The sequence below is a fragment of the Astatotilapia calliptera genome, chromosome 17, assembly GCF_900246225.1.
Source record: "Astatotilapia calliptera chromosome 17, fAstCal1.2, whole genome shotgun sequence".
NCBI lineage: Eukaryota > Metazoa > Chordata > Actinopteri > Cichliformes > Cichlidae > Astatotilapia > Astatotilapia calliptera.
Window position 1 is genome coordinate 6,356,387 of NC_039318.1, and position 124,766 is coordinate 6,481,152.

A 124,766-nucleotide genomic window follows, 5' to 3' on the forward strand; every position below is an offset into this window, starting at 1 on the left:
AAACAGACTGAGTGCAGGGGCTCCACCAGTATCCCATTATTGCTGACAGCAAGTTGACCTAGTGTTTTTTGTGGGTCACATTTAAAGTCCAACAAAATCTATGCCAATCTCATTCTTTCCACTATTTCTTGATAAAAAAAATAAAAAAGAAAGAAAATAAGAAGAGATAAGAAAACAAGATCTCCTGTAAGCAAACTAGAGGCTAACTGCAGCACACTGTGATGGGCTTGAAAGTCAGTCAAGTAACATATCACTAAGTAACAGTGCTGTCAACGTGATCTATGAATAGAATGTAAAATGAGTGTTTTTATATAAAGTGATCCGCAGGTCATAATGTGGTCAGTGAGTGCAATGCCTGCTGATGGCATAGCTTGAATATGAAGACAGTACATGTTGACAGAAAGGAAATTCACTTCTTGAATCACTCTTGGGAGAAGGAAATAAATAAATCAGCGCAGAACCTTTGGGCTTCACAAAACCACAAATTATAAAGTACATTGTGCCAGTGTTACTGAGGACCATCAGTGACTTTGTGTTTCCAATTAATGATTTATGGCCTGAAATGTGCTGCATTGTGAAACTGTATCACAAAGGAATGTTGACTGGGACACTTTAAAGAAGAGATTAATAACCAGAGGATATCAGATTCCCCGAGGCAGAGGAAGACAGAGAGGGTGAAAGACAAAAGTGCAGATGCAAGACCAAGACAAGATTGTTGAGTGAGACAAATAGTATCTCTTATTGCAGTTTGCTGAGACTGCAACAGAGACAAGTTGAACATATGGTTTAGGAAATGAGATGTGCATGTTTTTGCTAGCAGTTATCTGATTTCATTTCATCATTTTATTATACCCAAACTGTCCCGAGGCAAATTACAACATACTCTGTTCTGACTCCTGAATCTTGAAATCAGGAGGATCCAGTGAATGTCTGTTTACCTTTGCCACATGCCATTGTATATGTTTTTCGTTTCGCAATATCTAATCAAGCAAATTGTCATAAAACTGGAGAACAGCATATCAAGTCTGTTTACATGTTTTATATGAGGGCTGGTTTAGCCAGCCAAACAATAACAACGCATCACAATGAACCCGGTCACCCCTTATAGACACAAACCAGAAGTTTTCTGTATTCATACTAAGTGGACACAGTTTTCCAAAAGTGTCTTTCTGCTGAATTAGTCTAAACTGTACGTTTAGTTAAACCCAACCCTGGACAGATGGGCAGACAATAAACAAGCCACAGATCAGAATCTAAATATTTCAGATGCAAAAAAAGCTGAAAAATGCAAAAAGAGAAAAAAACATGTCAAGTAATGAGAAAACTAATCTCAGCTGGAGACGTTTTCTCGCTATTCTGGGAGTGTTTCCTTACCTAGTGCTTGTTTTTCATAATGGAGTCTCAACACTTTTTCTGCTTCTGTGGTGGAAATCACACAACGGACTATACTTATTACATTATTTTCTCAGCGTGTGCCCCCCTCTTGCGTTTGTTATTGCAGAACAGAAGGATATGCTGAACGTAGAGGGGGGCAGATGCTGAGCCTGCACAATCACAACATTTTCTTTTTAATAATTGGAAGTCCTGTGGGGTCAATGACAGGGTGGAGGCATCCAGGAGGAAAGGCACAAGGGGGTCTGGATACCGAGCGAAAAAGGGTCAGGTATGCAGTCTGGTCTGCACGTGCTTGGTAGCTGGCATGTGCATCCAATCTCTGCAGCTTTAGCAGACCAGAGCAGTTAAACAATACCTCTTTGGCTGCACCCACAGTCCAGCATGCGGTCACACTTATACAAACACTATATGCAAAGAAATTATTGTTATAGTATGAGGCCACCTATACACCTACCCAGAGGAATGTTTTATCAGTATTGCATGTGGGTGTGGTGGGGGAGCTTGGGGTAACACCAGTGGCACTCACTCACATAGGATTAATGCCAGCAGGAGATCGGACCAGTGGAGCAGAACCCTCAAATTCCCAAACCCGGAGTTTTGGGAGCAGTCACCACATGAGAACTGTCCTTGGTGCAGTTTGTCATCTTATCTGCAAAATGAAAATGAAAGTGATTTATACTAGTAAACAGTATATAAAAAAGCCAACAGCTTCAACCTGCTGACATAACTTGGCTTTTCCTTTTACAGGGGAACCAGATGGACGGAGCAGATTTGGAGCTGGAAGCGCACTAGATGAACAGAACTTAGTAAAATACGTTAAAGGATTCAAAGAGTTGAATGTTTTCAACGGCTGCCCCCCACTCACCTCCACCCGAGACTGGATATAGCGGTCCCTCATATCGGGGCTCTCCATTTACATTATTCATACGGAGGAGGGTGTGACCTGTTGGCTGTTTTTTTCTGTCTGTATAAAAACGAGAACTTCGCGTAAAAGAAAATACAGATGGAGAAGGCTAGCCAGCTCGCTGTGTCACAGAGAGTCCCCTTAAGCCTACGTGACAACTCACATACTGTCCCTTTGTGACCAGCTTAATCGGTAGAATGCCCGATGTCTGTGTGCTTTGTCTGGTTGCCGCGCTGGCTGCATTCGCCCGGCTCGCCGGCACTGTGGGCCCCGTGGTTCGATGTGAGCCTTGCGACGCCGGCGCGCTCCTGCAGTGCAAGCCGCTGCCGAAAGACTGTGTGGAGCGGGTGAAGGAGCCCGGCTGCGGCTGCTGCATGACGTGCGCCCTCGGAGAGGGACAACCGTGTGGAGTGTACACGGGGCGCTGCGGCTCCGGCTTGACCTGTCGGCACCAGCCCGGGGAGAGCAGACCCCTGCAGGCTCTCCTGGAGGGACGGGGAGTGTGTTCGAGTCCCAAAAAACTGAACAGCGTTCTCATGCCACCGCAAAAAGAAGGTGGGAAGTCTTTTCTTTTCTTTTTTTAATGATTCTCTGACACCTTGTTGCCCGTGTGTGCGTGTTTGTGTGGGTATGTTTGTGTGCGCCCCTGAATGCTATTATGCATTGACTTTGACAGGCGCCCTGCCCATTAGGGTGCTGTTCTTCGCTGACCAAGTCCAACAGTTCCCTCCTGGGTTAAATGTGAGGCATATATAGTGCTGTGAAGCCCTTATGTTAAAGCTAATGGATTCTTGGACACAGCATGGATGTGCACAGTATGTGCTTCCCTGGTGCAGACAGCCTAGATCACAGCTGTCAATGTCATTTTATATCTAGGGCCAATACAGCCCACTTTGATCTTATGTGGGCTGGACCAGTGAAATTCCCCTCACTCATTTTTTCTACATGCCTCTGTAGTAAATGGAAAATATCTGTCATAACTATGGGGTCAAACTGTAAGTAGTAAATGTGTAAAATACAGATATGTATAATTTAACTATTTTGATTTAGTATAACTGGATGTGACAAAGGTCTTCATAAATAGGAAAAGCTGTAAAACTTGTGAAAATACAGTTAAAAGTCCAAAATGTATGTCCTTCACATTCTCCAAAGGTATCCAAAGGGCCGAATTGGCCTCCGGGCCTTATGTTTGATACCTCTGTCTGACAAAACAGGGATGAAATTCCCAACGCAAGTATTCAAACACACAATCACAGCCAATTAGCATTGAATACCAATGCTAGATTTCTTAACTGTCACACTGAGAGCCATCCTATGCCTGGTCTTTTATTTAAATGTATGGCTGCTGCTCACACTAGTCAAATGGCACACATGTCACCTACATGTGAATACACATGGTTGTGCGTCTGGGCACACAACTGACGTCAGGCACCCAAGAGCCCATGTGTGTGTTTTCTTTTTCCTGGTTGTTTGGTTTGGCCACACTAATGCGTGGTGTACAAGCACTCAGCAGTGACAGTGTCATACAAACATAAACACACACACACACACACACACACACACACACACACACACACACACACACACACACACACACACACACACACACACAAATACAAAGTTCTCATTCTTTCACTTACTTTCCAGCTTCCAGATCCACCTAAAATAAGAACTACCAGTAACAGTATTGACATGGGTATTGATCTGTTTCCTTCTCCATCTGCACAACTGGAGAAGAGATCCAGAAAAGGAGGCGGAGAGGAAGAAAATGACCCCAAGTGCCCCTGTTGGTCAGAGTGTGTTGATGCAGCTCAGCGGTTTCCACAGCCATGTCCCCAGATTCAGCACAGGATCTCCTCCCAGACATTAACAAGCTCTCCTCCTCACCGCAGTTTGTGCTGTTTACCCCTGTGCTATTATACAAACAAATTGCGTAATGTGTCAATCTAAAACACCCCAGACTTCCTAGAAGGGTTATAAAAAAGTTTATATTGACAATAAAAAGGAATGCTTGCAGAAATCTAAAACAGGGCATAATTCTTTTGTCCCTGCTTGTGGACATATATGGCTGTTATTGAAAAGTTTGGGGCAAAACATGTGGAGGGTGCCTCAGGTTGAAAGGCACTTTCAGATTCTGCTCTATTGCAGCACACGCTGTTGTTGACATCCAAGTTGTTGTTCTCAGTTCTCGTGAGCCTGGGAGACTGTGGAGCTCCACCGCATCACTAACTGATCAGGTGGTCACAGAGAAAGGGTGGGCTGCTAGCCTGCCTGCCCACACGAGCTACACCCCTACATGCCCGTCCGCCGCCCTCACCACAGCTCTTAAACACAAAATCTGCTTTGAGTTAACAGTTTTAAACTGTGTTTGGGTGTGTATGTGTGTGTGTGTGTGTGAGTCGTTGCATGTGTGTTCCCATCATCCCTCTGCCTCTCCAGGACGTCGTCTCTGAGATCAGTAAGCTCCTTCCACTGTGGCCTTGCGGTGGTGTGGTCGACCGGGTGGCACATGGGTGGTAGTTTGGTCCTCTCCTATTTCAGTGAGGAACATCTGAAGCCCCCCTCTTCTTCTCAGACAGATGGTCCCTGCTTTGCTGTGTTTAACGATTTGACAGGAATCTTTGCCAACACCACTGGCTATTAATATACCTGTCCCAGCCTTCTCCCCACCTTATATATGCACACATAAACATATATACAACCGTTTCTTCTAAAGGTCCTTAAAAGGTCTTGTTTACGCTCAGTTCCTCCTTGTGACTCTATCTCTTGGCCTGCATACTGTGGAAATTTGTGGATATGAAATTGTCATGTTTCTGTTTATTACTTGGCTTCAATTCTGGCTCCAAACATCCCACAAGGCAATGAGCTAACTTTATTTTGTCTGCTTTTAACAGGGTCCTCATACACAGTCAAGAATTTCCTGCTGGATTGAATGAGCACAAGCGAGCATTTTGCAGTCATTTTGTAATATGGCAATTTCTATACAAAACAGAACAGCGATGACATGTTGGCTTTTGATTCTGAGGTCGCAGCTTAAGCTCCACTTGTGCTTCAGAAAAGAGATAATAGGAAGATGTTTCCATTAAATATTAATGAAAAAAAGAAATGGCAATTTTATGTCCATATCAAACAAACCTAAATACACTTTCAATTCAGTTTCATTTATACAGCGCCAAATCACAACTACAGTCACGTCAAGGCGCTTTATATTGTAAGGTTAACCCTACAACAATACATACAGATTATTGTATGTACAGAAAAAAAACCTACAATCATATGACCCCATATGAGCAAGCACTTTGGCGACAGTAGGAAGGAAAAACTCCCTTTTAACAGGAAGAAACCTCCGACAGAATCAGGCTCAGGGAGGGGCAACGATCTGCCATGACCGGTTGGGGAGAGAGGACTAGGCTGACTCAGATTTCCAAAAGCTTCTTCTTTACATTTAGACAACTTAACACCTAACAATCTCTGGTGTCTTTTCTTAATTTAATCCAGATATGACAAGTTTTTAAACTGACTTGAGGGTTGTAAAATTTTTACAAGAATCAAGACAGAGAATCAACCATTAAATGTCACTATTTGTCTTTATTAAGCACCAATTTATATGTATGAAACCATAAAATTGTTAAATTGAGAACTTTTCTTTGCACTTTCCATGTAGAAAATGCTGGAAATCAGGTCGAAGACTCTGTCAATGTCACCCAGACAATTCCAGTGCTGCCTGGCGTGGGAACTGTGAAGGATGGACATAGTAGGGGCTCGATGGACACCAGGCCTCCTTTGCACAACATATTAATTCAGAGGGGTGAGAACAGGAAGACCCAGAGCTACAAGGTGGAATCATTATCAGGAGGCGCCAATACGGATGTGCACAACTTCTCTGTGGAGAGCAAGAGGGAGAATGAGTATGTAAGTCACACCAGGCAATGAGATTTCTGTTAAAACTATGAGATTATTGCTGTTTTGGAAAAAAAAATACCTGGAATCTCACTAAATATATAAAATGCCCATGCCTTTCTTTGTATGTATTGTTTTGGGGGCATTTTAGCCTGACTTTAATAAGCTAGTGGACAGAAGACAGGAATGCTGGGAGAAGGACCAGGGAGAAGACACAGTAAATGCCCTCAGGGAAGCTTCAAACCTAGGCCTCAGTATTTAGGCCTTTACACACCAGACATGTAAAATCTGTCTGACTATATCATGCGTTAATAGTAGTTTAAATTATGACCTCGTAATTTTGCTGGACAAATTTGCGGCATTTATTTTTTCTAACCAAGTTTGATATTTCAGATGTTTTGAATCTGATTAAACAGATTTGAGTAATGAGGCCACTGTAACAATTTTGACCATAGCTCATAATGTGCATCTGTACAGTAATAGTAAATAGTAAAGTAACACTATTTTTCCTCAGACGAATTTTCCCCAAACACAACACTTTCATTGTGGATATACATTACACGAGCAGTTCAGATCTGAAAAATTTGTTATTTTGTGTCACTTTTTTGCATCATGTGGATTGCTGAATCAGCAATCCAAATGCTTATGGCCATTTTTATTTGCTGTCAAATAAAAAGTGTTTACCAAAAGGACTACTGCACACCTGCTTTCTAACAACACTGCCTTGCACACTGCCCATCCCAGTAATGGCACAAATCCCAAGATGAGACGAAAGACTAGTGTCACAGTCTTAGCAGAATTTATTTATTTTTTGCTAGCCAATTAAAATGAGCTCTTTAGCCATTTTGTAGCACTATGGGGGAAAACAACTGCAACCAAAACAAAAACAACCAATTACAGAAATGAAAGTAAGTTGCTACTTGAAAAGTCTGCAACTGAGAGTTGTTAGGAGGTTGTTAGCTTGCTAGGTTTTTAGCTAGCTTTTCATCTGTCCTAGCTCTTTTCACTGCAATAATTATTGTACATTAAGACTAATATTGATTTTTGAACTCAAAAGTAACAGTAGTTGGTCAGCTGCATTATTTATAAGTACTTTTTATTAAAACTGTGCATCATAAAAATTATATATTCTGGGAAAGCAGCCTAGTCATAGAGTGTAACAGTCCGTAATAAAAATCCCATTTATATTCTCCACAGAGATTTTCATTATGAACCATAATTCTGTAACCATAAAAGCAGACTTACTGTGAGCTATTACATTATGACACAATGTAGAAATTCAGCATGATATCCACCTTGATTTAATACAAAAGCATTTTATTCATGATGTCATGGAAAATAACTATAATTGTAAACTGAAACAGAGATGTTTCTGATTTGTGAAGGCGATTGCAACCACAAATATTTAAACTGGCAAACTTCAGGTCACTTTTATACACACGTACAATACAAACTACAATATGTATGCAAAGCTATTATTATATGGCACTGATAACAAATATTTTTGAGACATTACATTTGAGAAAAAGGTTGGAAGTCGATCACTGTGGAATCAGGGATTTGCAATACATTATTTTCTTTACCATTAAAAGTAAATATGTACAGTCTTGTGGCGTTGCCCCTCCCTCCATTTCTTTTATTATTATTTTTTTCCAGAAGAAGTCTTTTTATGATTATGATTTAGCCTATAGCTAATCAGCTTGGTTCAAGGCTTAAAACTCTTTATATAATATTCCAGAAAATGAGAGGGAAATGCAGAGCAGAACTCTTCACCGTGTTTCAAACAACAGAACTTTTTTGCTAGCTAATTAACTCACCAACTTTATTATATTTTTTAACAACATTAAGTCTGGATAAGTTATTCTGAAGAAATGCCATTAGCAGTGAAAATAGAAGAGAGTTCAAATCAATAGCTGCAATCAAGACATGTATTATGCTTGCTGATATGCCACGATGCTGCGGCACCATTTGAAGCAGTGAAATGTAAATGATGATATGTGTTTGCACGTTGTTGAGGAATATTTGCAACCCAGGTTTCAACAAACTATACCAAGTTCTGACACTATTTAGTGTTGAATTAACAAAAGAAAGCTCTCTATAAAGATCTATAATCTATAAAGAAGCAAACTGTGCATTAGCCAGTTTGTCTCATAGATAAAGTAGGTCAACATTCCACTGTGGCCCAACTATGATCGCATAAATGCATACTGTCAAGCCATGGTAGGTGGTATGAATGTGTAGCTTCTTTCATGTGCAGGAAAGAAACAAAATACAAACAATATGGCAAATCTCTCATTATAGCGGAGCTATACGGTGCAATTTGTGGTCCAAAAATCCACAGGGTACTTTTATGTTATCTACTATTGTTTAAACACCAGTAGTTTTGATTACAAACATTTTGTAACAGAAGGTACCACTTTTTCACAAAGTGACTATCTCATTTTGGGATTTAACCTCTTCAACCTGGACCTTACAGTGTGTTTGCTTCTGCACTTCGACACGGGCTCAGCATAGGTTGCTCAAACTTACAGAACTTTATTTAAAACTGCAGGAAAAATCCAGAAGCTCAATGGCATGTTAAACATATTATAAGAATAAGTATAAGAATAATGGATTACATCAGAATTGATATGATACGTTTAGCTTTGGAGCCGATTAGTAGGATAAAACATTAAAGGTTCAACACGGTACCTTTTATAGGCTTTGATGTTCACCACAAACTTTTGAACTTGCATGGCTGTGCCCGGTGTTCTTCCTGTTTGTGAATGTGTAAGGATGGCGGCCTAATATTAATGCTTTTGTTTGCTATGTTGCTAGGGGCCATGTCGGCGGGAGATGGAGAGCATCCTTAACAGCCTTAAAATCAGCAACGTGCTTAACCCGAGAGGCTTCCGCATACCCAACTGTGACAGAAAGGGTTTCTACAAGAAAAAGCAGGTGACTGGTTCTCCCTGCTGTTTTATCTCTGTTGTTTCTTTATACCTCGTCTCTGTCCCTCAAACACACACACACACACACCCACACACACACACACACCTGCGGACATACAAATAGACCCACCGCATGCCTGAACACTTCCAAAGAATCCTCAAAGACTCATCCCAACCACCCACACTTACACAATCCCCCTTTTTTGCAGCCCAGGTTGCCTTGACAGCCACATCAACACTATATTATCAGAATGGCTAATAACCATGTATTACTCCAGTAAATGCACTCCAGCCGTCTGACTCATGCCTCACAGGAAATGAAGTCGGTCAGGTGTGTTTGTGGGTGTGTGGTGTGGGAGAGTATGGGGGGTAGGGATGTAAGAATGTGGTCCAGGAGTGTGTGTGGCATGGTAGATGTGGCAGCAGGGGAGTATATGTATGGCGCTTGTTTGATGGCAGTAGTTTGGTGTGGGAGAGTAGGTGTGGGGTGCTGTTGGCGAGGTAAAAAAACAAACAGGCTGTCACTGGTTTAGTTTTTCACGTTCGTAGTGCAGACTGGGGCCACCCATAGGCTACTCATTTGAAAGATGGCAGGGGGGAGCAAAGAAGCTGACATTTGGCAGAGCACTGTAGGTGGGTGACATGTGCTGTGACCTGAGGGAAAAAGGGATAAGACGGCGGAAGGTGGTGGATGAAGAGGAGGGCTTGTGGGCCATTAGTGAGACACACAATGTGACAAATACCACTATCCAATTTCCTGGGGTGGGGAGTCTTATCGGAGGGATTCCACAGGCCCATTCTGAGAAAAGCATGAGTCACCGAAAACCCCCTACAAGCACCATGAGTCAGAGTCCAACTCAAGCCATAACACACACACAGAAAAAAAAAAGAAAGAATTGTCTTCTAAATTCTTACCTCACTCTTTCCCCACGGTCTCTCCACAGTAGTTTCATTGCTACTTTCATTAAAGTCAGCCTCTACCTTGCTCATTTCCTGGATTCCTTCAACAAAATATCTACCGGGAAAGTGTCAGTTCTGGTTGGAGTGTTTGCAAATGTGTGTGTGGCAGTGTGCCAGCTCCTGTCGCCCTTTTCTCAGAGCACCAGTGGGGTGCGGAGTGTTGTGTTAAATCCGTCTCAGGGGATGTGCCTTCACGGTGTGTTGTAGAGATTTATGACCGGAAACATGGTGAAGAGGAGACCGTGTGAACCGTCTAGGGTGACAATACTTTGAAAAGAAGGGAGCAGGGAAAGGAGGTGGGAGGGATGAGGTTGGGGGGAAGGACTAAACAGAGAAAAAAGTAGCATAACTTTATACCTAATATGCAGGTTCTGTACCTCTGTATGAGTATATCCCCTCAAATATGAAATGCTGTAGAAATGTAGCTTTTTATTTAACTTTTAGCGATGATGGCTCAGGGGGAACTAAAATTAAGAACTTTAAGTCAGCGTTTTGCATCCTTAATTGCGTTACAGCACTTTTGAAGTGCTTGTCAGGAAGACGCTGATGATGGATTAAATAACATTTTCACACACAGATTCACAGAAGTGAAAAAGGAGAACAGAAGTTATACTATTCCAATTGTGTCTATGTTTCTGAAGTTCCAGTAAATAACTGTGTGTTTATCTAAATCTGAATAGTGCATGCTGCGTGTCCGTATCTGCAGCTTAAGATGAAAAGCCCTTAAAGGCCACATATAATTGTCATTTGATTTTTTTTTTAAGTACAACAGCAGACAAAAGCGATTTAATAGATGTTGAATTTCAGTTGCAGTTTTTTTATGACAAGAGTTTTTTTTTCCACAACTTTTGCTTAAAGTACTATCACGTCCGACAGTTGATAATACAAGACCTCTTCCTGGTAGTTTCAGGGAAACCAGAAAGTCCTGTATTCAGCTTAGGGACTTTTTTTTTGAAAGGCAGGAGCTCAAACCGTTTTATGTGCTAAGTGTAACTGCTTTTCTCATTGAAATCAGGAAATGGGCCTTAAAGATTTTTTCAAAGTCACTGCATGTGGGCGGGCATGGATTTGACTCATTTCAGTAACAGTTAATTCTAACAGTGACATTTTTAATGGCCAAAGACAAAAAAAAAATCAATTAAATAACCACTTGATAGCTTATATAGCTTATATTTCTGCTGAACTCTCCGTGTAATTTGCTCAGTTGTTGCAGAATGTATCTTTCTGGGATTATGCTGGCATGTTTGTTGTTGAGCCATTGACTGTGAAAGGTTTTAATTAGAGTTGGGGAGTAGAGAACGGCATGTAATAAAACTAGTAATTTAACAGCATTTTCCCGGAGCTTGCTGGTAGTTAATTAACTTCTAAAACTAAAACTAAAATTGTGGGCCATAAAAAGACTGGAAGTTTAAAAAATATGACTTGTCTACTGTAATGAAGGCTCTTTTCCTGTCCAGATCCTTCCCACTATGATGGCATACCCAGGTGAAGATCCTGTCATGGTACTGTGGTGGCCATCCATAGGCATCCATAAGCTGTATTGCATCAGCAGGGGTCATTGTTAAAATGTGATAACTTTTTTTGTAGTGGCCTGAAGCTGGACTTTGCCCTTTGCCACTATTTCTATTTGCATTTTTTTTTTTTTTTGGATAGAATTTGTTGGTTCAGTCAAAGTGCGGTCAAGAAATGGTGGTGGTCTCAGGCCATGTCCACACTAATACGTTTTCATTTGAAAACACATCTTTTTCTCTTTGTTTTGGCCTTCCGTCCACACTGAGGCGGCGTTTTGAAAACGCCCTCCAAAGCGGATACTTTGGCATCACAGTGTGGACACAGCGTGGACAGCGAACAGTGTGGACAGTGAACCTGGAGCCTTTTTGAAAACGATGACACATTTTAGTCATGTGATGCAGTCGTGTGACCAATTAAACTAAGATAGTGGAGGCATTAAACAGCAGTTGTTTTGTTTGCTCTCAATCTATTAAAGATTAATATCAGTCTGTACATGCTCCAGATAGCTTTTCTTCAAATTCTTTAATTCTCACTCGCTTTTGCAACTTTGCACTTTTGTGTTACTCACAGCAACAACTCCACCTCATTGTCAGTCCATTTAAAAAAAAGGTCGAATCGTCTTGCGTTTCACGCATGCGCAGTACTGGCGTGTAAGTGTTTTCGACCTTTTCAATGTGGACGCACAACTCTGTGAAAGCGACTGAAAATGATAGTGCAGACAAAAACACCGTTTTCAAATTCATCCAGGCTACTGTAGACGTGGCCTCAGGATCTACTCTCTGCTTTTTGCAGACGATGTGGTTCTGTCATCAAACAGTAACCTCCAGGTCACAGTGGCAGTGGGGTGGTTTGCAACAAAGCGTGAAGCGGCTTTGGTGAGAATTAGCACCTCCAAGTCTGAGGCTATGGCTCTCAATGGGGAAATGGCGGCATTCATACTTGCCCCCAATGGAGGAGTTCATATCTCAGGGTCATCTTCATGGGTACCCTGCCATCCTTTATGATGGAAGGATGGTGTGGTGTCTATGATCAAGAGCTGTGTGCGAGGAGCTCATTTCCAGTCAGGGCAGGAAATAAGTTTCTTGTTCCGACTCTACAATAGAGGCAGGTTGAGGAGCTTTGTGATTCAGAAGGGATCCTTCCACATTGGAAGAGCTGGTCTAGGCATCTGAATAGGATGCCTGCTGGTTGCCTGCTTAGTTAGGTGTTTTGGGCATATCAATGTGTGGGCTGATCTCAGGACTAAACCAGGATACACTAGAGAGAGAGTGCCTCTGGGCTGGTTTGGGAATGCCTCAGAGCCTAAGTGCCTGCCATGGATAAGTGACAGAAAGTGGATGTTTGCCATCCCTTTTCTCTTCCAGAGACATTTATAATAAAATAGGATTTGTAATGTGTCCACCTTCATTGCGGTCTGCTGTTAGATTTTTAGAGGACTGAATGCAGTTTTCATTCCATTCCATCATCCTTCTCCCTGCATAGCTATAGGAGTATGTAAATGAAGACATTTATGAAAACAATGCGTGGCTATGAATATGGCTTAATGCATTTGTCAAAACAAAGTAGACGCTTCTGGCACACCATAACTTACTTCCAAGACAACAAATTGTGAAGCTGTCAAAGCTGACCCTAAAGACACATGCGTTTGGTCAAACATTGTTGCACGAGTCAAACAAAAAGGTTGTTATGTATCCTGCAAGTGTTGCTGGAGTTTTAAACAGGTAACCCAGTGACGACCCTAACTTTAACCCCAACCCTATATTTTTGAGAAATATATGGTTTTTGAAAAAAAAAAATGTAAACAGTTTTTAGGATCAGTTTGAATAGTTATTTTCTTTTTTCACTGTTAGCCAAGACTTGAGAAGAACATTTTCTTAAATAAAATAAGTTAGGTTATAGTTAGGGTTAGGGTTTGAATTGTCATGAATCCATAGGCAACTTGTGGAACATGTGCAAAAGGGTGAGTGTGGCTCAGAGCTCATACAGCAATGTCATTATAGATAAACAAATGTTCAGACAAGTTGTCGCATGCTATTTGAGCTGAATGAGTTATTCTGCTGCGTGCAATACCCCCACCTGGACTCAAGTCTCTAGAAGGCAGGGTTCTGACTCACAGACATGTATGTAAACCCAAAGCTGACTCAGTTACCAACTGAATAATGTACATTGAACTACTTTTGTCTCAACAGTTTAACATTATTTTACACCATTGGTTAGGTTTGCTATGGTTCAGCTTGTTCCACTGTCAAGTTAGTGGTAATTTGGAAAACAACACTTTCAAAGTGGTTCCTATTTTTATTTAATCATATTTTGGAAAAAGAAAAAGTATTAGACTATTTAGCTCCTATGGACTGTCCATATAAGTGCATATACTCCCTCTCAAGTCAGTTCCTCCCATCCTGGAATGACTCCAACTCCACTATAATGAACTGTAGGTAGCAAGGTTAGTCGTGGCTCTACTGCAGCCCTGGTGAGTTTGCTTGCGTGGCACATGGACTGTTTCACTATCCGAGACAGATTCTAGTAAGAGTCGCTGTATAGCTAATTCCATTTTTCTAGAGCAGAAGAAGAATCACTGTCCCAGTTGCATTCTGCAGCTATGGGGTTTAAGTGTCTGGATTTTAGCTAAATGACACTGAGGTCCATCACAGCACTAGTCAGACTAGTGTTAGGGGAAGGACTAGAGATAGGGGGTTAACAGCACCTGAACTTTCAAAAATAAGAGCAATAGAATGAAAATGAAATAAATGCTGAAATAAGTCATAATTAATTTATTCCTCCAATAAAAAATCTATGTGTCGGAAACACTTCAAGTTGCGTTAATCATTCAAGCTTCATTCAACCTCTGTTGCTGTACTTTTCTATTTAAATGCAAAATGGTGCAGCAATGTAGCCAGTGAGGAGAGTGGAAGCAGTAGCCTTGACCTCTTAACATTCACCCAGTCACAGGTGACTGGTTTAAGGGTGGGGTCAGGGTTAAGGTTAGGCTTCCATCTTACCTCTTTGGCATACCCATGCTCACGTATCAACCCTATAGTTGTGTTATTTTCATATAAGAAAGGTACGTGCCATTAGCAAAAAACTGCAAGGAGGAACCTATTTTTAGCTGGAGTTATATGAATTGGCTCAGTATCCCCATTCAGGCCAGGCATTCCCAACACTGACCACTCATTACATCCCTCAAAATCTCACTCTCTCTTTAATTCATCATTTCACCACCCATCATTACCCCCATTGTGCCGTGCCTACGGTCATCCACACATCTTTTGTTCTGCTTGCCCGCTCCATCATTCCGTCCATCCTGCCCTTCCACCCACCTGGCTTTTCCTTCCTTGTTTGGACAGGAATCACCCTGCAGAGGGTTGTGAATGGAACGACAGTGTGTGTCTCTGTGTGTACTCTTTTAGAGTTTTGAGTGTGTGTCAAGAGGAAGAGGAGCAGGAGGAGGAGGCTGTGGGTTAAGGATTTGAGCCAGGTGCCTGTGTACCCTTCTGCGTCCTCATTCACTAGGTCCTGACACTGCCAGGCCCATAAGGGTTGACTTATTGAGCGTGACTCAGAAGGATCTGTGGAAATGTACACACCAACCACAATGGCTTTATAATAACTGGCCAACCTTTGGGGATCCAGACAGCTATTTTCACCCTGTCTCTCTCTAGTTCTCTTCCCTCCCTAGATTTATAATCCATCTCTCTTTCTTCTTCACTTTGAAATATAAGCCCCTTTTTCCAGTGTCTCATGCATAATACGCAGAGCAGGGGAATATTTTTATTATTGATGCCAACACAGTACCTAAATTTAGATGCCGATAACTAAACTGTACTTCTCAGTAGTTTTACTTGAGCATATTAACATTTTCAATAAATAAAAAAATCCCTTTTTCATGCTGCAAATTAGGCAACTCTGTAAAGTCCTGAAAGGTGTTATTCATATTCTTGTCAGAGGAATTTCCATTTATTTTCATATTTCAGATAAATGTTTGAAATGTATTCAGTTTGGTGGCAAAGTAAAGGAAATGTGTGATGATGATATTTCTGATGCTAAAAGTAAATACCTAATCTTTTATTGGTGATTGCGGCTCGTGAGAACCAATATTTAATAGCGCAAACAAAACAAAGTGACAGACCTAAATCACCTAAATCAAAGTCTGAATCAGTTGCCACAAGGTGTCAGCAGCAGCATCCTGTAGTGTAACAGTAGTGATACAGCGTAAGTCAATATGTAAGCACAACAGCAGCATAGGTGGTGTTTTTCTCTGAAATTTTAAGTAAAAGTATAGGTTACACACAAGTAAAACTTTGAAACTCTTCCCCAACCTTGTCACACAAAAAAGCTGAAAGTGAACATTATTTTCTACCTACAGTATTGTGTTATGTCCCGGTCTAGGAGTACAGAAGCGCAACAAAGGGGTTCAAAAGGGTGTCCCCACCCCGTCCCATAAGCCAGACCCAATAGCCATTTTATCATTAAAGGTGAGGTTTATTGCTATACCAATAACACCAAAACTGAAAGGATAAACTCCAGGGTGAACAAAGGCCAAAATAACAAACCAAACAAGCTATTCCCGAAAAGTGCTACCTCAACCCTACATGAAACAAAACCAAACAAAAGACAAGTGCTACCTCGAACTCCCTAGCTTCATAAACAAGACAAAGCGTCCAAAATTATATAGACAGTTCACCTCTTCTGCTTTAGTGCTATTTACAGATGGACACGACTATTTACAATACTATATAAAAAACCTAGTTGTTGTCAAAATACACACAAGATCAAGCACTGCAAGTTTGGAGGCTGAAGACAGATCTGCTGCTGCCAGTTGCTGCCAGGGGAACAACTGCTGGAGACGGGCTTTTTGAAGCAGCCAGTTGATAATAGGGGCCAATCAGCAGCCGCCAGACCAAAGCCAGCCCAAAACAGCTCAACCAATCAGGAGGACCTGGAGAGACTCTTAAAGGCACAGAAGACACATACAAAACAGTCCAGACATGCTGACACACACTAATTCAAAATATGGCTGTATCTTGGGTCCACCTTTTTAAGTAGTTGCTTAAAGCCCTGCCTTAAGCAACTACTTAAAGCAGCACCATTAACTCCATCAGTAATCCATAAACGATTTATTCTTCCTCTCATATGGAATGCAGATAGCAAGCGCTCCGGCAGTGCTGGGTTTGAGCCATTTATTTATTTTTTTATTTATCTTTCCATGCTATGTGTTTTTGCCTCAAGTGGTGAAACAAGTTTGTTTCTTCCACTTTTAGCAGGAAGATCTTTCTTGCATATTTTGCATTGTTGGGGTTGCTGAAGTAGCTCTCTGTTTAGGCTCTCAGATATGCCTGTCTTGTCGTTCGTGATAGGGAACGTAAATGCACAGTGCTCTACCATTAACAGTAATGTAAATATAATTTTTTTAACATGAAAAAGTATATCTGTTTTTCAATAAATTATAATATTTCCAAAGTTACTGACCAAAAATAATGGCGATTATTATTTTTGCTTTAATTGAACTCAATTACATGTGCCAACAAACATGTATGAATGTTTTTTGGGAGGTATACATCCATTAGCTGCAACATTAAAATCACTTGCCTAATATTATGTCTCAGCTCTGTTCTGACAGGACATGCTGGCAGAACCTCTGGGGGTGTCCTGGTTGTCACTGGAATGTTGGCAGTGTTTCCTTTAGGATTCTGTGTGTTACTGGATGCAGACTGTGGAGCAGCGCATCCATAGACACTTGATCAGGTTAGCATCTTGTACTGCGAGAGCCTGCTCTTATTGGGGTGTGCCATTGGCATTTTAAGATTCATAGTACGTATGTGTCAAATTAACATTCACATAAGTAGTTAGACTTAAGGGTTACCAGGAGAACACAGAATGATCCATGTTATTCACCTACACATTTTTTTCCCAAAATATCCCTTTTTGCTTTTCGCTAAAACAGAGTAGGGTCTTGATAAGGATTATCAGCTATGATGACTTGGATCTCAGAGGGTTAATGTAGCTGACTCTGTCACACTAACTATATTACACTATATGTAACACTGTTGTATCTAAAAGATAATCAATGTTTATCATAATAATATTAAATAGATCGATGTAGCTTTAACACAAGTAGAAATAAATGAAGCTTTAATGTGCAAATATTGGCTAGTAGGTGGTTATGTTTATGGTTAACAGATAGAGTGCTTAACAAATTATTGATGTTATAAATTATACATGTCAAAAACGTGTTTGAAATTAGACATGACTTTAATCACTGAGCTGAGTTAAATTAGTTATTAAATTAAACCCAAACTTGACTACCATTAAAATGAATTTTCTGCTGCAAGTAAACAGCAATTTGGCATTTGAATTGAATTTGAACTGTAAAACAGTACATTTGGAAATTATTATTACATGAAACAGCAATAGTTATATTTTATTAGTAAATACTTTTTAATCATCTTTAAAGAGCTTGTGCAAACTGGGGGATGAGCCATTAGAGAAACATCAAAAATTAAATATGTAATTTTTAATAATGTTAATAAACCTTACATTGGGTGGTGGTCTAATAAATTTGTTAAGCAGTGTATATGTAGAAATCTTTCTCTTAGAGATAATCGTCCAAATACACTGTTTTAAATTTACCCTCTTCTCCCTCTATGGTTTGACCACATCGAGTCATTACTTATATTGATCTCCCTTCTTCCAGTCTACCACTTTGTAAACTTGTGAAGCAATATTTAAGACTCTATTTTAAAGTTTGTGTGTTGCCAATATTCTAAAACAAACAAATTATTCTGGAGTTCTCTTCACTTAGACACTTTTTTAAAGAAAAAGCAATATCCTGCAGCTACTCCCAAATGCACTTGCAAGCACATACAGATGCCCGCTTGATTACATAAATACATATACATGCGCCCATACACACACACACACAAACACATTGCATTTTATGAGCTGGTGTTTATCCAGTGGTCAGACCAGGCTCTTTTTAATGTGCGTGAAGCCCAGCAGCCTTGCTGTTAGCTATTAAGATCAGCATTACAAGAGCTTGCATTCATGCACACAACGCACATGCATGCACACCTCATAAAGGTAGCATTATGGCTTTGCAAGGTAGATGAAATATGCTTTGTTTTTTGTTGCTTTTTTTAGTGACAACCATGTGGACCAGGCAGGGCTAGTTTTGGGGCTATGAGGCTCAGAATATAGGGCATGGGATTTAGGCTGGCGCAGGGTTTGGACTCTGCATGTGATCGGGTGACTGTGGAGGCTGTTTGAGTAAAGCAAACTCATCGTTATGTTAAGAAACCAGTTTGAAATGATCTGAGCTTTGTGCCATGGCTGTTATGCTGCACTAAGCCAGCATAAGATAGATACACTGTGTCATGAAGGGATGGACATATTCAGCAGAGAGAGTACATCCATGGAGAGTAAGAGAGAGTAAGAGAAATCAGGTGAAAAAAAACAAACAATGAAAACCATCCACTGCAGCTGCTGTCTGCTCTTTTTGTGCTACTTTTTGTTAACTTTTGTTCTCCCTTCTTGGTGAACTTAGCTGTTGTTCCCTTTCCAGCTTTTCAACCGGTCAGCATTGGCTCTGTGCGCAGCATCATCTGTAGTGACATTCACTGCTTAGTGGATGTTTTGTACTTATGCGTGTGTTTGGAGTGAAGCACTAAAGAAAGGACTGCAGAGGCTGGAATAGAAATTAAAAGGTAGCCAAGCAACAGGGATAAGCACACATGCACATTTTTCCTCTCCTTTCCATCTTTCCAAGGGGACAGGAGTAGGAAGACGATAACAACCAAAATACTGAGTTCACAGACAAGAATGCCTGGATGATGTTAGGGGCACATGTGGTCGTGTACCTATCTCCAGACTCCACTAGTTGTTAGTGAGGTATTTTAATAGATTGCTGTCTCTATAAAGCTGCCTTTGATCATGCACTCAGGCTGTACATGAATCTTGATTACACTGGAAAAAGGACACCTGATCACACTCCATCTGTCTCCCTGTGCCAAGGAACATTGCAGTTTTGTTTACAATGTTTACTGATAGATGTTAGAAATCTAAGTATAGCACTCAGTTTGAGATTGAAGTGCAGATTTTCAGCTTTTAATTTGTTGTTTTTTACATCCCTGACTGATACACTGGCAAGTTAAAACACTTTAACCTGTGTCTGACTTCCTTCACTGCTCGGGCCAACACCTTAAGCATGTTACTAAAATGCAATCTGACACTTTCCCTAAATGGGGTACTGCATTCATTTAGTTTAGTCTTTTTTTTTCTTTTTTTTAAGAAAAGTTGGGCTTAGAGATTAGAGATTCAGGTTCTCAGGTCATCATCAATGATAATTTAGACCTAACAGAGCTGTGGGTGATTGGTGTGCATAATGTAATAAAAGTTAAAAATTAAAATTAAGTATGAAAGGCTGAGTGAAACAGTGTTTGAACTCATGCAGAAAAGACATAGAAAGTGTTGGTGTGCAAAGAAAAACACATGTGCTCTTTACAGTACTGTCATGGTCCTGGGCCATGTTGGCCCAGTGTTCTTAGTTTTCTTGTATGTTTGTATTTTGTTCCCTATTTAGGCCATGTTTCCTGAGTTGCCCTGTTGTGTTGTTCCCTAAGTGTTTTCCCTTCGTGGCTTTTACCCCCTGTGTGCCCTCTGTGTATTTATGAGCCCTCGTCTCTCCTTATGTTTTATTCCATGTTTCCCCAGCCCGTTATGTCTTTTTTCCCCGTGCTTTCTCTCCTCCTGTCTGAACCTCTGTACTTCCTGTTTGACTCTGCCCGTCTCCCGTCAGTGTTATGTTCACCCCGCCCTGTCTCGTTATGGTTATCTGTGTCAGCTGTGTTCCCCGTGTGTTCCCACTTTCCTCGTTAACCCTCTGTGTATTTCTGTCTGCGTCTCCTCTGTTCGGCGTCGCGTTCTCCCTCCCTGTTGTGTGGATCTTCCTGTGTCTACCTGCGAGTGTTAGTTTACTTTTCCCCAGTTTAGTTTTGTATTTCCTGTGTTCTGCCGTGCCAGCATTAAAGCTGTGTTTCTCGAGTTCATCCCCGTGTCTGTGAGTTTTGCATTTGGGTCCTCCTCCTGCTTGCCACACAGCGATCCATGACAAGTACATACTTTCTGATCACACACCTAGACTGCCGGTACTTACCGACGGTTGCCATCGAGGCAGACAGGCGTATCTCGGTCGTGGCTGGACTTCTTACCTCTCTCTCACCACTCCCACGGTGGGAGATGATGGGAGCTAAGAGGAGTGGGACAATTTGAGATCTGAACCTGGTTTAACTGATTGTGCTGTTCCATGTGTACCCCCAAAATGCACCTCATAAAGTTGCCACTCTACAAAGCCGAACCTCCTGTGGGACATCTGATATTACTGCGTACATGTGTGGGAGCAGGTGGGGGGGGTGGGGGTATGTGTGCAGCACATACAATTCTTGTTTGTGTGCTGCTGCGTATTTGCTAACGTGTGTTTATACTCACATGCGCCCCGTGCACTGGGGCAGGCCATAATTAACTCCAGATGATTTTGAGTGCCTGCCAGCTTCCCAGAATAGCAGCACTGGTTTGCAGCCCTCCAACTGGCCTTGGCAAATATTTTAGCAACCCCATGTTTACCTTCACACTCTACACTCTCACTCACTCAGAGCATTCCTCATTCCAAGCGCCTCTCTATCAGAAATAATCTGCTTTTTCATCATTTACCCCCAGTGGCCGGTAGCACAAAGTAAACTCCTCCACAGCACCTAAATTGGGCAAACTCAACAGCACGCTGCCCACACATAATGCTGCTGCAAAAGCTCTCCTGCTCTAATCATGATGCATTTATTACTGTCTTACACAAAGCAAACCCCTGCATTGTGTGTGTTGTGTATCGCTGATGTTTTACTCACATAAAAACTCAGGTAGCAGGGCATTCCACTCCGTGATCGACGGGTTTGTCTAATGAGAGTTCTGCTGAGGCATGACTTGGCCTGCTGACAAGCATCTGAGATCTGAAAACCAACAGAGCGATGGGGTGTTATTATAATACAAGCATGCACATTGAAGGTGGTGTTGTTAAAGCTGTGTCAAGGCATTAATTCCTCTCCGTGGAAACGCTAATCTGTTTTCCCAGTGTGTCTCAGAGGGATAAGTCCTCTGCTACCTTTTTAACCCCACCCAAACTAGAGGTGGATGTCAAAGCTCGATGAGCGATGATCTTGCTTATGACACCGGTTGGTGTACCTTTGGTTCTGTGAAATCGAACAAGTGGCAGACTAAACTTCTTTGTCTTCTCTTCCTCGTGTTTTTTTTACAGTGCCGTCCGTCCAAAGGCAGGAGGCGGGGCTACTGCTGGTGCGTGGACAAATATGGGCAGCCTCTCCCCGGCTACGATGGCAGGCAGTGGGGCGAGAAGCAGTGCTACAACCTGGAGAGCAAATGAGAGGATGGAGGAACAAAAAGTGGATGGAAAGGGGAAGACGGTGTAATATGGGGGAGGGATGGGCGAGGGGGTGAGGGGGGCGAGAAAGAACGAGATCCCACTGTGCTCTTGCATTTAGTTTTATGTAAACATCTGAAGGAACTCTGGACCTCTGATTTCAGGTCCTGCTTCTGTTGGAGGGAGGGAAGGGGGGACTAGGGGAAGGTGAGTGGGAGGGGTAAAGGATAGCGCACAGCCTTCTGTCCATCACAGCTATCTGTCCTGTGCTAGGGGGAACCACCTCTGTCCTTTTTTTAAAATAAAGGTTTAAGCTGAAAGCTGGGGAGGGGAGGGGGACCCGTCAACTGCACTATTCTTTTAGAGAGAGGAAGGAGGGATTTTTCCACTCACTTTAAAGAGGAGTTGTTTGTGACTGTGACCTGCACCCCCACCTCTTAAAAAACCAACGCCATTGTTTGTTTGTTTGTTTGTTTGTGTTTGTGTGCCCATCTGCCAGTTAGTAACTGCGTGTGTGTGTGGCTGTGTAACATGCATGCACAGCTCCATGTCTGCATGCAAGTGGCGTGTGAGTTTGTGTGTTTGTTTGTGTAAATACTGCATGTCACTAAACTCAGTTTAGAGATGTCTGACTGCCCATCCCCAGGCCCTGCTCCATTAAACAATGCAGAAAAAACATAGCACTCTGGCTCAGGGTCCATTATTAAGTGAAGGATTATAAAATATTAGATGGTAGGGCTTTAACTTTTTAGTGCAGCTCGGGGGGCAGCCTTGCTGTTTCTAGTTCCTTGTTACTAACCTGCAGGGCAAAGGGATTGGAGGCAGTCCATGCAGCCACAGTGCCTTAAAAACTAGCCTTTCATTACCTCCTCTTCAGATTCAGCTCTTCCTCTTCTTCAGTAGCATAAAGCAATACTTCACTGAAAAGCTACCTTATGAGTATCGTGCTTGACAATTTTGAGGCTTGCATCTTTGATGAGGAGAGCAGCTATAACTAAAACAGTATACACAAAGATCCTGATACAGTGCCATGAAACAGTATTTTCTCCTTCTCTTCTTCCTTTTTTTGTATATTTGCCATACCCAATTGTTTCAGGTCATCAAATGAATTCTAATATTGGACACAGATAGCCAAAGGAAAGACAAAATGCAGTTTTCAAATAATGTTTTTGTTTAGCAAGGGGAAAAGCTGTTCAAACTTAGCTGCATCTGGGTGCATTTCGATGATATTGGAGACGCAAACCCGAGTGCAGAATTTATAAAATTAGGAGCTGGCTAAGGTGATCCTAATTTTTTTTTTTCATTGTGGAAAACAAAAGTTTTCAAACTTTTCCAGGCCTTAAACCTGATGCGTATTCTCCCTCATAGTAAATCTATAAAAACAAGGCGTTTAGGAAAACAGTGAATAAAAAATTGCTTTTCTAAAAAAGACAAAAATTGCAGTTCAGTATTGAATATTACATAAAATAACCTATATATAAAGTTTCTTTTAATGGCAGAGATGCGGAAATGTGTGCATGTAGCACAGAGCCGTGGCTCAGTGTCTAAGTGTCTTAATGAAAATGTGCGTTGAAGCTATTTAGAATTCTTATCTTGTTTGATCTGCTGCTCACCATAAACAAGCACAAACAGAAGTTTTGGATTTTTAACTGTATTTTCACAAGTTTGACGGCTTTTCATATTGATAAAAACCTCCTGTTTTGGCCATTCATACTAAAAAAAAGTAATGGGATTTCTGCTCTTCTAGAAAATCCTGAATGAGAATTTCCGACCATCAGTTTGTGCCATGTGCCCGAAGGGCACGTAAGGTAATGCAGCAATACAATACATTCAGGGCACCCCAGCAAGTCCACCTCTGCATGGCTCAAGAAAACAGTGGACTAGGAGTGAACTAGTCGAGGTCTAGTCTGATTAAGATGCTTTGGCGTGACCTTAAACAGACCATTCATGTTCGAAAACCAGGGCTATCTCTGTCTAACATTAAAATTTGTTAAGTGTGATTAAAATGCAAAATAACAAAGAAAATCAGGGAAAAAAAAGTTTTCATGGCACTGTAAACTTCTTAAACTGCTTTTGAAGGAAAGTCCAGTTCTTCGGGACACATTTTAAGAGTGTAAACTTATAGTTCTATTGGATGCTAAAGCTACGTTATTATTACGTTATATCTACAGATGCTGCTTGGCCAAGGAGACAATGCAATAAAGCTCCTGGAATACAGTTTTTGTTCTGTTAATGTCAAGTGATCACAGAATATGTAAGAGGGAAGATTTTCTGACTCAGTATATATTTTGTCTTGTCTCCCTCCCATCACCCCCAAGTGTTCATGGCAGATGGCTGCTCCTTCCCGAGCTTGGTTCTGCTCAAGGTTTCTTCCTGTTAAAAGGGAGTTTTCCTTTCCACTTTTGCCAAGTGCTTGCTCATATGGGGTCATCTGATTTTGGGGGTTTTCCCTTTATTATTGTTGGGTTTTTACCTTGGAGTATAAAGTGCCTGATGTGACTGTTGTTGTGTTTTGCAACTATTGAATTGAATTGAATTGAATTGAATTGAATTTCACCAGCTTCTGAAAACACATCCACTAAATTGGCATAAAAAGAAAGAAAATGATACTTTATGAAGGTTGGTCAACTCTTTTGTTGATGTGAAAAGCCAACCAAAGTGAAAATGACAATGGGAATGAGCAGTGGAAAGATGGCTTATGTAGCAACAGCAGGAATGGTTAGTGGAATTTTGCATATTTTTTTGGTAACTGCAGCTGCCAGTCCCTGCAGCAATAGCAAGTCGCAAGCTCTTCAGAGTGTCCTGTCATGCTAACAGGTTCACGTTTGATATCTGAAAGACATGTTTTCAGAGGAGTATTAAGCACTTGCATGCTGCTCTGCAATTTTAGGGATCACTTTGGCTAGTTTAACTTCTCGTCTTTCTTTTTGGTGCCCTTGCTGTTCTTGTCTTCATCCATGTCCCCCTTTGGCCTTCAGCCCCTCTGTCATACATCTTCTCACTTAGCCCATCCAACCCTTCTTGTCTTCACCCCTACTGTTGGAAGGTGTGTCCAATCCGTGTGCCTAATTTCCTCTCTCCAGCACCCTGCCCACCTCCAGTACTCCTCTCTTGTCAGTGATGCAACCTGGTGTAGGTTTTTTTTTTTTTTAATCGGGGTGAGCCCGGTATGACTGGCTTGCATTGCCACAGGTGCCAGCTGCCCCTCATGCTTCAAGCACAAGCACTTAAAGCACTTTAGCTGCACTGCTACTTGTCAATGCATGCAGTTAAAGACAATTGGACCTATCAGCATCTGCATTCCTTTCCTAGGTAATGTCAGATGAAAGAGTGTGATACAGTTTGAAAAACAACAACAACAAAAAACAATACTAACCTATGGAGGAGGAGGAAAAAAATGTAAGAAAGAAAGAAACAAAACTACACCAGGACTTCTGACAGCAAACTTAGAGATCAGCCCCTTTAGAAGTTTTCCATTCAATGCAACTATTTCTTTTCTCTTTTCTTTTGGTTGTTGTTGTTGTTGTTGTTGTTTCTTTGAAAAAACTTGCTTGTATGATCGTACGCCAACAAATCTCCACAAGGTGAACACGGCACCAAATATGCATTCACACAAGTGGTAGGGGGTCCGAGGGAGGAGGTGTGGTCCTCCTCGAGGAGCTTCCTGCCCTGATGCTCTCCTGCGTCCTGTGTAAAGACTTGAAAAGTGGAGAGAGCGCCGACAAAGAATGCTTGCCCAGTAGCTTGGTAGCATAAAAAACATCGGCTGTAAACTTCCTCTAACAGACAGCAACATCTTAGAACCAGCCTGTTGGTGCTATATCCAATCTATTCAAAGACTTGATGTTAAGGGGGAGGACACACATAAAAATATGTTTAAGCTATTCCCTCCCTAATATTTGTGTGTCTTTTTATATATTATTATTATTATTATTATTATTATTATTAGTATTAGTATTAGTATTAGTATTAGTATTTCCTGGCCAGCTTTGTGTCTGACTAGACATCATGTACAGTACGTAAAAATAAAAAAACCTTATTTATATAAGAAAGAACTATAAGCTGATCCAAACTTCTTATGAACACCAGTGACTCACCAATTGCACAGCAAAAGTCTATGATTCAGTGTACTTTGGGGAATATAATCACTAATGAATGTTTTCTTCTTTTTTTAAATCAACCTTTTCCTTCTGTTGCTCTTTGGATAGCTCTGTGCACATCTACATCAGTCAGACATTCAGATACATCCTCATCGTAGTTCACTGCTTCTTAAGGCCAGTGAACCTCTCACCTCTCAGTAAGTCAGTTCTCTCCATGCACACCCAGCCATCCTGCCCCAGTCTGTTAGCAGAGCCAGGGTCACACTTGTGTAATGTCACCTTTTATCTTTTCCTTTCTTGCTTTTGTTTTCTTCTTGCTGGTAAGACTCTTCTCTGTTCACGGGTAAATGTATTCAAGTTTATCATGCAATGATTTTTTTTTTATCATAGCTAACTAGAAATCACACAGCTATTATTTTTCTCTGAGAAAGGAGATGATTTTGAATATTTAATGTCTTTTTTTTTTTAAATAAAAATGCAACACATTTTAAGCTGCTGCCTCAGTTGTGTCTTTTTCCCCACTTCTCTGACTTGTCTTCATCTTAATTTCAGGAACACTATTTTTTTGTGCTCCTGTTTTTTGAATGCAGTTGGGCTCCCTTCAGTCTTGGAATGTGTCAATAAGGATAAAGCAAAGGTTCAATTTGTAAAGAACAAAAATAAATGTGGTGGTGCCAGGCAGGCTGGCAGTGGGCATGAGAGGTTGAAGCAAATTCCTGTGCCCGACCAAGGCAAACAGAGAACAGGTCAAAAGGCAGCGCAGAGCTGCTTGTCCCAGAGAACCGGCTAAAGTTAGAAAAAGGACCTCCACTTTAGATCACTGTGATAACACTGCTCACAAACACACACTGAATATAGCAAAAGTGGTCCGGGAGAGCATCGACACAGCCTCTGCCAATCATGTCCTGATGAAGCTGTTATTATTATTCTCATGTTTTCTCCACCTTACAGTGCACAAAACAAGCCTGCTTGTGGGGAAAGAAATGTCAGGAGCACATAGCTGAGGTTAATGTTTTTATTAAATATATCACCATTTTTTCTCTCTTTCTCTTATATCTCAATTACAAAAGTGTACATACACACGAGTGAGCAGTTAGTCACTTTGGAATAGACTCACATAAACAATAATTCTCTCTCCAACAGCAGCATGTGGCTAGAGTCGAGCCAGCGCACACAGCAGGGCTCTTTTCTTCTCTCTTTTTTTCTTGTTGGTCAGAGAGGAATGGCAACATGTATAAAGTAGCAAATCTTTTTTTATGACATCTACACAGGTGACAACAGACACGTAAATATCGGAGGTAGGTAAATGTTGAAATACCCGTCTGAGAGGCGGCGAATGTGAGCAGCCGCCGCCTGTGATGTTATCTGCATCCCCACGGGATCATGGGGCACGTTTTCTGAGTATTTAAGGAGTTCCCGACTGAGAATTTTGCATTCACTGACAAAAAATAATAAAAAGACAGCAACAACACAAAGACAAAAATGAGGACAAACTGGAACATTAAAAAGATACAGCATTCAGAAATACTTCTAAATGACATTTGGTCACTCAGTGCTTTTGTTCTTGCTTGGTTCATCAAGCAAACCTCCAAACAACTCCTTAAGGGTAGAGCGAGCTCAACTCAGCAATGGAGCTACTTAGGGCCAAGATACATATATACACTTTATACATGTAGATAAAAATAATAATTATAATATAACAATAACAATAAGGCAACGCAAGATGATATAAATACTTATGAAATAATTACAAATAAAATGCAATACAATTGAAATAAATAAGGCTGAAGAGTAAATACATTAATATTAAAATCTCCTTTTCAGAAAAAACAAAAATATATTTTCTCTCTTTGGGATGGGTGTTTGAAGAAGGAGGAGGTGGGGGGTAGGGGATCGGGGTGGTTGGGACCCACAGTCCCGCAATGACAGTGTACCTGAATTAAACACCACCATGGACAAGAGCAATAAATAAACAGATATTAAAATAAAGGAAACATCAGTGGCTTGCGTCTTCTTTTTCTTCTTCTTCTCATGCGATCCGCTTCAGTGGTTGATCTCTTTAAGGGCATTCGGCACCTGCAGGCAGTTCTGTCGAACCTAAAATCCTCTTGCCATTCCAGGAATTCACACACCAGCATCGACCCCTCTGTCCGTCCAGCGAGGATTCACACTGTGCAGAGAAAGGGAAGAAGAAACCCTCTTATTCAGTGCCTTTGTTGGGTACACACACACACACACACATACAACAAAATCTCTCATTCACCCACAATTATATTACAGCAGGGTATTGGGAGCTCTCTCTCTCTCTCTCTCTCTCTCTCACTCACACACACACACACACACACACACACACACACACACACACACACACACACACACAGTCCTTTTACTGAAGGTACCAACCTGCTTGGGTTTGTAAAGCCCGTTTTTGTCACAGTTGGGGAGGTAGAATCTGGTTAACTTGTCCCCTAACTTCTGCTGGGATTTGGCAATCTTTTCCAAAGCCGTCTGCAGCTCTAGGTGACAGGGCCCCTGCACAGCACACACAGGATGGAGATGGGTTAATCTCAGTTGATACAAACAAAGTATAATCAGCTGCGTCTCATTATCAGCAAGCACGTGGGCTGACATAAAACTACATATCAAACTTGTAATAATAAGTCTTCAATAAATTCAATAAGTCTGCAGACACACACACACGCACACATTTTCCATTATTTCAAACAGCACACGAGCGCGCCCTTGTGGCGCACCAGCCGTCTCTCAAACCTCCCAAAGAAACTTTTAGCAACACATCGCAGTGAGGATTTTCAGCACAGTAATGCGGACCCAGTGTCAGTACCTGCTCTATCAGCTTCTTGCGGATGGCGATGAGTTTGGCTTTCATGCTCTCCTGAGCGTCGGCGGCAGCCCGCGGGTCGTACGGCCTGCCGTGACCGGGGAGATAGTGGCTGTAGCCGGGGTCCGAGATGATGGCTGCGTTGTCCATCTCCAACGGTTCTGGCTCTTCCTGATCTGGAGAGAAAACACGAATGAATGAATGAATGAATGAATGAATGAATGAATGAATGAATGAATGAATGAGTGCGACTGTAAAAGATCCCAATGTTGAGGGTTTGCTGAGATGATCTGAAACACTGATGGAGAATGTGGAGGTGATAGGCCTTACCTTGTGTCTGGGGCTCGGGGGTGGGCTCGGGCACAGGGCTCTCCGTGCACACGGCTTGTCCGCGGGTGAGGGAGTGCAGAGGCCGGGGGTCGCCGGGTCTCGGCACGCACCTCAGCCCGGAGCCGCACGGCGCCGTGTAGATCCCGCACAGCTCCCCTGCTTTCAGAGCGCAGGCGAGGCAGCATCCACAGCCGGGCTCCCGCAACACCTCGGCGCATCCGGGCGCCACCGCTGGACACTGGCTCAGCTTCTCCGGAGTACACGGGGCGCAGCGAATCGGCTCTGGCCCCACCACCGGGGACCCCAGCGTCCCTGTGAGCAGCACGGAGCACAGAGCCGCCGTCACGACGTGTCCTACGTATAATCCAGCCACGGCCAGCATTGTTATCTGGATACTAAATATGAAATGTAGCGCAAGGCAGAGATGATGATCAGAGGTACGAGCCGGGTCGCCTCCTGCTCCTCAGTTGTGTCTTTCGTTTGATTTTGGGAAAATGTCTAACTGTGCGTTGCGCGCAGCCGTATTTATAGCCGGCTCCTCTGCGAGTCTTTGACGCGTCGGCGTTATGAATGATTTCTGAAAAGAAGGTGTAATGATACGATGGGCTCTCATTGGTCCGTCCACGTCCGGTCAGGCAGCTCATTTGAATACAACATTCGCGTCAATATTTAGTTTGGAACAGGCAGCGCTTTTTGCGTGTACCGCCGATGAGTGACGACACCAGTGTTTGCTGTTGCAATCAAGGACCCCCTTTCCTCACCCGGGTGCCACACTGAACTCCAGAGTACCACATTAAAGTAACAAGGCGCGGGCAATGAGTTATCAGCGCCGTTTTTCTCTTGTTTCTTTTTGTTTTTCTATAAGTTGTGAAGAGGACACGCATGAACTGACTGAGGGGAGAAATAGTTCCTTGTTTTTTGGAGTGGGGGGCTTTGCTGCAGATGACCTCCTCTGGAACAACACTGACTATTCATGAATTGGTCCATTCATAATAGGCTTTTATTAATTGTCCTCAACAAACTTCTTACACAACTTTGGAGAAGAAGCAAAAATAACAACAATGGGCGCAAATTACGCACGCCCACGCTGAGCGCCTGGAGCGTGGGCCTTCCGAGAGCGAACCGGTGGCTCTAATTTTGACATGAAAAAGCATCGGAGCGTTGCGAGGAGATAATAAAACTCCAGTTTCAGAAATTGCTCCGTGAAAAGGGGTCGCCGTTTGGAGGGCTCGGGACTCCCGATCCCCGTCTACCCCTCGTGCGCGCACTGGAGACGCCTTTGAGTTTCATCCAGGAAATGTCCCGTCGTAATTATCTGTTTCCGGGGATAATAATAGACCAATGCTTTTGAATGGGGGCTAGCCTGACGTGGCCGCAGACACGTCCCAGGCCTCCCAGCCGCTCTCTGGGGACTTTGATGGTCCCACAGTGGACGACATGCACATTTTCACGGCTTGCTGCAAGGTATTTTCAGTCCTGTCACTGCATGTGAGAATGTTCCCTCCAAAAGACCCCCCCCCCTCCTCCCCCAGCACACACACACACACACACACACACACACACACACACACACACACACACACTAAAGGAAAAACAGATTTTCCTTTCCCAGTGCACACTGCCCCTTATTTAAAAACCCTCTTTACACGCTATGATAAATTATCACCTAATATCTGACTTTCTGATGCAATGTCCTGCATGGTGTCATTATCTCTATGTAACTGCTTTGTGAGATTGCATCATCTGCCAATTGGTTTAACAGCCACTCAAACTCATTGCCCAGATTTCTGTTCCTCCAAGCCCTGGGGTGAAATAAAGATTTGGGGGACTCGTAGCTAACAAGCTGAAGTCCTGTTTGAATGTAATATGTGGATCCTGGGGTTTATTTGAGCTGGTTGTCCTCCTCTGGAAATTTTGAACATCCAATTCACTTTTTTGCGCACATTTTTGTAAAGAAAACATAAAAATCAGTAGCAAGGTGTCAGTTCAATACTGCATTCATATGCTACAGTAAACAATGTGCTTTTATATAATTTTCCAATAAATACTCATTCTCAACTTCTCTGATTTGATATCATCCCTGCTGAGTCCACATGAGTAGAGAGTTTCTTTACTTCTCGTTTGGGGAGGCCACTTGTTTAAATGTGTTTTTAACCTCTTTTTATAAGTGAACACATAAAACCCCAGATTTATTATATGTTTTGGCATATTTTGAAAACACATCTCGACTACATTACTGATTCTGACCCAAAAAAAAACTGAAAGGGAAAATTTTTGATCTTGAATTCATGGTCTCAGAAGATACTTTCAGGTCTTCTTGAACAAAACATGATATGAAGCAATGTCCAAGCATGGCGCAGTTTAAAAAGCGGTTTAAGGATATGGTTTTTACAGGGTACAGGGAAGGGTAGAGATTTGATAGGGTGTTCTTGTCTAACATTTTCATGTGTGTGTGGGTGCACGGGTATGTTGGTATGGGTATATATATATATATTTGTAGGTTGTGTATCCTTGAGGTGAAAATGTGTATATGTGCGTATGTGTATATACGTATGTATGGATAGACAGAAACATATATGTATATATAAAAAATAAAAAAAATAAAAAAAATTACACATGACATATAATGTAATTGCAAGGAGGTATTTTTGTAGTCTATTGATACTATATAGTGGAAAAGGGGTGGGATTAAATAAGCTTATGCTTCTTTCTCCTCCTTTTTGAACATGAACTTTATTTGGAGTTGTGGTTGCTCGTTTTCCTTTTGTTTTGCTTTGTTCATTTGTCTCTTTTAATTCTATTTTGTTGTACTTTTTCAACATGTTCAAAATAAAGATTCAATCAATCAATCAATCAAACATATTCAATATGTGAATTATGGTTCCATTACGAAAACGAACTAATTCTGGGCCACGTACAGCCCACTTTGAGCTCAAGTGGGTAAAACACCCATTTCTGTTCTTGTAAAGAAGTTTAACCAAACTTTTTTACCTTGGAAAATAAAAAGGATATTTCTATAGGAGATACTAAAAAACAGCAATCTTTTTGTCGTGTAATTGTTTGTAATTGTTTGTCTGTTACTCAGTTACTTTGTTGTTATATGAATGGCCATGGGGCAAGTCTTTATCAGTAGTAAAAGCTGAAAGCCATGTTAAATACAGTTAGAAATCCAAAATTTATGTCCTCTAAAGCGTTTCCAAAAACCATCCAGTGGGCCTCATTAGAGTCTTTGCCGGGCCAGTCCTGGTCCTTGGACCAGGTTTAGGGTGAAGCAGAACTTTAGTGTGTGTTTCCATGTGTGATGTTCAAGTTGGTATGGATGTGAGTGTCCGATGTCCTCAGTTTCAACATGAGATGACAATGACCAAAATTATAAACTCGAGGGCTTGAAAACAGGACAAACCAAAAGGTGACGTCAATAGTCCATCTGGTAACAGACCAGTGAGGTTTAAACATAGTGGTATTTATGTACGATATTTAAAAACTTTATTAAGTACTCAAATGCCTTTACTCTACTCCCACGCAGCACTTTATTGTATGCACTTTAGTCACTTGTTGTTAGCACTATGACCATATTAGTTTTTCCTTGTTCGACATAAACATAAAGACTTGAGGAGCCGAGGGATCAAACCACTGGCCTTCTGATGGCTTCTGAAGTCTGGGTGACCCCCTGAGCCACAGCAGCTCCTTTTACGAGGGTTAAAAGGACAGAGGCAGCATTCAGGCCATTCACCAATAAAACACGTGCACATGTGCAGCTTATACACTATGTCCTACAGGATGTCCTAATGGTGTTTATTTTTTCTCACTCTCACAGGACAGGAAGTCCTTTGACAGCATCCTTTCTCGACTTAGAGTTGGCAAAACATATTTTTTTTCTTTTGCAAGGGCTGTACAGCATTTTATTTTATGTTTACTTGTATTTTATTTATCTCATATATCACTTTGAGAGTTGGACTTGATTGCATTTAATTCACAGTTTTGAGTAGGCAGGAGATAAATGCTGGTTTGATAAGCTGACTGGGAAACAGAAACATCACAATTCAGCCCAAATTATCTTACAGTCCATGTTTGTTTATTTTGGTCTCATAGTTGTGAAGCTATTACTAACTGAATATGAGGAACACCTTTTTAATCTAAAAAAAAAATTGGCTAGTGCATAAAGGGTTGAAACTGTCAGACAATTAGTTCAATCCTAACGAGCTACTACACAGGAAAGCAGCTCACATCTAAGGTCCTTTAATGTTCCTGACAAAAGTTCAGCTGTCTCTGGGGCTTTGAACCATAATCCATAGTCACTGTGCACATAATACAGTATCCCATTAATCTAATGTAATGTCAGCATAACAAAACAGTCCTGGTGTAAAGTTTAAAAAACAAAAACTCCTATAAAGCTTTTTAAACTTTACAGGAGTATATAGTTTACAAGAGTGTATAATTTCATATCAAAGGATTTTAACCAAGTTTTCAAACAGTTCGATATCGTTTTATTCATAATGCTGCAGAGTAGTACTCATAATATTGGACATTATTTTACAGATGCAGTGCCAGTGCTATTAGCAGTACATTTCCACTTATTAATGTTATTACTGCAACCAAGGAGGTTATGCTTTTGGTAGTTTTTGTGTGCATGCGTGCCATTCTGTCTGCAAACATAGTTTTGAACGAATTCTGATAAAACTTTGTATGGGTGTAGAGTTCGGTCATGTTATGATCCATGAACATGTGACTTACTTCCACCAAGGTCTCCGAAGTCAGCTTACTGTAATGATTTATAGGTGAAAACTGGACAAACTTCTAACTTTGAAAATATAAGGTGGTGTGTGTTGTAAAAATATATACAAAGCATCGTATAATGATTTAAAATGTCATGTCACATCTGACCTCTGACCTCTCCTTCAAGGTCAATAAATTAACCTGAAGGTCAAAGTTATAATAATGCAATATAGAGCTATTTAAAACCATGTTTCTTCCTGCCATTGTTTAAATTGACACCATATAGATGTATAAGGAATGATATCTAGGAATAATATAGGGATAAACATAATGTTAGTTTGGACCTCTGACTTCTGCTTCAAGGTCAAATTAGCCCAACCTTTCATAAAATGTCTTTTATCTGCAAAACAGAGCCTAAAATTCTGCAGCTCAAGTTATTCATGTCCACTTATTTACAAATCAGTTATCCATGACCTACTCCTGCATCACCAGTGCGTCACTGTGTAATAACAGTAAACATCTGTCATGCTTCCCTTATCTGAGTTTTACTCCACTACAAATTTCTTAAAGTATGTTTAAAGAGAACAAAGAAAACAGCATGAATAGATACAAAATACAATACTATTCACTTAAAAGTAAATACTTCCCAGGGAGTGAAGTGCTTCCTGTTCTGTTTGTTTTTTTAACAAAGTCACCAAATGAGCAGACATAAAGTTGTGCTGAACATTTTTTTAACTTCAGTGTTAACTGCCACTTATCTCCCCTGCTGCCAGTTTACCTGTTCAAACAATACGCTGTCATCAAAGTTATGAAAGTCATGTTTCCTGGGGTATGTGCAGCATCTGTCCTCAGCTGAACTGTGATTTCAGGATGATGCTTGCAGTCTATGTCCTTGTGAGGGAATCTGGTCTCCAGGGTCGCTGGGAGCTGGCTGCACTTTTTATTTTCATGTGACCCAAATGTTCTTTGCTTTTTTAAAAAAATAATAAAGAATGTTCCTTAACCCTAAACAGTTCAAAATATTTTTTTACAAGCCCCCAAATGCCCCTGTTTAAAGCTGGTCCTTGTGATACTGTGTGATATTGCCTTACATAGCTTTAAAGCACACATCTGTGTAATTAAAGGTTGATATAAAGTGGGAGAGACATGAGGCATTAAAACATGTGAAGTATTCTCATAGAAAAGCTACATGTGGTAGCTGCCAGGCTGTGTGGGGTTTTCTTCTGCTGTCAGATCAGAGAGGCGGACTGGTCAAACAGAGCAGAGTTATCTCAGGTCAGAGTCGGCCCTACTTTTTCAAAAACACACGAACGCAGCCAGATCCCTAACAAGCCGGAGACCCTGAACACAAAGCCCCCCTCCCCGTGTGCTTTCTGCAGGGTTTGTGTTTGGGAGATCCACGATAAGAAGGGCTTTCTATCTCTTTCAGGTGTCACATGATGAGGAGATCAAACGGCACATGGCATTGAACGTCCCAAGACTGGAATGTTTACCTTTGACAAAGAGCAACGGGAAAAACAGTCTGGTTCTGTCAGGAGCTACTCACGCCCACATATATACGCAAGCACACACTGACACATACACAAACACGCATGCTGGTCCCCCAGATTCACTTAAGGTGATTTAAACCTTGCCCTCTTGAGGGCGTCGGGAGAGGCGGGTGGAGGGGGGAGGATTCCACGACAGAAGGGATGAGAAAAACAAGGCTGTTTGCAATCACACCCACTCAAGGAACGCACACCTGCACGAGCGCTGACGCTGAAAGTTCTCTGAGGTTTACATACAGCACTGTGCAAAAGTTTTACATCCACTTAATGTGTTTAGATTCTCATCTGTCACACATTAACACCATCAGCACGTGTTTGTTATTAATCAGGCAACATCTGTGGCATGATGACACAGGAGTACTGCAACAGATGGTCTGGCCCCCACAGTACTCTCTCCATGAGTCAGTCCAGGATTACATGAGAATACGATAACAAATTCAACAAAGTCATCCCAAAGGACCCAACAAGAAACACCGTGCAAGAGGAAAATGCATGCTGCCTTATAGTCAAAGGCTGTTCACAGTAAATATTGATTGAATAACATGTTGTTTTTTTCTCTTTTTTACAAAATTATGAGATTTATACTTGTCTTTTATTTACTCTGTTCAGCTCTTTTCAACATTGTATTAATTGTCAGTCAGCTGTGCAGGACCTGGAATCACCCTAATCTCAAATCCAAGCTTTTGTTGAGACAAAAGCTTCTATACAAATAAAGTTATATAAACGAATTCTGAAAACACAGACTGCATATAACAGAGGAACGTAACTTTCAGCTATGAAAAATGAAAAGAACGTGGAAGTAGCTGTATTCTTTCCAATGGCCAGCAGGAGACAGATTGTCTGAATTCAAAATAAGTCAGATTGTATAGAAGTCTATATGAAAATGGCCCTTGACTGCTTTGATCTGTGACCTAAGCAAACTCTTATATCCTAGATGCTGTTCATTTTGTAATTTGTGGTCCCTATTAGAGTAAAGAAAGGGTGTAAAAGAGCCCACCCACCACTTTAATCACACTCTAGATCTTGTTTTAACATATGAACAGTGTTTCCTGAAAACCGTCTCTGTTCTGATCATTTCAGAACATTGACAACATGACAACATTTAAATCTGATGTCTTTCTGAAAGCGCTGTAACTAAGTTTAAGAATATAATCCAAACACTGTTATCGTCTTCAATGCCCTGTACCAACACAGAGCAGAGCAGCTACCTGAACACTACTCCAACAGAAGTCAATTATCTTGTTAATAATTTTACTGCCTCACTACGTATGACACTGGATACTGTAGCTTCTGTGAAAAATAGAGCCTCAAATCAGAAGTACTTCCTGGTATAATTCTCAAACACGTAGCCTAAAACAGACAAGTCGTAAGCCGGAGGGGAAATCGCGTGTCACAAATTTAGAAGATCATCATTTAGCCTGGAGAAATAGTTTGTTGCTTTATAAGAAAGCCCTCCGTAAAGCTAGAACATCTTATTATTTATCAATGATTGAGGAAAATAAGAACAATCGTTGCAGACCAATCTCCAACTTTCTTTTCATATGAAAAATTCTTTTTGAATGAGTAGTTGTCAAACAGCTAACAGTTTGTCTGCAGAGGAATAGGTTATTTAAAGGGTTTCAGTCAGACACAGTGACCCATGGCACAAATGACAAAGAGATCTTGTGACATAATTATCCACACTTGTTACCGTCATAACACTGACATCTTGATTGATGTCTTGGGGATGAGAATTTCATTTCAATTTAATTATTCACTTTTATTTACATGGCGCCAAATCACATCAACAGTCCCCTCAAAGCGCTTTATAACATAGGGTAAAGACTGTACAATAATACAGCAAAAACCCCAAAAATTAGCTGGTTGGCTATGAGCAAACAGTCGGTGACAGTGGAAAGAAAAACTCCCTTTTAACGGGAAGAAACCTTCAGCAGAACCAGGCTCAGGGAAGTTTACCCATCTGGCTCAGTGCGGTGTGAGAGGAGGGAGACGGGACAAAAACCACACTAGAGAATGAGATGGAAATTCCCTTCAGTGGGTCTCAACTAATAATTAGCCATTCAGTCTTGATGACATCATCTGTTAGCCTCCTAAAATCCACCAAGCACTTCTGCAAGTAGGAATTTTGTTTGGTTGAAGCTGGTCAATCTAACACCCATAAGTTACCGTATCTGTGACTGGAAGACTATTTACTTCACGGTTATCACATATTATAAAAAATGTGCATTCAGTGTCTTATCGTTTGATCAGCCTCAATTATGTCTTATCTTTTCATTTTACATAAGAACAAAAAGGAAGTGTTTTGATAGCAATAATAAAAAACGAACAACCTTTCATGACAGGCATAAAGATACAACAATGTGGGCAAATCTGTGTCTATACAGTCATACTATACATTATTACTTACAGCTTATGGTGCAAAACAATCACCAGATTCTTACATGGCTGTGGATGGTGGTTAATGATTGTTGGGTTTTCTCTGAATCTAATATTGTATGATCTACTGTGCAACATAAAGCACCTTAAGGCGACTGTTGTTGTGATTTGGCGCTATATAAATAAAATTGAATTGAATTGAATAATGCTACTCTCTATCTACTTCTCCTGAAAAACTGCTTGAATTGCCTCTATGTACTTATTATTGTCTTCATGCACAATAATAGTAATCACAGTGAACTTTATATTTTAAAGGCTCTATAGAATTACAAATGGAACCTCCAACTATCCAGTAATCCTCTTTGTGCCAGCACTAAAACTCCCTTTTATCAGGAAGAATCCTCTGGAAATACCAGGTACAGGATGAGGAGAAAGCAGTGAGAGAACAAAAGAGTGTAGAGGTAACAAATAACATTCAATGCAACAAACAATCGAAGCGTGGCTGGATAGTGAGGCCATTAACCACAGAGCAGGAACACGCAGCTCTGCAGCCTGAGATACCTGCAGAAAGGAACAAGGAGACTGGACAGAGAGAGAGAATCACAGACTGTGGGAGAGATGGCTAACAGTGCATCTATGATCTCTGGTAAGACATACGTGCAGGAGTGTACAGTAAGGTAATAAACAGACTCAAGTTTATGCTCAGAAATTTCAGCTCAGTCTTCAGTTGCTGCTCAGGAGGGCGGGTTGTCTCCCAGTCAGAATGTTGGAGGTTCGATCCTCGTCTCCTCTAGTTCTTGGACAAGATGCTGAACTCTGAGTTGCTTCCAATGCATCCATGTGAGGGTGTTAATGTTATGTTAAATGTGTGCGCAAATGAAGTTTTCAGAAGAAAGTACCTTGAGTGTTCAAATAGAAAAGTGCCATATACAGTCCATCTTTCTTAGGTCTGAAACTGCAGAGATGTCAGCAGGATCAATCAAAGTAGTGAAAACCTGGAAATGTTTGATTGAGATGCAGACGATCCCTCAAGAAACGTCTCCACAATATGGGGAGCCCATCCAAAGCAATCCATGCCACAGAAAAATCTGTTTAGGAAATCATTCATACTTCTCACCATGTATGAGGCAAGGGGAACACACTTATAAACACATATTGTCTATAATGTTTACGCAATTTGCAAAGCTGTTCGTGTCTTTATCTTACTTTTTTTTAATGTAGCCTATATCTAATATATCTATATCTAATGGCCACATTTGTTTCATTTACTTTTTTATAGTATTATTTTTATCTAAATAAAAAAGAAACAAAAAGAAAACAGCAGAGATTCTAAAAACACCAACACCAAACTGACATCCAACTTACAACAAGTTTTGGTGAGGTCCAAAACAAACAGCTGTCCTGATTTACCCTCTGCCAGATCCAAATTCTTTACAGTGTGTTTCTAGAGGAAGGTTTTGCATCATTTGATGTGTGTAAAGTTTGGATTTTCTTCCCTCTAATACAATACCATTGTGTTTTTGGCATTTCAAAGTCTGACGTCCGTTAGTGTCTGTTCATTTTTATTATAATTGTGTCCTTTTGGATACAAAACCTGTAAAAATAGCTTTGGGTCTACTGGGATTTGTTTTGAAATAATCTCCCCATGTGTCAATTTGACCTCTTGCTCAAAATGTTTTAATCTTTCTGACATTTAATTTCGCAGGACTTACATATGCTAACATTAACTAGAGGTGTATAATCAAAGTCTGAGCTCCAGCACAAAGTGATTAAGTGACTAAGTCTTTGTTTCATGCTCTCAGGTTGTAATGTTAACTTTCTGATGGACAGAATGGAACATTTCACGCACTTTCACAAAAATTCCTGCATGATCTGTGTTTCATCAGGTGCTTGTCGAGGGTCTACTGAGTTGAGTCCACCTGCTTTTACAAAACTTCTTAGGTGTAGCTATTTGAGTGAAAAAGAAGCTTCCCGTTAAAGCAGCATTATGCTTCAATTCTTCAAAATCATCAGTTTAGATGATAGAGATCTTGAATTTTATAAAGTCCTTTGGAAGCCCAGACTTTGAATGTAGGACCTGCAAAACTGTTTCTCCAGTGTTGATATATATTGTGACGAAGACTCCATCTGTTTTAAATATTTTCCCACATCCCACATTCTTCAGAACTTTTTCTACGCATCTTTGAAAGAAGTTGGGTGTATTTCCTTTTTGAAGAAAAGTTTCCAGAAAGCTTTATAAAGGGCCTGAGGATGTCAAGCGAGGCATTACATAGAGAAACAAAGTCCATGTGGGAGTGGGCTGGGCTGAGACGGTGTCAAATACAAGATTTTCAACCAGGACAGTTTTTGGATCCTGCTTGGGTTTTTAAAATTAGACTTCCAGTTTGTTTATCCACCAGCCAAAATCAATCACCATAAATGTGGACTATTCAACATTAGAGGACTGTCTTCCGACTTCACATTAGTAAATGATTTAATATTTGATTAATAGACTGGTTTATTTGCCTTACAGAAACCTGGTTACAGAAGGATTAATATGTCTGATGATACCCAGTTATATCTGTCTATGAAGCCAAATGATCAAAACAATTAATTAACAATTAAAATAGTTAATTAGTTGTTACTTGGTCTTAAATACATAAATACAAAAACAATACTTAAATACATCTGTACAATATTTCAAAAATTAGAAACCTAGATTATATTTCTCCTATTCCGCATTGGCTCCCAATCCCTGCAATCCTTCTTCTCACACACACGCTTTGAATAATCAGGTCCCGTCATAGCTTATAGTACCATATTATCCTAATAGAGCATTTTGCTGTCAGACAGCTGGCTTACTTGTAGTTCCTAGAGTTTCTAAAAGTAGGAGGCTTAAAACGTATAATTTATTTTTTGATGAAGCTTATAGTTAAAGCTGGATCAGGTGATCCTGAAGCGTCCCTTAGTTATGTTGCAATAGGCTGCAGGACTTTACGCAGGGCACTGAATACTTCTTCTCCACACACCTGTTTTCACTCCCCATGTATTTATATACCACGGCAGCATGTTATTACATTTTTGTCGTCTCTCGCCCTTATTTCTAGTTAGTTTTGTTCTGTAACTCTGTGCTCTGTGTTCCCTTTCTCTAGTTGTTCACAGAACAGTAGTACCAGGGGTCAGAATCAGCAGTCAGGAATATGATGTGAGTGGGCACAACGACGCTAATCCCCAGCAAAGTTGTTCTTTTTCTTCTCCTCCCCTTCTCACAAGATTTCCTTAATCGGATCATTTATGTCTTATTAAACAGCCAGTGCAGATCATAGATTGGGGTTTGGCATCGGGGGCTGCTCTCACCACTTTAAGGTTGTGAATAGGGGAACAGATTTATCCGTTAGACCCGAGCATCTTGGCATGCTACATGATAGCTCACGTGTGTGTGTCGGACAGTGTGTTTCCAAATGAGTGTATATGTTTGTGAGCTTGTGATCGTACACTTTTGTGTGGGAAACCCAGGAAATCCAGTCTCCCATGCGCCAGCATCCATTGTGTTTAGTTTCCTCCTCTCTCTCTCTTTCTGAGTGACTCTGTGTGTTTAGCTGCAATGCTTCCCTCTTCGCTGCGGCTCTAATGAGAAGTAGGAGGAAGCCCAAGCCAGAGGATTGCACTTGGCAAAGTTAACTGGAAACAGTCTCATGAATGGGTCAGGGGAGTTGTGTTGGTAGGATTAGCTGTTATTATCTCCCTGTGCAACAGAATGGAGTTTTCCATCCAGACTCATGGTTACTTAAGATACACTCCTCCCCTACATTCCATCCAACCTATGTCCGCAGATCCTTTCTTTATTCACAATAGAACGATCTGTCCAAAACATCCACATCAAAGAATCCCCACTTGAGTAAATAGAGACTGAAGGCTCATGTACAGTTAGGAAGAGCAACAGCGAATAAACACATTCACCACCCTTTGTGATACTGACAAAGGTTCAGCTTAACTCCTTTTGTCTTTTAACTTTATTATCTCCAAATGGGGTGAATAATACACTCACATAACACACTCGTCCAATCATACAGAGGTTTAAGAAAGATACATTTGATTTACATTAAAAGGACAATGTTGTGTTTTATTTTCCAGGTTAATTGTTTTATTCCAACACCAAGACAGAGAGGAAATGAATTCAAACCAAAAGTGATTAATATGTTCTCTGATTTGAGGTGTTGTATTTCTGCATCAATATCAAGACAGTGTAATGCAAACCAAAACCAACTTCTGCTCATGAAGTCATCACAAAGTCAAAGCAACAGATTGTACAGTTTTATTAACTATACAGCTGCACTACCAACTACAGTTATATTGCTTCTGAATTAAGTAGCCTACTGTTGATTTTGATGTGTCTAGATACTGTATGCAATTGATCCTTTAAGGCAGTGGTGTCCTGGGCACGAGGAAAGAGTTTTGTATCTTTTTTATAAAAAGTATTTCAGTTACATTAATGTACATATTGGATATGAGTCAAAATGTTTCAAGTTTTTTTCCCCCTTATACTAAATACACTGAAGCTATTACATAATACATGAAGAATTAGATCAAAATAAAACTTTGTAAACAAACCAATATTTGTGGATTTTGTATTTTCCAGTGTTTCGAGCTTTGCTCGACTACTGGCAATATGTTAATAAGCCAAAAATTTGTTGCTACACAGGTTGCAATGGTGATTACATCATAAAAGAATAAAAATCCAACTGCAAACGTTAAATGTGTCACCACCCACTCATTAGTAAACAATATGAAACAGTATATGAAAGCTAGGACTTTACAGCAGGTACATGGTAAACAGACTAGTTTTTCTATTCTGATGACTCAGATCACTTGACATGCAACAGCCTGCCCAATAGCTTTTCATGCTTTATCTTCCTATTTGACTATGCTGTTTATAAAATGGATATAATTTTTGTTCATTAAATGATGAAACTAATGACTGAGACCAGAAACCTGTCAGGAAAAGGGGAGAAAAAAAAAGAAAAACACAAAAGGCGTCGCCCCCTGCTGACCTTTATAAAGAATGCAGGTTTTGCTTAAGTTTTCAACATCGTTCATATACAGTCCAATATTAGCCATAATCTCTATTCTCAAGCAAGATCCTTTAATCTCAGTGTGTGACAGTCCACCTCTCACATTAACTGTACTTACATTGTGACAGGGAAATGTAAACATGTGACATGCCTCACAAGTTACAGCCACAGCCTGTGTCAAAAAATGTCAGCATTTGGAAATAACTTCACATTTTATGCTCAAAGAGGTAACTACTGCTCTTTGAGGGGTAGATATCAAATTAAACAAAGCAAATTAACTTTGCTTACAACATATATTATATATTAAATATATATATTATAGTTTGGATGCTTTATGGCATTTTTCCAACATAGATCCAAACTCATGGAGGTTTAAAGTTATTTCAATAATAATAATGGATTGGATTTATATAGCGCTTTTCAAGGCACCCAAAGCGCTTGACAATGCCACTATTCATTCACACACTGGCGGAGGCAAGCTACGGTTGTAGCCACAGCTGCCCTGGGGCAGAGTGACAGAAGCGAGGCTGCCATATCGTGCCATCGGCCCATCTGGCCAACACCATTAGGGTAAAGTGTCTTGCCCAAGGACACAACAACCAAGACAGAGAGCCCGGGGATCGAACCGGCGACCTTCCAGTTACAGATACGCTTCCCAACCCCCTGAGCCACGGTCAGCGCACTGCTTTCATGTTTCTTGGAAGTGGCTTGTTAGATCTCTTTAACCAGAGGAATAAAAACAACCTTTGTAAAAGGGAAGTTCAACAGGCTGTCAACAGTCTCATCAGTAACCATAACAGATAGAGACAGATTGTTTCACCCCAATAACAAAAAACACAAGCCTTATTTTCTCACCACAAGACATAGTGTAGATGATTTCTGCTTTAAATTCCAGGATTTGTTTTTTACTATAAAGTAACAGCATAGCTGAGTACTAATTTGTGACTTTAAAGTATTGAAAATGCCTATAATCCAGTAGCTTGCATCTTGCATTACAGAAACCATATGCAGGATAATCCACAGGACAAGTTTGCCTGTGGATTATCCTAAGAAACCAACATGTGGTTCTTTGAAAGATCTGCCTCTGTGCATCCCCTCAAAATATCACCTCTATTGTTTTGGGGTGGAGGCAGAAACTTCACATATTTCAAAGTCTTGACAAATAAACTCCACACTACCTGCTTGACTAGGGTAAGGGGGAAATATGTGTTTTGTAACAGTTGTGATGGGAGGTTCTCTGTGTGTGCTTACAGATGTAAGTCTCTAGGTCAAACTATTGTTATGCTGCTATGTTTTTCAAAGGATTCATCAATCTACAGCAGGTCACATTGATCTGCTCTGTTTGTAGAGGTTATTACAACATTTCTTGCATGTTTAAAGCTGTTTTCTGGCACCTCGTCACATTCCATCTTCATGGTTGTTCAGAAGAGACCAAACACGAAGGAGTGGTACGAGTAGGTTAGCAGGGGTCACTGCAGTTCTTACACAACATGGAGTTCACTGACCCTGCCTGTATCTGGGCTGATGTGCTTGTAGGAAAAACATATTGTAGAAGACAGAAGATAACACTCAGGCATTGAGGAAATCTGTGATGAGAAACAATCTAGTGGGAGGATGTTTTTTTTCCTCAGCTAATCAGAAAAGAGTAGTTTGTGTTTTGGGCTCCTTAGGAAGCATTTGGTTTCACAACCTTGCAGAAGCTTGGTTGTGAAACCGCTTTTCTTGGAAACTCATTGTAATGTTTTGTCCACTGAAAGTATTTGAAGATTTAGGGCTTCATATGGGTTTGATAAAACCTGAAAAAACAACAACAAACCTTAAGGATGACTCATGTGCTTGAGCTCTACAATTTGTCTTGTGCCTGACTGTATAATGTGAAGCCCTTTAAAGCTTAAAAACATTACTGTATGATCTTTGACACTCACTGATACCTAGAGTTTTAGAACCCTTGAGTTCAGATTTCTTGGAGTCTTAAAACTCTTCAGGATTTCACAGTAGAGAAAATATCACAAAAGAATGAGATCATTTTGAAAATAACAAAGTGATAGGAGACTGCACTGTGCTGTCAGGGGAGAATGTGGCTAGGCAGCATCAGATGGTAGTCTGCATGATGACTTTGGTAATCAAGAAGCAGTGAAGTGAAGGCAGAGAGCAGAGGTGTGGATTAAATGGTGGAAAATGAGGCTAGGCAAGGTGGAGGATGTACTCCTAGCCATGTGGCCAGTGGTCCTTCGTTTATCACGGGAGTTACATTCTAAAAAAAATCCTCGAGGTAGCCAACTTTATTTTTTACAATTATTACAGATGTTTTACAAACATCTGTAATACACACTTTAAACACTTTTCTCAGACAGGCATGGGCATTTTTACATTTTTCTCTCTTGTTTAAACCCTCTCAAAGTTCAAACCTTCGTTAAAAAACAAGTCCAGTATTATAGAATGAAATCAAAGGCACCCAAAGGCTCCTCAACATGTGTTTGTTGGGGAGAAAACTTACAAACATACAGTACAGCACTTCAGTCACACTGCTAGCAATCGAAGATTTATGTAAATTTGACCAGCTGAACACATTCTGTACTGTACAGGAGACACGGTACGAGATTGATTGACAATGGTCTACCGCCAATCAGGACGCAGAACACAAAAAAACCATGCAAAATTGCACAAAAGAAATCCTCGAAACAGGGAGGCCGCGAATTTCGGTGCGAACTGCTGGTGAACTGCGTTATAGCGAAGGGACCACAGTAGCTGGGAGGATAGGAGTAAAGCAAAGAGAGAGGTGCCAAAGGCAAAGGAAAAAGCTTATAGGAAACTGTACATGAAGGAAGGTGAAAATAACTTATATCAAGTGGATAGATAGAATCATTGAGCTGGAAAGGTTGTGTGGCAGCTTAGGGGCAGAGACGGAAATGTGCTAACAAATTAAGACAATGTGTTGAGAAGATGGAATAAGTACACTGATCAACTCATTGATCATGAAAATGAGAGAGGATGGATGTAATAACACAGCAGTACTGGAAGCACAGAGGATTAGTAGAAAGTGAGGGTAACTGTGAAGAGGTGTGCTGAGGTTAAGGGACTAGAGAGTAAATGGGAGACAGTGGACTTTTTAAGCACATTATTTAACACAGTCTTGGAGTTTGGGCAGATGTCTGAATGAAGAAAAAGTTTTCTGGTACCAGAGATGTAGAGAGATGTAGTAATTACAATGGGATAATGTTGATAAACCATAGCATGAAGATACGGGAATGACTTGTTCAAGCTAAGATCAGCAGTGTGGCATCATGCTAAAAAAAAAAAGAAAAAAAAAGAGCACTATAGATTTAGTGTTCGATGATCAGAAAGAGTAGCATTGTGTCCTTGTGGATCTAGAGAAAGCATATAAGTTCACAAGCATTGTGGTACTGCATAAGGAAGTCAAAGAAGTATGTGACAGTGATGCAGGACACGTATGAGGATAGAGAGATTGTGGCGAGGTGCTTGGTAGGAGTGACAGATCGGTCCAAGGTGAGAGTGGGAAGGTTTGAATCCAAGCCATCTTGTACAATGGTGATGGACAGGTTGACGGATGAAGTCAGGCCAGAGTCTTCATCTACTATGATGTTCACAGAGAACATTGTCCAATCTGTAATGAGAATAGGGAGCAGATGGAAAAGAATCTGGAAAAGTTGGAGGTATGCACTGGAGAGAAGAGGAATGCAAGTCAGCAGAAACAAAACAGAATACATGTGTGTGAATGTTAATAAGGCAGTTGGAAAGGTGAGGATGCAGCTAGTAGAGATAGTTAAGGTAGATGAGTTTAAATACCTGGGGTCAACCATTGAAAAAAAAAGAGAGTGTATAAAACATAAGGTGGAGAACAGAGTGGAGGCCGGGTGGAATGGATAGAGATGAGTGTCAGGGTGTTGTGTGATGGAAGAGTAGTAGCAAGAGTGTAAGTGTTGCTCTTACCCAAGTCACGAATAAGACATCAAGATTGAGATACAGTGGTCCCTCGTTAATCGCTGGAGTTGCGTTCCGAAAATAACCCGCGATAGGTGAAATCCGCAAAGTAGCCAACTTTATTTTTTACAATTATTATAGATGTTTAAGGCTGTAAAGCCACTCACTACACACTTTATACACTTTTCTCAGACAGGCATGAGCATTTCCACACTTTTCTCTCTTGTTTAAACACTCTCAAATTTCAAACCTTTGTAGAAAATTAAGTCCAGTATTATAGAATGAAACCAAAGGCACCCGCGGTTGCTTTTGACAGTGCAAAACGTTTCATCAACATTTTGTTGTGTTTGTTGGGGAGAAAACTTACAAACATACATGTACGTAAGCGTACAGCACCTCAGAGTCACACACTGCTAGCGATCGTAGATTTATGTAAATTTGACACGCTGAATGCATCATGTACTGTACAGGAGACACGGCACGAGATTGATTGACAGTGGTCTAGAGCCAATCAGGACGCAGAACACAATGTGCTGTAAAAAAACAAACAAACAGCAAGGCTGCCAAAGGTAAACCGCATTATAGCGAGGGACCATTGTATAGAGCAACTCCTCTCCAACAATGTTGTGTGTTTACAGTGTTGTTTTTCTTCTAATGATGATTTCATATGTCTTAGTGTATTATATTTTTGATCTAACAGCACTACTATACCTTAAATTTCTCTTTAACAGCCTTAGGCTAGTTAGGTTCTTGGGTGGATGTGGCCAATGCAATCCATGTTTGATGCCGAGCTGCTAGTTCATCACTTTGTTTGGTCTGACTCCCATACAAACTGTAGTTACCGACATTTGTAGACAAATACAAATATGTCTGCAAGTTAGTATAACAATGCTGACGGCCACTCAGCCTTCTAGTAGATGCAGCTGGTATCATTTTGAAAATCCTAAAGCGCCTCATCCTTGAGTTATCACACTCACAAACTTGAGAGTCCACCCCCAGCAGGGTGATGACACTATCCGATCATCCTTAGAGGGGTTAAAATGTTGCATACATCTATGCAGTTAATACACACAAACGCTGTTTTGGCAGTCAGGTTGTGTTTTTCCTCTTACGCTCCAGTGTTGAAATGACAGCAACATTTACAGTAAGTGATTCTATGACACACAGAGTCATTGAGTAAGCAGTGTAGTAAAACTATCCATAACCCTTCAAAGTGTCTCGGTCAGCCTCATTGCCGTCATCATCTCAGCTCTGCAGTGTCTGATTCAGGCTGCAGATAGACGGCCGTTCCACTACACCACAGCTGTAAATGAGGTCCAAAAAAGACCATTTCCGTCGCTTATCTCGCTGTGTGTAAGTGTTTACCTTGGCACTCCTGACCGGGCGTCTTTGATCATATTGGAGATTCCATCAGGTGGTAAACACACACACACACACGCAGAGTTGTAAATTTTTCGGTTATCAACAAGTGGAATATTGACATCCTCTGTGGTGATTGCACACAATCAGCACAGATCACAAAGCTAATAGAAGAAGAACGAGGGTGGGGGTTACTGGTTTATCATTTACCCGCTGAAAAACACAACCTTGGTTACATGTCAGCGTGTATTCTTGTCGTGTTGCCATGACAACCTGTCACGCAGGATGCTCCGCAATGCCATGGCATTTCCACACCAGTGGTAAACACACACACACACACATTTTCACAGCACTGATGAATGTTTAGAGGTCGGGTCTTCCTGTGACAGGAGTTGAAACATTCCTTTTCTCTCACCAAAGCCTTCGGTGGGGTGGGGTGAGGTGGGTGAGGGTGGGAAAAGACACAAACGAATACCCACTGAGGTCCTTTTATATGTAAAAATCATGAGAAACTTACATTTTTTCTCATAAGCAAAAAACTTTAACTGCCCTAAGCAGGAGGAGTGCCCTAAGCACTGTGAATGTTTCCTGTTAAAGCTTTCTTCCTCCCCACATTTGCCAAGTCCTGCCTAAGGGTGGGTGGGGAATTTGAGTTTCCATGAATTGGTAACCTCTGGGGAATGAAAAAATGAAAGCAGTGCAAAATATTTAAAAAGATTGCTCTTAATCCCACTAGACTCCCACGTGTAATCCTAATATCCAACTTTATAGTATATTTACAACCTGGCCCAAAAAGAAAAACAAAAAAACAGAAGTAGTTTCAGCCTAATCTGACCCACTGAAATTGTCCTCTCAACCATGTATGTGTGCTGATTGTTCATTTTAGTTTTAACATCACAGCTTTCTATGTTCTACAAACCATCAAAGCTTCTGCTTCAGCATGGGAGAAAAGTACATCAAAGTATAAAAAACTAAAAGTATTTCATCGTTCTTTAGCTTTAGGTCTCTTTCAGTGTTTAATTCAAATAGAACTTTATTTATACAGCACCAAATTACAACAACAGTCATCTCACGGCCTAAGAGCCAGCATTTGGCCACAGTGGGAAGAAAAAAACTCCCTTTTAACAGGAAGAAACCTCTGGCAGAACCAGGCTCAGTGAGGGGCGGCCATCTGCTGCGACCGGTTAGGGGTGAGGGGATGGGGACAAGACAAAATATACATTGTGGATTGTGGACTGTGTTTAGTAGATTTGTGGATCCTTATCACATTTGACTGGTGTTTCCTTATATGCAAATACCTGGTCTAGTGAATGCTTGAAGATTGTTGAGTTGTGACACTCGTTTCTAGATGTTTGCTTAAGATGTCTTATGATTTGATACAACATAAAAAAAAACCTGCAGTGTAGTTTCTGCAAAACAAACCAAAAAATAGACCCTTATTATGTGTATTTGTTGCATTTAAACTGTTATGAGCAATAAACTTAAGGCATATTGTACGCACACCCACACACTTAACTCCTTTGACATGTTTTTACTAGAGCAGACGTGTTTATGTCATCAGCGCGAGGTCGCCAATGCTGAGCAGCACCAGAGGAGTCAAACTGCCACTGACCCCGATGTTGCTCCAACTTCTTACATGAGCTACTCTGTTTTTCTAGCGTTACGTAACTGTTTAACTAAATTTCATGTCCTCTCCATATGCACTCTGTATGTGCATTTCTGTCTGTGTTTGTTCAAAATAAGCACAGAATGAGAGTTCTTAGTCCAGGAGACACATCTCCACTGGCTTTATTCTTCATAATCATGGTACGTCGATATAATTGCAGTGCAAACACTTATATTTTAGTATAAAATATTTTCTTTACCAAAATTTACATTCACATAAAACATCTCAATAAATACATCTTCAACAAAAGAACTTGACAAATATTGTATCATCCATAATATATCTCTACAATGTACAATAATAGCTAGTAATACCTACATATAACAATTGAAACCCGTATCATACAGTATGAAAATATCCAATTTACAGGAAAAATATTGTACACAATTCCTTTTCATCAACTTTCAATTAATTGTTTAAAGCAAGTGTATAAAAAATCCTCATTTTAAACCTTTTATAAACTTAAATTAAGCACTCAAGCTACCATATAGATTTAAAATCTATTTTAAATATGATAAGTCCAACGTAATTTCCGTCAGGTTCCAAATAAATCTGATCAAAATCGACACTTGCCATCGTTTTGAGTAACAAAACTCAATCAGCTCGAACAGTAAAAATACAGGCATCCAACAAAAGAAAATCCACAATAACCGTAGCAACGCATTCAGTTGTGCTACAGCTCAACACGAAAAAGTCTGATATGTTTATGAAAATAGGTTGGCACATTAGAAAATCAGCTACCTGTTGATTACAGCAGGAGCAGGGAGGAGGAGGAGGAACCTCTCCCCCCAGGCCTGAAGTCTATCTATCCTGAATATGTCCTCAAAAAGGTTTGCACACCAAGCTCATGAAGAAGACACGGGTCAATTAAGCACCTTACATTCAAGAGGACCGCTACCTTTAGCGCATGCATGAGGACTATAATAAAACACAGTCAACGTGTGTCCGCTGCTCCGCCTGCATTAGTGCTTCATCAAAGCATGCATGTTTGATCTGCAGGCTTCCAGGCAGTGCATGCTCGTACAGATTAGAGGAAAGTTAATGGCTGTGGTAAGCCATACTGTGAGTAGCATGCTATACCGTAAAATAAATCATCTGGGTTTGCATGAGGAATCCAGACACAGAGGTTTGTGGGAATCTCCTCATAAACAGAAGGTTTCTTTTTTTCCGCCCTTTCCAAAGCAGCTTCGAGTTCATAAAAATAGTAGAACAGAATATTTTTCAACACTAGAAAATATTTCTTTGTAAACAAGCACACAGAAAAAAGTTCTCTTTTTTTAAATATAATTCATTGAGGAAGAAGGAATCACACTCGCACAATACTAAAAATAGGTTTTCTAATTCATGCTTCAACTCCACAGATACAGACTGGTGTGGCTAGCTATGCACACTCTATTGGCTACAAACACTATCAGGTCAAAGTAGGATCCAGCTGGCTACAGCATGCAAGGAGTGAATAGGCTGAGATAGGAGACAAACTGCTTTATTGCTACACTTTGACAAGGAAGAATCTGGAAGTCAAGCATCACAGGGAAACAGACAGCACACATGACTGAAATGCAGCAGTGGCATCATGCACTTAAAGACGCTGAGCAGCTCGGCTCACTGAATCAAGAGCTTGCCTCGTGTACGAGGGGTTCAGCGAAGGGGCAGAAATGAAGCATACAGCATCAACCACCCACAAATGGTCAAAGGCAACGCCTTGTTGTATTTTGGCAAGTTCATGTCATTAACTGCCATCTAAAATTCCACAATTGGCTTCAACCGCTTTAAACACTGTTGTCTCTAGGACAATGATGCCCCTAAAATGAATTAATCTGATAAATCAATCTAAAAGGCAACAAAAAAAATGGCAAAAATCTCATTGTGAAGAGTGGTCGCTAAGGCAACAGCACTGTTTTGGTTTTAGACGGGGAGAAAAGAGTCAGCTAACGTTCTTAGATTTCGGGACACAGTTGTTGTGACAGGTTTGTGTGCTACACTTTCAATTGTGCATTGCGATGTGTTTTTATTTTTATGCTTATTTACTTTATCGTAGTGGTGGATCCAGTTTTTTGGCAGTTATGAAATCCTGGAGACATCCTTGGCCTTTGATTGATGACAGAGCAACGTGGCATCCTGTATCCTGTTCATGACATCCCGCTGTGTGAAACAACAAACAGGGTTTGAATGTGGAGGGACAGTCTGATCGAGGACGCCTCAGGTTCCAGGCTTTAGGCCCAAATCCAGGCTTCCCATTGGATGATCAGTGTCTCGCCTCCCTGTCTTCCACAGACAGAAGAAGAAGAGTGGAGAACAACCTTTCCTCTTTAAATAGCCTTTCTCTGCTACAGCCATCTGTGTTACTCACCCACCTCCACTCTTACATTCTTATTTTTTCGTAGTCACGATGGAGACAGTGCCCTTCACACCACTGCAGTGGGAACAGAGGGCAGGTACCTGGTGGTGCTGGTGGATGTGGTTGGTTTAGCCACACTTGGGCTTGGGGTCCTCATAGCGGCGTAGGTGGTCACCGTTGGGGCGGGGCTAAGCCTGGTGCACACACTGCCGTGGGCGAATGCACTGGCACGGCGTTCACCGTTGCCAGGCTGTTGCTGGGTTTGAGATGGCCTGCTGCCTTGTCTGCGTCCCTCCAGGAAGTATGTAAGCATCTGACCTTTGCCCTTCACACTGACCTGGCCACGGCACACAAAATTGTAGTAATTGGTGATGAGGCGATAGACGTCCTCTGTTACCTGGTGGAGGCACACAGACGTTTGATGAGCTTTATGACCAAATATTTTACCATGACACACCTACGACATGACAAAAATGAACAAGAGATTGCACAAGTAAATATATAAGGAGTTTGCAAACAATGAAGCAACAATAATGTGCTTTTTAAAAAAGACAAATAAAAATTTTATGTGGGCAAAGAATTACATCTGTACCTGAACACAAAAAGAAAAGATAAAAGTGGGTCTTACAGAAGGAGGAACTATCGGTAATCTTCTTATTCTAGTATATTTTTTTTAATATTAGAAAATGTAATAAAAATATTTATTTTGTATGGTAGCGAGGAATCACACAGAAGGTCCTTAACCCATCCCTTGTGCAAGGAAGAACAGCACGAGGCCTGTTAGAGCTGCACAATGCCCTCCAGCCGGCCACTGGTGTGAATGTCTCTGACCAAACACTCAGAAACAGACTTCATGAGGGTGACCTAAGGGCCCAATGCCCTCCAGTGAGCTCTGTGCCCACTGCCTGACACTCTGAAGCCCTAGTGGCAACAGACTACCAGAACTGCCACCACTGGTACTCTGTGCTTTTCACAGATCAGAGCAGGTTCACTCTGAGCATATCATCAATATCTTTGATTGCAGATACAAAGCTGGAGACAAACAGGAGAGACATTTTCTCTCGGCGCAGGAGAGCATCAGTCAAATCATCACATACTAGGGGAGCGAACTATGAGCACAACATATTATCACCACATCTCCATTTGTTTTGCAATTTTCAAGTGAGGTCATGCTTTAAACCTCCACTCTATGGACACAAGTACTGGGACACCTACACATTACACCTAGAGGAACTGCTTGATCATGGAAACCCATGACATGAAGCTCCCAATTTTGTGCAAATGTTAATGCCCGAGGAGGTTTAATGAGTCAGCACAGTGTTGGCTTTTAGGCACCGTGCACCACAGCACCCTGCTCTGTAACTTTATGTGGTCTGCCACTTCATGGCTGGGTTGTTGTGGTTCATAAATGCTTCCATTTCACAATAATGGGGCGCTCGTGATTCAAGAGTTGGGAGTTTGCCTTGTAATCGGAAGGTTGCCGGTTCGAGCCCCGGCTCCGACAGTCTCTGTCGTTGTGTCCTTGGGCAAGACACTTCACCCGTTGCCTACTGGTGGTGGTCAGAGGGCCCGGTGGCGCCAGTGTCCGGCAGCCTCGCCTCTGTCAGGGTGGCTGTGGCTACAATGTAGCTTGCCATCACCAGTGTGTGAATGTGTGTGTGAATGGGTGGATGACTGGATATGTGAAGCGCTTTGGGGTCCTTAGGGACTAGTAAAGCGCTATATAAATACAGGACATTTACCATTTATTTACAATAATACCACTTACAGTTGACCATGAAATATCTATAAGGGAGGGAATTTCACAAACTGACTTGTTGCAAAAGTACCATCTTATTACAGTACCATGCCTATATTCCTCTGTGTAGAATGACCCATTCTTTCACCAGTGTTTGTACAGCCAGACTGCATGGCTAGGTGCCTTATTTTATATAGCTGTGACTGAAAACACCTGATTTCAAAGCTAAACAGATACTACTTTTGTCCTTAGTACATTGTCCTTAGGTAGATGTTTCTTCCTGTTAAAAGGGAGTTTTTCCTTCCCACTTTGACCAAGTGCTGCTCATAGGGAGTTTCTGATTGTTAGGTTTTAGCTGTAGCAACTGATGTTGTGATTTGATGCTATATAAAGAAAATTGAATTGAATATATGAAAATAATGAAACACATGAACTTTATCTGAACTTTTCTAATTATTTCCAAATAACACCCTCTAATCTGTTTACCTTTGTCAAATAAGAACTAGTCATGTCAATAATAAAAAGCTATAGTATGCAGCAACTGCTTGTAAAGCAAACATTCAAACTTACTTACTCTTTCTTAATTTATCCCCACTCAATGAGCGAGAGAGAGAAAGAAAGCAGCGGCCTAGCAGCGAGCCAGAGAATGACTGATCTACCTATGCGGTGTGAGTGAGAGCACAGCAGAGAATTAAACAGTTGTTTTCTGATTGCTTCACGATGGTTATGTTTTACGGCACAGCATAGACACGCCCACACCTCCACATGTGTGGTGTGGTGTAGTATTACTGTGCTTCACTGAGTCTCCATCAGTGAAACATGTGCTTTACTTACAGAGCGCAAAAGAGACAGCAGTGCTTGGTCACTGGTCACTGCATTTAAAGTGGCACCAGCTGCTGTTATTAGCTACAGGCAGCACACTCACTGCCCAAAGAAAGCACCCCAGGAAAGCCTTAAATGTATAAAAATAACCCTCAGGGGCCACAGTCTCCACAGGTAAATACACCACTACACACTTCGGGAGGGTCTTAGGTGATGACTGGGAGAGATTATTTTATGAGTCTATGCAAGTGCTTTCAAGGAACATCCTTAATATTCAGATATGTCCAGCAAAAACCACCCAACTCAGGGAAAAGTTACCCCAAAACCGCTAACTTTTTATTTCAAATAGCACTCTAATAGCACTCATGGGTGCAGACCTAAACTTAGAAAAACACATTAAGACAATAACAAAGTCAGCTTACCATCACCTCAAGAATATATCAAGGATAAAAGATCTGATGTCTCAACAGGACCTGGAAAAACTAGTCCATGCGTTCATCTTTAGTAGGCTTGATTACTGTAACAGCATCTTTACAGGTCTACCTAAAAAATCAGTCAGACAACTACAGCTCATTCAGAACTCTGCTGCTCGAGTCCTCACTAAGACCAAAAAAGTGGACCACATCAGTCCAGCTCTGAGGTCCTTACACTGGCTGCCTGTCCGTCAGAGGATAGACTTTAAAGTTCTGATGCTGGCCTATAAAGCTCTGAATGGTTTAGGACCAAAATACATCAATGACCTCCTGACCCAGTATGAACCATCCAGATCCCTCAGGTCATCTGGATCCGGTCTTTTATCAGTTCCCAGAGTCAGAACCAGACACGGAGAAGCTGCATTCAGCTTTTATGCTCCTTATATCTGGAACAAACTCCCAGAAAGCCTCAGATCAGCTGAAACACTCAGTTTATTTAAATCCAGGTTGAAGACTCACCTGTTCTCAGCTGCATTTGAATAAAGCACCAAATCCACACTTTAAGCTTAAATTTCAAAACTTACATTTAACTACTGATTTTATCTACTGTTCTGATTTTATCTGTTTTGATTTTATATACTGTTGTTTGTTTGTTTGTTTGTTAATTAGTTAGTTAGTTTATTTGCTTGTTTTATTCAATTTTAAATCATGCTTTTTATTTGTTCTTGTTTCTAATGTCTCTGTAAAGCACTTTGAATCACCTTGTTGTTGAATTGTGCTATACAAATAAACTTGCCTTGCCTTGCCTTGCCTAAATATCTTAGCTGGACACCTTTATGCTGTTTTTATTTTTTATTTTTTATTCTATGACTGCAATATTGATCTGCGTTGCATGTATTTTCATAACACAGCAGCAGCTTGTAATCTTAGTGAGATCTGTACATTGTTACATTTGGGAATAGAAAGAAGAAGGATAGGTAACAGAGAAGACATACATGTGGACTGACGAGCTGTACCTGTATCTTTCCTTGTACTCCAGTGCTGTCCATCCTGCTGGCTACATTCACTGTGTTTCCCCAGATGTCATACTGTGGCCTCCGGGCTCCAATCACTCCTGCCACCACTGGGCCCACATTGATGCCTGGTGTTAACATGAACAAAAAATATAATGTCTGGGTCACACATGCATATTACATATGTGTGCTACTTATTTTCAAATATAGTTTTCATGTGCTTTCATATAATTATAACAAACATGTCGAGCTTCTACTGGAATTACAAATTTAAGCAGTGCAGCACTAAGAAATGAGAATTACAAAGTAATTGCTGAGTGTTGGTTAGTGATAGGATTCATTTCTCTTTCCACTAACATACACCAAACAGCTAGACTTACCCAGCGTTTTTCAGCAGCTGGTGGCATATCTTTTAACTTTTCCTTTATGAACAGCAGATGTGAAGAAAAAGTTTTGATCATATTCCTCATTTAATTCCTGTCTGGACCAGTCATTAATTTTAAACTGGAGTATATTGTAATTCATTATTATTAGGCTGTTGTAAAAACTCCCTAAAAAGCCTTCAGTTGATCCAAAATGCGAAAGAAAGAGCATATATCCTATACTGGCTTCTCTTCATTGGCTGCCTGTAAAATCCAGAATGAAACTTAATGTCTTCTTACATACAAGGGGTTGAATAATATGGCCACTTCTTATGTTAAATAAGCAGTGGCCTGATACTTATGGTAGGAGTACCATGGGAGGTAGAGCCTTCAGCTCTCAGGCTCCTCTACTATGGAACCAGCTCCCGGGAGGAAGATTGAGGCAGTCTTTCCTTCCCATTATTGCCAAGTGGTTGTTCGTAGGGGAGCATCTGATTGTTGGGGTTTCTCTGTATTATTGTAGGATCTTCACATTATAACATAAAGCATCTTGATGTGACTATGACGACGATTTGGTGTTCTGTAAGTAAAACTGATTTGAATTTCCAAGAGACCATTTTCTTTACGTCAGAATAAAAGTGGCATGTAATAGTTTTTCTCTGATTGTACTCATGTCCTGAATCACTTTAAAGTTTTCAAAACAATATTCAAACTCCTGCAAAAATCAGTGTCTTACTCGTGCTCTTCAGAAAGAGCATTTCAGGTTAATTATTAGCAATTGGAAATATTTTAGGAAACTATGGCAAATGATCTGTTTATTTATGTTAGTGCTAAGAGAAACATTTTACCAGCAGTATAACATGCTGCTGCTGCTGCTGCAGTAAGAAGAAAAGCATTGTTGCAAGCCAAAGATAACATTTCCAGAGGATGCATTTGGCATACACAGTGTTTCTTTTCCCAGTAACACTGCAAAGGAGGGTATGAAGAATGGGAATGAGTGATAACAGGTTCACTGATTCCCAGTTCTGGTGTGTTACCATAATATTCTATTGCACACAGTAAGCAATAGTAAAAATGCCATAGCAACGATAGATGTTTTTATGCTACTTCTTCTCTTATTGTAACTGTATTTTACTGATTTGTGTGATTATTAAAACACAATACATGCAATTAAATCTCACTGCACTTAATATTAGCATCTAAAGAGTACTGAGTATAGATGACAGTTCTCAGAAAAACTTTGTGTACACTCTTAGTGTCACAGAAAACATGTAGTGCAAGGCTGTTAGGAAATTACACAATCATACATGCACATTAACAGACACACTGTCATTCTGATACACTAAACATTTTTAGCACTGTTCTAAAAGAGCATCATATTTTATACCCCATAAAGTACTGCACAAATCTATCAGACATGGCTTCTTGTAATTTCACATGTTTAAACTCACACGCAAAGCAATAGTTTAATCCAACAGGGACCAATGGGCTTGGTCTATCTGTCATTTCCATATAATATTAATGTTATGCAAATGCAACTTTAATGAAGTGTTTAGTATACTTATGATAGTAAAAAATGACTGCAAGAATTTCACATCATTTATATCAATATCATTTTTAAAACTATGATAATACATGTTTGCAAGACATTTTTTGCATCAGTATATTGCATCATCTATGTAACTATTTCCCAAGGACTTCAGTGATAGACAGAAACATGGCGCATATTGAAGTTCTAACTTTGGTTTCTTTCCTTTTTGGAAATCCAGAATTGCAAAAATTACCAAAAGTTGCATTTCTGCAGAGTAAGTCCATCCAAGCACACAAACAGAGGCAGTTTCTACATGTGGAGCCACCTAGGCTGCAGACAGGATGGCACTGTGTACACCAGGTTTCACTGGGATTAAACAAGGGCTCTAGCTGCAGGCTCCCCACAGGATACCCAACACAATGGAACCCAGAACTTCAGGTCTCGCTGTGACGAGCTTCCTGTGGGGAATGTTCTTTCTGTGATGCATGTCCTCCATTTCCAAGCTTAGCGGCACCGAGTGTTCACGGTGTCCAGTGCAATAGGCCAGAAGTTCTGACATCCATATTTATAGGCCATAGAGTGTGTATGTGTATCTCTTCACTCACCTACTCTGAGGACAAAGTCATTGTAAGACTGGTAGTTGATAGCATCCAGGACATCAAACATCTCGATGGCAAAATCTGACACGGTGCATAAATGTGAGGTGATGGACTTTTTCACCTGAAAATCAGAGGAAGACACATATGTGACATATTAATGCAGAAATAAACCTGAAGTAAGAAGCAATATTACCCTCCATTTCTGTTTCCCTGATGTGGTAACATGTGGCTTTAAATGCACTTTATGAAAGCAGAATATATTGAAACCACAGATACCAGTAATCCCCCACAGAGGATTTTGTGGTGTGAAATGTGGCAGTGTTTAAAAGATCAGCACTCAGAGAACACAAACTTGGAAAGGCTAGGCCTCTCAACAGTACCCTGGACACCCAGAACAGTTTTCAAATGTGCAAATACACTGCAAACAAGTACAAAAACCTTATTCAGGAGATAAATATAATTAGTAGAGGTCTACCTTTGAAGCAGTTGTAGGAACCAGCCCAACTGCAGCCATGTATGTACTGCCAATGGTCTTAATTTTCTCAATGTCCCTGTAGCACTCTTTATCCATCAGCTGGAAGTGGGGAAAAAGAAGGAAAAATTGGACAAAAACAGGAGAAACAGATTACCACAACAAGAAAATTCAAATCAAATTTTCTGCTGATTTGTTGGTTGCACATTCTTAGAGCCATTTGATTGCAGTGACTCATTTTCAAGTTCAAGAAACCCATTTGAGATGATCTGAACGCTACACTACCTGAGCTTCCACTCAGGTAGGCTGTGGTGTTTAAATTAGAAGAAGAAAGTGTGTACTTTATTGTACTTTATTGAGCCCCGTGGGGAAATTGCTCTCTGCATTTAACCCATTCACTCAGTGAAGCAGTGGGCAGCCATTGGGCGCCCGGGGAGCAGTGTGTAGGGACGGTACCTTGCTCAGGGGTACCTCAGGGTAGCTGTTAAGGGGAATCGAACCCCCGACCTTCCGATCATGGGGCAACCACTCTACCTACTGAGCTATCCCTGCCCCTATGCTAAATTATGCTTAGTTGGTAGTAAGGGGGCCCAAAGTATGTCAGGAATATATCACCCACATCATTACATTACATCCCCACAACCAACCAGATACATTACAAGGCAGGATGGATCCATGATTTAGTGTTATTTTCTGACCCTACCATATGAACGTCACAGCAGAAACTGAGATTCATCAGAGAAGACGATGTCTTCTGTGGTCCAATTTTATTGAGCCCCTGTGAAAGTAGCCTCAGGTTGCTCTCATTAGCTGACAGGAGTGGCACCTGGTGCGGTCTTCTGCGTCGAGGTTTCACATTATCTCTGTTCAGAGATGCTCTTCTGTATTACTTGCAGTGAATGGTTATTTGAATTATTGTTGCCTTCTTTTCTGTTCAAAGCAGTCTGGTTCTCCTCTGACATCTACAAGACAGTTCTAACTGCCTTGTAACCTCAAGGAAACTCTCTCTTTTTCCAAACCATTCTCTGTGAATCTTACAGATGGTTGTGAGGGAAAACCCCAGTTTCTGAAAATACTTAGACTGGTCTGGCACCAACATATTCTAAGTGACTTAAAAGACCTTTCTTCCCCATTCTGATACTCAGAAGTTCAACAGGTTGTCTTGACAATCTCTACACACCTAAATGCACTGCGTTGTTGCCATATGATTTATTGATTAGATATCAGTCATTAACAAGCAGCTAAACAGGTATACCTAATAAAGTGGTGAGTGTGAGTGTATATTAAAAGTGACAAACAAATCTGAATACAATTTAAAATGGACTTGTTTGGCATGTTTGAGTAAAGGAATGCTTTGTGCAGCTGATTATAGATTCAAGTTAGCCAAAAATCATCTGTAAGTAATTCCTTATTTTCCCAGCTGCCACCATTGCTTTTTATATTCCATAAATAAACAGTATTTTCCCTTGGTCATAGCCACATCATCTCTGAAAATTGCACTGCTGGCCAGAAGATTCACTACACGAAAAACATATAAAATGCTGCAGATTTATGGATGATCTGATGGAACAAACTATTTCAGTCACCTCATCAAAGTCAGCGATGATCTCATTGAGCAGCCTCAGACACTCAACTCCCATGTTGTTTCCATCCAGCTCGATGTAGAAATCATTAAAGTTGGCGATAGAAGCGAACAACACTCCGACCTGAGCGTACGACTGATAGTACAGATCCTGCAGGGTAGAACAATTCAATAAAAACAATTCAACAACCCATACTACCAAAGAAGAAAAAATATTTGCATATGGAAGATTGTGCTAGCTTACTGAATCTTTGAGCAAGACTGTTGTCAGTATTAAATAGCAGTGACCCAGTGCCATCACAACCCCAACAAATAAACATGCTTCATCCTGGTGTCCATAGTGATTCTTTTCCCCCTGTTTTCGGTAAAAGTGTTTAAAAGTTGATATATTTCCAATGTGTACACTGTTAAGATATTTAAGAGGTAATCCTTCATTGTTTTGTAAGCGTTAGAAGCATTATATTACAGTTTTGTGCACATATACATGGCGGTTTTGAGCCCCAGTTAGGTACTGTGTAATGACCAGTAAGATAACGGCAGGAGCTAAAAACGCCGCTATTGTCAGCCATTTTGTCAGGAAACATGTTCTGGCATATATAGTAAGCACTTTAGTATTTTGGTTTATTATTTAGTGATTTTCTTCCACCATGTGACATTAAGCAGTACAGAACGTGAAACGTTTCTGTTTATTTGCACTGCAATAAACGACTGCATGAGAGACGCAAGTCATATTCACTCTCGTGATTCTTTTCCCCCCTGTTTTCAGGGGTGTAACATTTGGAGGCACCGCTGGGATAGCTGCTTAGATGTCCGGTGTCCACATCTGCACATCGTAGTCCAAGCCAGCCAAATCCCCCCATACAACCCAGTAGAGCAGGGTGATATGACCAAAAATATTTATCACGATATACATTTGAAAATTTGCGATAATGATATAACTGACGATATAATTGACACTAGACAAAATATTTTACAACTCCACAACTTTATTAGTGCAAAAAACCTCATCAATGTATTTTCACTTAAACAAGCAGCTGTTTTTTATGTGCATTAAAGTTATATAAAAATGTAACAGTGCAAATTCCTTGCTGACAGTTTAACCAAAAGGCATTTCCAGTGGAAATTGGCCGACATATCCTCAGCATAACCATGTATAATATCCACAAAACTTAAAAAGAGGTTATACACACACAATACGGTAATATTATGTTGAAGCACAGTACGTATCACTCCACGAGGCGCCTGCCTAATATAGCCCTAATGCTCCGACAATCCATCAAGCGGTGCGGCTTCGTAGCTTAGCAAAGTCGTACTAAAACATTTGACAGATTTTCGAGCGCCGTGTACGACATAAAATCGTTTCGAGGTCAGTAAACACAACCAGAATTCATACATAAGGCACACGGGATTATAAGGGGCACTGTCGATTTTCAGAAAAATCAAAGGATTGATTTTAAGTGTGCCGTATTTTCCAAACAACATGGTAATAACGACGGCCCGCTAGCATGCGCTACCAAAAACAGTGCTTTGTTGTGTATCTGACGGACGAAAGCCAAACCAGTTCCACACCACTGAAGTTGCAGCATTTTTACAAATCAATTCTGGTTCATCCGTTTCATTTAACGATCCACTTTCGCTCTTCTCATTCTCCGTCGCCGCCATGTGCGTATGTAAACAAAGGCACTGCGCATGTGCGTTTTACCCATATTCTATCGCGATATTATATTTTCCTATTGTTGCCCAAAATTACACCGGTATTACCGTGAACGGTATGATATAGCCCAGCCCTACAACCCAGGCAGACTGCAGTGAGGAAAGTTTGCTATCGAGGCACACTGGTAGCTGTGTTTTAGCACATGTTTCCTGAGGCTAGCCAGAGATCATCAGGGGCTGCAAAAACAACATTCTTCCTGCCTACTGCCACAATGTCTTCGGTGGAAGAGCTGCAAGAAGAGGTTGTGCGCGAAATGCACACTCTATCCAAAGATCAACTGGTGTCAATCTGCGAGTTCCTTGGCATTGCAGAGAAAATAGATGTTAGCAGAAAAACTGTCACTGCTAACACACATTCAAATACACATGGAGAGAGAAGGTATAACAGTACTTGAGGATGATGGAATGTCAGAACTGTTGTTGCTTAATGATAAGATTGCTGAAGTAATGAAAGAGACAATTGTTGAGACTGAACCAAATGCAAATGGAAGGGGTTATTCAGGGCACAGAGAGCAACTAAACACTGCAATCTCACTGGTAACAGAGACAGCTAATGCAGTTAACACAGCGGTTAGTTCTCACTCCCAAGCTAATCACTCTGTCCCTAACTCATCTGTGTCAAGTGCCCCCCAACGACCAAGCCCTTACTGGCAGAAAGATTTCAAAATATCAGGCCAGATTGGTGAACCAGGTCAAAAAGATAAACTGACATTTTCCAGTCTTGCTCACCAGATCGAAAATGGACTGAGCAGAGGCTACTCAGAGCTTGACATTGTAGATGCTGTCATCAGAGCTATCTTGCCAGGTCTACAACTACGCAGCTATTTGGAGGGAAAAGCTCAACTCACCCTTACGACTCTACGCTGCATCCTGCGCTCCCATTTCCAAGAGAAGAACGCCACCAAACTCTATAAACAACTTGCCTCTGAAGTACAGACCCCAAAAGAGACTGCTCAAAGCTTCCTGATGAGAGTTTTAGATCTAAAGCAGAAAGTCTTATTTGCTTCCCAAGAGTCAGAGTCAGGACTCAAATACGACCCAGCTTTAGTCCAGCGTATGTGTTTGCACACCATACTCACGGGCTTCCAGAGTGACAGTGTCAGGATAGATATGCAGCCACTCCTGTTAGACTCTAAGACACCTGATGAACTCCTGTTAGAGAGGTTAAATATGGCTTGTGCCAATGAGGCAGAAAGGAAAGACAAGAAGAACAAGAAACGAATGCTGCACACACTGCTACCTCTATGGGAGTAGAGAAAACTTTCAGGCTGGATGTAGAAGCAGAGGTATGAGACCATATAAAGAGAAACATTTAAACCAGCAATGGTTACCACCGAGGGACGAGTGTTAACCATGCCCATCATCCACAAGTCCCAACATTGCTCCAACTGTAAACAAGAAAAGTCAGGCATGAGACAGTGTTCAGCATGTAAAAACGCACTTTATTGTTCAAAAGCATGCCAGAAGCAACACTGGAGACAACATAAGAGACAATGCACTGGCTTAAAGACTAACAAAGACAATGAGACTGTTCAGGTACCACTGCCGCCAGCTCATGTAAACACCCCTCACAAAGTCACATCTCTGGTGGGCAGGCAATGTCTGGTTGAGTGTCTCCTGGACGGCCACAGGCTTCAAGCTCTATGGGATTCAGGCTCACAGGTGTCGATCATCGATGAGAAATGGAGAAAGGACTATTTGCCACAAACAGAACTAAGAGATGTAGCCGATATTATGGACACATCTGAACTCACCCCGACCACAGGAAATGGGACCGACATGCCATATCTTGGGTGGGTTGAGACAACCTTCCAACTTGTTTCCGGAACTGAACAAACTGAGAAATTGACCATCCCCATGTTGGTAATTAAAGGTTTTCAGCTCAGATGCCCTATTATAGGTTACAATATCATTGAATACATTGTGAATAAGACTGACCAAGCTAAACTGTACAGCACAGAGAAAAGCATTTCACAGCCTCAAAAGACACAAGGTGAGAGCTTTTATACAGGCTGTTAGTGCAGATACAGTTGACGAGTACAAAGTGATGACAAAGAAAGACTGTATTACTGTACCTAAACAAAGCCACATGCATGTTGAGGGTCATATAGCAGCAGGACCATTTAAACAAGACATGGTCATGATATTTGAGCCAGACTTAAATCCTCAGTGGCCAGACGATCTTGAGTTTTTTGACACTTTGGTTAAAGTTAAGAAGGGTACTTTACCTGTCATAACACTAGGTGTCTCTAACCCCACTGACCATGAAATTGTCATTCCAGGCCGTACATTAGTTGGCTCGGTTCAGACTATTACAGCTGTTTTACCTGCCCAGGTGTATGAAAAAGCCGCATCTGTAGCTACTGTTAACCAGACAAATATACAAGCCCAGTGTAGCTCTACTGAAGAGTGGGACCCACCTGTAGATCTTAGCCACCTGGGTGAAGAGCAGAGAGTATTAGCGAAACAGATGCTCAGAGAAGAATGCCATTCTTTCTCTAAAACAGACAATGATACAGGCCAGCGGTCCCCAACCTTTTTTGCGCCACTGACCGGTTTATACCCGACAATATTTTCACTTACCGGCCTTTAAGGTGTCGCGGATAAATACAACAAAATAAAACTAGTAGCGGTACCGAAAAAAAGAAGTTTTATTCACAACACACGTGAAAAGACCAAGGAAAACCGAGTTAACAATAAAAACGATAACAAAATAACGCTGAAAACTGATAAAAACCCTGAAAACCATATATTTCACACCTGAGCCTCAACTCTCGCGGCTCGGTACCAAACGACTCACGGACCGGTACCGGTCCGAGGCCCGGGGGTTGGGGACCGCTGATATAGGCTGTATTGAAAAACTGAAAATGACCATCTCACTCAAAAACAACGAACCAGTCAAACGCACATACCTATCTGTGCCACGGCCGCTCTACCAAGAGATGAAAAGTTACCTGCATGATTTAATAGCACAAGGCTGGGTCTGAAAGTCAGACTCGTCATATTCCTCACCAGTCGTTTGTGTTAGAAAAGAAGATGGTACTTTAAGACTGTGCATAGACTACAGAGACCTGAATCGGAAAACCCATCCTGATTGCCAGCCCATCCCACGCGTCCAGGACATTATGGACAGTTTGGGTGGAAACTCCTGGTTTTCGCTTTTAGGTCAGGGGAAAGCGTACCACCAGGGGTTCATGTCAGAAGAAAGTCGTCCACTCACTGCTTTTGTGACCCCCTGGGGATTATATAAGTGGATTCGCATCCCCTTTGGACTTATGAATGCCCCTGCAGCATTTCAGCGCTGTATGGAAGAGTGCCTGGATGGGCTGCGCGACAACATCTGCATCCCCTATCTGGATGACACATTAGTTTACAGCAAAACGTTCAAAGATCACTTGGAGGATGTGAGAAAAGTGCTCCAGAGATTGAGAGGCTTTGGTATAAAGCTTAAGCCAAGTAAGTGTGACATGTTTAAGTCTGAGGTGCGCTATTTGGGCAGAATAGTGTCTGCAGAGGGCAGTAAAGTGGATCCTGCAGACTTTGAAGCAGTCAAAGCACTCAAAGGTATAAAACCACAAAATGTTGGTCAGCTCAGAAAAATGTTAGGCCTTCTCTCCTACTACAGACAATACATAAAAGACTTCTCCAGAAAAGCAGGTCGTTTGTATGAACTGTTAAAAGCTGTCAAAACCCCAGAGAACTCAGACACCACAAAAGGGCCAAGGGCAAGACCAAAGAGAGCCAGTCAAGTTGTGCCCTCCTCAAAACAAATCGTGTGGACTGACCAGCATCAACGTGCGCTTGAGGAACTAATAGACTGTTTGCTCCACCCACCAGTGCTGGGGTTCCCAGATTTCACACAGCCGTTCATCGTACACACAGACGCCTCACACAAAGGGCTAGGCGCCGTTTTGTACCAGAGACAAGATGGTAAGCTGCGAGTTATTGCTTATGGCTCCCGTACTCTAACAGCGGCTGAAAAAAACTACCACTTCCATGCAGGAAAACTAGAATTTTTAGCACTGAAGTGAGCTATCACTGACAAATTCAGAGACTATTTGTACTATGCCCCAACATTTACTGTCTATAGCGATAACAACCCGCTAACGTACATTTTGTCAACAGCCAAACTGAATGCCACCACATCAAGATGGGTCGCTGAGCTCGCTGATTTTCACTTCACCATTAAGTACAAACCAGGGAAGGAAAACGGTGACGCAGATGCTTTATCAAGAATGCCACTTGATGTAGAAACCTTAATGAGAGACTGCTCTGAGGAAGTGCCACCGGACACTATCACAGCTGCTATCCAGGCCATTGAGGCACAGAAAAACACACCTGCCACATGGACACTCTCAGCTGCAGCAATGTCAGTCACAGCAGAAGGTGAGCCAGCAGAAGCAACATTCACACCCATACCAAAAGAACAGCTTAACCCTTTAAGACCTACCATAGAACCAAGTCCGCCAGAGCTTATAGTATATTTTTACATGCTGTGGAGCCATTTTTTGGAGCATTTCAAGTTGCTATACATCAATACAACCATTATAGCCCACATTTTAATAATATGTCTGCATTAACTGCATAGTCATTACATAAATTGCAAAAAAGTGCAATAAACTACAAAAAAATTTAAAATCGTTTTTGATTTTTTAACATATATTTCTAGTTAGAGAAATTTAAGAGGCTTATCCCTCAAAACTGTAAATACAAAAAAGTTGCACAAAATAGTTTCCCACCAAAGGAAATTTATTTTAAGTGTCTTCATAGTTTTATTTTTGAGATACACCAATTTTCATATACTGCAGGAAAAACGAAAAAATATATTATAGTGCAAATTTGCAAAATAACAGCATATGCATCAAAATAAAATATTTCCAGCAGTGCAATATGAGTCCTAAGCATCCCAGAAACGACACAGAAAGTCATAAAGTCAAATACAACTTTTAAAAACACCAGTGTAGGCTCATAAGGCCACGATGGTAAAAAACTACATTTCCGCAAAATGACGTCACTTCCGGTTTCGGGCAGGTCATGCCGGACATGTGATAGTTCACGCTGATGGACGTAGGAAGTGTTACAAACAGCTGATCGGATCGGCAAAGCGTGTTTCTGGAATATTATGTTTTTGTTGCCGCAAGTGTTTTTTATGCAGTTTTTGCAAAGCTATATGTGGAAGGAAACTGTGACCGAGGACAAGCTGATGGCATAAGATGAAAGTACAACTCCTCCGGTTTCATATGCAAAAAAAATTATTGCGCTAGATTACGTGGTTGCAGAGCTACCGGGATTTAAAAATAGTTACGCAAAACAGAGCGTGTCCGCTCTGACCGGCTTTAAAGGGTTAATGAAGCGCAAAAGTCTGATCCTGTTATAAGCCCTGTATTACAGTGTAAACAGACCGATTCAAAACCACTGCCCAAAGAGCTAAGAACATTTGACCCTAAGACAAAATGCTTGTTCAGAGAGTGGGGCAAGTTAAGACTAGATAACAATGGCATCTTGTACAGACTCACTTCTGCCCAGAAACAGCTAGTCCTGCCAGATCAGTTCAAAAAGACTGTAATTGAAGAGCTGCACAATAATATGGGCCGTCAATAGGGATGGGTATCGAAAACCGGTTCTTGTTGAGAACCGGTTCCTACTGTTTCAATTCCTTGGAATTGTTTCCCATTTTTGCAAACAATTCCCTTATCGATTCCAGTCGCCCCGAATCACGTCACCACGTTGCGGAGCATCATTTACCTGGCATGAAACATGGTGGCTGAAACGCTCAAAAGTTTGATTACACTTTACGAGAACGGAAGACAACAGGGCAACTTGCAATACTTGCAAAGTAGATATTTCATTTAAGGGAGGAAACACTACGAATATGCAAAAGCATTTGCTCACAAAACACACGATAACCTTAAATGAATGTCGTGTTTTTAATTCCGCTCGGGACTCGTGAATTTCAACCCAGCAGCAGCGGTAACGTTTGCACGTCCTCTCCCGTTAATGCGGCAGGTGAATAATCAACTAAGAGTGCATATTTATGTTAGCGCGATCTGCCTTATTACAAAACCTGCCATTACTGTGCATTTAGGTGACCATGATGAGAGAGACAGACAGAGTCTGGCTGCCTCAGATGCTGGCAGTTCTCCCTGCAGTCTACCGGTAGCGTCTCCTTTCAGGCCAGGATAGACGAATGTCACCGAGCAGTGACTAAGTTTGTGGTAAAAGGCTTGCACCCATTTGCCACAGCAGATGGCCCCAATTTTCGGTAAGTGAATGTGTTTAATTGTAGGCAGGGACATTACTGGATATTCTTGTGTAATTGCTACAGAATAATTTATGTTATACTTTGTTATTGCTACAGAAGAATATTTATTTTATTATTTTACATTTACAATTTTTTTTCCTGGGGATCCTGTGACACCCCATTGAAGAGCCATAGGCTGGATCTCTTAAGATCTCACTGTTGGGTTTGTAAGGCCATGTTACTCCTAAATTTCTGTCTTGTTCAAAGAGAAGATATAAAACAAAGTTCTAAGCTGATCGACCTTAGTGTTCTCCTTTTTAAAAAAAAGAATTGATAAGAGAATCGATAAAGAATCGAATCCTTAAACAGAATCGAAAATGGAATCGGAATCGTTAAAATCTTATCAATACCCATCCCTAGCCATCAAGGTGTTGATCGCACAGTGTCTTTGATACGTGAACGCTTCTTTTGGCCACACATGCAGGCAGACATCGAGCATTTTGTGACCAACGTTTGTTCCTGTGTAAAGCAGAAAAAGCCCAGCCATGAAACAAGAGCTTCTTTAACAAACATTGTAACTACGTAGCCCTTTGAGCTGGTGTGTATAGACTTTCTCCATCTTGAAAAATGCAAAGGCGGTTATGAATATATTCTAGTGATAACTGACCACTTCACACATTTTGCGCAAGCCTATGCCACCACCTCAAAGTCAGGCAAAACTGCTGCAAACCTGATATTCAATGACTATGCCCTAAAGTTTGGCTTCCCCTGTTGCATTCACCATGACCAAGGAGGTGAATTTGAAAATCAGCTATTCAGTCAGCTCAAGAAACTTTGTGGCATGGCCGGTTCTAGGACAACACCCTATCACCCAATGGGGAATGGTCAAGTTGAACGTATGAACAGGACATTGTTGCAAATGCTTAGAACGCTAACTGAAACACAAAAGTCAAACTGGAAGGAATCTATCAACAAGTTAATGTACGCATATAATTGCACACGTTGTGAAGTCACTGGCTACTCCCCATTTTACCTACTGTTTGGACGGTCACCCAGGCTACCAGTAGATATGCTCTTTGGACTATACTCAGAAACAGATTTTAGTGACCACAGAGACTATGTTGAAAAATGGAGAAAGGGCATGGAACAAGCATACTCTATAGCAAATGAGAATTCAAAGAAAGCTGCTGAAAAGGGCAAAAGACACTACGACACAAAAGTAAGGAGTTCTGTGTTACAACCTGGTGAGAGAGTTCTGGTCAAAAACCTGACACGTAGAGGAGGCCCAGGGAAACTGAGAGACTATTGGGAGGACACTGTTCACACAGTAGTCAGACAAATGGGGCCTGACCTCCCTATCTATGAGGTAAGACCGGAGAGAGGCAGAGGGCGCTCTAGAGTGCTTCACAGAAACTTGCTTATGTCATGTGACCACTTACCTTTTGAAAAAAGATAATCGTACAAGACATGAACAGAAAAAGACTGATAAATGGCCTGTATTTGTATAGCGCTTTTACTAGTCCCCCCTAGGGACCCCAAGGCGCTTTACACACCCAGTCATCCACCCATTCACACACTGGTGGAGGCAAGCTACAGTTGTAGCCACAGCAGACTGACAGAAGCGAGGCTGCCATATCGCGCCATCGGCCCTTCTGGCCAACACCAGTAGGCGGTAGGTGAAGTGTCTTGCCCAAGGACACAATGACCGAGACTGTCCGAGCCGGGGCTCGAACCGGCAACCTTCCGATTACAAGGCGAACTCCCAACTCTTGAGCCACGATCGCCCCCCGTCGCTGTTGTGCCAGACTCTGATGGTGAGGGCAATGTTGATGAATACCGCTGTCATTACGCACCACGTCAACCTGTGTCCCAGCCATCAGAACAAGAACTTCTCACAGCAACATCTCAGCCCGCAGCTTCGGTCCCTGCTCTTGCACCAACACCAGAGCCTCTTGCTGGAGACCATCTGGAGGCGCCTTACCCAGCTGTCATGGAGACAACTTGTGAGGAGGCAGAGCCCACTGCAGGTGACATACCTGCCCCTCCTCCACCTGTTGTACTCGAGAGACTTGAGGAGGAGACGCCTCAGTGGCCACAGCGAGAGAGACACCCGCCAAGACGGATGACGTATGACCAACTGGGCACCCCATCTTGCTACAGTGTTTAGCCAGTACCGCAACTGCTTCCTGTGTACCCGGGCCTTGTTCCATGGTTTCCAGCTGTGCAGTCATACTGCACCCAGCCCATTGGTTTGTATGGACTCCAGCAAATGTAAGTTGACACTTTTTCACTGATGACTTGAGAACTGTACTTACAGACTGTCATCAAGAAAAAGACATTAACTTTTCCCCATCTGTGGATTATAACCATAGACAATAGACTTTGTGAAGACTCACATATGGACTGGTTATAGACTTTGTCTGCAGTCACCAGTGATGGACTGTGGTGAAACAGGTGTTAAACCCAGGTGTTAAACCCACATTATTACATTGGTTCACTCTACTGTTGATGTCCTGACTACAAGAGAATATAGACTGAAAAGCAATTTGTTGGTATAATGTCGGGGTGACATTTTTTGAGTGGGGGAGAGTGTGACAAGTTGAAAGACAACTGTTAAAGGATTCTTTTCCCCCTGCTTTCATACTCTTAGCAATATACTACTATCCCTGGTGCATTTCTCCTGAAATTGTCACTATAATTTCTCATTGTGTACCACTAACCACTGAAGTTACATTTCATTTTCCTTCACTCACAAAAAAGTCCCTGTTTTCCCTCTATTATGGGCGTGTGTGCTTGCATTAGTTTTTTCAAAGCATACTTAGATGACTACATATAAGTTTAGCTAGCAACCCTGGTGGATCAACTAATATCACTGACAGCAGACATCAGCTGATGCCTGATTGGTAAATGACATGTTAGTTATTTTGGCCGCTTCATTTTCTGCTCCCCTCTGACAAACACTTTGTAACGTACTTTCACCTTGGATTCTCCATGTAATAGTATTACTATTAGTTCTCTGTAAGTGATGCCTGCTCTAAACTGTGTTGGGTCTTGTAGATGGTTTCACTGTCTTTTGGCTTTCTGTGAATGCTCACTGAAGGGCAGGAACGTCCCAGACTAAAGCCAAATCACCAAATACATACTACAGTTGATGGGATGCTGATTTAAATACAATCCTCCTGACAGAACTGTACTATATGCACTCACTGGAAACTACCAGCTGAAGTCAAGCTTAGGGGAGCTCTTCAGTTGAACATCCTGATTTTGATATTTGCATATTCTCTTACTGCAAGGAAAACAAGATTTAAGACAACCTTAATGTCATTATATCTGTAAAATACTGATGCATAATCAATCAGATGCAGCAGGTGTAAACACATTGAACCAAAGCATTTTTAATACACATCAAAAGCACCCTTTCCTAATAAATATATGTTAATTTAACATATACAGCAAAGTCTGTGGAAGAGTTTAAGAACAGATCCAGACCTTTTAATTCAAATGAAAAGAAAGCAAAAACAGCCCCAATGTCCTTAAGAAGCCCCAAGTTTGGAAGACCTTTGACACAGTTTGCTGTCTAAGTTCGCTCTAAGCTGTAACCAAAATGAGCAGTCAGGGATTTTAGTCCCTTTAGACTTTATTGTTGAAACAACAGCAAAGTAGGCAGGAGAGAGAGGAGGGAACAACAAGCAGGAAATGGTGCAGGGTTGACTTAAACATGGACCCCTGCAGTAGCTTTTCAGCATACCGGTCACTTGCTCATCCCAGTGACCCAGATCAAATGTTAAGGTAACAACCACTGATTTGTACTATTACTGTTACATATGTTAAAACAATGTGAAGGGCATATTTGCTACATTAATACATTAAAGTTAAAATAAGAAGTAATAATAGTAATATCAGTTTATCTTGACTTGTTTAGCAGATATCTGTGCAATGATTTTCACTAAATCTGAGAGTATCTAAGTGCTGGGAATTCTTGCAGTGACATGACTAAAAATATTTTTATAGTCTATTTAAAAACATATTGTTTTGTGTCGTTTGGTTTAACTGCCCCCTTAAGAAATAACAATACAACAATCCTCAGGAAAGACATATTGCAAAGGGGACAAAACTAAAACAAGTAATAGAGCTAGAAAATAAAGACGAATGTGAAGCAGATCAACTGCCGTGAATCACAATACCGTCTATACATTAGAGCTACATAAATGATGCAACGATCGTTTATGAGATGAGATCAGCATGCCTGCAGGTCAAAGCTGCAGTTTCATGTGCATGGAAAATTTTGGTTAAATTATTATGCTGGAGCTGCACAACTTCCAGGCAGTGGAGTCCCACTGTGCTGTGTTATGAATACAGTATATGAGTGAACTTTAGCCCAGAGGAAAGAGAGGAAGCCTTTCTATACACCGTAACTCTGTGGGGTCACCAATGTGCTGGAAACATACTTCCTGACTTCCTCCCCCCTGTGTTTACGAGTCTCAGCCTCAGACCATCCTACATCGTCTCATGTATAGCCCCACCGATTGTTGAAGGAACTATTTTATCTTTTTATTATTATTAACAAATTCCAGCCTCCAGTACTCTCACAGTAGCCATAAAACTCCTCTATTGTTCAAAATGGTATTGAAGATGAAAGGGAACCTATCACATGCTTTCACATTTACCGTCATATGCATAAAGTTTGAAATGATGAGGCCATATGTAAAAGCCTAAAGCTCAGGCTTCTCTGCTTGCACTTTCATGCATATTTATCTACACTTGGTTCTGCATGATGTCACCGAGAACAGGTACCTTTATTTTAGTCATCTGAGGTACACAGCCAATGATATTAAGCTGGCTTGAGGGGAATGAGGCTAAAGAGCAAGGTTTGGGATTGAGAGAGAACTAAGGGGTTGCACCAAGGCCCAGTATGAAATAAATGAGGACATTTTAATCTAGCAACGCTACTTTATTACAGTGGGAACGAGCATAACACATATCCCCACAGTTGTGTGTCTCTGCAAACACGTCAAGTTGCAGTTTAAATTCATTTCTCCTTCTTATTCTGAGTTACTGGATTATACTCCTTCCCTCGCTGCAGGAAGGAGCGCTTTCGCAGATCATTCATCCCAACAGCAGTTAGACTCTATAACTCCTCAATCACGATGTCATAAGTCACTGGACACTGTGAACATCCACGGTCACCACTTCATGCATAATGGACCTTCCATGACCTTCCAAGCTATATAGTTTATGTCTTCCATATTTCCAACTATATCCATAATCACATACTGTGTATGCTACCATTGTATATAGTATATTATCTTACTTTTTTCATTGATTGTACTTAATTGTATTTTTGTATTTCCTTCATATATCTGTACCTGAGCTGAGGTGACGCAAAAATTTCCCCGTTGTGGGATCAATAAAGTCTTATCTTATCTTATCTTATCTCTTATATAATGATCAGAAAATTATTTTAGCACGACATCATGTTGTCACTGAAATGCTAAAATTAAGTGCTTCAAAACAAATGGTTAGGATAGCAGTGTCATTGTCCTAAACAGCTGAGATAATTTCCCAACAATGGGAGTCTATGGTCCCTGCAAAGGGACTACAAATCTGTATGACCTGTAAGGGCCATACAGATGATATGATTTACTGGTATGTCTTTTTATTATTCATTAATCTAACAAGATTATTATTTAACCATATCTCTTGTAGACATAATACTTAAGACATAAGATGATAACCAAAATGTGAAAAACTGAATTTGAAATTACTTCCTAATTCAAAGAACAAATTGAGTAACAGCAATTCTGGAATTACTGTAACAGAACAAAACTATTGATAAGATATAACAAAATTTAGAAATGTATGCTTTTTAGATTTTTCCCTCCACCTTCAACCTTCAAATTCCTCAGATATAAGCTCCTGAAAATGCAAAACCAGAAACTAAACTTCTCAAAACCCACATACATGCACTGTACTGAGACATTTACATTAAAAGGCAAAATAGTTGAAAAAAAAACAAACAGGTGTGAATCTTGACTTGTCACCTAAAAATCTAGACACCTTCTGACCTGTAAGTCAGCAAACCTAAACCTCAGAGCTTCCTAAAGCACCTACTGTGTCAGGGTGTGCTTTCTGATTTCAAAGGTGCTTACGCACTTTAGACTGACGATCCCTGTTGGATGAGCCTGGACATGCCCGCAGATGCTCACCATGTTCCTGGGATTTGACATCAGGAAGTGTTGAGCCACATGAGCTGGCAGCAGGTTGAACAGGATCCTCTTGTTGTCCAGCTTCACTTTTTCCATGTCGTCTCTCTCCTCCTCCGCCTGCATGACATCAGCAATCACGCGACACACACACACACACACATAGCAGATCCTTTAAAAAGTGGCACTGATCTTGACATTTTAAGTTTTAAGCACTATGATGGCGTACTCTAGCTTACAGCAAAGAGGAGATGTAATTGCCCGTCCTTATCACTAGAGGGAGATAATGATTTGCAGACAAGACAAACATGCAGCATCTTCCCAAAATAGAAACATCCAGGCTTTGATGATCCACTGAGACAACCCAAGACTGAGCATAGGCACTAAAGAAAACACAAATCTGTATTACAATGATCAAATCCTTACTAAAACTGAACCCTAGAAGCAAGAACAGGATGTTGAATGTACCAGCAGCCACACACCTGAGTTGCCCAGAGATAGTCAAGTCGCAATTTAAGGTCCAGTTGTCTTGAATGCAGAGCCAGGGCTCCAGAAAAAAGCAACACTGCCAAAACAGGGTCATAGCCCCGTGTGTGCAGAAAGCCACCACTGGAAGATGGAGACATAAAAACATTTTTATAATGTTTATTATTTTTGTTATGTAGGGAAGAACTCATGACAATACAAAACAATGCCCTGAAATGTGTTGGAGTGGAAGAATAAAGTGGGAAAATATGCATAGAAATACATGCTTCAAATGGAAATACAATGTAAAGCAGAACTTTACACTGAGTATTTTGATGAGGGAAATATGTCAGATTTTGCTGCAATTCCTCTCCTACTGTTTTAATATTTTGATAATAATTTGATAGGATTTTGAACTTTTGTCTTGTACTTTCTTGTGTTCTTGTGGATAACAGCAACTTTTTTGTACTTAGCACACTTAGCCAAACCTGACTATAACCATAAACCTTACATATATTACATATACAAATCTTAACAGCACAGCTTACCCCACAGCTTGACGGTAACCACTGGTCTCCATGACAACTGCATATGTGATGGAGAGTAGAAAGAGGAGGAGGATCTTGGGGAGCGAGGAGACACGAATGTAAGGGATCACGGTGAGGGTCCCCGCCACACAGGAGAGTAAGGCATAGGCCATGTTGGGACAAGCCCGGTCCGTTGCTGTGGTGTTAGCAGATCTAACCATGAGAGTGTCTGCGGGGATGTTCTCCACAGAGCGGTTGGAGTTTGTCCCAACTTTACCCCAGGGAACACAACCCACCTGAAAGACAATTACTTTGATAATTTATCTTAAAAAAATCCTAAAACATTTAATATCAAATAATAAATTTCTCATTGATCTAATGGCATTAAGGTTAGAAACCTGAATAGACAATTTAACAATCTATGTGCCTGATTTGTTCCTTTCCAAGAGATCCTCGACTAATTATTTTGCTACATCACGTCTGGGTACAGAGCACCACGAACATTTGAATAAAGCGTAAGTACAGTGTGATAAACCATGCCTTTGGATTCTGTTTCCGAACCTTATCTTCCCGTGTAATATAAACAGTAAGACCAACCTGCTGGTGCACTCAGGTCGTATTTGCCTTGCAGAAGGAGACAGACAGATTCTGCATGCACGCATTTATCTTTAGAGTACACCCATGTGCAATATGATGACTGGAGAGGCCATAAACTGTTTACTGATCAAGCTGAATGTTCAAATTCAATGGTCTACGACAAGCTGAAATAATGCAAGCCTGGCTATGTGACGTCCGTCTTCTTAAGACACTGGTCTGCATATTAGGTTGTTAAAGGGGTTCTGCCCGTTTTTACCAGTATTTGTGTTTCTTTGCTATGCTAAACTAGTACATTCATAATGTAGTAGTTCATATATTTGACTATCAGGAAAAAGATCCCCAGGAGAAGGTGCAAATTCCTTTGGGGTGACATCAGCTTAAAGTAACTTTTTCTTCTTCTGCTATGCTAAGCTACCTATATCCTGATTATAGTGGTGCCAACTTTTTAACTATTAAAACAAAAATCATATGGGCATTTCCCTTGAAAAATAACAAAAGAAGAAAAAAATATCCAAATAAAATAGTGGTGTGCTGACACAAGCGCTTCTCTGATAAAGTTGCAGTCAAATCAGATTTGGTATTTGTAATCGTGACCAACAATGAAGTTTTGTCAGAGAAAATCAGGAGAATTATCTCTAATCATGACACCCCAGTGCACCTCATACCCAGCCACACCCTCAGACAAAAAACTCCCAAATACAAGAAGAACAGCACAGTATATGCTGTGCAGCGCAGCACGGAGTGCTCTGACTTCTTCATTGAATAAACCAAACAGCCACTCCATAAACGCATGGCACAACATAGAAGAGCCACCTTGACAGGACAAGACTGAGCTGTACATCTGCATCTTAAGGATAAAGGACACTCTTTCGAGGATGCCAATGTTCACATTTAGGACAGAGAAGACAGATGGTTTGAAAGAGGAGTGAAAGAGGCCACCTCCAGTGCAGTTTTGATATCCCTCCCAGGGGCCTCAACCCCTACTCACATCTTGTGTCAGGTGACCTATAGAGGTCACAAGGTAGAGTGAGGCAAGATCTCACAGTGGTTTGACCCGTAACCAACGACCCTATTAAGGGACAATCCCTACTTGAACTGAAGACGCTTCTCGAATGAGAGGTGACAAAATTTAAAGAAGTCCAATCGCATTCTTTCCGAGCTCCTTAGACCAGAACTGAAATGATGAAACTCTGACAACTCCTTTCACTCAACATAACTGTGGTATATCAACCATGAATAGGTAATATGCCAAACTACATATAGTGAATAGTAACTGATTTTGAACACAGACCATGATATCATTTATATAAATCATATACACTTACCACACAGGCCTGGGTAACAGAGTAGGTGAGCAAAACGAGGAAGACACACAGCACTGTTCGGATCTGGATGGTGAGGCAGCCCGGTTGGCACTAAAGCCAGAGGAAAGGGAGGTTGGCAGGGAGGCGGAAAATAGAAGGAGTAAATGAAGCACCAGTTTATCTACTTTAAATGCATTTTGGACAAATCATTAACCAGGACTGGAAATAAAATGAGTGCATTTTGTGGTGTGGCTCATTATGTTCAGGTCTATTAGAGGAGACACTTAAAGGGTATGATGATAGTTCAATGTAGCATGATGCCACAGTGTCATATGGAGATTATGCGCTCACTATGCAAAAATGATTATGGTGCTCCGATATGAAGGCTTTTTTTTCACACACAAAAATATAATTAATCAAAGACTGCTAAAATGCTAAAAGGTTTGTGAGACCACTAAGTGTATGCTAAAGGAGGCTAAATAAAAATAAATAAATAAAACTATGAAGTTATAGTAGTGATAGTGAAACACTGATTTATCTAAGAAATGTCAGATTATGAAAAAACAACTCTAAAATAAAAAAAACCCACAATGAACATATATATAAAATTACCTTAAAGAAATACAAAATACCCCCCAACATAAGCAAAGCAATTACAGAGACTCAAAATTATTTTAAAGCCATATGAAGTAACTTCCTAAAGAATTAGACAACAAAAAGACACAAAATAGTCATTAAGAGGCCCAAAGCAACAACAAAGTGACTAAAACCACTGACAAAGAGTGTATTAAGAGTGTGATCTTTACACGTGTGAGGCTGCTGGAAGAGATCTGGAAGTCTTACCTGAACACTGGTGAGATGAAGGTACATGACACAGGCCACGTGGAAACACACACACAGCACCAACAGCAGCAGCACCAGCATCCCTCTGAGAGACAAAGAGACAAGAGCGTGAGCAGGGCTTTCCCAGTTTTCACTAAATGCCGTGAAAAACAGCTCCTTTTCTAACTGGCCCACAAACTTTTTTGCGTAATATGATTGGACATTTTGTGCGTGAATGTGTGTGTCTACATACTGTGGGATCATTAGTAGGTAGATAAGGCCGAACAGGGCAGCAAGGATCAGAGAAAGAACCACAGCACTGATGAACTGGTCATCATATACCTGATGATACTAAGAAAAGAGGAAACAAGAGTTAAAATGTAAATAGAAGAGGAAACACAAAGAATCCATCCATCCATTGCAAAAACAGTGTAGGTCGATTCAGAGCACTGTGTTGGAAATCCTTTATCATGGGGAATCCTGGCATTGCTTTTACATCATCCTAGAGATAAGTACATAAGATTGTTTGAAGACAACTACATGGTCATTTCAGTTTTATTAGAAACTGACCAGCTACAAATGTTAACATGGTATGATACTAATGAAGTTTAAAGGTGCTATTGTTGGTTTTTACGTCTCGATAGTTTCAGTGTGACTTGAAACTAGTGAGTGAGCACTTAATTTCACTAGAAAAGTCTTTACTGAGGTAATGGATCAGAGAGGCAGAGGGCTGACTTCTATACATTCAGACTGTGTTTTTGAAACCAGCAGATTCTCTCCCTGCTGGTCATTAGAAAGAATGCAGGTTTAAGACACTGCCACAGACCTGGAAGGTACACCCATCTTTTTTACATTGTTCCACCTGTCTTTATCTTACAGTTCATTCTTTTTACTTCTTTTAATATTCTCTGCTTTATTTCGAAGAATAGTTCCTGTCCACCTTTCGTTCATTTGTCTGCCCTGGTTGCTGTCCTGATTTAATTCACATGTGGTTTATTATCCCTTTCCCTGTTGTGCTCATTTATTCTCCATGTCCTACCTCAGTATTTGTCATTATCACAACTCTCTGTTATTCCTGAATCCGATCCTGAATCTAGTTTGTTTTCCTTCTACCCTACCTAGACTTTTAGGACACATTTTAGACTTCCTGCCTCATATCTGCAGAGCCTTCTGTTTACCCTTTGAAAATACAGGATTTGATTTTTCCGTCTCCTACGGTGTTTCCAATTGGATCCTCACTTGTTTATGACCACAAAAAGTGACAGCCATAAGCCATTTACTTATCACAGCTGTTTTTACTCTAACAAGAAAAATAGTTTTTACCCAGAATACAGAATACCACAATTGTTTTTATTTAACTGGAAAAGAGGCTTTTTGGCTCATGTTTGTACTAATAAAAAACTTCACTTATCTCTTGCAAAAGAAAGGAAAGGGGATGTCTAAATTTGTAAATTTGTTTTGAAATAAATCGTGTAGTGCAGGAATATATTTTTAAAAACCCATTATGCTCATTTGTGTCTTCTTTATTTATTGCGCTTCTCCTAAAAGATAGCAAGGCTAAAACAAGTTAAACATGAGAGGCAATTAATTATGTTTTTACTTTGCACAGGTTTTATTTCTTCTGAAACAACTTTAAATGCAGACGCTGACACGCGCGCACACGTCGACGCATGAACCCATCTCTGTTCTGCTTCTTCTTTATGGCTACCCACGCACACATTGCAGAAAGATATCACGTGTGCTGCTCAGACGTTCCCAAATCATTATCTGCACCCCCTCTTGAGAGGGTGGGTGGATTCCTCTTGCACGCACACACACATAGACAACAGGCGTGGGAGAGAGGGAGAAAGAGAATTAGAGCTCGTGTAGGGTGTGTATGTGCGAGTGTAAGACAGAAGGGGGGGCAGTCACGAAGCATGTTGTATCTTGAGCAAAGTATATATTAATACATTTGTATATCTGTTGAAAAGTTACGTGTTTCTCGATCAGATGTTCAGGTCTCGTGTGTCCTCACCCTGCGCTCCCTGTCTCTGCTCCTGTAGAACAGGGTGATGTAGTTGAGGTCTGATGTCTCAGACTCGGTCTGACGCGCTTCGATGAGCCGCCCAATGTAGCGGTTGACTCGCGTTCCTGGCGAGTGCTGCACGGCAGTGGCTGAGAAAGACGTCCGATTCCTCAGCTTCTCCGATGCAGTCCGCAAAGCTCGCCGCTGTCATACAGCGAAAAAGACAACACAATCAGTCTCTGCAGAGACCTGCCTCGTGCGTTAAGGCTGACTGCTTGTCAGCTGATGCGGTGAGGCATACAAATGAAGAGTTTTGTGAGCTCAGCACTTACACAGCTCCTGAGCACAGGAGAATTTGATATAACTCTATAAAGACGATAAAAAAGTTTGCAGACATGCTTGTCTGAATATCTGAGGATATAATACTCATTACTTACCATCAAACTACCAATAGCAGCTCACAGAGATGCACACACGCATGTTATGCGTGCACAAATTCATAAATGCAGAGAAGGCTGAAATTAGAAGTTAGGTGACTGAATTTTTTTTTTAAACAGATTAAGTAATTAACATGCAAAAGGCTTTAAATCTAATCGATCAAAACCACAGGGCCTTGAATATTGTTTAACCACTGTGAAGTTAGAGCTCAGGCACAAATTTCGGCACAAGGCTCTTATCATTAAAAGACCTTGGTAAAAAAAAAAAGACAAGAAGCAGTTTTTCTTTGCTCCACCACCCATTAATAGCCTTTTTTTTTGGGGGGGGGGGGTTCTTTTGTTTCTTGATCACATGTCAACTTACTACAAGTTCCATGTAGCAGATTAAGATGTGATAACATTTTATAATGTAAATTAAAGTATATATAGATATGAAGTATAGCTCATTAAAATGGGCATTGTACTGACATTGTGCTTTTGATCTGATGGTGGCAAAGAGAAAAGGTCTAATATACAATCTGATGATAAGGTTATAAATACTTATTTGCTGCTGGTAATACAACCGAGGCACTAATGTCACATCACACTGAAGTTTCAGGTAGCAGTTAATCAGAAAATAAGTAGGTAGACAAAGTACACATTGGTGTGTTTTAATTGCTTTTTCTGTGTGGCAGTTTTTTATTGGTCCTGTGGGTGGAATTATCCAGGGAGATGGAACTCAGTTGTCAAATACGATAATGAATAAAATAATGCCCAATTTGAAAATTATGATAACAAACTATAGAATGGTATGTTAACTGCAGAAGTTACTGCTCATTGGCTACAGTATAATATTAGATGAAGACATTTTTCTTTAAGATCTGCTTTTTCAACTCCTGTTCCTTATTATGTCTGAAGGTATAACAGATTTATGGACCTATTTGGAAGAACGAATAACAAATCCAAGCTCTTTACATGTGTTACTGACCAAAACCGAGCTCCACAACTGTTGACACACACAGCTTTCTGTGCTGCCAGCTGGATACCCCCCTTCTCCTTTCACAGCATGCAGCAATCAAAGTTATTCCTAATGTTGACCACAGTGCCCCCAAAGTGGGTGCAAGCTAATCAAGATAATGTGTTTCAAAGCACAGTACATGCCACATCCTGCATACATGCTTTAAAGACCCCCTTTAGTCATAAAATCAGCTTTTGCTTGTTGGGGAATCGAGACTCCACAAGATTTCTGACGATGTCCTGTAGCAAAAAGATGTAAGCAGCAAAGTTGCCAGGTGAAGGCTCCCTCAGTTTGACTTGTTTTTTTTAGAATATTCCACAGATGCTCAGTCACACTGAGATATTTGAAATCACGTCTAAAGCTTGAACATTTTTATGTTTGCGAACCCATCAAAGTAACGCTTCAAAACACAAACTTTCCCAGATGAACATGGTGATAACTTTGTTGTCATTCAAAACGGTTCTTTGGACCACTTTTAGTATGTACTAACTAGAAAACTCCTCCTGGAACAGTCAGTGTCCTAGCCATCAAAGTTTGGCTTAGCAAAGTCTCTCTGATTCTGATGCTCGGCCATTTTTCCTACTTCCAACACATCTGTATCAAGAACTGAATATTCACTTGCTGCCTAATGTATTCCGCCCCTTGACAGGTGACAGTGAAGCAAGAGTCACCATTTTTAATTTGTCATGTATAGCAAGATTAGATCTTGTAAATAGCACCAAACAATTCCCAGTCATAATTCTATTATAGATTTGCTATGTGTCACAAAGGAAGGATTTTAGCTACTTGGATAATCATATAACAATGTGTCTAATGCTATTATGAGAGATGATACCAGGCAGTGGGTGATTACCAGCAGTTGTAATGCAACCTCATCAAAATCATGAAGTGCTAATGCCTGGACCGGCTCACAGAGTTGGGCGGATTAGAGCTAGCAGGCTATTTCTGACAGCCAGACACTGTGACACAACACCAATCGCCCAAACACTCGACGACTCCATGACTGACTCACTGCCTCGTCACACACAGAGCTAAGAAACACATCAACAAGAACAAGGTGATGCTCATATGGACATGAAATTGCAATCTGGCATATATAAAGTCAATGTCAGTGGTTGTATCAGTCCCAGTGGCTTACTTTTTAAGAGACTGTCATAAAGCAGGAGTACTGTGGTACTTCTGAAGATGTGAAATGTACATATTAATTCATTAATACAATACAAGCAAACATTAAATACATATTAATGTTTTCTTGTGTGATTGTTTGACATGCAGATTATGGATCCAAGCAGGATTTCAATCCACCCAAAAAACACCTATAGGCAAGTCTAATAAAAGGATTTTCATTTGACTATGTGAACTAGTAATTCATATTCTGTGCACTCATATGCAAGCATAGCAAATTACTTTTGTAATTTGAAACCAAAGAGATGCTTTCATTAGTGCTTTTTACACATACCTTGTCATCATCCTCACAGGTCATGACATTGGAGAAGGGGATCTCGGCCTTGAACATCTTCCTACAGTGCATGAGCTGCACAAGCAAGTAGCACACTGTCTTGAACTTCATCCTCTTGGCTGGTTTGATGTCTGATAGGATAATACCAGGAAAGATCTGGAAATAAAGATAAAAATAAAACAATAAATAGAACATTTGATAAAGAACTCAACATACTAAACACATTTAAGGCTTGATATGATATACTATAATAGGCTTTTTTGAAAAAAAAAAAGAAGAAAAAGAAAACATCACATAAATCAAGTGAAGCATTAAGTCTCTTATCTTGTTAATATTTTTCAGGATGAAAAAGCTAACATTTAGCCTAGTGTATATAGCACAATTAAGCACAGCTTTGATAGAATAATTGACAGTACAAACAGTAAACACAAAAACTCGCAACTAATACATCTATAAATTCAATCCGTCTTTCATTTTTTATGTTATTTTTTCTTGCTTGCGAAGTGAAAATGTGAAATATATGAAACTGAAACATGCCAAAGTCAAAGTAATTAGCATTAGCATTACGCAGTCTCGTATTTGAATATGGATATTTGCCATAACATTAGAATTTTACCATTTATCATGTGCTGTATCAGACTTATAAATTTAGCTTTGTGGCATACATTGTTAGGATTTTTGTATTACTGTTGCTGTTGTACTACGTTAAATATGGTTGAGATAAAAAAAAGGTTAAATAGGCTGGAACATTTACATTACTATTGCTTTTATAATTAATACAATTATTGATTTGGGCCATGTATTTTAAAGGTACTTAATCTTTTGGACATGTGAATGTGATTATTATTATTATTTTGTTCTCATTGTTTTAAGGGTGCTTAAAGACTAGTTAGTTCAAGTCACCCTGACCGTTGTGGGTCATTATAAAGCTTTCATTAAGATCAAGGAAATTGTAAGTCTTATTAAATTTCTTATGTTTGTAAATTTGTTAAAGCTATTATGGTTTTAAGGGTTTTTTTATACGGGCTGAAAAAACAATAAATGTTTTTGTTTTGTTTTGTTTTTTTAAATCAGTTTCATATATTACCAAAAATAATGTGCTGCTCATTTCTTTGTATTCTACAGGGTCAATAAAAAGTCGCCACTAGCCAGCTGTTATCAACAACACAGTAGCAACACAAAATGTGTGTCATGCCACACTGCGCCAGTGGCTGCCTTTAAGTCCTCATTAATCAGAGCTATGTATTGCCATTGGCCCTTAGGACAGACGTATCACTCTACATATATTACAAATAAAGAAAATGTATTATGATAATGCGCAGTAGATCTGAACAAGCACAATACAAGCAGGCACGCTCTTTTTACATTTAGTCATATGACTAAATATGAGTAAATGTAAAATGACAATAACAAATATGTAGCTCCAAAAATAGCACAGCTCTCATAATAAGTAGTAAAATGGATCTAAATTTAAAAAAGCAAACAAATGTAAAAATCCTAAATTCACTATTGTTATGCTTCATTTTAGGCTAGATGGGACAGAGAAGACATCAGGTCTTGATTTCATTTGATTTAAAAATCGAAAGAGATTTACTTCAGTGTCATGTGTGGAAATAAAAGCAACATATATTCTGTTTTAGGGACGAATGCACCATTGATTACTTGTACAACCAAGTAATATTATTTCTTGCCAATTCATCATAATTATTATTATTATTTTGGAACCCTCCACAACTTAAACAATTTAACATCAGTGTTTCTGATTGCATCTTCCCTCCATTTAATTATCCATAAAAATCTTTTAATTCAAAAATGTTCAAATTCAAAATTTATATTCTCCATTAATGAAGCGGTTAAAAGGACATGGCATGAAATTAAATGTGGAGAATTGTCTCATTCATGGAAATCAAGTAGGCTTGAGTGGGATTTTTACAGTAAACTGTGAATGTGGGATATTACAAAACCTGGATCAAGTGTTTATCTGCGTGTGCATGCCGGTGCCAGCGTTGTGCATGTGCACTTTACGAGGGATTTAAAACATTTTTTCTGACACGAACAGCCAGCTCCGATGCACATGTGCAGTTGGTGTGAGATATTGATACTAGTCATGTGTATGCCAGCTTAGCACATGGCTTGCCTCCCTCTCCCTCCATCAGAGGATTAACTGTTACAACACTGACAGCTGTGTCACCTCTCAAGTTATACGGTTGTAAGAGAATCTGCAGAAAAGAAATCATTCTGTCGTACTTTCCGTCTGTGTGACGGCACGATGAAAAACGTTTCTATGTGATGCTTCTGTAGGAAGGCATGTCTCTCGTGGCCAAAGCCCGGTTCCACCTCGTAGTCTCCGTTCAAACACTCCAGGGTGGTCCTTGTGATGTGCACCTTGCTGGGAGCACAAGCAAAGCAGAGGACAAAAAGCAGTTGGTGATAAAAAGTCCAACACTAAGGTCTCAAATCATTATCCCCTCATTATTTTTATCAGCTTAATAGCCCCTCGGCTTGCTCAAAACTCGTCACTTCATAGAAATTTTCATCCTGGTAAATCATCTAATCTGGTAACGAGTCCTAAAATCTTATTACCTCACTTGAAACAGAACCAAATTTAGCCAAACAGGCGATCTCATTTCAGTGCTGTTTAAAATGCAAATCTGCTTGTTACTGTATGCCAATGTGGCAGGGGTGTGGTCTCTGGCCTGCTGCCGTGGGACGGGTGGCGCAGCTAGCTCTTGGGGCGGCGTCGGGGTGGCAGAGGGGACAGGTGTTTGTGCAGAGACTAATCACTCTCTCCTTGTATATAGTAACGGAGGAGACTGACGGGGAGAGTGTGCAGTGGAGGAAGCCTCGAGAAGAGCTGACTCCTGGCTCGAGTTGTGCCGTAACCTGAAAAGAACTAGTAAACAAAATAAAGAAACCCAGCCACGTCCGTATACACTGTGTAGGTCTGATCATTTCTGCAGCCAGTTTAATGAAGTGACATTAATTTAATCATGGTGGTCAGTTTTATTTTTAGCTGCTGTTTATGTCCTAGTTAGCACATTTGTGCAACTACATTAAATCTGAATTATTTTCTTGCAATGGTTTTTCAGGGCAGAATGTGGGAAAAGTTGACTTCTTAAAAGATCATTTTATTTACTATTTCATCAACAATTAGCATGAACACCAACGAAATGATTCCACAAATGATTACAGTAAGCCAAGTCAATCCAGATGTTGTATGGAAACAGTTAAAAACACTTAAAATATCAGGATGAACCGTGTGGTTTATTTTGGTACAACTCTGTAAACTAACACAGGTTGTGATCTCTCAGTTACTTGTTGAGCAGATGTTGGTGTGCCTACTCAGGGATGCTGTTTTATGTTTACATTGCTTTGATATTTTGTTTTGCTTTTTCTAGGTCAGATCGACATGACAAGTTTAAGGATGTATCTTACAACAGTTGTAAGCAGCAGCTTATTCAATCGGACCTGTAATATCTTTTCTGTTTATTGGAAAAAGTACAAAAACTGTAAACCATAGCTTAGTATAAGTTATAGTATGAGATTATTACACTAATTATATGTAGTAAAGTCCAATAAATTTGTGCTTGAGTGCGGTGAGTGAAATTCTAGTATTTTTTTTCCAATATGATCTCTTCTGATGTCAAAAAATGTGGTGCTGTCCAAAACATAATCTGATGGCTGCATATACGTATACACCAATCAGGTATAACATTATGACCCGCTGCTTAATATGAACATGTGCTGCGGTATTTGGCACCAAGCTTTTAGCAACAGATCTTTTAAGTCCTGCCAGTTGCAAAGTGGGGCCTCCATGGATCGAAGATGTTCGACTGGATTGAGATCTGGCAAATTTAGAGGCAAAGTCAACACCTCAAACTCTGTGTTGTGCTCCTCAAACCATTCTTGTACCATTTTTGCTTTGTGGCAGGGCGCATTATCTACTAAAACGCTGTCAAGCCTAAAATGAGGACATGGACACAGCTAGTGAATTTATATCTTGTTTATATTTTATAATACTGCAGTTTGCTAGTCTGGAGAATCCAGGTATGTGTTAACACACCACAACAGTCTTCTCAGGGGTGGACATCCCACCAAGTCAAATCATGCAAACCATGCACTCTACAGGCCTCAGTTAGCAAGTAAAATGGTAAGCTCAGAACAGTACTATTAGAAAAAGACTGAAGAACTATGGCTTGATTGGAAGGGTTGCCAGGAGAAAGCCTCTTCTCTCTAAAATGAACATGGTAGCATGGCTTAGGTTTGCAAAGCTGTAGCTAAAGAATCCATGAGAATGGACCGATGTCCTTTGGACAGGTGAAATCAATGTAAAGATGTTTGGCCATGATGCAACATGTTTGGAAGAAAACAAAGACAGCATATCAGCACAAACACATCCTACCAGCTGTCAAGCACAGTGTTGGAGAGGTGATGATTCAGGCACAGGACCTGTACATTTTCTAGAGTCAAATGTGAGGGCATCTGCCTAAATGGTAAAGCTGGACCAAAATTGAATCATGCAACAGGACAATTGCCTCAAACACAGGGGCCAAACTTTCATAATAATGTGAAAAACTGATAGAGACCTACAGAAAATCAGTACTTCAGCTTCTAGCTTTTTAAAGTTTATCCAACAAGCTAATGATACAGTTTTCCATGGGACTGCTTAGAGTCTTGCGAAAGCTTTCTTTCATCTCTGGTAACAATGTCAGCTCATGCTCAAAAACTATTTTATACACTTTTTCACTGATCTTCAGTTAATGGATGGAAAATGGGTGACTGATCAAGTGCATTTTCACAATTTTTATACATTTTGAAAAATACTTAGGTAAGCAATAGCTTGCTAAATTCATTGTTTGTTTTTTTTAAAGGTACCATATTTTCCACACTATAAGGCGCACTTAAAATCCTTAAATTTTCTCAAAAATCGTCAGTGTGCCTTATAATTCGGTGCGCCTTATGTATGAATTCTGGTTGTGCTTACTGACCTCAAACCGATTTTATGTGGTACACGGGCTCAGAAATCTGTCAAAAAATGCTTTAGTATGACTTCGTAAGCTACAAAACCGCACTGCTTGATGGATTGTCGGAGCGTTATGGCTACCGTAGTCAGGAGCCTCACGGAGTAATCTGAGTCCAAAACTCTGTCCCTTCAGGTTCCAAAGTCAAACGAACACTGCGGCATTACTGAGAGTTAAACATGGTCTAAATTGTTTCATCTTTAATAAAATGATCATTTTGCAGCTTTACCAGGTGTAACAATTAAGTTTAACATCCGGGCATCCATGAAAACAGAATTTATTAAATTTAACGGAGTTAGAAGTTAGCAGGAAGTTAGCTTGCTAGTTACCACCTAAACATGATATAGCATATTCTGACTGAGAGATTTCTGAAAAACTTAAAATGTACAGCTCTGCTATCACTTCCAACATAAATGAAGACAGAAAACTAAACAGCAGTGACATTTGTAGGGTTACTGAAGTTGGACTAGCTGGTATATAATGATGTGCTACCTGATCACTAGCAACACAGCTATGTTAGCATAACATAAACACAGTGAAACTGGAAGATGAACGCTAACTTTTTTTCACTCTAAATGGCAACGTGAGGGTTCCTGATGGTTATGGACAAATGCAATTGCATGGCAGGTAAAAGGACCAAACTTCAGTCAGGAGAACAGCTTAGTCATTAATATACTGAAACAACATGGGAATAGAGCAGCTGTGAGAGAATTCAACATTAATGAATTAATGGTACGGAAGTGGAGGAAGCAAGAAGAATGAGTTAAGTCTGACTTATCAGACTGTTTTGTTTCACTTAATGCGCCATATAATTCAGTGCGCCTTATGGTCCGAAAATACGGTAATTTTACATTTCTATGTAAATGACCCTGTGAATTATGATAACCATTTGAGAAGTCTATGAACATAGTAGTGTACATACAGATACAAAAAGTCTGTCATAGCACTGTGTCATATTACTGTAGCTGACATACTGTATTCTGTGTCTTTGCATGAGTGTGTGTGCTGCGTTCGTCTGATTTTCAGTGGGTGTAACAGTCAGTACTGACCCTGGCAGCCCTCCAGCCTCCATCACATTCGCCAGTGTGACATCATTTGACCAGACATCATACTGCCATTTCCTCAGGCCCAGCACGCCACACAGCACCCGTCCTGTGTGCAGGCCTACGCGCATGTTCAGATCCACCTCTGTGGCCTCCACCACCGACCTGCAGGGGGGGAAAGAATGATTTAGAACTACTTGAACAAAAACCAGGACAATTTAACATTTAAAGCATTTTTCTTTTATTGTTGTTGTTTTCTTTTCTTTTTGTTGCCATATAGGAAGCAGTGTGGCTGAAGCAATGATAATGCTGGGTAGTAAAAGATGCCCAGCAAATTTCTCCAGATTACTGAGTGTTAACAACACTAGGTTAGACTACAGTGACCTTTAGCTCAAACTTAAAGAGGATAAATTCTCACAACAAGGTCTTATTAACATCTGCAAAGAAGTATAGCTGTTTCCCAGCAGGAAACACCACTAACTGGTATGGGATGTGTTGGAAGAAATCAGGCAACCATCTACCAAGCATCAGTGATAGCTGTACAATGAGGTTAAATGTTGGTGCAGAACCCAAAATATATTAAAAGACAATTCCACCCCCTGCCATAACCTGTTTACCTTCCTGCCATGTGGCAAGCCAACCAGAAACATCTGCTGTAGCGCAACCACATTTGAGCACAAGAGCCCTTTTTTAAAATTGCTATTTTTGTGGATATTGTTTTACAGCCTCGTGTTAGATTATGATAATGGAATTAATCTTGAATCTTAAAGTTCTGAATTGTGTAGCAAAACTGATTCAGGGTTGCTACACGAGTACAAAATCTTTAATGTAGAGAGGCGCATCTGTAATCATACGCTTCCAACACATTTCAACTTTGTTCCAAAAAAAGCACAAACTACTCAATGCGCCTTCAAAAAAGTTTATGTTCACATGTATGTGTTTACAATATGAATGCGCATGTGTGGATCACCTTCCCTGAGTCGTACTGTGGGGCAGTGACGAAAAAGCAGGACTTTTCCAGAGCCTCTCCTCCCTGGTAAATCACCTAGTAACCTGTGGGAGGTCACCCACTTCAGATGTGAGACAGTCACAGACGAGGAAGGAAATTGAGAATGGCAAAGGGTTCACAAAGTGTGTATTTGCGTGTGTGTGGGGTGGGTGTGTCTGTTTACAGGATGGCAGAAAAGAAAATGTGGTTTGCCCATAAGGTTGAAGAAGGGACATCTTACACTCACACGCATACTGAGGAATGCGTGTGCATGGCAGCACCTGTCCTTTGAGATAAAGGGCTCCCACTCCGGCATCCATCCTCCCAGACAGAGCGGTGGGGCAAAGAACATGACAGGCGCAGGTTCACACAGGAAAGTGAGGCAAAGGTTCTCCGTGTACGTGGTGTCTACATGCTTTTAGGGAGAGGGGCGGAAACCAGGGCTACGTGCAAGCAAGTGTCTTTTAGGTTCCAAATGAACGAAAAAGAAGTAAAGGGAATAGATTTGGAAGTCAACCAAATCTATGTGGTTAGAAATTGTTTGGATTGGAATATATACACACTCAATATCAATCACATGTTACAAAGGTCAGCTTTCTAGGTTACCTTTGTGACAGGTGTTTTGGCAGCAAAAGGGGGACCGACGCAATACTAGACAAGTGGTCCTAATGTTATCCCTGATCGATGTATATTACTGTTGAAGCAGGTAAGAAGTGCCTCAGTTTTCTCGGATTTCCTAGAAACTGTTGTCATAGAAGCAATGCACCGAAAGCAACTTAAAAGGATAAAATTGTTTTCTTCTTAAGAAACAATTCGGATGATCACACATTGTAGAGTAACTGTTGACTTCTGGTCCTTCCCCAAAACAATCATAACAAAGACATTTTTGCCTGCATGTCAGTGTGTGACATACGCAATGGTATCAATCATATCCAGGCCCATTTCTACACAGCAGTGGGCATGGTCCGCCTTGGGTTGGGTCAGTCCTGACACGCAGTAGTAACAGTCCCCCAGTATCTTTATGCGCCTGCAGTGATTCTCCTACAGACACAAAGAGAAAAAGAAAGATGAGCAATGTCAGTGAGATTAGAAAAATTTAGTTATTTTGAGTGTATACTACACATATCTTTAAATGTATCTTTGTCAGGTTTAATGTCATTAAACAAATCTTTAATTGTGTGGTGGCACATAATGATTAACGTAGCTGCGTTTTTACAGCTCTGTACACTGGAAAAGATATGAGGGGGATAGAGACAGGTATCAGAGGGTTTATTGACCCTTTTCCAGCATGAGGAGAAAGTAAAATACCAGCAGAAGAGCACAGAAAACAATTGTTTTACACATAGGACTGAACTGTTTAGACTACCTTGCTAGGTTAGCAAGGTAGTCTAAACTGGTAAAGCACTAGTTAGTCAAAATATTTAACTTATTGTCTAACAGGTCCTCCATAGTGTAGTGGCTTACACATTTGCCTAACTATCAAAAGATCCTGCTGCCCAATCAAACATGCAGAGCTACTCATTGTGGTGATCCCTTGTGAATAAAGGGATCACCACAATGAGTGATCCCTTTATTCACTCATAATACCGGGATTACTAAAGGAGTAGCTAAAAGTAGCTTTTCCTTTTATTTAACTTATTCTCTAATCCTGTTTTACTTACTTGTGTTTTCATTTTTTCTCTTTTTAAATGTCAAAGCAGTTAACATTAGCTAGAAGCTAATGAAATTCTTAATTTAACTCAATTGAAAACCACCAGTAGATAACCCTTGTGGGGGGTCAGCTTAATCCTAGCACGTCCCTGATTTTGTAAACTACTGGTACTTGCCCTGATATACATTTACCTGTAGCCATCTTATTTGATGGCTCTATCATTATTACTCTACACGGAGCATGACTCCTAATTGTTCTTAGATAGCATGGTCAAATTTTTCTGTGACGTGAGCTGGTGTGACTAACTTTTATTTCCATCTGGATCGCAGATTTTGTAAAGTTTAACGCCCCATAAATAGCTAATTATGACAGGAACCATTGCTATTTTAAACCCTTTCTTCTGCAGAAACTGTATGGAAGCTGCAGTTGCATTTCGATTCATTTTAATCAGATGTGTGTGCTTGTGCTACTGTTTGTGTATTTGTAGTTGAGGCCAACTCTAATTGCTCCGACATGCTCTTGAAGTAGAATCCCGCCCCCACATTTCCAGACAGATCCGCTATTTGTCACAGTGCACATTGTGCACAAACTCAGCAATGGTGCCACACACACACTCACCAATGCACACAGACACCTTTACAGACACACAAATCCCCACTCAGACACATACCTGCAAAAAAAATGCAAAAAAAACAGCTGCATGGTAACTTGCACACATACTGTACTGCACACGATTTAGTGGCACACGCAGGGTTTCCTTTTGGCACTGTATCACACAGAGTCATCAGAAAATTGCAATGGAAGACCCTACAAAGCTTAGCCTGCAGGCAACCTCTGACTGACAAGCACACATGTGCACACACACAAACACACACATTCATATATACAGAAGATTCATGACAATTGCGGGGTAAGAGGCAGAGATGAGAAGAGAGAAGATGGGGTGCTCTGGTTTTCTGCTCACGGGAGCAGAAAGATTCTGGCGTGGGAGGATATGAGAATTCAGAACGTGCATGATTATCCCGGCACTCGGAAGAGAGAGAAGTGTGCATGTGCCTGTGTGTGCGTCCATGTCTGTGAACAGAAATAATCTGCTCACAGCAAACCATGTCACAAGAGAAAAGTATCTCTGTTTGCTTTGGGAGACACATTTAGGAATAAAGCTACCTGATTCAAGTGCAGACTTTGTGCCTCTGTTTTGCTTGATGCTGTCTTCGCTATGGTTAGGTGAAGGTTAGTGTTAGGCATGTGTCTGTTGTGGTTAAGTTTAAGTTGAGCCCGCAGGGAACTAATGTGTTGTGTAGCATACAGCAGCCAGACAGGCTCAGCAGCTGTGACAGAGCTGGTTTGAAAGAGAATTTCTCCCTGGCTAACACGACGGGGTATAAATCTCAATTAGGTTGCAGCTGCAGCTACCCACAAATGCTCACACACATGCACCCAATATATCCTCATCACAAGGTTTCTATATAATGGCTTGCTGAGTTTCAAAGCGCTGCTAGCAAGACACATAACTCGTATCTTGCTCTTTTCACCCTCGGTCTATCGCTCTCTCTATGTTAAGCCACGACTGATTGCTGAGATACAGAATGAGCTCATGACGGATAATCCTGCCCATCATGTGACTTGTGTGCGTGTCTGCATGTAGAAAGCAGGAGTAAACTGTCTCTTGGCCTCATGGAAGAGGTCAAGCATGTGGTAAAGAGTTGAGTGTGAGTGCAATATCTTGGACAGGACTGACTTCTAATGGTACAGTCTGTTTTCTCAAGGCCACAGCCTCTTTGTACCTACCAGAGGCCAGAGAAGTGCTCAATATTAGCAACAAATGTTACAGGAGCAGTGACCAAAGCACCTTGTTTAGTATAATGAAAAGATCATAGATCAAATACATCCATTCACAATGTTAACTCTGCATGTTTATAATGACTATATACAATCATGTGACAAAGAAAGTTCTTACAGGATTCTGTGCAGTCCTCTGAAAAAGCTAAGTACACCCTCTGATTGAGTAGCTTGTAGAACCATGTTTTGAGGCAGTAACTTGAAGTAATCATTTACTTCATGACTTTATAAGTTTCTCACATTGTTGGGAAGGAATCTTCTTCTCACACACACATTAACACTCCACCTCCTCAGCCCTGCTCATCTCCCCTCTGTCTAGAAATCGATACTGTCATCTCTTCCTCTCTCAGCCTCCCAATTCCTTCTCTTTCTTGACTCCCTCCTCCTCCTCCTACATGTCAGTTAACCTCTCCAGCTTTACTTTCACTTTTTGGATCAATACATGACTTGGCATAATAAATGAGCTCCAGGACTAAATAATACATTTTGTTTTCTTGGAGGCTTCTTCGGAACAACGTGCTGAAAAAAGGAGCTCACCAACTGTTTGGACTCGCTGCAGCCAGCCTTCCTCCCTCACTGTAGGCTGTGAGTGTGATGGCTCAGTGACATTACTTCTTTTTTTTTTTAAAGCTACTTTGTTTTGCAAGTTTCACCATCCCATATACTTGCCTCACTGCAACTAAAACCACATAGACTTACAAACACAACATTTGTATGCAGATTCCTCATTTTATTGATTTTTAAAGAGACAAATCCACCTCTGCAGAATGAACTTTTGCATATGCTGTAAGAAGTGAATTTTCTGTTTTTCTATGACAAAGTAAAACGTAATGCTGCATTAATATTCTAAAAAAGGACTGTTCATATGAGAGGCCTCAGTTTGTTACAGCTGACGTAGTTAATAAGGAAATTGTAGGTTTCCCATTAAATTGTTTTACATATTTTACAATTTCAGTTTTAGTAATATAGAAAATTAATGGTACAGTGAGACGGCATCACTGACGACAGATATGGTAAATGGACTACTACGGTCACAAGTTACTTGAAAAGTAATCAGTAACTAATTACTGATTACTTCCCAAAAGAGTAATCCCGTTACTTTACTGATTACTTATTTTCAAAAGTAATTAATTACTTAGTTACTTAGTTACTTTTTAAAAACACCATTTACAACCTGAAGAGGTGATAAAGCGATAGATCTTTCAGCCCAATTCTACTTTTTCTGCATAATCCATCATACAAAATGTAATCAAATGGAAAAGTCTCTTTTTAAAACTTGTTTTATTAGTTTTAACCTTTTAACTTTATGCATGAAGCAAAAATTTAATTATATGCAACATTCTCTGACTGGAAGAAATTTGTTTAACATTTAAACTTATTTTCTGCACATTCCAGCACATAATTTTTTTTTGTGTGTGTTTACACTCAGTCTTTCAAATAGATGCAAGTAAAACACAGCAGAAAATAAATAAAGTCAAAGACTCAGCAGTCCTGTTGCTCTATTTTCACCTGTAAAACAGGAGTGGCGTAGGCAGAGGTTTGCCCTGGTGCAGGTGTGCCGCAGCGCTCAGTGAAAGAATCCGCGAGTTTCATTTATGCGGCCCTGATTTGTAATCGCACAGCTCCGAGATCAGGTGAGAGCTGCGTGATCAGGGTGGTGTGGCCATAAGCTTTTACACTGATTAATTGTAGCATTGAGGTCATTGTTTAAAAAACTGCCTATTACACATTGTTATTTACTATTTAAAATACAAAAATTTATAGCATTATATCACTGAATTACTTCAAGTAGAAAGTGCATTATTACATGGCCCTATTATTGTAGGGTCCATCTTACAATATAAAGTGCCTTGAAGCGACTGTATAAATAAAATTGAATTGAATTGAATTGAACATGGCCTAAGATAATTAACACTACTTAACAATATGAAGTTTAGGCTACACACATCCTTGTCCTAATGATTGTACACAAGAGTTTTCTGTCAGTCAGAGATGGGCAGTAACACGTTAAAAGTAACGTGTTACTGTAATCCATTAAATTTTTTTTAAGTAGTGAGTAAAGTAAGGGATTACTATTGCAAAAAGTAATTAGATTACTATTACTTTCCTGTAAGCACGCTGCATTATTGCATTACTAAAATGTGATTTTGTTTGTCAGTGTCTCATGACAATGATGTAAGCACGTGCGACGTCCATGGCAGCAACAGACATGTATAGATCATTAATGAATAATATGAAGTGCAGCAGAGAGTACGACCATGCAGCGTTTAAAGCTTGGATGTACTTAAATTACTCAAAGTTTTAGTCCATAAAAAGTGACAAAAACATTATCATCCGCTGTACATTCTGCATGGGAAGAAAACTTCTTTCTACAGCGAAACATTAACCTTCAAATCTGAGCAAGCACCAGCACGCTGCCACAGGAATGTGAAATTCACAGAGAAACCCACGGATGCCCCCACTGACATGATCACTGTGGCACCAGGCAAACCTCCACCCGCCCTACTCCTGCTAAACAGGTGAAAATAGATTTAAGAGCGACAGGACTCAGTGCTGCTGAGTCGTTGATTTTTTTTTTTCTGTGTTTTACTTGCATCTATTTGAAAGAGTGAGTGTAAACACAAAACATTATTTTATTTTATATGCTGGAATATACAGAAAATAGGTTTAAATGTTAAACAAATTTCTTCCAGTCAAAGACTGTTGCATATAATTTAATTTTGCTTGATGCAATGTGCATGAAGTTAAAAGATTAAAACTAATAAAACAAGTTTTTAAAAGAGACTTTTTCATTTGATTCAATTTTATATGATGGCTATGCAGAAAAAATAGAATTGGCAAAGGTCTATTGCTTTACGTATTCAGGTTGTGTATCATGTTTTTAAAAAGTAGCTAAGTAATAAAGTAATTAATTACTTTTGAAAATAAGTAATCAATAAAGTAACAGGATTACTTTCTTGGAGAAGTAATCAGTAATTAGTAACTAATTACTATTTTCAAAGAACTTGACCAAGACTGCTGTCAGTGCTTAAGTGTTAACGATAAGATGACACCAAAGCTGGTGAAAGAGCGCTTGACACAAAAAACACTGCAGAAAAATACACAGATAGAAATGAAGGCTACAAGCCTGACTGTATATACTAACAGCATTTTTGTTAACATGTTTTCTTTGCAGGTGCTTGGAAAGAGCTGATGTCATGTTACCAGCGGTGGATAGCTGTTGCTGGTTTGGGCTGAAGTTTGTACATTCTTGTCCTTTTCCATGGAGTAAAGTCTACGTAATGTTCACGTCTCCATTACTCAAAAGTTGTAAACCGCTTTCCCATTTTCCGACTATTTCCAAAAAAAAATTAAATAAGCAGATTATAGTAGAAATCCATCTATCCGTCCTCTTCGGCTCATCCTTATCAGGGTCACGGGGAGGCTGGAGCCTGACCTGTCCAGGGTCACCCAGTCTGTGGCAAGGCTAACACAGAGAGACAGACAACCATTCGCACTTACATTCACACCTATGGCTAATTTGGACTCATCAGGTAACTTAATCCCACTAATTATATGTCTTTGGACTGTGGGAGGAATGGTATATACCAGATATCAACACAATTTCGATCTGCTCCTCACGTGTTAACCTCTTCAACATGTCAATGGCTGTGAACAAAGGCAAACTTGTAAATAACTCATGAAAGAATAAAGTTACGTTGAAACCAAGCACACCATTGTTTTTCTTGTGACATTACCAATATGTCTGATGTGTCACATGGCACTCTTCCTACTGATAAAACAAAAGTTGTATCCAAGATGGCCGACTTCTAAATGGCCACCATGGTCACCACCCATCTGGAAGAGTTTGCCCCCTCATATATACTAATGTGCCACAAAAAGGACTTTAATATCACCAACCATTCCCATGTTATTACGGTGTAGCCATATAAATGGCCCATCCTGTATACAACAGCAGTTGAAGTGGATCCGGCATTAAAATATGTACAGCAACTGTGGGAAGATCAAAGCAATTTAACAGGTGTGCCCTGTATACAGTGAACCACCAAGATCGCTGCCAGGAGTGCAGCTCAGCTTGATTGTCAGTGCACACTCGAATATCAGAACAATTGAATGAATGGCTGTGCAATGCTCAAACTCTCACTTAGCTACAAAGTGTCATTTAGTTGTGTGATGGACTAAAAAAATGCCTTCAAAACTTTTTTTTCTCTTTTTTTTTGTTATCCTCCTTAATGAGTTGCTGATGTCGCTGAATAACCAATAAGAAAACAGCATTACCTACACATCCCAGCATCACCCTGTATATACTGACTGAATGAGCCAGCGCAAGAAGTCAGGCCAATCATTCACCTAATTATTTTTTCACCAATTAACCAACTGGCTCTCTCTGCACTGAAGACTGCAAACAGCCAAATGGGAGATGACGCACTCTTGTGGAAGAGTTTGACAGCAAGCTGTCGAGGATATGAATGGCTAACAACATGAATATCTGAAGTGGGGAGAATGTGAATGCTGTTTCTGCCACATATACAAATAATAAAACCACTAATGCCTTTCATATCATCATTTTTGGTCTATTTTTAGTTTATTTGTAAGTCTCATCACTGTCACCAACTGTGTGTTAATGCAAACAACTCGTGATCGAAATGAATAAAGTATTAAAGCAGCAGATTACAGTCAGCACTTTGCTTCCAGGCTCTGAGATCATCACTCCTCCAAATATGCTATATATTAAATTAGGGAGTAATGAGTAAAATATCTCTCCCGGAGCCTGCAGGTGGATGATGTTGACGAACAGCACTTAAGAGTGCAGCAGTATTTGCATGTCAGAAGGAGAGATGGGGAATCCTACAGCTTAAATAGGCCACCAAAAGTGGAAGGATGTATTTTCTAAGTGACATGAGGAGACTGGAGCATAGTATGTGTGTCCAACTAGAGTTTCCTTCTTCAACTACCTCCCAAGCTTACATCCATTAATAAATTATTGTTACTAGTTCCAGTAATACATGTTACATGGGCTTGGCTAGCTCCCTATCACTGGAAGCTAAACAGAAGCTTGACATAAGTTTACTCTCTGTGCTGTGGAGACAGTCTGGCCTGAGATTTGGTCCCACTGTGGAGCAGTTTATAGTACCTTTCAGACTGTTCTCACCCAACAAAATCCGTAGTTGGTTTCTACCTACAGCAATTCTTGTAACCATGTTGAAAAAGAAAAGGCCACAAAAATTAGTAAATTTCACTAACTTCAAAAATACATTAATATACTGCTCGAAAAATATCAAACGGACACTCTTTAATCAGAGTATAGCATCAATTCAGTTAAACCTCAGGGATATCGATCAGGTCAGTGAAGTAGCAGAGAGGTTGTTAATCGGTTTCGGCTGCTTTGGTATTAATTTATTGTTGGACAGGTAGTCCAATTTCACCAGGATACCACATCAATACATGCTATTACCTGAATGTGAAGGTTTCAATCAGAAATAGACTTTTGAGGGTGGCCTGAGGGCCTGACATCCTCTAGTGGGCCCTGTGCTCACAGCCCGGCACAGTTAGCATTTATGCCGTGTGCTTTTCAAGGGTTCAATTCAGTTCCATTCAATTCAAATTTACATTTGCATAGCACGAAATAAAAACAACAGTCGCCTAAAGGTGCTTAATATTGTAAGGTAAAGACCCTAAAATAACAGAGAGAAAACCTCAACAATCAGACGACCCACTTGGCAACTGTGGGAAGGAAAAACTTGCTTTTAACAGAAGGGAACCTCCAGCAGAAACAGGCTCATCTACTGCAAATGTTTGGGGCTAAAGACAGGAAGATCGGTTCACCCTGAGCACATATGGACAGATGTGAAGGAGTCTGGAGAAGCCATGGAAAACATTAAGCTGTCTGTATCATCATTCAGTATGACCGCTATGGTGGTGGGTCAGTGATGGGCTGAGAAGACTAACAACAGACCTCAAACAGGCTAGGTAACAGCACCCTGACTGCCATTAGGTATCAGGATGATAACTTGGACCCGGTTTCAGACCCCACACTGCTGCAGTGGGTCCTGGGTTCCTCATGGTGCATGGCAATGAAACCTGCACCAATCTCTGGGACATTATGTTTTGGTCCATCACTGGTGTCTTTGAATTCAGCTCTCTGCAGATTGATAATCAAGATGATGAATTATTCAATTATTATTTCCATCCTTTTAAACCTAACACATTACGCAGTCCACATGGGTTAGATATCCAGCATGTGTTTTTTCCCCCAATTTTTTCCTTTAGCTTTTTGAGTAAAGCATTTAATTTATTTTTTGTGGGGGATTTTTCATCTTGGTGCTTTTAGGGGTTGGGTTTTCTATAATGCTGAGTGCACATGAAAGGATAAAATAGTTATCCATAAATCCCTTCCAATTGTGCTCCTTGCTGCTTGTTAGACTGCTGTTGCTTTCACTGCTAGGTATTGTAATGACAATTGTAAATTGTAATTTACTGCATAATGTGTAAGTGCTCAGGGTAACTGAGTTACAGTTTTCAGTTAATAAGATCAAATGCATTTCTAGCACCTCTTTTGCTAGCTGTGTAAATAGATGACTATTTGATGATGTATCTTCGGTGACACACCAATATCAACAAGTGGCTACCATATTAGTGAAACTCGGACATTTGAATCTGACAAAGTGGAATTCTGAGAATGGAAGAATTTACAGCCAGCAATTGGTATTTAATCTCAATCAACTGCTCTTGTATCCTGAGAACAGGTGTCACGGGGTGGAAAGAGACAAGTTACCTAGGGTTTTTTATTGTGCATGTTTTGCTGTGTTTTACTTTTTTAATATTTTAATATTGTACAGTGTTTTATTTTTATGGATTTTATTGCATGTTTTTATGGTATTCATTGGAGGAGCCCAATAAGAGGGATGGGAGACGAGGAGGCAAAAATGGTGGAGTGAACTGTATCAGGCGGCGGCGGCAACAAGCCCAGACGGGGCTGGTAAAGGTTGGCGTGCAGGACGTGGGAGAGCAAGACGACGCCAGCGAGCAGAGAAGCGGAGGGAGCTGTTTTGCTGCTGGGATAACTGGAGGCCAGATCACGGTGGGAAATCAGTGGCCAGAGGGACAGCGCCCTAACTGCCACGGCGAGACGGGCCGGTGCTGATTGGCGTGCTACAGGAAAGCGGCGGGCAGAGTTAAGAGCTCTGCCCATCTGGGGTAAGTCTCACAACTTATCCAACTACAATAACCGTAGCCATTAATAAGAATAGTGACTGTCGCTGCCCCTCTCTTCCAAAACCCCGGAGCGGAAACACTGATAGGACGGCGAGGACGCCGCCGGGTTTTCCCTTCTTCTCCGATTGGCTGGATTTTTAACTTTTAGTGACTTTTACACCGTGGCGGACGCCACTGGACTTTTAATGTTTTTGTTTTATTGATTTTTATTGTGAGTTTTCCCTGGCCAGGGTTGTTTTAATTGCTTTTGCATTTTTAACTGTTTTGTATAATAAATTATATTTTAGTGACACAGTTTTTAATTCAGTGCATTCCCTTGGCTGCTCCACTGCTCCGTCCATTTTTGAGGAGTGTTTCCCTTCTAGAATAACACCTGTGTTAAATCACAATTCCATCCTTTACACAGGCTTAATGTGATTTTCATGGTCTTTGCTATTAATTAAGTATAGATAGTAGCCAGAGAGGAAAGGGAGAGGACTTACTGTAGCCAGTTCATCAAACTTCCCAAAGAGTTCATTGAGCAGCTTGACCAGTTCCTGAGCTGTACACTGAGAAGCCAAGCTGGTGAAACCCACAATGTCTGCAAACAGGATGCTGTCGAGACAGAATGAAAAAGAGATTTTAATCTAAAGTGAAGCGCTCAGTTCACGATGACAGCTGATTTTGATTCCTCCTGCTCTCCCTCCTGTTCACCATCAACCAAACATGTTGTGGTTCTCAATTCAGTAAAAAAAAATACACTCAACAAGCAAGGATGGGATATGTTAACTGTACAGAGCAATGTTTTTCTTTAAGAAAACAATACCAACAGATCACACAGGAGCGACAAATTGACTAATAGTGAGCAAACAGCAAATACTATAATCCAATCTCTGATAAGTGAAAGCATCTTTTAGGCCAAACACTAAATCAATTACGGAGCTAAATTGCCTGCTTCTGGCTAGCTGCTGAAGTGGGGTGGAGGAAGGTGTTGAAAGCTACTTAGCCCCTCATTCATTTGCTCAGAGGCAGGCCAGATGGCAGCAAAACAAGGTGTTATGGATCTTATTGACTCAGTGGAAAATCACTGCTCTCGGTGGAGTATAGGGATCAGAGCCGGCTTGTGCTGTGTGGAGCTGATCATAATGGCCTAGGTTTACTTTTATAGATACCGCTTGAGAAATAATGACACATGTTTTCCCCATAACCTCCAGCCTGTGAGGTTTTTAAGTAGTAATAAGGATATTATGCTACATGTGTTAGGCCTTCTATTCTTTTGTGATACCTTTTACAGTGGCAGATTGTAGTTTGATTTAAGACAGAGGTAGGCATAATCAGGCTTCTAGTTTACAGTCAAACAACAGCTGCTTGCATATCATTTAGCAGACTGAGCTAATTTTAGCTGCAAGAGTTGATTAAAATAGTTTTTTTCTTTTTCAAATGCTTCTGTTGACTAATTTCTAAGGAGACCTGTAAGATTAGTCTTAATTTCTATCATACATTTACTGTTCCTGCATCGTCATATGAAACATGTCAAACTTCAAATAACGAGGTAGGGAAATAGTAGGGAAAAAGAACTCGGTTTAAACAGGAAGAGATCTCTGGAAGAACCAGGCCATTCATGTTAGTAATCTTGGGCATTCCTGTTCAACCTGTGGGTAAACCTTGACAGACTGTAGTTGCTAAGCAATGTTCTGGATGAGGGAGGGGAGGTTCAGTGAAGAGGAACACCAAACCTGACCACTAGGGATAAAATGGACCACAGATTATCCATTTTATATAAACAAATGACCAGTGCTCTAGTTTCTGTATTTTCTCAAATGTTGTTAAACGGCTACAAAAACAGTCACAGAACAAATAAGACTACACACCAGACCAATTACACGATGACAAAATGTTTTTTGTTACACAGGCGCACACACATTCCCCTCAGTCACTAAAATGAGTGAAAGCTCGATAGCATGAGGAAGGCCTATTTTCTGCATCGTGACTGAGTAGCTGCACTCTTTTTTTGGCAGTACACTATAGTTCTTGAGGAGTCTGATGTATGCAAAGCTCGGATCACGACTGCCGCTCGACAGAAGCGCTCCGTTGTGCCATTTATCTTTGAATGGTGCTGTGCTGCAGATCGTGCTGATGTGTGTTGGGGGCAGTGGGGTAGAGAGGAGAAGGTGGCAGTGGTGCCGGAGCTAAATAGGTGTATGATCAAACGTTCTCAGGGTCACATCAAAAGGCGGACCAAATCTGGGGGGCTGTATGTCTCTGCTCTGCTCTTTTTCTTTTTTTACTGCCATGTGTTTATGTGTGTATGTGTTTCCAGCAGCTCCCCAGAGACGAGCGGGAGCATGCTCGCTGAGCACAGCCCCATGATGTTTGGCTGAGTGCCAGTAGAGGCTGGTGAACAGGCGGCGATGTTCCTGAGATGTGAGTGAGTGTGGGAGCCGAGCAGACAGACAGGCAGACAGTATGAGCAAGAAGAGAGTGGGGAGGATTGTCTCTTGACAGGAGTGCTGTTGATATGCTACCTAGTCCTCGACTCCTACCCTCAGCAGCACTAATACAGCTCTCCTATTGTTTTTACTGCCTCGTTGGAATGTAATCAGCTCAAAGTCAAGCCAAGTTCTCACACACATTTTTCATTACAAGCGCATTAGAGCTGGCCCATCCAATAGCTTTAAAAATTCACCTGTAAATATTAGCTGCTTGATGAGTAGATTACTTATTAATGATGTAAATTACAAAATGTAAAAAAAATCATAAAATGTTCAAATCAAACTCTGCTCAGATTATTGTTTTTTCTGCACAGCCAACAGTCAATGAGCCCAAAAGATGTTTAATTAACTTACTATATGTCTCAGATAAAGTTAAAAAAAAAAAATTCCAGATGTTTGAAACTTATAGTTTGGACTGGATCAGGTGAAGCTGAACCATTCCTCAGGGCATTTTCACACCTATACTTCAATTGCTTTAATCCAGATCAATTGATCAGTTTATTTGTTTTCACACAGAGAAAAATCCAACTGAACTCCAAGCAAATGAAAATGATTCCCTACAAACCACGTGAGAGTGTTAAGTCTGCTCATTGGGCAGAAGCAACAAAAGTAAATACAGGAAGAAAGTATTATGTTCTGGACTTGTAGAACATGGACAATTACAACTGGCACAGCTAGTTGCTAGCCCATGTCTATGGTACTTGCCTGCATTAAGAACACAAAGCATACGTGGTTACTGGACGTTTTTTAGCTCAAGCTTGCAAGGTACACCTGTTAGTCAGACAAATAAACTGCTCTCGAGTTTGTCTGGACCACCTTTTCCAAAGGGTCTCGACGCAGTTGTTTTGGTCCAAATCCAAGTGTGATTACTGTGTTCACACCTGGACAAGTGAACCACACTAAGTAGGAAAACGAATCAAAGTTCGATTTCAACGGACTAAACACCGCAGGTATGAAAACGCCCTAAGTCATGCTGTAATAGGCCTAGGATGCTGGGGATTTGTCATGATGTTGTGGACATTCATTCCTGTTAAATTCACATTGACACAAGTTAAAAATATTTGAACTTCAGTTAGCTTGCAGTCCTTTGCAAAAGGCTGTCAAATGGGAGTCTCCGATAGATGCCACTTACAATTAGAAATGGACGACAAGTTCACTGATGGCATTCGAGGGGACCCGCAATCGTATGCTTCAACTCCACTTTTATAGAGATGAAAAGGTTTGGAGATAGGCAAGAGAAATCGTTGATCATATTTCACTATACTTGAGTCCAGCTATTGGTTGTACTTTTCATATAATGGATTTACAACATGACTGCATAGCGACAAATAACTCAATAGAAAACTTCTATACTGATGCACACTCACCATTATGTTTAACTTCGTCTGTTTTGTTCTTTATCCATTTTACAGTCATGCCCGTTATTATCTTGCTTGAGTTTTAACACTGTTTGTATAAGAAACATTCTTGCACTGGAGATCTACTGCCTCTTAATTGCAACACCTTTTGTTAGTGAGTTTTGAAACTGAAGTATTTCATCTGTCATTTTGTCTCCTTTGGTGCGATAGGGTGCAAACTTAATCATTACCTCACTCTAGCATCTAGCTCTTTTAGTTGCTCGATGGGACCGCTGTGTTCGACAGATAGCTGCTAACAGTATTTTCCCATTGAAACAGTAGATTTTAGGGCTCCTTTACAAATGAAACAGCTGCTTGCTGATGCTGAAAATGATCCCATGAAACCAGTGAGTGTGAAACTAAACAGCTCGAAAATGAGCTACAAATAAGCAACAAAAATGCGATGGGAGCTGGAGATACTCTGTTTGATCACTTAATGTTAAGTTTGACCAAGTCTGCTTTCTCAAACTTTTCTGTGTTGAAATTGCAATTTAACAAGCCACAGTCATGTGAAAAGGACATTTCCACAGGATTCTAACCAGACCTGTGAAAAACTGAGTGCATTTTTACTGCCAGGAATTAAGAGGGTAAGTAGCAGTCAAGTGTTGTGTGCCACGTCTATAAAACCAGGGGGTTTGTTCATTTGCTGGAGCATTCAGGTGGGTATAAATACAATGCCACAAACAGAAGTAGAAATACCAGCAAATTCATCATCAGACTTTGCATAGTTTAGAGAAAATGCAAAATATGCAAGGACTATATGTCCGACTCTACACGCTCATTTAGCATATTTAATGTTGTAGGAGAACAAGAGGCCAAAATAAGACCAAAGTACCAATTTTAAAACATGGTGGTGAGGAGAGGTGATGATTTGGCCTTTTTTGAAACTACAGGACCAAGACAAGCCATCTGTCTGACAGCTAAAGCCTGGCTAAAATTGACTAATGCAACAAAAGACTGAAAAAGAAAATAATCAAGGTTTTGCAATGGCTCAGTCAAAGTCCAGATGTCAACCTGACTGAAATTCTGTAGCTGGACATTAGAAGAGGTGCGCATAAACAAATGCCTCTAAACCTCTGTGAGCTGAAATAATGTTGTGAGGAACAGTGGGCCAAAAGTCCTACAAAACAATGTGAGAGATTGATGAAGTTATACAGTAAAAGATCAAGTCATTCAATTTATTGCTGCTAAAGATGGTTGTACAAGCTAAGCACATGGGGTGTGCTTAGTTTTTTATAGGACTGTATAAAAATCCTGTGAAAACGTCCTTTTTTACATGACTGTAAATAAACTTGTGTCTAACTGTTAAAGGAACTTTTGATTTAGAGTCATAAAGATGTTCCAGTATGTGCCCTCATCAAATGATCTCACCAGGGCTTCTAATAAAAAAAAGCTCAGGTTTTAATCTGTTACACTTAATGTTTAAAGTATCGAAAATATCTGTTTTTAAAGCAAATTTTTTGCATCTGCAATATGTATGTGAGGCAGGAAAGACAATTATTTTTAATCTGTTTATGGTGGCAACAGCACTCTGCATTGCCCCCTGTAACCTTTATGCTGCCTGATTGCATCTGCGTTAATGGCTAATATTAATTGCTCTGCTTCTATTCTTGACCTTGACGTCACAACCAGTGACACCTGGATCAAAACACTCCAGTCGCTCCGCACACGTCTGTGGTCCACAGTTGTCATGACACCCCCATACCTGACATTGTCATGACGTTGGATGTAGATCTTATGAAAGATCCTCTCAGGCGGCTTCAGGAAGTCCTCCTTCATCTCCATGGCAACATTCCTGGGCAGTAGGCTCATTAGTAGACGCTCCTGAAGAAGAAAGGGTTAAAAGAGGAGAGAAGGATATAAAGTGTATTTTTGTATTCAAGCATAATAAGTCATTTTGTATTGCAGTTGCAGATATCTGCGAGCAAAAAAAACAATCACAAGGAGGCTTTTTGGCAACCAATCAGGGAATACACATTATCCCAAGAATGCAGCAGCTGCCAAAGGATCAGCGACCAATCTCTAGGCTTGCATGAATGGCAGTTTAGCAAACAGTTACACACCAGCTTCCATCAACCTTTAGCAAAAACTTTTTTTTGCTAAAGGTTTTTCCCTCATTACCAGTAGTTACCAGGTGGTTACAGACTTTTCTGTGTGCCTAATTCACTTGACTCCACATTGTCACATGTGCAAAATGGCAGACAAGTTATCATCACGTGTTTAGTGGTCATGTGACTGAAAAATCTTAATAAATCTTTCTTTGAGTACTGCCACCAGTATTTCACCAGACTCAAATTTTCCCATGCACATATCAGATTTAATGTATGTCCAAAAAGTAGCCTTGCTGACAGGCTACTTTTACAGTGCAGCCAAACATGGAATGGTGGCTGAGTGTAGGTTAGTAAGCTAGTCACTTAGCCACTTAATTAGCCCACAGCTAAGGCTAAGGGGTTTAAAAATCATAGATGTTAGCCTAGTGGCTAGCTTATCCACCTAAGCTAAAGTAGTTGTTTGTCGTGGCAGATAGTAGCAGTTTCTCAGGCACGGCTGGCTGCCGGCGGAGCTCACGGGCGCGTCACTGCAACTCCCCCTGGCTTCTGCTCCGCGGCTGCTGAGTGAGCCCTCATCTGGGACTCTCCTCAGCTCTTTCTGGGACAGTGGCGCGGCTGCCCCTCTGTTGGTCTTCCTTGGTCTCTTGTGTTCTGGGGGCCTCTGGATGTCTGGAGTTTTGATCTCCTCCATACCTGCTTCATGCCCCCCCCCCCCCCCCACACACACACACACACACACACACACACACACCCTCTAGCAGATCATTACATGAAGGAACCTTTTTAAAAAAACAAGCGCGTCCATGCTCACAGGTGTACACACGGGTGATCACACCCACAAACTACACCCTTTTTGGCTCCTACCTCAAAGCACACTGTGTTCTGTTGATCTTATGTGCTGCACAATAATGTTTAATATTTAGTATTTACTGTCATATTCCCATATATCATTGTGATGCTGGTTATTCTATTACTCTTGTTCTCTTCTGCTTGTTTTCTTTTTTCTTTCTCAACAGGTGATCCAGGTGATTGATATATGCATTTTCTTTTCTTTTTTTCTGCCCATTCTGTTGGTTTTTGTTTTTTGCCCTTCTCCCCCGTCCCTCTTCTCAGCTGTTTCTCTTTCCCTCTTTCTTTCTCCCCTTCTTTCCCCAGTCAAGTCTGTCCCGTATTCAGCAAGTGAAAATAAAATAAACAATAAAAGGTGAATCAAATGGACCATTATGGCAAGGCTTGAAGAGAAAAAAAAATAAGCAAGTCTTAATATAGAAAAAGCATTTACACAGCAGAGAACACTTTGAGATTCAAGGGGCTTTAAAACAGACACCCAACTGGTAATAAACATAACAAAGGAAGTAACAAAACCTTCCTTCCTGGTTTGGTGAAGTAGTGTCTTTGCAACAGCGCTTGCTGCAATACCGTTAGAATCCCAAACATTGCTTATTACGTGTTTCATTTTCTGACTTTCACAAATGAAATATTTTTTGGTTATTATGGATGACTATTTTTCCAGCATTCTTCTATGAATTCATTCATGGTTGAAAAAGATCTGAGTATGGTATGGTAGTTTCATCCAATTCTCTGTCTAATTCTCCCATTGTACAATACTTTCTAGATATGCATGCCCATGTATGTCTAGAATGCAGCCCAGAGAACATTTGAAAGCTAATTTAATGACTTCATCAACAACATCCTTTCAGCACAGGCATAAAGTGGCATTTACACCTAGAAGTAGATTTGTTTTTGTTTGTGTGAATAGTCTCAGTTGCAGCGGCATGAAGTATGCTTGAAACTCTAGCAGGATGTCAAGCGGTTGTAAATGCACAATGAATCATCAGGCAGCTATGGTGAATAGCTGTTGAGTGGCAGGGTTATAAAAGCAGCCAGGGCTCTCCCGTGTCTCCCTCCAACTCTTTTTCACATAATACTTCCATTCACATCACTGCTCCTCACCTGAGAATAACACAAAGAGATACTGGAGAGCAGCTTTTAAAACAGCCATCATTCTCCATTATGGAGTCTGAGTGTGAGTCTGTCACTGTGTTTGTGTGTGCACGCATCTTTCCTGTTCTACATGTGTGCAAGGTGCGCAAATCATGATGACAACAGTCAGAATCGTTTTTTGTTCCGTGCTTTGTTAATGTATTTGACTTATGTGTAAGACAATAATTGATTTGATTGATTAAATAAATAATAATTTATTAATGTCTTCCACTTATCTGGAAGACACCTGTTAGATTCCAAAGTGGATGCAATGATGGAGTTGACTCTTGAAATGCCAGAAAGAAGTACAACCGTTATTGGCTTATTAGAAATATTTCAATGCAAATTTTACTTTTACATTGCTCAAAAACAAAGTTAACTTTTCTGGGCTTTTTTTTCTCAAACCAGAATCTAGCATGCATAAACTTCCAGAGCTTTAAAAAGAAAAGGTGAAAGTGAAAATATCAATAAAGAATGTACAAGAAACTTTTGTAGTCTGTATCTGATTTTTACTTTCATGACAACTGTGCGTTTTCTTTTTTTCTTTTTTAAAACATTTTTAAAAACCATTCAAGTTCAATTAAGGCTAAAAACCTCATATTGTTTGTTGTGCGATGGCTTTGATCGAAAGCTGGCTGCTGACTGCCAGGGTGCCATCTCAGCTACATCAAGGTCTGCTTGCTGTGTTTTGAGTGAATTTACAGTGTGATATTTTTGTGTTTCTTAACAATAATTAACAGGTGTAGTATGTCACCACCTATCTAACCAAGTTTTTTCAGCATTACCTGATAATTCAAGAAATCTACCTTATCATCACATTAGGACAGGGGTGTCGAACTCCGGGCCTCGAGGGCCGGTGTCCTGCAGGTTTTTGATATCACCCTGGGTCAACACACCTGAATCAAATGATTAGTTCATTACCAGGCCTCTGTTGAACTGCAAGACATGTTGAGGAGGTAATTTAGCCATTTAAATCAGCTGTTTTGGATCAAGGACACATCTAAATCCTGCAGGACACCGGCCCTCGAGGCCTGAAGTTCGACACTTGTGTATTAGGATCACTTCTGGGTTTAAAAAAACAAAATATTTTTGACACCAAAAACACTGAACCAAATATTTCAAAGTCTTCAGATTAGAAAAAGCTATTGGGATGGTGTTCATTAATAGGCATTCGTCACTCTGCAGTTTCAAGACTTGATGTTGACATGACTTGCTACAGTAAGCCATCAGCTCATGCTAGCAAGCCTTGTTAGAAAGCTGCATTCATAGACTGTAGACGTGCAATGCTCAGACACACATTCTATATCTTTTAATTAGTGCTAAATAACATAAAATCCTTAAATGTCATTCAAAACTGAAGCAAACACTTTTTCTATTTTCTGTATGACATGAAAGTCAATATTATTTATCAGACACTTCGATTTAAAATGCTCCTAAAAGCAGGAGCATCACAAACACAGCACAGAGGTCCACTTCACGGAGTGGATTAGCAGTGATGAAGCCTAACAGACAGCTATGGTTTGCAGTTTACCTGTCAATTAAAGCAGCCACACCAATAATTCTTACCAGAATCCGGATGGACAAAGAAAGCCTCTGTACAGTTATTATGAATGCTTTTAAATTCTGTAGTTTCCAGCAGTTTTAAAATGGGAATCTATTGTGATTGACCTCCTTTTAGAATCAGCCCCAAGTGGTCATGCCAGGAACTGCAGTTTCTCACTTTCTCACACTCGAGGTTGGTGCTCATCCCAACTCAAATTACTTTTTTTTTTGTTTGCTTGTTTTGTTTTTGTTTTGTTTTTTCATGGCCCATCAATGTCTCACACTTTCACTGATATCATGGAGTGTACAGTAAATATAATAATAATGATGATGGTCTAATCTGTCATTACCTGACAATTTCCAAAGTCAAAAATGAACTCCAATGCTTTTCAGTGCTCAATGGATGAAGCCATAACAGATATTGGGTTCCTACAACAGATCCATCTCCTTGACAACTGAGCCCACTCATGAAGATTGATGAAGGCTGCGGGATAGAGCAGAAAGCTTCAGACAATTCTCACGAGTGGACCTTGTGTCAGGACTGCTTTGTTGCAGTCACTGGCAAATTAAATATTCTGCCTCTCCCGGCTTGTGGGAAGGAAGAGGAAGCTTCACTATTGAACGGGGAAATCAATTCACCGCACAAGAAGTGCAGCGTGTAGTCCACACATGTTCAAGAGTCAGTGCAACTCGTAGAACCACCTGAAAGCAAACGCTCATTTGACCCACGTGATGGGAGATATTCAAGCCTGAGATGTTTTGCTCATGAGCACATCAGCAGAAGCCTGGTTGCTGTCTGTTGATAGATCCAAATCAGGGTTCTGCACATCTTTCTCTCAGTCAGATAAAATGTGACCTTTATTGGAGTAGGAAGGCCATGAAAGCAATCTGCTTGTGTAATTACCTGTCAGAAGGGAGGCTGTTACTGCTGAGGAAAACACAGCATATCATCATCTAATCTACAAAGCACAGGTGCTAAGTGTGCACGTGCACTTGCAAATGTTTGCTATAGCAAAGGTGAGATTCATATTCGGGCATATTTTGTACTGTACACGAGACAATCAATACTCTATAAATCAGTGGGTTTCGTGCCCATGGTGGGTGGGGAGGGTGCTGTGCAAAAGAGAGTGTTTCTGGTGTGTTAAAGTTGCCTGATGGTTCCACAGTTAAATCCATGTAGGTGTATGCAGAGGGGGTGGATGGTGGCGCTGGTGCATGTGCCACAGTAATTGTTCTTTCCTTAAATAGCTGCTGTCATAGTTACTGCGTGCCCGTGGGCAGGCTGTGAGAATACATTGGCACCTGAAACCTTCATGAAAAAAAAGAAAGGAAAAAAAACAACAACAAAAAACTCTTCAAAGACTGCAAAGGTTTTTATGAACATACGCACTGCAAGATGAGCTAAAACGTGTGGCCGCTGTTTTCTGAACACCGGTGCGTCCGTGTGTGCCGCCTCACCTGCTTCTCGTTTTCATCCTCCAGCCTCAGTCGCTCCTCGATGCAGTCGCGGGCCTGCAGGAAAACTTTCCTCTGGGTGCGTTCAGTGAAAATCCTCACAAACACCCCTGACAAGTTGACACTGGTAAAGAGCACGGCGTTGGCCACCAGCTGCACAGACAAGAACAGACATGCCAAACAAAGCTGGCAGCATCCAGATGCTGTTTTGAAGACGACATGTGTGTCTGGTGTGCATACTGCTAGATTAGATCATGGGACAGATTCAATGGCAGACATGAAGGTCAACACAGGATTAAAAAATTAATGTCAGGTAAGCATCAAAAGCTCTACAGAGGAATGGCTGGCAGACAAAGTGCATTATTGATAGAGGTTATCGATCCCATCCGACACCTAATTTGGAGATTGAACCCTGTAGTCAGTCCATGTCTTTGATTCTCGATAGGGTCAGAGGTGAAAGCTCAGACATGTGTAACCCAGCACAGCTGCACGAGTGATACATTCTCTGTTCTGTGACCAGCAAATTACAACCTCTTAAACAAAAACTGCTTTAGTCCGGTTATAACCAAACAGCTTTAAATTTGATGTGTGAGGAATGATTAACAGGAAATTCAATTTTCCCAGATTAGCGGGTGATTTTACACCCTCGGATCTCTAATATGAAAACAGAAAAAAAAAAGATTGCTCTTTGGTTGAACAAGTCATGAACAAGTTCATTAGACATTGCAAAGGCCATGAGCTGGAAAGGTTAGGAAAAACTTCTATAAAGGTAAATGTATTTTTCCAAACAGGTTTCCTATTTAAATAAAGGGGAATCCTGTACTTATTCTGCACCTTCATCTCGTTGTTATGCTGATGCATTAATATACAGGGAAAAGTACTCAAAAGTTGTGGTTAGAGACTGGTCCCCGGTGTCCGGTGTGGTATAAACCACAAGAATACCCCGCAAAGACTACAAGTATGTCATCTTAGTGGGTACCTCCTCAGTGATGAGCTGTTTATACATCTAAAGGTGCAGTAACATTCTTTTCCTGAGTGTGTTACTTCTGATAGGTCAGGACCTTTGTTCTACTCCACGCTTATTGTTTGGTGAACACTGCGTCCTCCACACAAAGATTTAGCAGTGTTGTTGTGCTGTGAACTGGACAAACAGCAAACACAGCTTCACAAAAGATAATTTTTCATGGAACCATATTAATAAATACCCTTATATATATTTAAGGCTTAAGGATGTGTTTTTGGTTTGTTTGTTTGTTTGTTTGTTTGTTTGTTTGTTTGTTTGTTTGTTTGTTTGTTTGTTCTTACTTTTATCTACAATCTAATTCCTTGTCCTAGTGCTGAGCTGTATGTTGGACCCTGTAGGATCAGTGTTTCAGCATTGGCGGTTGAACAGCTCCCCCTCTACTTCATTACTGCTGGTGCGCAAAAGTGAAAGTGCTCGTTTCCAGCTTTACAACTACAGTGCCTCGCAGCTAAAATCGATCACTGACAATGTTTTTAACCTTTTCTCCTCCTGGGAATGTTGAGTAAGCATGCCGCCTCCCGGCACCAGTCTACATTCATGCGGTTACTTCGCAGTCCAACTAGGAGCTTCCCACGCAGCACAGGAGCGAGCTGCTTAAGCACACTTGGACAGAAGTTGTTGGAACTCAAACTCGCCACCTGCATACGGCCATTGCTTAAGTGAAGACACTGTTAAGCAACCGACTTGGATGGGTGACTGATCGGGGTGCGGATGCAGCACTTACTGGTCTCCATAGCCTCTGCTTCCTCCCCGTCACCGACGTGGCAATGACGATGAAGTGGGATGCCGCCAGCATCACCCCGAACAGCACGGCCAGCAGGGTCCGCACCGGCAGCAGCACGTAAGCCACGAGAGTGACTAGCATGAGCTGCCACACGCCTTGCTCAGGGGCAGCGGCATTCACCAGCTCCGACGTGCCCAAAGCCAGCGGGAACGGGCAACAGAGCAGCGCGAAGGTGAAGCTGAACAGCAGGGCCAGCTTCGCTATCTGCTGCAGCTGCGTCACCTGCAGGTACTTGACATTGGTGACGATGAACAGCGACAGGAACACCACGCAGTGCACCGGGCTGGAGCCCTTGGACAAGGTGAGACGCGGGCTGGACAGCAGCTCTACGAGGGACAGCGACGACGCGGCCACGATGAGCACAGCCAGCGCTTTGAGGGTGGCGGTCTGCTCCAGTTTCAGGTTGTAGTTCTGGAAGAGAGCCTCCAGCTCCTGGCTGTTGAACTCGTCCTCGCAGGCGATGGCACCCAAGGGTGCACCGGCCGGACAGTGACCCTTCCTCCGCCGCGTCTTGACTCTTTCGAATGGCATATCCTCCATGTTCCGGCCATTCATGAAGCGGGGATGGCGCACGAGCCGCTCAACTTTTAGGGAATCGAACCGGCACCATCTCCCGGTTCGTGCGTCCCGGATGTCCGAGGTTCGGGGTCGGCGCCACAAGGAAGAGGGTGGCAGTGGAGGATACAGCAGGGCGCAGTGCGCTCTATCCACAGGTTGACGATTGTTGATCTGCCGAGTAGCCCGACTAGTGTGTGCCGCACGCCCCCCCCCCCCCCCCCTCTCTCTCTCTCTCTCTCTCTCTCTCTCTCTCTCTCTCTCTCTCTCACTCTGTCGCGCTCTCTCTCTCTCAGACCACCTGCCTCGTTTCACACAGGGTAACCAGCAATCCTGCGCTTCAGCGGGGCTCAGCGGTTGGGTCACGCTCGTGGTGATAATCAAAACACATTACCACGAGGTTCAGTGGGCATCATTCAATACACACACACCCACGCACACACGCACAAAACAAAACAATTTAATCATCCTTTTCCCCCGCGTGCACTTTCCCCATGTGAGACACGGAGTAAACATTACATTCTGCACCGCGATCTTCTCCTGCTTTTCATTCACTTCGGTGAAATGTCAGCGGCTGAGTGAGAAGACAGCGGCAGAAACAGCGCTGGTGATTTCCCCTCGCAGTGTCTGCAGTCATAGCTGATGTAGTTCCCAGCTATAAATAGATCAGCTGCACCCGTGGATGTTCCAATATAGCAACAATTTGGTCTTTCCCGCAGCTCCACACCTCGTGTGTTTTATTGCAGTCAAGCGCCAGTTTTACACAGATAATTAACAGAAAATGATGCTTAGGCAGACAAGGTGGTAATTCCGCAGAGTGATAATAGCCCGAATTAAAATCTAAATGTGGCGCATTTTTGCAGAAACGTAAATATTTATTCGCATCTTAGTGCATTGCGCTGTAGGTAATTTAATTTGAGTCTGAGTTTGCACTTCAAGTTTCGAAGCTCTTGTCCACAATAATAGGTGGGATCGTGGTACAACAAGCGTATCATTATCGCTAAACAAACACAATGCAAAAACAACAGGTAGCGCTTCATAACACTCATCACTCAATACAGTTATTGTACAGCTCGCCAACATTTAACGCGGAATTATTCTAAATGTACCTTTCTGGTTCATGTTAATGCTTAGAATGAAGTTAAAGTAGAACTAGGAGAGTAATGGGCAGTTTTAAAGGAAAGGAAAAACAAATTCTAACGTCTGTATTTTATGTTTGTTTTGTTTTGTTTGTTTGTTTGTTTGTTTGTTTGTTTGTTTGTTTGTTTGTTTGTTTGTTTGTTTGTTTGTTTGTTTGTTTGTTTGTTTGTTTGTTTGTTTGTTTGTTTGTTTGAAGTAAGAAGTAGCGTGGATTTGAAAAGAAAAGAAACACAGGCCATAGTGTAAGTATTTTGTTAAGCAATGATGGCTTTCGTGTATAATTACTATGTAATTACGCAGTATTCTTAAAGTTCCCTGACCTCTTCTTCTGACAATATAATTGTACATTACTAATAAGAATGTGGGCTGTATTATAGAGTATCAAAATCGCTACTTCTTACGTTGTCATTACACACTAATAGGCGGTGGACTATGTCATAAAGTATCCTGCCAAGTTGTAATGGGGTGGAATGTGCAATTAGTGCTTAAGTAAATGTTTTTTCAAGACTTGTACAGACAGGACAGCTTGTAAGGGGGCTTTCCCTCCAAGTCAGAAGGCACAGCTCTGAAGTAAAACGCCATTTACTGTGGAATAACTGTGTATTAATTTATGATAAAATGGAGTAAAAGGCTAAAAGGCCTGAAAAGTGGCAGCATCTGCTGAATCGGAAACACTCTGACAGGACATATTTTGCTTAAAAATATAAAAAATACATGTAAATGTATAAAAATATAAGAACCCAGATCTCTATGACACCTAAAAATGTCCATATATCCAAACAGAGATCAAATATAAAGATTTTATATGCTTTGAGCTGTTCTTGTTGTTAGTTTCCATGCTGACAGATCCATTTTGAAAAAAATAATGGCCTGAATTAGTGAAAGTAATACAGCTAAAAAAAGAATATGTAAATATATAAAACTCAAAGATTAACAGCAGGAAAAATGAAGCCATGCAGGGGCTGGAAATTACATATCAAAGGGGAGAAATATTTGAATTTGGTGTGAAATATGCAGATGGCTCAGCAGGAGTCTTTGGCGAAGGTTTGCTATGAAACATAAACATGTGCGCGCGTGTTGGTGATGTGTATATTATATGTGTCACGTTAATACACATGCACAACAGAGACAATGTGAAAGTCTGGAAAGAGCAGTGACCCTCATAAACATTTTTTACTTTAAAACAACAGGTGAGCCATCTGGATCCTGTTAAGACGGAATAGGTTCATGACCTTGTTGACTGACATGTGGCTTGTAGTCTTCTGCTAGGCTGCACATCCACTAATTTGAGTCACTGACCTGATCTTCAGAAGAATGTTAAAGTTATTGATTCCTTTTGGAGCACGTTCCCACTGAGCATTCATGTATGTGCCAGAACAAGCTTGATCAATAAAGGTTCCACCTGACAATCCACAGGATCTAAATGATCCACCACCAAAGTTCCAGTGCCAGACACCACAAGACAGCACCAGTGATGTCATTCCACGCCATTCCTTCTTTTAATGTTACGGTTGTGAGTAAAGATGGGGGTTTACCACATGCAAGAATAAAAAAAAACAACCCCAAAAAACCCCAAAATATATAAAAACCCCCAAAAAATAATTAAAAAAAATAAAATTATATATATATATATACAGTTTCAATTCTCACATTTAATTTTTTCTCGGTTCGCACCTTCCTTTTAGTATAGTAGTGAATCAGGCCTTGAGGCTGTTATCATACAATCTTCTAACTAATCTTATGTGCATACATTTCCAAATGAAACACTGGTAAAAGCTGGGCTAGAGGCTATATCATATCAGGGTTACATTCGTCCTTCAGAAATAGCCTAAGCAAAAGAAACATAACTCTGTATGTGGCTGCCCTGGAATAATACATAAACCTCCTCAGCAGTGTGAAGCATCTTCTCAGCAACTGTGAGATCAGACAAAGCCAAAAATAACAAGCTTTTAAAATCTAAAAAAAGCTTCTGTTGAGTGCACATACATATCTTCGGAGGACAAATGCAGGTGTTTTGGTGCCCTCACTGATGACCTTGTTTGCTGTTGAACGTGTGCTTTAGATTGCTAAGATCTCTGGAGAAGTCAGCCAACTGGCTCATCAATGAAGAAGTCAATGTGAAGCACTTTGGGCTCCCTTAACAAAAAGTCTCTACATGCACACAGTCAATTACTACATGGTCAATATCCACTATCGTCCAGCATGCCTGTAATCAATAGACTGCGGTGTTGAGATCAATAGTGACAATCTGACTGTATTCTAAGGCGAGAATAGGAAGATTATGTCTAGTGGGCCAGCCAACAGAGTGAAAACACACTGCTCTTGATTCTTCAGTCCCTGCTAGGATGCAATATAGCTGACGTCCTTTTCTGCTCTCAACAACCTCAAGATGAGGGAATGAGTTGCAACATATGGGAAATCAGTCATGACAGGTGCTTTTAGAAAAACAGTATAAAGGTGGATCTTGACCAGGGACACTAAATATTGCAGATAACCTACAGATAGCGAAGCTATTTTACTCACAGCTCAAGTGTCTGAAACCCACTTTATTCTTTTCTATTGAGTGTATTGTTTGTTTGTTTATTCATGTTTATTTATTCACAAAGTGACTGACAGTAAGAGTCAGAATTCCTAATCATAAAAACTAAGGGAAAATTACTGGGGGTGGGCAAACAGTTCCCAGTTATTGATAAAAACAATGTTGTCCTCCCTATGCCATCATTGCATGAAATAGAATTCCCAACGTGTCCTGCTGGCAGTCTTTATCTTGTTCATTCTTAACCACCCCGTGGGGCATATCCTATTTTGATCTCAGGGCTTCCATACTCCTCAAAGATGTTCCTGTATACCAGTGGTTCACAAACTTTTTTTTTGCTAGGCCCCTCTTTGTTTTACAAGAAAAATGTTCCCTGTGATTTGGAGAGCCCAGCACATACTCCCGACGCAGGGAAAACCAATTCTGCAGGGCAGACCTACCTTGGCATTTGTGCAGGTGAAGCCAAAGGGAAGATATGCGTCACCAAATTTTCTAGTCTTTGGCTTGGAAGGAAGTTGGTTTGGAAACATATTTGGCGATGCTTCATCTCCTGCTTTGCTGGGAGCCCCGTCAAAAACTTGTCCACTATGCTATCAGTGTCCAAGCATTCTTTTTTTTTTCTTTTCATACCGCGCCCCCCCTGCAATGGCTCTGCCATAGTCCCGATGGCCATAGTCCTCTACTCTTTTGCGTCCTTCCTTCTGTTCTCAGGGTTTTGGACTTGAGGTGAAACCGTTTATCGGGAGCTTTCCTGTTTCTCTTGTCTTGATGTCAGTGGTTTCTGTCTCCTCCTTTGGACAACTGATTATCCCAGCAGGGTATCTGATGACCCTGCCGTGCCCGGATCTTGTTCTGCTGACTCCTCAGGACATTCCTGTCACTCTGCAGCTATTTGGTGGTTGCGGCTCTCCTACCAGCCTCTTCATGTTTCCATTTGCCTGTGGGATTCCAGGTTACTTGTAGGGATCCTTAATGTCTGCAACCTTGTTGTAGTGCAGTCCCCTTAGTTCTGATGTTTGCTACATTCTGTAGTTGGTTATCATAGACAGTGTTGTTAATGGTCTGGCTGAGGGGGTTCAGGCCTATGCAGAACAGAATCAGAAGTAGAACAAAAAGCAAGTCAGTCCCTATAGAAGCTCATGTTAAAATGTTCAACATGACTCCAGATAAGTGCAAAAAGTGATTTTGTCCCCCCCCCCCCCCCCCCCCTTAGCTGGTACATCCTGTGGTTGTAGCTAGCTAACCAAGCTTGGTAGCATTAGCTGTTAGCTTAGCACTCCACCATCTGCCATTATGGTGACTTCTGTCTCCAAGAAATCAACATAGCAGCGACTACAATGCTAAAGCCAACGCTTCTAAAGACAGACCCTAAAAGCAATAAGTGATGTCACTGTGGCCACATTCATTCTTTATGTAGCCTACTCTGCAATAAAACACTCTGAGATACACCCCCTTTCTATGTTGTGTTATATTATTTAACCAGTCCAAGCTTTGGATCTGTTTTAAGTTGTTTTGGAGCAGAAAATGCAGAATTATTTTCTATCGTCACATCTCAACTGGCTCATTGAAAGTGTCTCATCTTTCCTGTTTAGCATCTCCTCCGTTGAAATGAAGTGATACCGCAGTCAGGCAGCACATACACTGGCTCCATTTCTCCTCTCTCCTGAAGTAAGTGACAGCTGCAGATTTTTTGGACCATCCCTCCCTCCAGGATGCCTGACAGTCCTCTGTTGTCATGGCAACAGAGGCAGTGAGGCTAGCAGTTGTGACTGATATGCTGCTGAGGTGTTTCCCAATCTGACACCCTGGCTCCCTCTCCCAATTCTTTTGCCTCCCGTGTGTTGCTGTCTCTCCCCCCCCCTCCTCTTTTCCTGTCTGATGTTCTTTCAGGCAGTTTGAGCTGATGAGTGCAGCCGATGTGTTTGTGTCCGTATCCATCTGCACAGGGGTGCCACAGTGCCCTGCCCTGCTGGCTCATTGTGCTTGTTGACATTTCTCGAAATTGAGGATGTGACATGAAGTACGTGCGGTGAGAAGGAAGCTTCGGTAGTGACCGAACTACTCAAAACTTGAGGCTGACCGCCGCAAAAAAAAAGAAAAAGGAAACACAAAAGCACACAGGTGGTGTTGGAAGATGTAGGCATGCAGGGGAAGCTATGCTTCTAAAGGTAAATCCATAAATTTGATATTAACTTTGAAAATGTCAGAGCAAACCCAGCGTCGCCTCAAACCAGGTGAGGCAGAGATTGCTGCCTGCTGCTCTGGTAATCACAGCCAGGTGACTTCCTGGTCGTGGGGCCCCGGTGTCTGTCTGTGTGTGTGCGATTGGAGCCAGTTGGCAGGGAGACACAGGGACAGATAAAGCGTCTCTTAAGTAAATTCATGAATAGGAGCTCTTCACCAGGGCTGAGGTGGGTGCTGCTGCTGCTTCAGCATTGTTTGCATTCATGAATAAAAACCTGCTAGCTGCCATTCATACAAATACAATTAACTCCGTGCTTCTCATGTGCTAGACAGAAATAGACGAACACAGAAGCCTGCTCTCATACATAAATGCTGGCATTTATACAACCAATGAAGGACCTTGTGAGCACCATCATCCGCATAATCTCCCTGCAATCCTAAGTGATTTTATTCTTCCATCTTTACATAATAGGAACCTACTTAAATTGTAATAAAAAAGCATCTAAAGATCTCATTGACACTTCAATCTTGTTGCTTTAATGTCTTTTTCAAGCCAGCAGATTGTACGTATGCATCCATATGCACAAGAGAGGAAATGAAATAGATGAGAGAGACACAAAAAAGAGTCTTCAGCAGTAGGCTGTGTGTTAGAGAGTGTATGTGTGTGTGTACGATTGTAAAAGTGTGTGTGTGTGTGTGTGCGTGTGTGGTCTCTTGGGCTACAGTGTGTGTGTGGGAGTGTTATTGAGAGATATTTTTAATTCTGTGTGTCAGCTCCTCTCATCTCCCTCAGCAAGAGACGTCGGAGGGAAGCAGAAAAACATTTCCAATGCAACTATCATTTAAATACACACACTCCTGCACACGCACGCACACACACACACACACACTAGTGCAAACACATACAGTTTCAGAAGTCTTTCATATGGCACCAGTTGCGTTTTTGAAAGTTTAAAAAAAGCCTGCCAGAGTGTCAGTGGGGTTTTTTCTGAATTTCCCCTCCAAGTGCTTGTGAGGGAATTTTTACATGAACAAGATTAAAACATGAATGTGATCCCGGATGGATGATACATCTCCTCGTGAATCCAAGTGAATGCTAAAATCTCCCTGTCAAGCTACACACACACACACACACACACACACACACACACACACACACACACACACACACACACACACACACACACACACACACACAAACCCACTTCAATCTGATACTGAAGGTGTTAAAAGATTAAACAGACTAACTGTTCCTCGCCACCCATAAAGAGAAATCAACAACTGCTGTTTAGAAAGACAAGTAAGGTTTTCAGTTGTCCTGACACCTCCGAGGCCCGGTGACTAAATAATGCTTCACCATATGGCAGATGATGGCAATAATAATTCCCTGTGGAGTAGCCGTCAGCGGCCTAATGACTTTCTTCCATGCTATTGCTTTTAGGTGCATGTGAAACCGCAGCGGACTCCAAAGTAGGATTAAGGTCATCCTGGTGGAATACGCTGCAGGATTTCTCTCAAGTAGAAGGTAAATGGATTTTGCTCACACTCCTATTTTCAGTGAAGCTTGTGAAACAGCACAATTGTCTCAATCACACAGAGCACAGCAGGATGCATACTCACTTCATGTGGCTCCCCCTCTCCCTTAGCAGGAAAGACATCCTGTTCTATTTGACTATCCAGACTTGTAACACAGTATCTGCATTCCAAAATCTGCATAAAATCCCCAATACTCGCCATGTATGAGGGCATTTTCTGCTGTTTGTTAATGCAGAAGCCCACTGTATCAGAGCTGAATGCTTAGGATGAATCCCAGAGAGGAGACATGGGAAATACGAACAGAAACAACAGTTGAAGCAGGCATGTCACCAAGAGCTCGCTGTAGGTTCTCTCCTTTCAAACACGTTGACTCGTTGAGTGTTTAACCTGTTACCAAGTAATGATTTCTTCCTCCTAATACAAACAAAAACAGAAGCATAAAGAAGAAGCAGATTAATAAATCATGCTGTATTACTGTACAGTGTTTTCGCACCAAATACAAAGCAAAGTTTTCATGCAGCATTATTGCAAAATCTATGCGAAGAGGCAAACTGACACAAATTTACCCATGGTGGTATCAGTAAGACATTAGACAAGTTAATTGTCATTTTCTGTGGACTATAGGAGCTGTATGGGTCAGAATCTCCTGTATACAGACAGAACAACAAACAGAGACCGCTCGGAGGAAGGTGAAGTATGTTTCTGGAATCTGATTTCAGCCGTTCAGATTATTATCCTCTTTGTCCCAGTGGCTCTTAATGACTTAATATTTGCAGATTTACAACAGAAACCTAAGCAACTACTTTTGTTGCAGTGTAAGGAGAACTTGAAGGATGTTAATATAAACTAAACTAATGCTTTATTTGTATAGTACCACTTACAATACACAGTTACAAAGTGCTTCACAGTTTGAATAAAAACTACACACTGAAGGTAAGTATACATGTTCTAGCATGCAGACAAAAACTATGCAAGAAATATTATAGAAAAGCCAACCTCCAATAGAAATGTTTTTTCAGCAGTCGTTCAAAATAAATCACAAGCTCAGTCAGCCTGACTAGCTGTGGAAGGCTGTTCCAACATTTAGGAGCTCAAAAGTGTGGTCGCCTCTGGTTTTAAAATTAATTTGGGGAAATCTTAACATGTAGAAATAACAGAAAATATTATGTCCTTATGTCCAATCTTTTAGTCAGCTGGGGGGGTTTTAATACTTAAAAAGGAATAAAAGGCAAGATGCAGTGTCTTTGGCTCAGGTAGAGCAGGTCATCTACTAAGAACAAGGTTGGTGGTTTGATCCCCAGCTGTCAAAGTAACTTTGGCAAATGCTGAACCCCAAGTTGCTCAAAATGAATTCATTGGAATGTGAATGTTAGATAGAAAACATTTAGAGAAAGAAGTGCTTGGGTGAGTATAAGGCATGTTGTATAAAGTGCTCGAGTAGAAAAGTGCTACAGTATATAAGAACCAGTCCATTTACCATGTCATGACCTTGAAGGTCTTGAAGGGGACCTCAGGGCCACCCTATGAAATTTGATTTGAATTAAATTTTAGAGAAGAACACAAAGTCACACAGAGCTAAAGCAAATATTCTATTTATTTCTATAACTACAAACCACAAAACGAAACAAAACAAAACATATTTTCAGCGTACTTTTAGTGTACAACATCACACATCTCAGTTGAGGTTATTTCCTAAATGACCCAAACTGTTATGTGTTATGTTCAAACCCAGCTCTCATCAGCAGTGAAGATGTCCAACATGAAGCTGTGGTCAGTTTGCATCAAAGTTGATGTTTTCTCTCAGAAAAAGTTCGATATCCAGGGTGAAGTCCAGTGGTGGTCTAAACTGATCTTCCACAAGTTCTGGAAGCTGTCCAGTGTCAGGCTGTTGTGTGCGGGCGAGGAAGAGATGACCCAAACACTGGACTCACGGTGCAGGATAATGGTGTTTTACTGTAGGCTGGATGAACTGAACATGAACTGAAACGACTGACTGGATGACTGAACACACATGCGAAAAAGACAACATCAACATCAATGACACGACAATGAACTGATGGAAACTGAGGACTTAAATACACACTGGATGATGAGTGATTAGAAACCGCTGAGTACACAGCTGAACTTAGTCTGACTAATGATACATGGAAATAACTGGAACACAATACACAGACGATAGGCTCGCACAGAAAACAAGAAGTGAAAAACATGAATGTGGGAAATAAACCGAACATGACAAAACTGAAAACACTGGGTCAACGACCCAGGAACCCTGACATCCAGAGGTGCACGTGGAAAAGTTCTCCCCCAAAACTGCTCAGAATTAATAAAGCTGTAATGACTGCAATAGTAGTTCAAATTTTACAGTCCTGATCTTTACATGAGTTGAAAGTATTTTTTGCTGTTACTGTTCAGAGAGTGCAGTTCAACAGTTTAATTGTCTTTTTGGTTGAGGGAGTGGCGGGTGGACAGTCGGATCAATGCAGGAGCTGGAGAAACTCGCGTTGACCGTGATCTGGGGTCAACTTCACAATCAGCCTGACACATCAAATATTCAGCAGTGCCTCGGTGCCACTCTGAAACCACTCGCACTGGAGGAGAGAGAGCGAGGGACATAATCACAAATACTCATTATCACCAGGAGCTATGTGTTTCACACTTAACGCTGACACTTATCCCCAGCAGATTATAGCTCCATACATCAAATATTAAAGCGGCGGTGTGAATTATTGATTCCAATCAATGATTGCAGATCAGAGCT

General features: G+C 40.9%; 3 protein-coding genes and 1 long non-coding RNA gene across 5 annotated transcripts; 1 reads left to right on the plus strand and 3 right to left on the minus strand.

The window, feature by feature from the left end:
- Nucleotides 1-1,306: 1,306 nt before the first annotated feature.
- Nucleotides 1,307-2,324, minus strand: LOC113008987 (uncharacterized). Its single transcript, XR_003270105.1, has 3 exons — nucleotides 2,261-2,324; nucleotides 1,926-2,044; nucleotides 1,307-1,419 (listed from the first exon to the last, which is right to left on the minus strand). It is a non-coding gene; the product is annotated as an uncharacterized LOC113008987 (long non-coding RNA).
- LOC113008986 (insulin-like growth factor-binding protein 3) lies at nucleotides 2,279-22,070 on the plus strand. Of its 2 annotated transcripts, none has more exons than XM_026146984.1 (4): nucleotides 2,279-2,854; nucleotides 5,964-6,207; nucleotides 9,017-9,136; nucleotides 21,899-22,070. In XM_026146984.1, the coding sequence occupies exons 1-4, from the start codon at nucleotides 2,497-2,499 to the stop codon at nucleotides 22,068-22,070; spliced, it is 894 nt and encodes a 297-aa protein (XP_026002769.1). In that variant the 5' UTR covers nucleotides 2,279-2,496. The 2 variants fall into 2 exon arrangements, with proteins under 2 accessions (XP_026002769.1, XP_026002770.1); XM_026146985.1 differs by having other exon boundaries at nucleotides 2,281-2,854; nucleotides 5,964-6,211; nucleotides 21,899-22,061.
- A 5,286-nt stretch (nucleotides 22,071-27,356) lies between these two features.
- Nucleotides 27,357-29,842, minus strand: LOC113009602 (insulin-like growth factor-binding protein 1). The gene is made up of 4 exons (XM_026148006.1): nucleotides 29,291-29,842; nucleotides 28,964-29,136; nucleotides 28,525-28,653; nucleotides 27,357-28,291 (listed from the first exon to the last, which is right to left on the minus strand). The coding sequence occupies exons 1-4, from the start codon at nucleotides 29,670-29,672 to the stop codon at nucleotides 28,181-28,183; spliced, it is 795 nt and encodes a 264-aa protein (XP_026003791.1). The 5' UTR covers nucleotides 29,673-29,842; the 3' UTR covers nucleotides 27,357-28,180.
- A 20,195-nt stretch (nucleotides 29,843-50,037) lies between these two features.
- LOC113008884 (adenylate cyclase type 1-like) lies at nucleotides 50,038-114,810 on the minus strand. The gene is made up of 20 exons (XM_026146766.1): nucleotides 113,995-114,810; nucleotides 112,250-112,399; nucleotides 106,921-107,039; nucleotides 101,830-101,941; nucleotides 91,553-91,680; nucleotides 89,658-89,816; nucleotides 85,835-85,976; nucleotides 83,588-83,743; nucleotides 80,704-80,898; nucleotides 78,943-79,040; nucleotides 78,711-78,795; nucleotides 77,889-77,978; nucleotides 75,988-76,262; nucleotides 75,457-75,583; nucleotides 74,978-75,094; nucleotides 60,822-60,968; nucleotides 59,239-59,337; nucleotides 58,770-58,884; nucleotides 56,275-56,399; nucleotides 50,038-52,682 (listed from the first exon to the last, which is right to left on the minus strand). The coding sequence occupies exons 1-20, from the start codon at nucleotides 114,607-114,609 to the stop codon at nucleotides 52,353-52,355; spliced, it is 3,384 nt and encodes a 1,127-aa protein (XP_026002551.1). The 5' UTR covers nucleotides 114,610-114,810; the 3' UTR covers nucleotides 50,038-52,352.
- Nucleotides 114,811-124,766: the final 9,956 nt, after the last annotated feature.

Excerpts from the sequence above, each read along its gene's own strand:
- LOC113009602 (XM_026148006.1), bottom strand. The coding sequence starts at position 29,672 with ATGCTGGCCGTGGCTGGATTATACGTAGGACACGTCGTGACGGCGGCT. Across the intron at positions 29,137-29,290 it reads CCCCGAGCCCCAGACACAAG|ATCAGGAAGAGCCAGAACCG; the intron begins GTAAGGCCTATC and ends TTTTCTCTCCAG. Across the intron at positions 28,654-28,963 it reads GCAAGAAGCTGATAGAGCAG|GGGCCCTGTCACCTAGAGCT; the intron begins GTACTGACACTG and ends TGTGCTGTGCAG.
- LOC113008884 (XM_026146766.1), bottom strand. The coding sequence starts at position 114,609 with ATGAATGGCCGGAACATGGAGGATATGCCATTCGAAAGAGTCAAGACG. Across the intron at positions 89,817-91,552 it reads GATATGATTGATACCATTGC|GTCGGTGGTGGAGGCCACAG; the intron begins GTATGTCACACA and ends CCCCCCCTGCAG. Across the intron at positions 76,263-77,888 it reads CTGTTACCCAGGCCTGTGTG|GTGGGTTGTGTTCCCTGGGG; the intron begins GTAAGTGTATAT and ends ATTGTCTTTCAG.
- LOC113008986 (XM_026146984.1), top strand. The coding sequence starts at position 2,497 with ATGCCCGATGTCTGTGTGCTTTGTCTGGTTGCCGCGCTGGCTGCATTC. Across the intron at positions 2,855-5,963 it reads CATGCCACCGCAAAAAGAAG|AAAATGCTGGAAATCAGGTC; the intron begins GTGGGAAGTCTT and ends CTTTCCATGTAG. Across the intron at positions 9,137-21,898 it reads GTTTCTACAAGAAAAAGCAG|TGCCGTCCGTCCAAAGGCAG; the intron begins GTGACTGGTTCT and ends TTTTTTTTACAG.